This window comes from Sapajus apella, unplaced genomic scaffold (genome assembly GCF_009761245.1).
Source record: "Sapajus apella isolate SASKATOON/1434 unplaced genomic scaffold, GSC_monkey_1.0 scaffold7, whole genome shotgun sequence".
Classification (NCBI taxonomy): Eukaryota; Metazoa; Chordata; class Mammalia; order Primates; family Cebidae; genus Sapajus; species Sapajus apella.
The window spans coordinates 36,537,359-36,681,537 of NW_022436947.1; the positions used below are offsets into that span (position 1 = coordinate 36,537,359).

The 144,179-nt window shown below is 37.0% G+C and overlaps 1 protein-coding gene across 1 annotated transcript; it reads left to right on the top strand.

Annotated features, from left to right (window-relative positions):
• The first annotated feature begins 16,986 nt into the window (after nt 1-16,986).
• ORC5 (origin recognition complex subunit 5) lies at nt 16,987-109,483 on the top strand. The gene is made up of 14 exons (XM_032276353.1): nt 16,987-17,194; nt 20,701-20,793; nt 23,990-24,190; nt 31,075-31,149; nt 34,446-34,557; nt 41,451-41,581; nt 45,601-45,649; nt 45,736-45,826; nt 62,366-62,418; nt 63,998-64,110; nt 65,668-65,715; nt 69,515-69,625; nt 99,410-99,522; nt 108,930-109,483. Exons 1-14 carry the CDS (start codon nt 17,123-17,125, stop codon nt 108,973-108,975), a joined length of 1,308 nt encoding a protein of 435 aa, XP_032132244.1. The 5' UTR covers nt 16,987-17,122; the 3' UTR covers nt 108,976-109,483.
• The last annotated feature ends 34,696 nt before the right edge of the window (nt 109,484-144,179 follow it).

Sequence of the window (144,179 nt, forward strand, 5' to 3'; positions counted from 1 at the left end):
CATCTGATCTTTGACACACCTCACAGAAACAAGCAATGGGGAAAGGACTCCATGTTTAATAAATGTTGGGAAAACTAGCTAGCAATGTCCAGAAAGCAGAAACTGGACCCCTACCTGTCACCTTACACTAAAATTAACTCCAGGTGGATCAAAGATTTAAACATAAAACCTAACACCATAAAAACACTAGAAGAAAATATAGGCAAAACCATCCAGGAGATAGGCATAGGCAAGGACCTCATGACTAAAACACCAAAAGCAATAGCAATAAATGCCAAGATAGACAAAAGGGATCTAATTAAACTCCAGAGCTTCTATACAGCAAAAGAAACCATCATTAGAGCGAATCATTACCAACAGAATGGGAAAAAATTTTTGCAATTTACCCATCTGACAAAGGGCTAATATCCAGAATCTACAAGGAACTAAAACAGATTTACAAGAAAAAAACAAACAAGCCCATTCAAAAGTGGGCAAACGATAGAAACAGACACTTTTCAAAAGAAGACATATATGATGCCAACAAACATATGTAAAAATGCTCATCATCACTGATCATTAGAGAAATGCAACTCAAAACCACACTGAGATATCATCTCACACCAGTTAGAATGGCGATCATTAAAAAATCTGGAGACAACAGATGCTGGAGAGGATATGGAGAAATAGGAACACTCTTACAGAGTTGATGGGAGTGTAAATTAGTTCAACCATTGTGGAAGACAGTGTGGCGATTTCTCAAAGATCTAGAAATAGAAATTCCATTTGACCCAGCAATCCCATTACTGGGTATATACCCAAAGAACTATAAATTGTTCTACTATAAAGACACATGCACACATATGTTCACTGCAGCCCTGTGTACAATAGCAAAGACCTGGAACAAACCGAAATGCCCATCAATGATAGACTGAACAAAGCAAATGTGGTACATATACACCATGGAATACTATGCAGCCATAAAAAAATGATGAGTTCGTGTCCTTTATAGGGACTTGGATGAATCTGGAAACGATCATTCTTAGCAAACTGACACAAGAACAGAAAGCCAAACACCGTATGTTCTCACTCATAGGTGGGTGTCGAACAACGAGAACACATGGACTCAGGGAGGGGAATATCACACACTGGGGGCAGTTGGGGGTAGGTAGGAGAGAGACAGTGGGGGGTGGGGAGGGAGGGGAGGGATAACATGGGGAGAAATGCCAGATATAGTATGCACCTAAACTAAAATAAATAAATTTAAAAAAGAAAAAAAAATTATCCTTAAAAAAAATTATAGTACCTTTAGACAATAAAACATTATACAGCTGCTAAACAGAATGAGGTAGATACAAATATATTAAAATGGAGCAATGTCCATGATTATTCCTAAGTAAAAAAGCAAGTTGAAGAGTAATGTTTTCATTTAAAAAAAATGGTTTGCATGGGTGCATGTATGCACTTAAAATATTTCACCTGGGGAGTATAAAGTATAGAAATAAGGAGAGATTTCTACTTTTTACTTTATACACTTCTAGAGTTTTCAGATTTACATTATCTTTTTCTCTTATGAAGTTTATGTAAGATTTTATTTATATAAAGCAATATATATTTTTAAAAAGTATGCTGATGTCTACAGCTGATACTGTATCTTAACCTATTCCCTTATGGGAAGGTCTCTGAAATGGTTAGACTTCTATCAGCTCCCGGCCATCTTGCATGGCACTTGTGTCCCATGTTTTAGTTCTGTCCCTTTTCAAATCCTTCACATTAGACATTATCTCTATTATCATCATTTTTTGCAATGCTTTAGATTTATCTGTTTACTACTTTCATTACCATTGCTTCTTGCATTTTAGACCTTCCCTCTCACATCATTTTCCTTCTTCTTGAAGTTCAACTTTTACATGTTCCTTATGTGTGAGTTTGTTGGTGACAAACTAAGCTTCTATTTATCAAATTACATAATTTATTTATTTTGTTCTCGTTCTTGGAGGAAGGTTTTCTGCATACAAACTTTGAGACAGATATGTTCTCTCAGCACTTTGTAGCTTGTCTCTCTCTCTTGGTCTTCACTGTTAAGATCAGAAATCTACTGGCTATTTATTTGTGGTTCCTTGTTAGGTATCTGACCTTCCTCTTGCAGCCGTTCCTGCTGCAAGTAGAAGGTAGCTCCTGGCCTAAACTAGTTCATTGTTCAGGCAAAGGAGAGAGTCCTGGAATCTCTTTCAGATACTTTCATTGCGGTACCATCATTCCACCCTCTAACCTCAGCTCTCCTCACATATCTAACAGAGGAAAAGAGAGAGAGAGAGCAGTTATTTGCTTACACTCGAACCCCCAGAGCCCTTTATTTTGGGGTTCGGATATGTCTAATTCACCAGCTGGGGTTTATTTCCCCTGAAGGGCAAGGCACATTCAGGCCCTTTCCTTGTGATATGAGGAGCTCTCGGGAAGCCAGTTGTTATTTTGACTCCAAGGGCGACATCTAGAGGGAGAGCCAAGTAGCTACAGCGCTACTTTCAGTTCTGAATTGTCCTCCCACCGATCAGCAGAGGTCCTCTCTCTGGTAACGAGGACTGTGGTAAGGAAACAGGCGCCGCAGGCCGAGACTGCTCCCTCAATTTCGATCCCTCATTCCCATTTCAGACTGCATTCTGGTCAGACTTGGCCCTCTACTCTGGAAGTCAGCAGCAGGGAGTCGTGATGAGCTATAAGATTTAGCCAAAGACCCAAAACTAAGTCCGGTGAGAATAGTATTCCCTGCTTTGTGCATCAGCAACCTCCTGGAGCCGGAAGGGAGGGCGGAGGAAACAGACAACCAAATCCCACATACGTTCTCCAGTCCAAACAGACACAACCAGGTTAGCAATCCTCTGGTTCTCTGTAGTGCTGGTTTGCAGGGCGGCACCAGGGTTGGGTGCATGGGGCCAGAGAGAGGTCTGGCTGGGTCACTCTTACCTTCTAGGACTGGAAGGCTGTGGACTTGGCAGGCAAGGACAATTGCCCTGATCTCTAAGGAGAATCAAATTTCGCCATCCCCGCCATCCCCAGGACCTTCTTGCCCACTGTCTTCCTCATGGCCTTCTTCCCTCCACACTGATCTTCCAAGAGTTCTCCCAGCCCCCAAAAAACTGCTCTAGTTTTTTTCTTTCCCATTTACCCAGCCCCAGAAACTTTTGTGGATCCAGTCAGGTTTTTTCTATCAGTCCTCTGCCTTTTTCTTTCTCTACCCTACAGCTGCAGCTCCCTGCAAACACCCAAGGAACTGGGCCTAGAGCCAGAACTCATCACTCTCCTTGACTACCCCCTCCACTCAATTGAGGGATATTCCTAATTTGGTTTGCTGTCTCCAGATGGTGCAGCCTCTGGCTCAGAGAAAGCTCAAGTCAATACTGTTCAAGAATGGGGAGGGCATGCCTGCACCCTCCGCTTTGGTCAGTCCAGAAATTTTTCCAGCAATAGTAGGCCCTGCAATTGTTCAATCTTAATCTATGGAGTTCCTGTCCATAGATGCCTCCTTCTAGAGGATGTCCATTTTCTTTTGCCCGGAATCACGTGACACTACTGACCACCTAACCCTTTTCCAGTCTCTCCTGGTTTAATCTAGAAGTTTCAGGATCAGCTTACTGAAAGGCAATTTAGTAAATACATCTAAAGTCTTCAAAGTCTATAGACATTTTATCCTAATAATTCCAATTCTAGGATTTTAACCTAAGAAAATAATTGAACACATCAAGATCTATATACAAATATATTCAGAAAAAGTTTTATAAAAGGAAAAATTGAGAATAATTTTGTTTAGTTGGTGGTTGGATAAATTATGGTGCACCCACGCAAATGAATTCTATGTAACAGCTATGTTGTAGCTATTTTATTATTATTATTTTTGAGACAGAGTCTTGCTCTGTTGCCAGGCTGGAGTGCAGTGGCACGATCTTGGCTCACGGCAACCTCCATTTCCTGGGTTCAAGTGATTCTCCTGCCTCAGCCTCCCGAGTACATGGGACTACAGGTGCACAGCACCACACCCAGCTAATTTTTGGGTTTTATTATTTTTTTTTTCAGTAGAGACGGGGTTTCACCATGTTGGCCAGGATGGTCTCAATCTCTTGACATTGTGATCCATCCACCTTGGCCCCCCAAAGTGCTACAATTACAGGCATGAGCCACCACCCCTGGCCGTTGTAGCTATTTTAAGTCACAATGCAGATCTGTAGTACTGAAATTAAATCATGTTCATGATATCCTATAAGGAGTAAAGCAGTCTACAAAACAGTACCTATAATATGTTCCTGATATAATTTGGATCTGTGTCCCTGAACAAATCTCACTTCAAATTATAATCCCCAATGTTGGAGGTAGGGCCTGGTGGGAGGTGACTAGATCATGGAGGCGCTTTCTCATGAATGGTTTAGCACCATCAGGAGATGGTTTAACATTCTCATAAATGGTTTAGCACCTTCTCCTTAATGCTGTTCTCATGACAGTCAGTGAGTTATAACGTGGCACTTCCCCCCTGCCTTTACTGCTGCTCCAGCCCTACTCCTGCTTTGCCTTCAATGAAAGCCTACTCCCGCTTTGCCTTCTGCCATGAGTAAAAGCTTCCTGAGGTCTCCCCAGAAGCAGATGCTGCTATGCATCTTGTATAGCCTGTGGAACCGCGAGCCAATTAAACCTCTTTTCCTTATAAATTACCCAGTCTCAGGTATTTCTTTATAGCAATGCAAAGATGGACTAATATAATTCCCAGTACATGTCTCATTTGACCTTCTGCATCATTTAACACTGCTTATTATTCCCTTTTTCTTAAATCTTTCTTAGTTCTTATGACACCTCTTTCTTCATTCCTGATTTTTCTGTAACTTCTCTGGCTGCCTAGGCCTTCTCCATCTGATAATCTGATACTCCTCTCATTTTTTTTTTTTGCTTACTTCTGAATGTTAATGTTTTTCAGGCTTCCATACTCTCCTTCTTTTTTCTTCTCATTCTATCCTTTCTCCTTGAGTGATTTCACTTATCACATGAATTTCACAATCATTTAAGTGTTAATGACTCCTAAATCTAAGTGTTTAGCCCAAATGGCTTTCCCGAGTTCCAGAATCACTTAGCTAACTTGGCGTCACCATTTGGATGTTTTCCAGGCCCCTCATATTCTACCTGCCTGAAAAAGAATTTATTTTCCCTCTCCTAGTATTCTTGACCTCAGTGATGGCCACTGCTCCACTCAGTAACCTGGCAGTCATTGTTGTACTCTCCCTCTCTTTAACCACGCAAGTTTTATTATGCCATCTAAATTGCTCTCAAATCTGTGTATTTCTCCTCTTTTTCTCTTCCTGGGGTTGGTTTATCCGACAGCTTTACTGCATGAGTAAGGCTCTACCACAATATGGGGTTCCAGGGAGCCCTCAGAAATTCTTCACTGGCCAAGAATCTAGGCTGTTTGTCATTTAAGAATTATATAATATGTTCATCTGAGAAAAAGATGAACACTAATAAACAGATACCAGAAGACCATAAATTACTGAAAGATCTACAATGTCCTCTGAGAAATAATTAAGACATTACTGTAAGTGGAAGAAATTAAAATATCAAATGTTCTTCAGAATCCTTTCATCTTACTCAGTCTTGGGAATTCCCATATACTTGTTACTTTGTTACGTTTCTGACAACCAGTAGAGGAAGCCCATCTTTAAAGGCCCCAAATAAGAAAGGAGAAGCACCATACTTAGACAGTCTCACTGCTGATCAACTCAAATGTAAAAAAGAGGCATTTACTTTGCAGCCTCCTCCCTATGGAAGCAATGACCAGATCAAGTCTACAGAGTTTAACTGTAAATAGACATTATTAGCTACACAGAGGGCAGGAGAGGAATGAAATAGTTTCAAAAAAGAAAATTTACCAGTAGAAAACTGAGAAACCAGCGTGTAGATAATATCTAACTGTTATTGAATAAAAATGTTAAAGAAGAAGAAAAGGACTTTGCTTAAAAGCCATTTGTCTGGACTGGGCATGGTTGCTCATGCCTACAATCCCAGCACTTTCAGAGGCTGAGACAGAAGGATTGCTTGAGGTCAGGAGTTCAAAATTAGCCTGGGCAACGTTGTCTATTAAAAAAATCTTGTCTATTTAAAAAAAAAAAACATTTTGACTGATTTATGGGGCTTAAAATTCAGAGTCTTTCAAACCAGATAATTAATTTACATCTTTGCAAGGAGGAGAAAGTCATCCTAAATCTTTGTCAAATAATTTCTCCAAAACACCAGGAATCAAGGAAACAAACAAAAATTGGAAATAATGGAATATTTGAAATATCAAAACTATATATTTAATGTAAGAAAATATCAGAACATAATTGAGTTTTCTTGCTTTATTTTTATGACTCAATATAGTTTTTATTTGAAATACACATGGGGTACAGTAGCATACATCATAATCTTTGCAAATTGAGTCCTTAATGTGACCCTACTTCTGCCATTTCTTATTTGAATTCCTTATAAATTCTAAGCCAGTTTACCAACTAAGAGATTTTAAAGGTCTCTGTGTTTCTAATTCTGCCATTTTCAATGTTCTCAATACTGTGATCTTTCCAAGATGCAAATATCCATGCTTAAAATCCTTCAATGGCCACTCATGATCTTTATATCATGTCTAAACTCCATGTCATGGCGCACAAGACTGTTAATGCCCACGACACCCTTATCTCCCCAGGTTTCTTTTTTTTTTTTTTTTATAAATTCTTTTTCAGTCTTTTTCCATCTTCTTTTCTCTACCTTGTACCCAATAGTTGGGCTCTGCTGAAATCCCCACAGGTATCCCAATGTTTTCATGCTCTAAGTATTGAACCTTTGCACATTGTTCTCTCACTCAGTAACTCCTACATATACTTCATTATTCATAATAAATATCATTTCCTCTAGGAAGTCTTCTATGATTTATGCATTTGGTTGCATGTCCCAGTATCGGCATTTTTGTGTCAGTTCTCCAAACCCCAATTCTCAGGGCAACAAAACAAAGATAATGACAGTTTAAATCTTTACAGTGGATTTTGTTGCAAGAGAAGAAACCTTGAGCTTGGGGAACCTGAAACTTTTACAATGGGCAGTAAACATGCCTGCTCTTGGCTTATGTGGGAGACATTATCTTTACCATACTGGACAGAATTGCATGTCTGCTCCCTGTTCTCCAGAGGGAAACACTATCTCTAGCTTTCAAAACTGTTTAGTAGATAAACATCCTGCAAGACATAGTCCTAAAGAAAGGGCAGTCAGTGGCTTAATCACAAGACACGCAGAAATCTGAGAGACCGTGGGAGCAATGTCTCACAACAATACTTTAAAGGTAGAGTCACGACTTACGAGAGATTTGTGAGGTACTGAGCAAAAAGAGAAATAAATATAAGACTTCAAACTTTTTTGGTCTGAATTACTGGAAAAATGTAGTGCCAATTTAACGAGATGAAAAGTCTATAGGAACAGCAGGATAAGAATTAAAGTTTGGTTTTGGTAAGGTTAATAAATCAATAAAATAATAATTATGATAATATTTATTGGGTATTTGCCATGTGTTGGGAACCAGGTTAAACATATCACATACATTCACTCAACACATACTAACTGAGCTCCTTATATGTACTAGTCACTATTTTGCAGGTGGAGATATGGCATTGAGCAAAGTCAACAAAAATCACTGTCTTCACTTGTGGTGCCTGTATTCTAATGAAGGATATTTAGACTGTTGTGGAAATTCAATATGGTCAGAGATCAATCTTCCTGGAAATACAGAGATGTCAGCCTTGTGAGATAGATGTTATTTTTATTCACCTTCCCCTCAACTTTACAAATGAAGAAACCAAGGCCTAAAATCACAGTTAAGAAGCGTCAAAACCAAGATCCTAACCCACATCTATTGAAGTCTAGATCCTATGCTTTATTATTTATCTTTTGAATAAAAATGTTTTCATGAATATTTACTTATAGAGTGAATATGTCTTTTAAGAAATGTTAAATTAGCCTGTCTGATAAATTTTTCTTTAGAAATGCAATGTTGAAAGTTTAAAAAGAAGTAATGTAAAAATAATTGATCTGGCTGTTGCAGTAGAAAAGTTAACTGAATTGCTTTTCAATCTAATATTGATTTAATTTCACTGTGATATTGAATTTTCTATTTCATTATATAAATCACTTTTGAATACAGTTTTATTACATTTTCTTATTACTTTCTTTTTCTATTATGGTATAATTTTTAAAAATCTTTTTCATTGAAATAAGTGAAATAAATTTGAGTTGAGACAAATTTCAAAATATTTGGCCTTGTCAATGTAATATTATATAAGACTTCTAATATATGTTAGTAGCTCTCAGGGAATTTGAAGCTTTGGAGACTGTGGTCTTGCAATATAAAGTCAATGCTTACAGCTGCATTTGTCAAACAAATGAAAAGTTTTATAAAAAAATATTTTGGCAGCTATTTTATGGTAAAATTCTAGAATAATATGATCAGGAACGTAAGAAGCATTATATTTTAGGTGAAAAGTAATACAAAGAAAAGAGATAAGTAATTGTGGAGAAAGGATTATTTATATATTTATTCAACCTCTCATTTATTCTATGTTGATATTTCTGTTTACTGAAGCTTTGTATTTATAGCGCCCAGTAAGCTTCTAATTACATCTTCATTGTCTGTCTTCCCCACTAGATTGTAAGCTTCATGAGAACAATTACCATATCTCTCTTGGTCACACTCTAGCACTCTAGCATGACAGGTCCTCAGTAAATGCTAGATTAGCCAGGCATGGTGGCAAATGCCTATAGTCCCAGTTACTTGGGAGGCTGAGGCAGGAGGGTCATTTGAGCCAAGGAATTAAGAGGCCATAATGCGTTATGATTGCATGAGTGAGTAGCTGCTCCACTTTAGCCTGGGTGACAGAGACCCTCCCTGTCTCTAAAAAAATAAATTAAAATTAAAAACCATCTCAAAAAAGCAAAAGGTAGATTAATGAATGGAGGAATTAATAAATGACTCTGAGTATTTTAATCCTGTAGGTACCCAAAAAACACAAGCAGAAATAGCCATAATACAAGATTGAGATTTTAGGTGCTATAACAATTGCAACATAGTGAATCTTAAGGGCTTTGAAAACTGAGGGAGTTTTATAGCATTGGAGCTGGGACGGGACTATATAGGTAGGAAAAAAAAAAAAAAAGATATAGCCTAAGTCAATGATGAAAGCCTTCAGATGAAAGGTTCAAACTCAGGACAGAGGGTGAATAAAAAGAAAAATGGCACAAGAGTAGATATGTGAGCTTGGATTTTAAAAATATCTAGTTGAGTTCTACTATTCTCTAGAGTGGAATAATCTGGAAAGAACATTGCTTGTACTCCAGTAAGAAAAGCTAAATAAACTAAAAAATCGTAATTCTTTTTTAACCCATCAGAGAGCTAAAATGACAAGGAGGTGGGGACTGGTGGCTCACGCTTGTAATCTCAGCACTTTGGGAGGCCGAGGAGGGAAGATCACTTGAAGTCAGGAGTTCAAGACCAGCCTAGCCAACATGGCAAAACTTGTCTCTACTAAAAATACAAAAATCAGCCAGGCATGGTGGCATATGCCTGTAATCCTAGCTACTCAAGAGGCTGTGACAGGGGAATCGCTTGAACCCAGGAGGCGGAGGTTGCAGTGAGCCAAGACTGCATCATTGCACTCCAGCCTGGGTGACACAGTGAGTCTCCAGCTCAAAAAATAACAATAAAATGACAAGGAAATCAAGTAGCCTAAAATCTAAGGAAAGACAGGCTTCCCTAAGGAGAGATGAGTCACTGATGGCAGAATATTGGAGGAAAAGAGGCAGCTGCCATACAAGCAGGCAAAAACATTCAGCTAAAATTTTTAATGATTTGGCAAAGGCCAACTGTGGCTAGCATGAAGCCACAGACTACAAACGAGCTCACACTCACAGGCTCATCTCCATGAAACTTCACTGGATACTCACAAGAAATATTGAGGGCAGAGCAGGAGAAAGCCTCCCTCAGATGTGCAAGTGTGGAGAAATGGGAGTGGCGACCTCTCCTTTGGGAAATAATGTAGGAAAATGTTGGAAATTGGGAAATGAATAAAACTCTGCCTTGAACTTTGTCCTTTATAAAACAAAAGTTGTAAGCCTTTGGCAGAAAGGCAACAAACCCTGTCATCACCCAGCTTCCACCCTAAGGATAAGGAAACATTACAGAAATCTTGAAGCTGAAAGTAACCATAGCAACAACAAGCCCCAGATGCAGCTCACTCAGGACTACTTTGACTTGATGCAGTCACACATTAATACCTACTTGAAAAGGCATTCTAGCCACTGAGCACTCCAAATTTGAAACTCTGAAGACATGCCCATTAGAGAATTTCTGATTTCAGATTTTTAGATTTTGGATATCAGCCAGTAAGTATAATGCAAATATTCAAAAATCTGAAAAAAAAAATCCACAATCTGAAACACGTCTGGTCCCAATAATTTCAGACAAAAAGCATTCAACTTGCATTTACCCCAATCTCTACTGTCCTGCATATGATGTATAGCATTGACTAAAAACTTATGAGACATGAAATTTTTTTAAATACAAAAAACAAGCCTCTGACAAAGACAAACCAATCAACAGAATGAGATTCAATTGATCCAGATGTTTGACCATTAGACAGATAATTTTAAATAACTTTCATTAATATGTTTAAGAATCTGTGCCAGGTGCCTGTAATCCCAGCATTTTGGGAGGCTAAGGCAGACAGATCACTTGAGGCCAGGAGTTCAATCAAGATCAGCCTAGCCAACATGGTAAAACCCTGTCTCTACTAAAAATACAAAAAATTAGCTGGGCATGGTGGCACATGCCTGTAGTCCCAGCTACTCAGAAGGTCAAGGCAGGAGAATCACCTGAACCCAGGAGGTGGAGGTCGTAGTGAGACAGGATTGTACCACTATACTCCAGAGTGAGACTCTGTCTCAAGAAAAGAAAAGAAAGAAGAGGAGAGGAGAGGAATCTGAGGAAAAGGTAGAAATGAACAGATGGAATTTTAATGGAGATAGAAACTATAGAAAAGAGATAAAAATACTAGAAATAAAAAATATTGTAGCAGAGATGGCAAATGCTTTGGATGGGTTCGTCAGTAGATTTGACAATGTGGAAGAAACAATCAGTTAATCTGAATATAAGTCAATAGAAATTACCCAAACTGAAACACAGAGAATAGAGTATGGAGGGGAAGGATGGGAACATCAGAACAGAACATATAAATACTGTGGGACATCAACAAGTGGTATAACATACTTGTAATTGGAATTTCAGAAGAGAATAGAGAGAAAGGGGCAGAAGAACTATTTGAAGAGATCATGGCTAAAATTTTTTTTAAATAATGAAAGAATCAAATCACAGACCTAAACATCTCAGAGAAAACTCAAGCAGGAAAACAAATAAAAAATAATACACCTATACCCGTCATATTCAAACTATTGAACAACAGACCAAATAAAGAGAAAAGCTTGAAGGTGTCCACAGCAGAAGACAACATAGTTTCAACTTCAGATGCTGCAAAAAATCCATCGTCACCCAGAATTATATACTCAGCTAAAATATCTTTTAGAAATTAAGGTGAAAAAAAAAAGATGAGAGAATTTGTTAACAGCAGACCTACCTTAAGATAAACATTAAAATTATTTAAGCTTAAGGAAAATAATACTAGGCAAAGATTTGGATCTACTAAAATAAATTTAAAAATTCTAGAAATGATTAAATGAATGTTAATATAAAAACCTTATTTATTTATTTACTTTATTTATTTATTTATTTAGAGACAAGGTCTTGCTCTGTCATCCAATCCCAGCTCACTGCAGTGTCAACCTCCCTGGCTCAAGCGATCCTCCCACCTTAGATCTTCCAAGTAGATGGAACTACAGGTGTACACTACCATGCCTGGCTAAGTTTTTTATTTTTATTTTTGTAGAGTTGGGGTCTCCCCATGTTTCCCAATCTGGTCTTATGCTCCTGTTCTCAAGTGATCTTCCCTCCTCAGCCTCCCAAAGGGCTAGGATTACAAGCATGAGTCACTGTGCCCAGTTCCAGTTTTATTTTTTATTTTAGCCATTCTAAATATATTTATCTAAAACTGTACCATTAAATATACTAGCCACTAGCCAAAGGTAACAATATATAAATTAATTAAAAATTAAAAATAAAAGCTAAAAATTCAGTCCATAGTTATAACTTGCTGCATTTCAAGAGTTCAACAACCACGTGTGGCAGTGAATACTGTACTGGACAAAACAGAAAGTTTTATTGCACAGCACTGGCCTAGTAGCAACATATTTTGGGTTTATATAACATAATAAAAAGTAAAAGATGTGACAACAAAAGCACAAAAGATAGGCATGAGAATTGAAAGTACACTGTTGTAAGGTTCTTACAGTAGCCTTGAAATGGTTTAATATATTTAAAGGTAGATGATGGTTAATTAAACATATGTATTATAAACCCTAGGGCAAACATGATAACAACATTAAAAACTGGCATAAGTAATAAGCCCAAAGCAGAGGCAAAATGTAATTTTTAAAAATGCTCAAGTAACCTAAAAGCAAGGAACAAAAAAAGGAAAAAATACAGATGAAACAAATAGGAAACAACCAGTAAGATGATAGAATTCAGTTCAACTATATAAATAAGACAATATAAATCATCTGAACATACCAGTTGAAACACAGATATTGTCAGATGAGATAAATAAGGACAAATAAGAAAGCGTTCACTACAGTTGTCCCTTGGAATCTGTGGGGCATTGGTTCTAAGACCATCACGGATACCAAAATCTGTTGATGTTTAAATTTCTTATATAACATGGCTACAGTATTTGCATAAAACCTATGCACACCATCTTGTGTACTGTATAAATTATCTCTAGATTACTTACAATACCTAAAACAATATAAACGCTATATAAGTAGTTGTTATACTATATTTTTATTTGTATTGTTATACTGTTCCTTATTTTTTTTCTAATTTTTTTGATCTTATTAGTTGACTCCATGCATGTGGAACCACAAATACAAAAGGGCAACTATATACACTGCCTTCACGAAACCCATTTTATTTTATTTATTTACTTACCTTAAAAACCCCACCCCCTGCTATCCCTCCCCTAGCCTCCCATCGCCTGATAGGCCCCGGCGTGTGATGTTCCCCTCCCTGTGTCCATGTGAAGAAACCCATTTTAAAATAGAACACAGGTAGAATAAAAGTAACAAGATAAGGATGTGAAATATCTGGAATTCTCATAATTGCCAGTGGGAATGTGAAATAATACAGTCACTTTGGAAAACAGTTTGGCAATTTCTTGTGAACCTAAACATATATTTATCATATGACCCAGCAATCTCACTCCTATATTTTACTTAAGCGAAATTAAATATCTATGTTTGAAACTGTCTTTGCAAAAATTTTAATAGTTAGGGAAATCTAATCTAACTGATTCTATCTTGTGTCTAACCTCCAAGCTTCCCTTGTTTGTTCCAGAGTGTAGGCCCAGCTAACTATGGGAGGAATTTATGTTAACAGCCCCTTCCCAAAACTAACTCCCTCATTGCTCAGGGACTAAAACTGCCTTTGTAAAACTATCAAATTAGCCACAAGCTTAGAAATATGATTCAGGAGTCAGGTAACTAGAGGTCACAAGCTTTGTAACCTTAATTTCTCCTATAGATAACACTACTATTATAAACCCTAAGATTGATGTTTGAGATATTTTCCAGACCCTGCATTCTAATGGACCAGCTGGCACCAGCTGGACTGGTAACCCATACCAAAGAACTGGCTCATGTGGTCTTTTGACTACCCGCCAGGAACTGACTCAGCAAAAAGGAGATAGCTTCAACCCCCTAGGATTTCGTCCCTGCAGCAATAAAGCAGCATTCCCCATTTTCTAGCCTCAAGTGATCCACCTACCTCAGCCTCCCAAGTAGCTGGGACCACAGGCACAAACCACAATGGCTGATTAATGTTTGTATTTTCGTAGAGACGAGATTTCACCATGTTGTCCAGGCTGGTCTCAAACTCCTAAGCTCAAGCAATTCGCCTGCCTTGGCATCCCAAATTGTTGGGACAACAGGTATGAGCCACTTCGCCTGGCAGAGCCTATTTTTAACTTGTAATTTTCTAACAAAAAAGAAAAGAGAGAGAGAGCACACTAAGATTTTGTGATCCTATTAGTTGAATCCATGCATGTGGAACCCCAGATACAAAAGGGAAACTGTATACACTGCCTACAAGAAACCCATTTAATTTAATTTAATTTATTTATTATTATGCATGGATTCAACACTGGGATTGTGTTGAATCTACACATCAGTTTGGGGTAAAGTGACAAATTTTAACAAAATTGAGTCTGAGTCTTAAACATGGTATCACTCTATTTTAAAATAGTATCTTCTTTAATTTCTCAGTAATATTCTGTAGTTTTCAGTGTGTAAGTCTTACATATGTCAGACTTATTTTTCAGTATTTAATAATTTTTTTGTTATTGAAATTGTGCTGTTATTTTAAATTTCAATTCCCATTGCGTATTGCTAGTAAACAGAAATACCATTTTTTCTATGTTAATCTTACATCTTGAAACCTTGCAAAGTTCACTTATTAGTTCTAGTAACTCTTTTATAGAATCTATCAGATTTTCTACATAACAATCATGTTGTCTGCAAAAAAATTCCGTTTTTTTCTTTCAAATCTGGGTGCATTTAATTTCTTTTTCTTATTGCACTGATTACAACCTCCAGTACAATATTGCACAGAGGGGTGAGAACAGACACCCTTGCCTTGTTCCTAAACATAGGGGCTATGCATTAGTATTTCACAATTAATTATAATATTGGCTGTAGTTTTTTTCATACATGCTCTTTATCCAGTTGAGAAAATCACCTTCTATTCCCTAGTCCTAGTTATTTATTTTTAAGTAATTCAGTGGAATCCATGAAACAAACACCCATGAGTAACCTCATTTAGAGAACTGGCTCAACTGCCTATACAATGATTTCTATGTCTCCTCTGGGCCCTTCTCTCTCAAGTTACAGATCCCATTTTTACTGGACTTCTTTATCTGATTATTTTGCAGACACTTTACATTTAATATAACAAACTCATTTTGGCCATTTCTTATCCCATAAAGATAAAACTAAATTAATAAACCTGCTCCGTTTTTTTCCATCTGGCTTTTCATCTGTATTCCTTATTTTTTATTTCACTACTGGTAAAACCTAAAATCACCTATGTCAGAAACCTAAATGCTAGTCTCTGTGACTATTCCCTCCATCTCTTACAAACAGCTACTGAGTTATATAAAATATACTTCTAAATTTCTCTCACTTAGCCCATTCCCAGTATGGGCAGTAAAAAGATTAAGAGTTTTAGGATTAACCAGATCTAAGTTCAAGTAAGTATGAACTATAAACCTTTGGATAAATTACCTAACCTCATCTTATTTTTCCATATGTGAAACAAGAATGGTATCTCTATTATAATACTGTTAAAATTTAAATGGGAGTAATATATCACAGTATCTGCCACATTGTTTAATGAATGTTAATTACCATTCCCTCTCACCAATTCCCATTGCTTATTGAAGCCATTATTATTTACTGTTTGGGACATTGCAATAGTCTTTTTAACAAATCAAATTGATTCCACTTTCCACACTAGGCACCCAGCCTATCTGACTGTTTATTACGTATCTGCCAGGCATAACAGTATATGCTGGAAACTGAACTGTGAATACAGTATTCCTTGCCCTCATAAAGTATATAGAGAGGGAGACTAACATCTTAGTCAATGTCAGTTTTATTGAATGCTATAGATGTAGTGTTATGATTATAATGTATGTATATATTATATACATACTATTACAGATGTATAAGTCTTGGGAGAGTAGCAAAGGCCAACATCCCCTGGAGACATTGAAATTTGATGGATGGTCCCATTATAACCTTTACAATTCTCTATGAAAAGTACCTGGGCAAATGCTTTTGAATTATTGCATGAAAATATGATTTTGACTAGCTAATGCGTTACAGATCACAATTCCCAAAAGATCCTCTGACAGTCACAAATATGATCTACAATCTATGAGCAGACTGAAGTCCACAATCTAAAATTTATGTGTAGCAGGTAGTATATACAGCATCTTTTACTCCTAGCAATAAGCTAGCCAGTATTATCCCTATTTTATAGACAAGGAAGTTGTGGCTCAACGACTCCAAAGTCCCACTATTCAGTAGCTGACTAAGTGGTCCCAACCCAGGGGTTTCAGGACGCCAAGCTCTCTTCCACCACGCATTTGTCTACTTTTTTACCTTATTTCTAGAATATTCTAACGTTTAGTTGCTATAGGTGTCCCACGAATAAATACACGTTAAAGTCTTATGCTAAAAGTAGCATTATTATACTATTACCCTCACCACACACATACAATTAGGAATGAGAGGCCTTCCACATCTGGTTTCAAGCTTGCACGAAAAACAGTAATTCCAAGCTGTTCATTAAAACCTATTACACCCTGTTTTGCACTCAACGCCACTAATTTCCCACCTCCTCGTCAGGAAGAAAACCCATCTTTTGACCATATTAGTCTCCTAAGTCGGCCTTCCACGTCCCTCTAAGGGTCCGAGCTCCCGGTCCGTCTTCCAAGGCACTCAAGGTTTCTAAACTTGGGGCTTCCAGCCGGGAAAGCTAAAGGCACGGGTTCCCGGGTCATTAGAGGCCACAGGACCCCCTTAACTCCTCCCACATCTTCCCCATTCTCCCATCTCCGCTTCCTCTTCTCGGTCTTTGAGTGGGAAAAGCCCTGGCCCAAAATCCCCGCCAAGCAGAGACCCGCGAAAACTCCCCGCGCACCCAAGACCAGCGAGAAGGCGAAGAGTCTATCCGTGAGACTAGAGCGGCGGCGACGCTCGGCGCAGTTGGTGTCGTCACGCCGCCGCCAGGCAGCGCCGGCTCCTCCCACGACGCGGTGGGTCAGGTTTCCGGCGGGAGCGCGAGCCGCTAGACCTAGCGAGGTTGCTGCTTGTGATAGGGGCCTGTGCGCTGGCTGCACTGTCCTCTGCGGTGGTGTCCGGCAGAATGACCCACTTGGAAAACGTGGTGCTTTGTCGCGAGTCTCAAGTGTCCACCTTGCAGGCCTTGTTTGGAGAGGTATTGTAGTTAAACTGTCTTCCAGATACTCGAGGCAGACGTCTCCGTAGTCTTGCGATCTGTTCCAGTACTTTTTTTCGTGTTTGGATTGAGGGCCAAAAGGCCATTTTTACGTTGAGGTAGGGGTGTTGTGGGGCTGCCCTGCACCTTCACCCACAGTCTCTTCCGATTAAGAGGAGACTGTCCAAGAAGGACCCGCCTGCACTACATGACGTTGCCCAAGATGTGTTTGACGCACGCTGCACTTCTGAGAAGTTTGCCCACAGTAGCTGCTAGAAGTTGCTCATTATCTTACCCCAACCCAATGACATTTATGTAACAGATGTATTTTCGGAGTGTTATTTATTCAAATGTAAGTTCGTACGTTTCTATGAGGTAGTTGGAATAAGTCAAGTGTAAAGAGGTGGTTGTTTTCAAGGCCGCTAAGGGCCAAAGCAGTGCTTCGGGTTTAAAAATTCACTGGCTTTTCTAGAATTGTAAAAGTTCCGAAGAGGTCCAGTGTAAACTTTTCTGCTTAACTGGTAGTTCACAGGATGCCCTAGAGAGGATGTTTGTCTTTTCTGAGTGAACATAGGTAGGGAGTCCTTTCAATAGGCAGAGTGTAGCATTCACCAATTCAAAATTTAACCTATTTTTGACTATTTGCTGATGGTCTTTGGTGTGCTTTTTGATTCAGATTCATTAATCAGAATTGGAATTAATGAAACTTGGATCTTACCTGCGAAGAAAGTGAATGAGAATTTAGGGTCATACTCATACCCACATCTTCTGATTAGCTTTTTTAACTACAGTCATCCGTTGCTGTCACGTAATGAGGGAGATAAGTCCTGAGAAATGCATCGCTAGGCAATTTCATCGCTATGAATACCATAAAGTGTATTTACACAAACCTAGATGGTGTAGCCTGCTATACACCTAGGGTTGTATGGTGTAGCCCATTCCTCCTAGGCTATCAACCTGTACAACGGTGCTACTATACTGAATGCTGTAGGCAGTTGTAACACAGTGATAAGTATGCATCTAAACGCATCTAAACATAGAAAAGGTACAATATGTTACTTTCATCCAACTGGAAATACTGCGTGGTAATTTGAGGTGGCCTGTGAGGCATTAGTGGAAAAGTGCTACCCTCTGTCTAAAGGGGCACTTTATTTAGGGAAGTTAGAGGTCAACAACTGCATCTTCAATTAATTTTCTATTTATAATGCTTTCAATTATAGTTATCTGTATTATTTTCTTGATTATGTTCTCTGAATTTCATCTTTGGAATGCAGATCACTCCAACCAGAAATGCTCCTCCTGAAAAAGAGCATTGGCGAATAGGGATGAGTAGTATTGACTTAGTGGTGGATCACAGAAAGGTTTTTGACCTTTGCTCCTAATGAAAATTATGTTTAACAATATTAGTATCACTTTTCTGCAAGGTGCTGTGCATATGGGAAATCCAAAGAACTGTAGCAAAAAACTATAAAAAATTGGTTCATGTTTCTAAGAATATTCATTTTTTTGTACAATAAATAAATATTGAGCACCTTTTCTGTGTCAGGCACTTGCTTATTGCAGTTTATGTTAGCAAGATTTATAAAGGTGAAAGGTTAAATAACAGTGGAACAGTTCAACATAATTCTAGGTAACAAATAGGAAAGATGTTATAAGGTCTTATTAGGCAACAAAAATGTAATGGATAGCAGAGATGCTCAGCAACATGCATTTAATTCTAGGGACAGAATTTTTCGTTTGTTTTTTGTGACAAGGTCTGGCTCTCTTTCCCATGCTGGAATGTAATGGCATGATCTTGGCTCACTGCAGCCTCTGCCTCCTGGGCTCAAGTGATCCTCCCACTTCAGCCTCCAAGTAGCCAGGACCACAGATGTGTGCCACCAAGCCTGGCTATTTTTGTATTTTTTGTAGAGATGGGGTTTCACTGCATTTCTCAAGTGAACTCCTAAACTCAGGTGATCTACCTGCCTTGGCCTCCCAAAGTGCCAGGATCACAGGCAGGAGCCACTACACCCTACTGAGACAGAATTTTTGAGCCAGTTAATTTATAAGATTGTTACATATAAACTTTAGAAAAGGACTCAGGTATTATAATACCTATCCATTTCCAGTACATTTTTAGTCTATTTTTAGCAGTTGAGCTGTTTTTACCATAGCTGTATGCCATTTAAAAAGTCTTTTTCCTGCATAAATCTGAATTCCTGATTTGTTTTGTAAAAAATATTTAACTTAGTGACTGGAATGTGATAAACGTTTGTGACTATTGCTCTAATCGATGATAGAGACTCAACTTTCTCATGGAAATTGCATAATCTCATTTTCTTGTAATTATTTAAAAAATATATTATTAAAAAATAGGCCAGGCACAGTGGCCCATGCTTGTAATCCCAGCACTTAGGGAGGCCAAGGCAGATGGATCACGAGCTCAGGAGTTTGAGACCAGCCTGACCAACATGGTGAAACCCTGTCTCTACTAAAAATACAAAAATTAGCTGTGCGTGGTGGTGTGTGCCTGTAATCCCAGCTACTCAGAATGCTGAGGCAGGAGAATCGCTTGAACCTGGGAGGCGGAGGTTGCAGTGAGCCGAGATCATGCAGCTGCACTCTAGCCTGGATGATAGAGCGAGACTCTGTCTCAAAAAAAAAAAAAAGTATTATTAAAAAATAGTCTGATTTTCTTGTAATTATTTAAAAACTGTAGACTATAATTTTCTCCAAAGTAGATAATGTCTTTTACTGATATGTGTACTCTTCAGTACCTCATGGTTTTCAGCATTCAGTAGGTATCTAATGAAAGTGTTCACTGAATGAATGAAGTGTAAGTATTCATAGTATTGATTAGACCAGAGGGACCTTTGACAATATTTACTTTTCTCTGGGCTGCAAACTGAATGTACTACAGGAAGATCTTGCAAATATGTATTTTAAAATAAATGCTCTACAGATTGTATTAGTGTTTTATGTGATCTAATATATGCATTTATGCCAGCATCAGTGAGTACGCATTGTTCAGAATTAGTCTATAAGTTTTCCTAAGAATGAGGACCTTGATATTCCTTTTAACCTTTTGATTATCTATACTTAGTTTCATAGCATTAAAATGTATAGTGAAGTTGTAGCCTCACAGAAGATTAGATTCTTTAAGAAGGAGTAATATCAAAATGGATTATGAACAAAATTATTCTTGAAAAACCCCTTAAATCTCCTGTAAAGTTGAAAGTACAAGTTGGTATGTGTAAACCTGTACAATAATAGATATATAAATATATAGTACATTATAAAATATGACAAATATAATGTTACAGAAATTTTAATTTCATAACAAAGTGCTTAGAGTTGAATTCAAATAAGTTCAAAGTGTGTTGATGCATCCACAATATGCTCACTGTTAGGAATTTGGATTTAATATTTTACTTTTCCACATACAACTTTCTCACAAGTTGATGTGTTTATTTTTTATTTTGTACACGCAGCCTCATATTTGTCTTTGTCTTTTCTCCCCTTAGAGACATCATTTCAGTTTTCCATCCATTTTTATTTATGGACATACTGCCAGTGGAAAGACCTATGTAACACAAACTTTGTTGAAAACTTTAGAGGTAAGAATAAAAATATTAAATATTTCTTTGCCGTTCTTTAATGTATTGCTACTGATAATTCTGAATCTCCACAAATACAAAATTAAACATATGGCCTTTACATTGTTCTTCTTCCCGTATTATCTCTCTCTATGAATGATCCACTGTCATTGACACAGTTGTCTGTCCAAACTTGCATTTTCTTAACTTTTTCCTCATCTTCCCTCATTCAGTAAATCACATCAATAAACTTGGTCTGTTGCTTCACATTTTTAAAATCATGTCTCTATCTACCTTTAATCCTAGCCATTGGTGCTAGGATTTTCATTTACCATTGTTTTTTTCCATGTATTTCTGTAAGCCTCTTATTTGCAATCTTCACCCAGCAGCTAGCCCATGCAAATCTTAAGATCTTCAGGACGGTGTTCAAGTAATTTGCCCAGTGTATAAGACCTTTCATGAGCTGAATTTATCTTTCATAACACAGTGGTTAAGAGTTTGGGCTGTGGAGTCTGGCAGACTCATGTTGCTTTTTGGATTCACCAGTTAGTGCTTTCTCCATCTGCAAAGTTCGCTTTCATAGTGACAACATTTGGGATTGTTACAAGAATTAAATATTAGTACATGAAAAGTGCCTTTTGTAGTACATAGTGCGTAGTGCACTCAATGAAAGTTAGCTGCTATTATTGATGAGTATTGCCATACTGCCTTTCAAATCCTAAACCAGAGATGGGGAGTCTTTTTCTTAAGGGACAGATAACTAACATTTTATGCTTGTGTACCATGTAGTTTCTGTCTCACCTACTCTCTGCTGTATTGTAAAAGCAGCCATGGGCATTCTCTATGTGAATGGACAAGACTGTGTTTCAAAGCAACAGTATGTACAGAAACAGGCAGCTAGTCCGCAGGCTTTGGTTTGCTAACCCCATTCTTTTCTAGCTCTGAGAAGGCGTGTTTAGGATGGCATATTGAACTATGTACAGTTCCTGCTCTCTTACTTTCAAGCCATGGCCGATACTGCTCCCCTACTTGGAGTAGCTTTCCTTTACCCACTTGCTCTTCCTGTTGCTTGGCAAATGCTTGTTTATTTTGCCAGGTTTTCTTTCACTTATACTCTGCAGGTCTTTTCTGATCCTCTAGGTTATATTAGATGCACCCCTGTTTTGCAGCCTTAGCACCCTGTGCTTAATTCTTTCATAATATTTAGCTGTCTCAGCTATGATTTTGTGTTTGTTTCCCTGACCTTAGCCTGTAAGTTTCTTGAAATTATCCCCGGTACCAAGCACAGTGCTTAGTACATATTAACTTGTGGATTTCAGCTTAAGTTGTGGATTTCAGCTTCTGATCCCAAAGATAAGCTGTGCATTTTAGAAACACATATGCCTGGGCTATATACTAGACTTCAGAATCTGAGTGTACAAGGTCCCGGTCCAGGCATTTGCATTTTACAACCCCATGAATGAAGTGCCCCCAAAATAAATGTTGAATAAAAGCAAGAAAACCCAATAAGGAAGTTCCGTATTTAAGGGCTATATTCCATTTTTTTTCACGTTGTAATTTCTGCTGCCACTTAATCAGTGTAATATATAATTGTCACTGCTTCTGATACAGGGACCCAGACAGGCACTTAGAATATGCTGCCTTTAAAGGTCATGGACAAATGCCATAAGCAAGACACTATTCATAACAGAGATGTTGTGGACTTTTGTACGTAAAGGAGTGAGAGTGAAATGAGTTAACAAATGCTGGTAAAACTGTCCCCAAGTAAGTTTAATGTGACTTTAGTGACACTGTTACTCAGAGAAAGAAAAGCCTCCTAATTGGATAAAATTTATAAAATCACTAAAAAAGTTACAAATTCCATTATTTGTACCAAATGCCTCAAGTTATCTTCCTCTGAATGATCAGTACTGCTTTTGTGATCTTATTTTGAGGATAGATTGTATTTGTGAGCAAGTCTTGTTTGCTTCTTTATTACTTCTGGAGTTACCTCATTTTGGTATTTTAATAGTTCTTTAAATGAAGAGCTAGTTCTTTTTTTTTTTTTTTTTTTTCCCCCAAAATGGGGTCTTGCTGTATTGCCCAGGTTGGAGTGCAATGGTATGATCATAGCTCATTGCAGCCATAAATTCCTGGGCACAAGTGCAGCCATGAATTCCTGGCTACTTCAACATCCCAAGTAGCTGGGACTATAGATGTGCTCCACCAGGCCTAATTTTTTTTGTATTTTTAGAGACGGAGTCTCACTATGTTTCCCTGGCTGATCTTTAACTCCTGGGGTCAAATGATCCTCCCACCTTGGCCTCCTAAAGCACTGCAATTACAGCCATGAGCCATATGCCTAGCCAAGAGCTAGTTCTTACAGTCCTCATAAAAGGATTACAATGGTTTCAAACTCTTAAAATTCTTTTTTTTTTGACTTAGGTTTATTCAAGGATATTAAAGTTATAAATGTGAAATTTCTAGTAAGAATTTTAACATTCAAATATATTTGGATTTTCTTCTTTCTTTCTTTCCTTCTTTCTTTTTTTTTTTTTTGTAGAGATGAGGTCTCACTATATTGCCCAGGCTGGTCTTGAACTCCTGACCTCAAAGCCTTAGGATTACAGATTTAAGCCACTATGCCTGGCTGATTTCTATATAAGAATTCTTTATAGGAAAATAGAAGTTTGCTTTGAATTTCTGTAAGGAAGAAAGAAATGGCAAACTGAAAGAAATAATTGAAATGAGTTTAATGAAGGGAGTATTTTAAAAAGGTTGAGGAAATTTTATGGGAATCAGTAACAGATGATGGTACACCAGGGCTTTCACCACCTCCAGGCCTGAAGGGATCATAGAAAGGGGCTGTTACTGGAACCCAGCAAGAGGTATGGCCTTAAAAGAGGGGCTGTCCAAGTTGATCTTTGGTAAAAGAGTATCCACTGCCAAGCTAGGGCCACTGAGGGGTCGTGGTGGGAGTCAAGGAAATCAATATCCAAGCTTCTCTCCTACCATTTTCCCTTAGTCTCCTGCTAGTTCTTTTCCATTGGCTTCTCCATCCAGAGCCAGAAAATAAGAGAGTCTAGGTCATATAATCTGTAGCCATCAGGCTCTTGAGGCGTGGGGTGGGTTTGGTGGGATATATATCTAGAAAGACAAGTGGAGAATGTCTAGCAGACCCATTACTGGGTCTGTGTGTTTTCTTCTTTACTTATACTGTTTTGGTTCTCGTTTTCAGCTCCCACATGTCTTTGTGAATTGTGTTGAATGCTTTACCTTAAGGCTGCTTTTGGAACAAATTTTAAACAAATTGAATCATCTTAGTTCTTCAGAGGATGGATATTCTACCGAAATAACCTGTGAAACATTTAATGACTTTGTTCACTTGTTTAAACAAGTAACCAAAGCTGAAAATCTCAAGGATCAGACTGTATATATTGTAAGTAATTTCATTTGATCAGATCATCTCTTATATGAAAACGATTATTTATTACATCAGTTTTCATATATTCGAGTCCCATTATGTACAGTGCTCTGTGCAAGGTGCTTTTGGTATACAGAAATGTGTTAAACATATTCCTGGTCCAAGGGAAGCTTCATTTAATAGAAGACGTATGACACATACATATGACTACATGCAGAATGTGATAAGTGATTGTCACCAGATACAAAGTATTGACTGTGTGTATCCAATATAGCTTCATGAGGTGTTAACATTTGAGGTAGACCTAAATGAATCTTGAGTATTCTAGGAAGAAATTGAAGTAGAGGAATTTCAGATAGAAGCATATAAGTAAGGTCATGAAGGTGAGAATGGAGGCCAGAGAGTGCCAAATAGTCTAGTTATAGTGGGTTATAAAGTATGAAGAGAGAAAAAGAAGACTGGAAGGTAGGTTGAGGCAAATCATGGAAGGTATAGAAAACTATACTGAAGTACTTTATTCAATTTCTTAGGGAGTGAAAGAAGGTAGTGAAGACTTTAGAGCAACAGATGTGCCTGATTACTCTGAAGACATGTTAAAATGATTATCTTTGGAATTAGATAAGAACTGCCCGAGAATGGATGGTTTATAAAGGAAAGAAGTTTAATTGACTTACAGTTGAGCATGACTGGAGAGGCCTCAGGAAACTTACAATCATGGCAGAAGGCAAAGGGGAGGCAAGGCACCTGCTTCACAAAGCAGGAAGAAGGAGAAGCTCCTTATTAAATCATCAGATCTTGTGAGAACTCACTACCACAAGAACAGCATGCGGGAACTGCCCCATGAGTCATTAACCTCCACTTGGTCTCTCCCTTGACAAGAGTAGATTATGGAGATTACAATTTAAGATGAGATTTGAATTGGAACACAAAGCCTAACCACATAATTCCACCCTTTGTCCCTCCCAAATCTCATGCCCATTTCACATTTCAAAACCCATCATGCTTTCTCAATAGTCTGCCAGTCTTGACTCATTCCAGCATTAGCCCAAAAGTCCAACTCCAGAGTCTTATCTGAGATCTCTTCCACCTATGAGCCTATAACATCAAAAGCAAGTTAGTTAATGCCTTGATAATATGGGGATATAGGCAATGGGTAAATTCAGCCTTTTCTAATGGAAGAAATTGACCAAAACAAAAGGGCTGTAGGCCCCATGAAAGTCTGAAATCCAGTAGGGCAGCCATTAAACTTCAGAGTTCCAAAATGATCTCTTTTGACTCTATGCCTCACATCCAGGGCATGGTGATGCAAGAGTGGGCTCCTACGGCCTCGTGCAGCTCCATCCCTGTGGCTTTGCGGGGTACAGTACCCTCCTCACAGGCTCAGGTTGAATATCTGTGGCTTTTCCATGCACGCAGTGCAAGCTGTTGGATCTACCATTCTGGATCTGGAGAATGGTGGTCCTCTTCTCATAGCTCCACTAGGCAATGACCCAGTGTGGAACTCTGTGTAGGGGATCCAACCCCATTTTTCTCTCCTGCCCTGCCCCTACAGCCAACTTTTGCCTGGACATCCAGGCATTTCCATACATCCTCTGAAATCTAGGCAGAGGTTCCCAAACGTTAATTGATTTCTATACTCCTGCAGGACCACCACATGTAAGCCACCAAGGCTTAGGGCTTGTACCCTTTGAAGCAACGGCCTGAGCTACACAATGGCCCCTTTTATCCATGAATGGGGATGTAGGACACAAAGTTATGAGACTGCACAAAGCAGCTAGGCCCTGGCCCTTGAAACCATTTTTTCCTCCTAGGTCTCTGGGCCTGTGATGGGATGGGCTGCCATGTGAAGACCTCTACATACCTTGGAGACATTTTCCCTATTGTCCTGGCTGTTAACATTTGGTGGCTCCTCGTTACTTACGCATATTTCTGCAGCTGGCTTGAATTTCTCCCCAGAAAATGGGTTTTTCTTTTCTAACTCATGGTCAGACCACAAATTTTCTAAAGTTTTCTGCTCCGCTTCACTTTAAAATATGTTACCGTTTCAGATAATCTCTTTGTGAATGCGTATGACTGAATACTCTCAGAATCAGCCAGATCACCTCTTCAATGCTTTGCTGCTTAGAAATTTCTTCCTCTAGATACCCTAAATCATCTTTTTCAAGTTCAAAATTTCACAGAGCTCAAGGGCAGGGGCAAAATGCCACCCTTCTCTTTGCTAAAGCATACCAAGAGTCACTTGATTCCCTGTTCCCAAGAAGTTTCTCATCTCCATCTGAGACCACCTCAGTCGGGACTTCATTGTCCATATCACTGTCAACATTTTGGTCACGGTCATTCAACAAGTCTCTGGGAAGTCCAGACTTCCCCATGTCTTCCTGTCTTCTGAGCCCTCCAAACTCTTCCAACCTCTGCCTGTTACCCAGTTCCAAAGTCACTTTCACATTTTCCACTCTTTATAGCAGCACCCAACTACCTTGGTACCAATTTACTGTATTAGCCCATTTTCATACTGCTATAAAGAACTTTCCAAAACTAGGCAATTTATAAAGGACAGAAGTTTAATTGACTCACAGTTCAGCATGGCTGGGGAGGCCTCAGTGAACTTACGATTATGGTGGAAAGTGAAGGCAAAGCAAGCACGTTCTTCACAAGGTGGTTGTAAGAGAAGTGCCGAGCAAAGGGAGACGAGCTCCTTATAAAACCATCTTGTAAAAACTCACCTACTATCATGAAAACATCATGGGGGAAGCCATCCCCATATTTCAATGACCTCTAGTTGGTCTCTCCCTTGACACAGGATTATAGGGATTATGGAGATTACAATTCAGCATGAGATTTGGGTGGCGCCACAAAGCCTAACCATATCATTTTGCTAGCCTACAAATTAAGAGACTATTAGAATGCCTTAGTGTAAATTAAGAAAAGTATTTAGATCTGAATTAGAATTTCTGCTTCTCTTGATATTAGTCTGATAATTGCTTTTAAAAAGGAGTATTCATTAGAACATCATAAGATCATTACAATGGGTTAACTTATCACGTTGGAATAATTAACTATTTTACTGCTTTAGCTTTGTTTTGCATTAAAATGGGCAGAAAAAAATTGATGAATGTATTTTAATTAATCTGTTCTGGATTAGAGAGTTATTTAAATGGAGATTGATGGGTAATTTTATAAAATGCATAGTGAATGCATATCTTTATAGCAGTAAATAATTTTAGTTTTTTTGTCTAAACTAAGAATAAAATATCTTAAGTATGATTTTTTTCATACATTGTTTTAAGCTATTAATAAAACATACAAAAATTTGGTTAATTTGGGGAATTCTTAAATTCTTAATTTAAGTGATTATAATTTGCAATAAAAGTTACTAATAAAGTATAAGGGAAGATAACAGGTTTAGGGGAAGATAACAGGTTTCTTTAGAGGAAGGGTGATTTTAGTTCTAGGCAGAAAATCTACAAGAGGAGCCTAAAACATCTTGCCATACCAAAAAGCTAGGAAACCATCAATGACTATTAGGGTCATTTAGAAAAGAAATGGAAGCCAATTAAAAGAGGTTCCCATTGGCCAAAGATAGGACAATTTGGCCGTCAAAAAGAATAATGAATTCAATGAATGGAGGCATATATTAGATACCCTAAAGTGTACAAATTCATAACAATACATTAAAAACAAATACTTTAAAGATACAAAATGCCAACTCATTTGTTACCTTGGGAGTATAATTTAGTAGGGCATGTAGTAGGCTGAATAATGGCACCCGAAGATAAGATGCCAAGTCCTAATTCTGGAACTTACAAATGTTACTTTATTTGGAAAAAGGGTCTTTGCATGTGTGATCACATGAAGACTCTTCAGATGGGGAGATTTACCTGGATTATTTGGGTGGACCTGAGATATAGTCATATGTTTACATAGGAAGGAAGAGAGGGAAATTGAACTACAACACACACATAGAGGAGAAGGCCAGGTAACAGAAGCAGCAGGAAGCAGAGTCAGTGGGAAATTTGAGGATGCTGGCCTTGAAGACTGGCATGATGTAGCCACAAGCTAAGAGATGCTGACAATCACCAGAAGCCGAAAGAGGCTAGGAATGTATTCTCTCCTAGAGGTACTGGAAGGAGTGTAGCCCTACTCAACACCTTGATTTTGGCTCAGTGAAACTGACTTCTCAATTCTGGTTTCCAGAACTGTAAGAGAATGAATTTTAAGTCTGTTTTAAGCCAGCAAGTTTGTGGTAATATTACAGCAACCACAGCAAACTAATATAGACACAAGCTTATTATTCTGAAAATTGGCAAATAAAGGGAAAGATATTTATCCTTCTTGTCATATGTGAACTTTCTGGATAGCCAAATCGTGGTGAAGGAAAGTTCTTTCTATAAAAATGTCCACCTATAAATGCAGAAAGAATGGTAGAGGATTACAATTTTGCGATCCCTAATGAAATAGTATTATAAGCAGTGATCATCAAGAGATGCAAAAATCATTGTGTGAAAGGTAGCTGGGGAACTTTATAATGGATGAATCAGGCTAACAATGCCTGAATCTGTGAATCCATCTTAATATCACAAAAAGGAGAGACAACTAAGTATCGTATGCCTGCTGATATACTGCAGTAAAAATTTTACAGCACTACTTGTGAAGTATTATTGCCCAAAACTTGAACCTGAGTCTGATCAAACCTCTAGATCTATTGGCTGTTTTACAGTAAATTTCAGGGATTCAGATATATTTTTTATGTCATTACAGTGACACAATCAGCCAATCTAAAATACAGAAAATTCTGCTTGACAGATGACCTAGTTAGTTTCTATAACAAAGAATCAAGATGGGAGGATCTGTTATAAAATAAACTTGGAAGACAATTAAATCACATGTTATAAGTTGCAGTATTTGGGCCCTTTTGGATCTTGAGTTAAACACACTGAATATAAGAAGAAATGGATGAGACAAGTGGGAAAATTCGAGTACTGGTTATTAGATGATATTAAAGAATATTGTTAATTTTCTAAGGTGTAGATGATACTGTGCTTATGGTTAAAAAGAGTCCTCATCTCTTAGAGCGGCTTACTACATATTTATGGATGGAATGATATAATGTCTGAAATTTGTTTAAAAATAATCCAACAAAATGGTAGCCAGGGAGGTAAGGAGTGGAATAGAAGAAACAAGTTGGCCTTATGTTGATACTAGTATATGTTGGGATTGGGTGATATATATATGTGCAGATTCATAGTACTAGTCTCCCTGCTTCTGTGTATGTTTAAAAATTTCCATAATAAAAACAAACATTAGACTAAATGTTTTAGATAGTGTTTTTAAAACCTTGATTTCTTTGTTTTAATGGACAGGTTTTTTGTTTTTTTTTGTTTTGTTTTTTTTGTTTTGTTTTTTGAGACGAAGTTTCGCTCTTGTTACCCAGGCTGGAGTGCAATGGCACGATCTCGGCTCACCGCAACCTCCGCCTCCTGGGTTCAGGCAATTCTCCTGCCTCAGCCTCCTGAGTAGCTGGGATTACAGGCACGTGCCACCATGTCCAGCTAATTTTTTGTAGTTTTAGTAGAGACGGGGTTTCACCATGTTGTCCAGGATGGTCTCGATCTCTTGACCTCGTGATCCACCCGCCTCGGCCTCCCAAAGTGCTGGGATTACAGGCGTGAGCCACCGCGCCCGACAGGTTTTTTTTGTTTTCATGGACCTCTTGAAACGTTTTTTTAAAAAAAACATTTTTTATTATGGAAATTTGAGACACGTTAAGTAAAGAGAATAGTGTCATGTATCCATCACCCAATTTCAATAATTATTAATATGTGACCAAACTTGTGTCAATTGTACCCCATTCACTATTACCTGTATCAAATCATGTGGTCCATAAATGCTTCACTATATATCTCTAAAACAGAGGACCTTTTAAAAAACTATAATCCCAATTACATTATCATTACACGGAACAAAAATTGAACCTTTTTTTAACAAGATCAGTTATCCAGTTAGTTAGACAGGGTTTATCATACAGTTACAAAGTTGAAGAAAGACATTTCTACATGACAAAATTCATAATTTTCTGTTTCTCTTGGATAAGGAAGACCTGTAATTTTTGGTACATGGTAGCCATCTATCTTTTATCAAATGGAATAAGAAATGCACACAGTTGTAGATACCTAAGAAAGTATCATCAGGATACCTTACACCATCTGTTTTTTTTTTTCTTTCCTTTGGTAGTGTGCATTTAAAACAAACCTTTTAAATGTAGCTATTACTCATTTTCTATTTAGACATTTGAGTTAAAACGTGTTAGAAGTAGTCTGCTTTTTAACTTATTTAATCTATTTTAAATGTCTTTCTACAAATATAAAGAGGATTTTAAAAGTTAATTCAGAAGTTATAAGTTTTCTTTATAACTTAGAAAATTCAAGTTTTGTATTTTGCAGTGTATTATGTAAACTTACTGTCTCAGCCCATTTTGTGTTGCTGTAACAGGGTACCATGAAGTGGATAATTTATTAAAAGAACGACATTTTTTTCTCACAGTTCTGGAGGTTAGGAAGTCAAAGATTTAGGTGCCTGCATCTGGCAAGGGCCTTTTTGCTGCCTTGTCTCATGATGAAAGAAAGAAGTACAATAGAGGACAAGGGTGAGAGCAAGAGGTGGTAGAAGTTCCTTTTATAACAAAGCCATTCTTTCAATAACTAATACACTCCCTTGATAATAATATTAATTCATTCATGAGGGCAGAGCCCTCATGATGTAATCATCTTTTATGCGGCTCCACCTCCCAGTACTGCTGCCCTGGGAATTAAGTTCCAACACATGAACTTTGGGGGACATAGTCAAATCATGTTATTTTGTAAAGGGTTTAAAAATATGTTGTTGTTTTTTTTGTTTTTAAGGTTCTAGATAAAGCAGAGTGTCTAAGAGATATGGAAGCAAATCTTTTGCCTGGATTTCTTAGATTACAGGAATTGGTAAGTAATGTGAGAGAGTGATTTTTCCCCACAACTTAATCCACAGATCGTGTTGTGAATTTTTTTCATTTTGCTATTTGATAGGTGAGAATTAACATTTTAAAATAATTTTAATTCACATTTCTCTGTTATGAGTAAACCTCAGTATTTTTTTCATACTAAAAGCAGTTGATTTGATAGAATTTATTCTTCAATTATTTTAGCTTTTTCTCTCTAATTATGAAGTGATTGCTTTCTATTAAAAGATTTTAGATGTTGCTAGAATAAGTGGTGGAGGGCCAGACTTTAAAATCTCACAAGAATTTTACAATTTTCTTTGCATTTCAAAATAAGAATAATCTAAAGAATGGCATGGCTATTCTGGATCATCTGGATTTCTGTCTTATGACCACTCATTGTCAGAGTTTATCTTTGTATTTCAGTTTACTGTTGTGTTGGTTCCACATAGTACAGTAAGTCCTCATGTAACATCTCAGTAGATTCTTGGGAAATACAACTTTAAGTGAAACAGCTTACAGCAGGTTCTCCTTACCTTCAGCATCAGTTCATTTTAACATTGTAGAGGAAAAAAATTGGTTTTATTATATGTTACACTTAAGGTCACAGTTTCCAAGAACCTGTCAACAACATTAAGTGAGGGCTTACGAATTAGTACTACTGTGATTGTCATGGCCCAGTAAGAAAAGCACAGGAGTGGACTTACTAGGCATTTGTGTCAGATGAAAGCCAAATTGTATCATAGATAAAACAGGGTTTTATAATAGTTTGAATAAAGAAAATTGGTGAGGGAAATAGCTGTGGTTGTTTCCAGGTAGGACCATATTCACCATATTCACAAAGATTTCATTTCAGCAAAATAATACTGTTCAATATATTCAGTTAATATTAATCTAAATTTTACTGGTTTTATAGTTTGTTTTTATAAATTTCTTTTGGTTTTATAATTTTATAAGTGCTTTGAGCCTAAGCAATTTACCTACTTTTATGTTTGTATGTTTTAAAGTATTAAGTAAAATTATAATAAATACTTAGGGAGGGGAGGAGTGTTCAAAGCATTTCTGCCTTTCGAAGTTAAACATATTACTCAAATTTGAGAATCTGCTAGAAGCTTAGAGAGGCCACTGAAATCCTTGTGTGCCTAAGGCTGACTCCTTAAGTTTACTTTTAGTAGTAGTTGAGAGAGGGGAGGTATAGAGGGGACAGGAGAATAAGTATAGCCTATTCTGGAAGTTAACCTCACACAGTCTAGCTTTTCTTGGTATCATTAACTCTTGACATTTTATTAGTGAGACTCAAGACCTGTCTTCTTTGAGTAGAAGTCTCCTATATCCTTTCCTTTTATTTGTTGCATTTGTGTTCGCGGGTTTTTGCATACTCTCATCCACTGTTTCCCGTTGTTTGCTCAAGAACTCACCATCTGGTATCCAGAATGCATTATTGTCTTCTTGCCTTTTCAGTGTAGATCACCCTATTTTTTTCCTCCTTATGCTCAGTAATGGCGATCATGCATCCCTTCACAACAATTAGGACTTTTTACCATTTTTTAGTTTCAATTATAGACGCTGTTTGAAGAAAACTTAAAGATTTAGAGTAATCTCAGCTAAACTGGAAAAGAGAATTGTTTTGACATTTCTGGAAACATACGTGATTTTTAAAAAGGTATTTCATTTAAGAAAAATCTGGCAAAAGCCTTTCTCTTTTTTTGTATATTAAGTATCTAAGTGAAGGGAAATTTAAAATATGATGGATATCATATATGCTGAAAGTACTTATCAGATGAATAGATGAGAACATTATCAATTTAAAATCCTTTCAGTTTGATAAATATCCTCTTTTTTAAAACTTCTGAATATATTTAACTGGTTTTTAAAATGCTTTTAGATAATCATATTTTTATAGCAAAAACAACTCGATAATTTGTTATCAGGATTGTGATTAGGGCATACTGTTTTACCCCTATAAAAATAAATTCAGAAATTCTTAAAAAATCAGACCTAATGGGATGGCTAATGCCTATAATCCCAGCACTTTGAGAGGCTGAGGCAGGAGGATCACTTGAGTCCAGGAGTTCAAGACCAGCCTGGGCAACATACGGAGACCCTGTCTTTACAAAAGTTACAGAATTTAGCCGGGCATGGTAACACATGTTCCAGCTACTCAAGAGGTATGGGAGGATCACTTAGGCCTGGAGAGGCTGAGACCACAGTGAGCCGTTATACTACTGCACTCCAGCTTGGGTGACAGAGCCAGGCCTTGTCTCAAAAAAAATAAAAAACCAATGATTTTATAAGAAAAAAGCACTTGAAAGTAAACATTCTGTCTTCTATCATAAAGATGCTAGATAGTCAATGAAATTAAGAATTTATTGTACTCAGCTATCTTTGTTAATCAAAGTAATGTTTTTCTAAATAATGAAAGTTGGTGTATAAGATTAGGATACACAAGTTAGGAATCAATAAATAGTTAATCACTATAATAGTATGGAATAATTTACATATGAGATAGGGTCCAAAGAATACTTGTAGACCAAAACAGCTATCATACCTGCTTTGTCAACTTTGGAAATGTCAAAAAGAATATGAGAAAAATTTCAATGAATTCTCGCTAGCAATGTATAGAGTATTTGTGTCCACTCTGTAGAAGGATAACAGACACATTGAGCTTATTCCCTTAATGTTCTTCTTTGGTATATGAATTGTAATTTCTAAATATACTTCAGAGGTTATCTGCTTTACACTGGTGTTTTGGATACTAATAACTCATAGTCGTTAGTGTTTTTAATATATCTTCAACATCAGTTTTACTCAATTTGTGTAAAAATAATCTTTAAAAAACCTTAAACTTTCTTTTTATATTATGTTATATATTAGGGCATATCTGTTTTGGCATATGGCAACTCCTTTTTTGTTTCTCTGGGTTATAGTAGCCATTTTAATGATGGGAAATGCTAAGTTTTGTATTTTATTGTTTATTGATTGAAAGCTTATGATTTTTTTGAAAATTTCCATAAGAGAGTTTTAAGTATTCAAGTAAATATATTCTTAATTTCTATAAGTTCTTATCCAACTATCCTAGCACTCATGGGTAACTGAAATGTCAGTTAACCTATAAATGTGTGACAGTTTGCAAATGGATGAGCTCCTTGATTAGGTTTTCTAAATATGGTTTATTAATATGCAAATAATTTGTTATAGGTTAGAACTGTGGGGGATTTATTTTAAGGTAAACCCAAATGGAAGTACTGCTCTGATTAAAATTTTTAAATGCAAAGTTACTTTTATTTATTTCTTTTACAGGCCGACAGAAATGTGACTGTTATCTTTCTCAGTGAAATTGTTTGGGAAAAGTTTCGTCCAAATACTGGATGCTTTGAGCCATTTGTCTTGTATTTCCCTGATTACAGCATAGGTAAACCTTAAAACATTGTTTTGGCAAACGATATGCAGTAGAATAGTGTTTGTTGTTTGAAAGATTAAACTAGCGTATTCAAATGGGAATACTTTGATATCTTAAACTGCTAAGGTTTGCTGCCAGTCTCAAATAAGATGTTTATAGTTCTGCACTTAACAAAATTTTTATTTTGGAACTGTGGGAAGTTATTGTATAATTACTAATTTCTTTTGGATGAGCAGCTCTCATATTTGTGCCAATGTATCTTCATTTTTTTAGTCAGTACATTAAGATGTACATATATTGTGATTATGACATTGGTACAAGTAATCAGACTAGACTGGTAAAGCATATTAAGAGTGTGTTGAAATCTTCATTTACTGTATACTTGGGTTTCCTGTATGTTGGACTTGCGTCTTTTGATTTCGTAAATCTCATTTTTCTTTACTGTAATTCATATGGTACCAATTACCAGCCTTTGTGTGTCTTATTTTCTTGGGGGTTGTATTTAATCTTAAATTTCATAGATCCTGATGATTTTAGCTTTTGGAAGAACACAATAACTTTTTGTGTTGCTGAATAGCTTTATGGATTAACAGTGGGGTGTCATGCAGAGATGATACTTGTGATTCGGAGATTATAACTGTGAAGCATAAGGTGGTTAGCAGGCTATAAAAAAAATAGCATTCCATGACCTTGGCCTCATTAACACTATTCCTCTGAACTAATCAGCTATAAACATACATTGTTAAGATTAGCACATTTTTGCTTGTTTTCACCAAAATAGCAGTCAAATAACACCTCCTGTCTTAGCTAATTAGCTGAGATTTTTTTAAACAGCAACCCAAAATAGATGAAGGGAGTCCTTATTTTCATTAATGTCTCATCCATGAAAATCCCAAAGTAAGAAAAGGAAGAAGAAAAAGTAGTAAAAGATTTTATTTAAACAAAAAAATTCTGTACCTATGTCAGCATTGTTCATAGTTTTTTCATGACCCATTTTACTTTTTAGTACTGAAAAGTTTAGAATTTAAGAAAATTATAAAAAATGTTGATTTTGTACATTTTATTCAAGTTGAATTAACAATGTAACTATAGAATTTGATTAAAAAATTTAAAAAGTAAAGATACAAAGCAGCATAGGTAGTTTGAGGACAAAAGCAAATAAAGTGATCTTGCTAACTTTAGGGAGTATAGGATAATAGATTTTTGAAAAGCATATAATAATGGAGCCAAGTTAAATTCTGATTATTAAATTTTAGGGCCTTTTACATATTCAGGTTTTTTGAAGCAAAAACACTGTAGTCAGACAAAAAGCCATTCAGAAGGGGAAAATAATCGATAAGTTAAAATTATGGCTAAGTGTGGAACCAGGGCAAAGAGATTATCTAAGTGGTTAATGTTATTCAGCTGTAATAACTTGAAACATATATCATTTTCAGGATTATGGTGCCTGATTTTAAGGACAGCACTCATCTTAGCAGTTATGGCTAGGAGCCCAATTTGGAAGTCTTGCTTTCTAGTCTTTACCTCTTGCAGACTACCCATCTTTAGGCAATGGATATTTTTTTCTTCAGAGAGATTATAATGTACTTGATCACGTTTTTGGTTTAGTTATTGTGTCAGTTAGGATAGATTAAGTTATATTCTGATAACAATCTGAAATTCCAGTGACTTATAGTTTCCTACCTAATGACATTTGTGCTGCTGTCTTACATTTTTCTTCTATATTTTTTATAAACCATGTAATATTATATTATAAACCTCAACTATTATTATAAAACTCAAATATTAAATATAATATTTAATATTTTGGCATTAACAAATAAAAAGACAAGAAAGAAAATAACATTGTTTATTCTGCTGGGAATTTGTTAAGTTCTTAAATCTGTGGGTGTATAGTTTCATCAACTTTGGAAAAATTTCAGACATTATTTCTTCAAGTATTTTGTCTATCTCCCTCCCCACCTTTTCTTCTCTATCTTTTTTAGTTGCATTGTAAGTATGTTAGGCTGCTTGATATTGTCCCACTGAAAGACTGTTTATTTAAATTTTATATCTTTTTATGTATGTGTTTTATTTGGGATTGTTTTTTGTTTCTATGTCTTTAAGTTCATTGATATTTTTTTACAAGTCTCTAGTAGGCAGCTAATTTCATCCTGAAAAATTTTTTATTACTGACCTCATTATGCTTTTGTTTTCCTTTATATCCTTGAGCATATGAATATATTTATAATAGTCATTTTAATGTTCATGTTTACTAATTCAGTTACCTCTTTTGTTTGAGTTTGTTCCCACCGACTAATTTGTGTCCATCTTGGGTATCCATTATACTTCTTATGGTTTCTAGTACTTTTTGATTGAATTATAGACATTGTGTTTTTTGTTGTGTTTTGGGCTTTTTTCTCATTAGCATTTATCATTACTTACAGTTATAGTTGACCCTTTTAAGGCTATTTTTAAGCTTTTTTTGGAGAGAAGATCTAGAGTAGCCTTTATTCCAGGGCTAATTTTAGCACTACTTCAAAGACATAGTTTTTCTGGAATCTCTACTGAATGCCCTGTGTGTTTAGCATGGCCTCTGCATTCTGACTGGTGGCAACATGAAAAATTCACAGCCCTATATGAATTCTGGGAATTGACATATAGCTCTCCAGTAATGGTTTTTCCCAACACTAATTCTTGCATGGCTTTATAGGGTTTTACCCTATGCATACATTATTCCTCTGAACTAATCATCTATAAGCATAGATTGGTCTTAAACTAAGACTTGAGGGAACCCCTGTACTGATTTCTGGAGCTCTTTTTTTGGCATAGCTTTCTCCCCTCAGGTACTCTGCCCTGCAAATTCTAGCTATATCAGTTCCCTCTGCTCTGGTCTCTGTTTCCTCAACTCAGTAGAATAAATGAGCTGCTTTTGGAACTCTACCTGCAATACAGTCTTAAAATTGCCTCGTTAGAAAGCTTGACTACTGGTAGGACTCACCTTATTTGTTTACCTTTTCTCAGGTATTACGGTCCTTTATTGCCATTTGTTTGATATTTGAAAATAGTTGTTTTCTATATTGTGTCCAATTTTTAATTGATTATTAGAGGAGGGTATTTCTGGATGCTCTTACTCTCTCACAACTGGAAGCAGAAGTCTCTCTCCAACTTGGGAATGGCTTTTCTTTGCACATGAGACTATACTTGGATAATGAAATTTTAAGACCCAAGGAGACCAAGCAGTGGGTTTCTCCTACCCTTTATTTACTACCTGATGATACACCGTTTTCAGCTTTTCATTATAGCTGGGATTTTTTTCATGAATTTGAATAGTCCTAGACTCTTAGAGCTGGCATGACTTGCTTGTTATAGAATTGTACTCTGAGATTTTTTACTGTAGTCTATAAGCAAGTAGCTGGTTTACTTTTACAGTAACATAGTGAGGGTTCCGATTCTTCTAAGACTTTCATCAGGGCTGAAGTAGGACAATGCTAACATCTAATCAACTATCTTATGGGTTACGGAGGGCTACCTGCAAGAAATATAGAGATGTTCGGGGGCACTTAGAAGTACAGTCTGAGCTGGAGACTCAGCTGTTTTCCAAATTTTCTTATCCATTCATTTATAGAATAATTTTTTTTTTTTTTTTGCTTATGTATGTTCGTCTCTCTGATCATTTATCTCTTCCCTCCATCTCTCTTTTCTTACATCCATCCAGTTATTTGGTAGGTTTTATAGGTAGATATCTTTGTTCTAAGTTTTATAGTACCTTTTAGAAATTTTCACTATATCAGATATTCCCCCCATGGATAGCTAAAAAAACTTAGTGACATTATATTTAAAGTTTGCTATTAGAATGTAAAAGTATGTAGACTCCAAAGGGAAGTTTTGGCTTTTGTTTATTTTTTTTTCAGTAGTTTTGAAATAAAAAAGGAAATTCAGTAACAGTGTCTCATCTAGTATCTCTTCAGGATAATATTCTAAGTATGAAACAAGGCTTTAATTTTTTTTTTGTCAACTGCTGTGTTTAAAATATTCCTTAATAGAGTTGTTTCTAAACTTCTGTTTATAAATTTTCGTTGATAGTTCATACATATTGTTTGATCTTATACCTGTTTCTAATTGATTGTCAGGCACAACAGTGGTTAAAATCAAAAGCCAATGGTAAATGGCCTGGTTAAAAATACTAACTTAATGGTTAGTATTTTTAGGGAAATTGACGTGATCAGAATATCCTGGAAGGGTTTTTATCTGTAATTTTTTGCAAAAAACTTGAGCACTCTGGAACTAGGTTTAAAGTTCTAGTCATATGCAAAGAGCTCCTAACTGAGAAATCTAAGGAGACCATTGCACCAAGAAGTCAGAGGATCTTACAATAAGGAATGAATGACTAACTGATTCCTGTATTAAGACTGGGAAATTTTGAATAATAGATGGTTGTTTCCCTTTAAATTTTACCATTCTTCTAAAATATGATTCTTTCCAGCAGGATAAAATAAAAGGTTAGGACTCTTAACATGACATTTTATAAAGAGTCTGAGATATAATAGCAGAGAAATAAAGATATCAAAGTTGTCGGGAGAAAACTTGTTTTATAAGAGGGGGAATAATAAAGTAAGGACTAGGATCAGGTGATGATTGTTTTAAAAAAATTAATGTATTCTTTTCATTTTACAAAACATGAAGAGCATTTGCTAGTTTGTTGGTAGTTTATGTACTATCCCCTCTTTTTTTTCCTAGTTGATTTACTCAATAGGAAGAAAAATAAACTAGAATCTTCAGTATTTTTTTCCTTGTTCCTGATTTTGCCAGTAATATGGTTCTAGATGTAATTGTTTTCTACTTGTTTTAAGGAATATTTAATAGTTGTTTTTTTTTTTTTTTTTTTTGAGATGGCGTCTCACTGTGTCACCCAGGCTGGAGTGCAGAGGCGCGATCTTGGCTCAATGCAACCTCCGCCTCTCCCTCCCAGACTCAAGTGATTCTCCCACCTCAGCCTCCCTAGTGGCTGGGACTACAGGCACGTGCCACCATGCCTGACTGATTTTTGTATTTTTAGTAGAGACGGGTTTCACCCTGTTGGCCAGGCTGGTCTCGAACTCCTGACCTCATGATCTGCCCACCTTGGCCTCCCAAAGTGCTGTGATTACAGGCATGAGCCACCATGCCTGGCCTATTTAATACTTTTTTTAACCTCAGTTTCAAAATTTCGATTACTTTTTCAGAATTATTTTTACTCAAAACACTTCTGACGCCAAATGTATTGGGTATTTTTGTTCACCCAACAACAGATTCTTCAGTTCTCTAGATGTCAACGGGTATCTAGAATCTAAAATTCAATTCACTTCTGACACTACCTACCAGAAGTTAGTGACACTAACCTCACAAGTTAAGGGCTTAGTCCTACAAGAATATTAGTACTTTAGACACCAGTCTAAGTCCCAGGTTTCTACCTGTACTTCTGAAAACTGGCTATAAATTGGGGTTTCCCATGACCTCCTCTTCAGGTTTGATAATTTGCTAGAATGGCTCACAGAACTCAGGAAAACATTTTTCTTACTCGGTTTATTATAAAGGATACAAATGAACAGCCAGAGGAACAGGTACATAGGGCAAGGACCATTGGGGTCCCAAGCCCAGGAGCTTCTTCTCTGTGGGGCTAGGGTGTGCTACCCTCCTGGTATGTGGATATATTTACTATCCTGGAAACTCTCAGAGCCTCATCATTTATGATTTTTTTTATGGAGGTGTCATTATATAGTCATGATTGATTAAATCATTGGCCATTGTTGATGAATTCAATCTTTAGCCCTTCTCCTTTTCCCAAGGGCAGGAGGTGGGGCCTTGATATGATTTGGTTTGTGTCCCCACCCAGATCTTATCTTGAATTCAATCCCATAATCCCCACATGTCATGGGAGGGACCTGGTGGAAGGTAATTGAATCATGGGAGTATTCCCTCCATGCCGTTCTCATACTAGTGAGTTCTCATGAGCTCTGTTGGTTTTGTAAGTGTCTGGCATTTCCCCTGCTGGCACTCATTTTGTCTCCTACTGCCCTGTTAAGAGTGCCTTCCAGCCTGACTGTAAGTTTTCAAGGTCTCCCCAGCCACATGGAACTGTGAGTCAATTAAACCTCTTTTCTTTATAAATTACCCAGTCTTGGGTATTTCTTCATAGCAGTGTATGTGAGAATATAGGCTTGTAACCACATGGTTGATTCCTCTGACAACCAGTCCCTATCCTGAAGCTACCTAGGGGCCCATTTTATTAGTCCATTCTCAGACTGCTATAAACATACCTGAGACTGGGTAATTTATAAAGAATTTTTTAAAAATAGAGGTTTAATCAGCTCACAGTCTCCAGGTCGTACAGGCTTCTGCTTCTGGGGTGGCCTCAGGAAACTTAAAATCATGGCAGAGGGTGAAGGGGAAGCAGACACATCTTTACATGGCCAGCAGGAGAGAGAAAGTGAAGGGGGAAGTGCTACACACTTTGAAACAACCAAAACTCAACACAAGAACGGCAAGGGAGAAGTCTGCCCCATGATTCAATCAACTCCCACCAGACCCCTCCTCCAACACTGAAAATTTCAAATGAGGTATGAGTGAGGACATAGAGCCAAACCATGTCACCCATCAAGAAAGGGCTTATTATGAGTATCAAAAGATACTTCATTTATCCTTCTCATTCTTTAAATTATGAGGGTTTTTTGAAGCTGTATGCCAGGGACTGGGGTGAAGATCAAATACGTATTTTTTATTATGTCACAAATCACACTTTTCTAATCTTATAATAGTTTTATTATTCCTTAATTATTGCTGGATCTGGGTTGTTTTTTTTTTTAACACCTTTGTTATGAAATGCTCGAAGTTATGATTAGGGTGCTGTGTTAATTGTTATAAGTTGTTTTGTGTCTTGTGAACAGGGAACCTTCAAAAGATCCTGTCCCATGATCATCCTCCAGAGTATTCAGCTGATTTCTATGCTGCCTACATTAACATTCTTCTTGGAGTTTTCTACACTGTTTGTCGAGATTTGAAAGAGCTCAGACATCTGGTAAATAAACATTTTGCTTCAAAATATGTGTGTGTGTGTGTGTGTGTGTGTGTGTATTTTTTTTTTCCATGTAGAAATGGTGTGAGATAAGTTAGAAACTAAAATTTTATTCTGGGAATTTGCATACGGCCTCTTGAGGCTAATATACCATAAGTAGAAAGATGTCTGTGGTTTAGTACAAACTTTGGTCTGATCAGAAAAATGTCATTCTCAAATCTTCTCTCTTCCTTTTTTCTCTTTTCTCTAATTGCAGAAAATACAAAACTCCATTAAACTTAAAATGAGGAATAACAGAAAAGAGATGTAAAAACTTGAACAGTTTTACAAGTCTGTTAATGTTTTGTAACAGATTTTGTTTAAGTTTTATGTATGCAGTGATTGAGTTTCTAGAATCTAGATAGACTTGAGTTTGGTCAGAACTTTTCATTGTAGGCCTTTCATTAGTCACTCGCCCTAAGCTGGTAATCTTCCTATAGAAGGTTCTTAAAAAAATTTTTTTAAACAATTAGGATAGCTGTTTATGTTTCAGACAGTTTGGAAAAATGTTGATGTTTAATTTTCCTTTGACCTTTTTCATTTAATATGGGGATGGGAAAGGAAGGAGACAAGAATCTCTGGTTTCTGTTTTAGAAACCTTCAATTAATAATGAAGATCTTATCTCCATTTAACAGAAAACAGTAATATCTATAAGGCTGGAAAACAGTTACTTTCAAAGTAACAGATTCTATGTCTCTTAGCACAATTTCTTCACTTAGCTCTTTTTCTGTTTTTGACCTGAAAAGTATTATTTAGATTCAGTGTGTGTTTGAGACGTAACATAGAAGGCAATCATTTAAAATTATGCTCACATTTAGTATGTTTTTGAAAGTTTCGGATTTCAGGGCTTCTCTGATTTCCATGTAGATTTCAGACATCTTCTCAGTTGGGGAAAAAACAGAACAGTTTTTCCAGTTCAAGCTTATCACTAACATTTCTCGAGAAGTTGAATGTCAGGATCCCTGGCTTCTGAGAGAAATGATAACAGAAGAGATTTACACAGAGGAAAGGTCCAGGAAAACGCACCTGGGTGAGATGGACTTAGGAGCAAATAATCTTTCTCTCCCTTTCCTAGAAAGTAACTTGCAGTTACCACTCTTTAGCGCTTGAATCCTGTGGGAATCTGTGCTGGCAGCCATTTCAAAGTAAATTATAAAGTACAAGAAGGAAAAATTAAGGAAAAGATTTATGGGAAAATAAAATATAAAGAGAGAAATATATATTTTAATATGGTATTTTTTAAAGTTCTTTAGGTTTCACTGAGGAATGATTCTATTTAGGGTGAAGTTACAGCTTTTTTTAACATCATATTCATAAATGTAAAGTATAGTTTAAGTCTTATATTACTATTGGTAATGATAAATAGAGAAAAGGATCCTTGAACATTAAAGAAAAAAATAGCACAGTGTTCTAGTTTCCTCTAAATATAGAACATAGAAGAATAAACATATTCATTTTCCTATTTTCTTCAGATAGATAGTGTTGTTTGTTTCAAAGTTTGTAAGTAGCATTTTGCTTGAAAGTTTATTAAATCACCTGAAAAGTATTTTTTCAGGGATCTTTTCTGTGTGTGTGTGTGCTTTTAGGAATTGGATTTCTGAATTTTTTAGAGGCTAGCTCTATAGGTAGCTTAGGGCAGGAGAAAATAAAGTACTACTTTGAATATTCATTTAGATTTGTTTTCTCTGACAAACCTTATGATATTGCCTTTTTAACTGTTTTTCATAAATTATTAAACATATTTTAGTGTTTCAGCCAAAAAGAAACGCAATACAGTTGTCCCTTGGTATACTTGGGGGATTGGTTTCCATATATATCAAAACCTGAGCACACTTAAATCCTGTCATCAATTCTGCAGAACCTCAGTGTATAAAAACTTAGTCCCCATATTTTCATGAGTTTTATATTCCCTGAATACTATGTTTTTGCTCTGAGTCTGGTTGAAAAAAATATCTGTGTATAAGCGGACCCTCACAGTTCAAACCGTATTGTTCAAGGGTCAGTTGTTTATTTTTATTAGCCAAATTGTTACCAGTTGCTGTTAACATTATGACACTTCAGTGTTATTAAACTATACTTAGATCTGAAAATCTAAAATTAAGGTAAGAAAGTTTGGCTGAAGTTAATAATTTCTTCTTGATTCTTCGCTATACTTAATATTAGCAGAATTTGGAAGATTTTTCTACTTTAAATAATTGTTTTTTGTAAAGTTGAGTAGGAAGAAATTATTTTAATAATTTGGTTCTTAGTTCTCTGTTATGTGTTATATAGTTACACATTTATATATATCTTTTTTCTATGCCTTATTGAATTATTTTGATATGAAATACTGGGAACAAACTAATACTGATATATGGAAGCAGTATGTTTTTACCAGTTTGCTCAAATTACTTTTCAGGAGAATTCCAGTGTTAATTAATGGAAAACTAGTAAGTCGTTATTACTAGTCAATTAGTACTCCTCAAACTTTAGAATACATAGAATTTCTAGAGAGATCAGTAAACATAGATTTCCTGGGTCTTATACTTAGAGATACTGATTTAGTATGCCTGAGATGGTATCAAGAACTTCCATTTGTAACATTCTCAGCTAGTGCTGCCAATCCAAATACTTTGAGTCATACAGAACTCTATGATGTTTAATTTATGAGAATTTTCAGATCTTTACAAAGCAACAGTTAATTTTTTGGGCTTGAGGTTTTTCATTAAATGTTTTATGGTTCTATGTGACATAAATATAACCTAAAAGTACAAATTATGCTTTGTTACTGTAGGGAAATTCACATTTTTACCCTGCAGGTTTGATAATTTGAATCTATAAAACAAACTAAGAGATTAATAGGAAAAAAAAGCATACAAATTTATTTTTTTATTAATTTTTAAATTTAATTTAATTTTATATTAAGTTCCAGGATGCATGTGCAGGATGTGCAAGTTTATTACATAGGTAAAACGTGTACCGTGGTGGTTTGCTGCACCTATCGCCCCTTCACCTAGGTGTTAAGCCCTACATGCATTAGCTATTGCATACAAGTTTATTAATATGCATATAGGCACAGGAGCCTTACACAAAGTATGAGCCTCAAAAGGTAGGGGACAGATAAGGAGGGCCAGAGGTTCAAATTTGTATACCATCCAGAGGTTACAGAAGGAAAATGGGCTTGGGCATGGCATAACAGATTACTGGGGGGAGAGAAGAGAAAACACATGGTTAGGGAAGGCAGTCTTGTTGTGCAAATGAAACCTCATAGGTAGCAACTTTCAGATAGAATAGATAGTAGCCTGTGCTAAGTTTCTCTATCAGACGTTCAAAGGTGTCAGACCCTGAAGTCTCTTTCCTGAGAGCTAATCTTTCCTAAATCCAAGGTGAGGGATGATCAGAGAAAGCCTGTTTTCTGCTTATTTCCTCTACAGATGCAGATCTCCCTCACACGCACACACACAAAACGGCCTTTCAGTGCAATTCTTGTGCTTGCAGCCCCTCTGATTAGCCATATCAAAATATGCCAAAGAAGTATATTTTTGGTGAGACACTCCATTCTCTTTTATCATATAATTTTATATACAGAGGCTAATATATTAGGCAGGATTTATCCAATTAAAAAATATTTTATGTTGTGCTATCATTATTGGTATTTTTGCTGTTTTGTTATTATACTACTAAGCTACAATTACCTTTTTTTTTTTTTTTTAGAAAGAAGCGGGGTCTTGCCATGTTGCCCAGGCTGGAGTGCGGTGACTATTCACTGGTACAGTCACCGCACACTATAGCCTTGATCTCCTGGGCCCAAGCAATCCCTCTGCCTGAGCATCCTTAGTAGCTGGGATTATAGGTGCATGCCACTGCATATAATTATGTTTGACTGGAGCAATTGCTTTACGTAAAATTTCCTGAATTGTAGAACACATTTTACTTGAAAAATAAATTTCTAATTGTGATTGAACAGTGCGTTATTCTTCTCTTTATTTTTCTTTACTTACAGGCAGTACTTAATTTCCCTAAATATTGTGAACCTGTGGTTAAAGGAGAAGGTAACTGTAATTTTACTCATTAATATTTATTTTGAGAAAGCTTTTTATAAGATATAAATTACTGAAATTTTCTTCCCTTTGGGTAGCAAGTGAACGTGATACTCGCAAACTGTGGAGAAATATTGAACCTCATTTGAAGAAAGCCATGCAGACTGTTTATCTCAGGGAAATATCAAGGTAATTTTCTGTTTTTATGTATACTGTTTTTTATATCTTTATTTGGGATATATACTCTCTTAACCTAAATAACAGAGAAAGGGACTCTAAAAGAAAACGATACCCATTTGAGAATTGGCATTGCAGTTGGAAGGCACATGCTGTAGTAATAAACTCTGCATCATCAGAGAGGTAAAGAAAAACAATGTTTTTAAAGGAAGAATGAAGAGCATTACATAATTGTTTTGAGATAATTACTCTTGGCAACAAGGATCAATAACAACGATGACACCAGTTCAGAGCTGGACAAGCAGTTGCTGGGCAGATGTCCTCACTGAGGTATTTTTTTGTGTAGGGATTGCGTTAGCTTTTATAAAAGGTTATGGTTTTTTCAGTCTTTTGTAATAGTTCTTTTTATCAGTACATGATAACCCTTCCTTAATACATGAGAACTCTTCCTTCATGGCCTTTCTTGGCTCTGTTTTTTCAGGATTTTAAATCATGTAACTCCATTTTAATTCTGACAACTTTTACATTTTCCCCCTTTAATCAAGATATTTCTCCAAAAGCATTGCTGATCAGTCATCCTGTAGTTAGGTTTTTATTGTACCTTGGTGTCAGAACAGACTTGTCCTGGGTTTTGTGTGTTCACCTGTTGAAAGGAGTGAATGATGGCTAGGAGTCAGTGTCAGAACCCTTTTAGGGAGGTTTAAGGGAGTAGCTAAGTCTACCTAGAATCCATTGTGAAGTTTAATTTTGTCTGTTCCATAGGTGTTGGCTATCATTGCAAAGTGCTGGGTCCGCATTGTTCTGTTAGAAGTTGTACTTTTACAGAATTTTTTTTTTTTTTTTTTTTTTTTAGCTGGAGTTTCCCTCTTATTGTCCAGGCTGGAGTGCCATGATGCGATCTCAGCTCACTGCAACCTCTGCCTCCCAGGTTCAAGCAATTCTCCTGCCTCAGCCCCTCAAATAGCTAGGATTATAGGCGTGCACTACCATGCCCGGCTGATTTTTGTATTTTTAGTAGAGACAGGGTTTCCCCATGTTGGTCAGGCTGATCCCGAACTCCTGACATCATGTAATCCACCTGCCTCAGCCTCCCAAAGTGCTGGGATTACAGGTGTGAGGTACTGCACCCAGCATCTGCAGAAATTTGACAGCCAACAAGTGCAAAGTTTAAAAAGGAAAATACAAAGTAAAATGTATAGTAATATGACAATCCCAGTTTGTATAGTGCTTACTCACTCACTGTAAGGCTGGGAAAATCTTTGAAATCAGGCAATTCTGTGCACATTTTCTAATATGATATGATAGTCAAAGTCTTGGTAATATAACCAGTGTTTCCAGTTATATTCTGTTATAAAGAGAGAGCAAATTCTTATTGAACTTAGTAAAATACCCATGAAGAGTTTTTGAATTTTAGAGGAATGAAATAAGGAGAAAAAGCAGATGCTTGACCTTGGTTCACAAATTTACTTTACTCAATTGCTAGTTAGCAATTTTGTAAAACTGTAACTCTAGGTAGCTTTAGAGAGAAAATTTTCTTAAACCTAGAAAACAAAAACAAGCAAAAAACATAATATTTCAAACAAAAATCATGTTAACATTATCTTCATCAGTTATTCAGTCTCATGTAATTAAATTTTGTTCTGTTTGATCTTGATTAGCAGTTTCATGAGCCTATCATTTCTTCATTAGAGTTCTGATAGATTTTTATTTAATCCATTGATCTTTAAGTTTCTAGAAACATGTATTTAAGAGTACTATTAGAATCTTTTTTTATAAATCTGATTGCAAATACTTTTAGATAAAAATAAGAGCAATAACTGTAGGATGACAGAGACTTAGAATAGCTATGGTTAAAAATTCGATGAAAGTTTACCATAATCAGAAATTGACAAGGAAATTTGATTATTTTTGTGGTATATGATATATAACCACAATTATGACTTGATGACATATTAGATCTCTAACTTTTAGACAATTTTAGAACATTGATATTAATCACATACCTCTAACTGAAAGAAGATCCAGTATTACCATTTGGCAATGCTTCTTATACCATTTACAAAATAAATTTAATCATTTTATATCTTTACAATGTGAGAAATATGCAACTTGAGGCCTTCCAAGGGCTTAACTAGAAAATCCAAAAGTTAGTTCTGGGTCAAAAATATTTAATTTAGAATTTTGATATTGGGGAATTCAAGGTTTAAACATCTGGTCAAAACAAGATTACAGGTCACTAAAATAATACTCATTCATTTAACCAGAATGATAACCAAAGGACTTTGAAAGCAATATAGAAAGTTACCTGGATTTAAAAAACCTTAACCCTTTCAAAGCTATTTTCCTAAGTAATAAAAAAATAAAAATAAAAACTAGTAAGGACAACACAAAGTTATCTTGATAAAATGCAAAATATTTGGTTTTGGGCCAATTACCAAAAAAGTAGAGAAGAACCTCTTGCCGTCTGATTGCTTCTCCTTATAGCAAGCCCATTTAAATAACCTGGAAGTTGAACCCGATGAAAACAGTAATTGAATTTAATCAGACACAGGAAGAATGTGTGGTCATGGTTATGAGTACACAACATGGAGTGTAAACAAGAAAACTAGTACCTTGAGCAGGGAAATACATGGCTTTTAGTAACAGCATGGGAAGTTTCCTGATTACATGGAATGATTCAGACACATTAAGAAAGGCCAAGTGTACAGAATCAAGCTATACTGAAGGAAAACATTGCTTTTGTAGGCCATCAAAATAAACATTTTAGAGTTAGATTATAATCAGTGGAACAAAGTTATATCAAAGTCAAAGGAGAGAGTTATCACCTCAGTCAAGGTTAAAGGTGTACTTTCTCAAGGGGAGAAAGAGTTGAAAGCGTTCATGTATGGCATGGAGTAAGATACAGCAAACATTAAACTTCTGAGCTATAAATCTGAGAAGCTTTAAGAGGGAAATTCTACCTCAAGAAATGAAATTACCATTCTAAGGGAAGAAGACAGATTTACTAACCTGAAATTAAATGAAGACTGCAAAACAGAAGAAAAACAAACAACAACAAAAACCCCCTGCAGTTTAGAAGATAGCTATTAAAAAAGCAGATTTCAGAATTCAAAGTAAAAACCTATTCTAATTTTTACTACAAGCAGATCAATTCTTAGGAAAAATTTTTTTAAAAACCACACAGCTTTTTTCTAATGTAGTGGACCAAATTTCTAGTTTTATATTGAGAAATGTATTTATCTCAGAGTTCAATCTTTGGGAAGACTTAAAAATAATTTCCTTCTAATTATAGCCAACTTGATCACACACAAATTTGTTTAATAAATCTACCCTTCACAAACCTTATTATGACTTATATAAACCATCTATGACATGCTTAGATCTTTAGTTTTGTCTTATGCTTTCTCTGTTTAAATAGCTACGTTTAGAACAACATATTTACCACACAAAATTATTTCTCAAATTTATCCTTGTTTTGACTGGATGTAGTGCTTCACACATGTAATTCTAGACACTCTGGGAGGCCAAGACGCCAGAATTGCTTGAGCCCAGGAGTTCAAGACCAGCCTGGTCAACATAATGAAACCCTGTCTCTTAAAAAAAAAAAAATTCACTTTTCTTTTTAACCTTCTTTTACCAAAAATACATATTTATACCCTTAACTTTACACATCTGTATCTCCTACTTACTGGTTCCTTTCTATCATGTTTCTGTTTTCATCTTGAATTTACTTTTGGAAATAACCTTAAGTAACCTTCAGAATTTAGACAAAATTATTCTTTTTTTCTCAATGAAAAACACCTTTTTTTGGCTTTTTAAGAATTGTCATTAAAAACAGATTTTATTTTTGGGGGTACACTTTGTGTGCAGAATAATATATGTTAATTTGAATTGTTAAGCACCATAATAAATGGAGCTAGGAAAACTGGTTAACCATATGCAGAAAACAGAAACTGGACCCTTTCATGCAAGTTAAACAAACTTAACTCAAAATGGAATAAATACTTAAATGTAAGTCCCAAAACCATAAAAACCCTAGAAGAAAAATTAGGCAGTACCATTCAGGACATAGACATGGGCAAAGGCTTCATGACTAAAACACTAAAAGCAATTGTATCAAAAGCCTAAATAGACAAATGGGATCGAATTAAAGAGCTTCTGCACAGCCAAAGAAACTATCATCAGAGTGAACAAGCAGCCTACAGAATAGGAGAAAATTTTTGCAATGTATTCATCTGACAAAGGTCTAATATCCAAAATCTGCAAGGAATTTAAACAAATTTACAAGAAAAAAACAACCCCATCAAAGAGTGGGTGAAGGATATGAACAGACACTTCTCCAAAGAAGACATTTTGCAGCCAACAAACATGAAAAAAAGCTCATCATCCCTGGTCATTAGAGAAATGAAAATCAAAACCACAATGAGTTAACATCTCACACCAGTTAGAAATGGCAGTCATTAAAAAGTCAGGAAACAACAGATGCTGGTGAGGCTGTGGAGACATAGGAATGATTTTACACTGTTGGTGAGAGTGTAAATTAGTTCAATGATTGTTGAAGACAGTGTGGCGATTTTTCAAGGATCTAAAACCAGAAATACCATTTGACCCAGTGATCCCATTACTGGATTTATATACCCAAAGGATTATAAATCATTCTATAGAGACACATGCACACATATGTTTATTGCAGCACTATTTACAATAACAAAGATTTGGAACCAACCCAAATGCCCATCAGTGATAGACTGGATAAAGAAAATGTGGCTCATATATACCATGGAATACTATGCAGCCATAAAAAAGGAATGAGTTCATGTCCTTTGTGGGGACATGGATGAAGCTGGAAGCCATTATTCTGAGCAAAGTAACATGTTTTCACTCGTAAGTGAAAATACTACATGTTCTCACTCATAAGGAAACTTGAACACATGGACACAGGAAGGGGAAAAGCACACACTGGGGACTTTTGTGGGTGGAGGGCAAGGGGAAGGGAGAGCATTAGGACAACGACTTAATGCATGTAGGGTTTAAAACCTAGATGAGGGGGTGACAGGTGAAGCAAACCTCCATGGCACATGTATATCTATGTAACAAACCTGCACATTCTGCACATGTATCCCAGAACTTAAAGTAAAATTTTAAAAAAAGAATTCTCATTAAAAACACTTCTAAGTTTTTGGGGTAAACTTTGTGTACAAACTTATATATGTTAATTAGAATTGTTAAGGTTACTTTTAGTAACCTTAATTGCTAGTAAAAACCAAGGAAGCAAGAAAGTTTGAAATGCACATAACAGTTTTTTACAGATAAGAGCCATTTTATAATTTTACAAATGTTTCTCTATAATGTATTCATCTGAATACATTATACATGTATATATCTGAACTGCACATAACAGTTTTTTATAGACGAGAGCCATTTTATAATTTTACAAATGTTTCTCTATAATGTATTGATTACAAATGTTTCTCTAACTTTTATGTGTATTAGTAGTAGTCTTTTTATAGGCTTTAAGAAGCCAAGAACAAACTTATGTTTAGTAATTTATGTTTCAGTACTTCATCTTATTTGGAGGTGATTCAGACATTCAATGAGTATTATTTAATTCAACTATAAATGTTTATGCTACTTAGGTTTACCTAATTTATTTATGTTTAGCAGTTGTAAGTAGATTACTTATGAAAACTGAGGTATTAGGCAAGGCTAGTCATTAGTTCAAGCTATTTCCATGTTTGCCATTTTTTAAAATTATTATTATACTTTAAGATCTGGGGTACCTGTGCAGATCGTGCAGGATTGTTACATAGGTATATACATTGCCATTAGTGATTTGCTATATCCATCCCCCGCCACCTATATTAGGTATTTCTCCTAATGTTATCCCTCCCCAATCCCCCGACACCCTGCTATCCCCCGCCAGCCCCTCACCCCCACAACAGGCCCCAGTGAGTGATGTTCCCCTCCCTGTGTCCATGTGTTCTCATTGTTCAACAGTTGCTTATGGGTAAGAACATGTGGTGTTTGGTTCTTGTGTCAGTTTGCTAAGAGTGATGGTTTCCAGCTTCATCCATGTCCCCACAAAGGACATGAACTCACCCTTTTTTATGGCCGCATAATAGTCCATGGTACATGTGCCACATTTTCTTTTTCCAGTCTATCATTGATGGGCATTTAGGCTGGTTCCAAGACTTTGCTATTGTAAACAGTGCCACAGTGACCATACGTGTGCATATGTCTTTATGATAGAACGATTTTTAATCCTTTGGGCATATACCCAGTAATGGGATTGCTGAGTCAAATGGTACGTCTATTTCTAGATCCTTGAGGAATCGCCACACTGTCTTCCACAATGATTGAACCAACTTACACTCCCACCAACAGTGTGAAAGTGTTCCTATTTCTCCACATCCTCTCCAGCATCTGTTGTCTTCAGATTTTTTGATGATTGGCATTCTGACTGGTGTGAGATGGTATCTCCATGTGGTTTTGATTTGCATTTCTCTAATGACCAGTGATGATGAGTACTTTTTCATGTTTGTTGGCTGCATACATGTCTTCTTTTGAGATATGTCTGTTGATATCCTTTGCCCACTGTTTGATTTTTTTTTTTTTCTTGTACATTTGTTTAAGTTCTTTGTATATTCTGGATGTTAGCCCTTTGTCATATGGGTAGCTTGCAAAAATTTTTTCCCATTCTGTTGGTTGCCAGTTTACTCTAATTATTGTTTCTTTTGCTGTGCAAAAGCTCTGGAGTTTAATTAGGTCCCATTTGTCTATTTTGGCTTCTGTTGCCGTTGCTTTTGGTGTTTTAGTCATGAAGTCCTTGCCTATGCCTGTGTCCTGAATAATATTGCCTAGGTTTTCTTCTAGGGTTTTTATGGTGTTAGGGCTCTGTTTAAATCTTTAATCCACCTGGAGTTAATTTTTGTATAAGGTGTAAGGAAGGGGCCCAATTTCAGCTTTCTGCACATGTTTAGCCAGTTTTCCCCACACCATTTATTAAACAGGGAATCCTTTCCCTATTGCTTATTTTTGTCAGGTTTGTCAAAGATCAGATGGTTGTAGATGTGTGGCGTTACTTCCAAAGCCTCTGTTCCATTCCATTGGTCTATGTATCTGGTTTGGTACCAGTACCATGCTGTTTGATTACTGTTGCCTTGTAGTATAGTTTGAAGTCAGGTGTTGTGATGCCTCCAGCTTTGTTTTATTTTACTTAGGATTGTCTTGGCTATGTGGGCATTTTTTTGGTTCCATATGAAGTTTAAGGTGTTTTTTTCCAGTTCTGTGAAGGAGGTCAATGGTAGCTTGATGGGGATAGCATTGAATTTATAAATACTTGGGTCATTATGGCTGTTTTCACGATATTGATTCTTCCTAACCATGAGCATGGAATGTTTTTCCATCTGTTTGTGTCCTCTCTTATTTTCTGGAGCAGTGCTTTGTAGTTCTCCTTGAAGAGGTCCTTCACATCCTTTGTTAGTTGTATTCCTAGGTATTTTATTCTCTTTGCAGCAATTGTGAATGGGAGTTTGCTCATGATTTGGCTCTCTGTTTTTCTGCTGTTGGTGTATAGGAATGCTTGTGATTTCTGCACGTTGATTTTGTATCCTGAGACTTTGCTGAAGTTGCTTATCATCTTAAAGAGATTTTGGGCTGAGGCAATGGGGTCTTCTAAATATATAATCATTTCATCTGCAAATATAGACAATCTGACTTACTCTTTTCCTAATTGAATGCGCTTTGTTTCTTTTTCTTGACTGATTGCCCTGGCCAGAACTTCCAATACTATGTTGAATAGGAGTGGTGAGAGAGGGCATCCTTGTCTAGTGCCAGATTTCAAAGGGAATGCTTCCAGTTTTTGCCCATTCAGTATGATATTGACTATGGGTGTGTCATAAATAGCTTTTATTATTTTGAAATATGTTCCATCGACACCTAGTTCATTGAGAGTTTTTAGCATAATGGGCTGTTGAATTTTGTCAAAGGCCTTTTCTGTATCTTATTGAGATAATCATGTGGTTTTTGTCTTTGGTTCTTTTTATGTGATGGATTATGTTTATAGATTTGCGTATGTTGAACCAGCCTTACATCCCCAGGATGAAGCTGACTCAATCATGATGGATAAGCTTTTTGAGGTACTGTTGGATTTGGTTTGCCAGTATGTTATTGAAGATTTTTGCATCACGGATATTGGCCTGAAATTTTCTTTTTTAGTTGTGTCTCTGCCAGGTTTTGGTATTAGGATAATGTTGGTATCATAAAATGAGTTAGAGAGGACTCCTTCTTTTTGTATTGTTTGGAATAGTTTCAGAAGGAATGTTACCAGCTCTTCTTTGTATATCTGGTAGAATTTGGCTGTGAATTCATCTGGCCCAGGACTCTTTTTTGCTGTTAGTCATTTTTATAGCTTGTGAATATCAGGTGTTCACCTAAGTAAGAACCTTAAAATTAAAGTGGTGGGTATTTTTCTGATTACTTTGGAGGTATAGCTGTTTTTATTAAACAAACAATATTAAATTAGTCTTAATTATCAAAGAGATACAGAAACAAAGATTATTCTGTTTTTAGGCTGAGTTTATAGTTTTATACTTTTGTGTGAAACCCTGATACCTTAGCTTAAAACCTCTTGTCTATTAGAGACAAATATAAAACTACCTGGCCCATAAATCCCAGCAAAAATCTATGCTGACAATTCTGAAGACATTTCTATGTTTATTTTATCAACAAGTTTAAAAGCAGCTTGCTTATTTATTTTTATATTTAAAAAATTAATTTATTGAACTACTGTACAAAAAAATCCTAAGTTCCCTAACCAACTAAATGGACTCCCTCTGGGCAAAGGGGACCCAGAAGAAACCAGAAAAACTATTCCTGGCCATGAGGGGAAGGGAGGCCAGACATAGCCCCTCCTTTTTGGAGCTTAGGCACCAGTGACCAGCATTAACATTAAAGCAGATAGATCATAAGATGACAAAACAGACTCTTTGTGTCAGTAAGAAACCAAATTCCAATTTGACTCTGATATAGAATCACATATCAAAAAGCAGACACCAAAGGAAGTAAAAGTGTTTTACCTCAAAATATTTTTTGATGTATTTTGAAAATGGCCTGTAAAGTCTTCTTTGATGGGGGAAATTTGCATCTGTAGAGAATCCCCATTAATGCAGCCAGGGTTTCCCTTTCTGTGCCTTTCCCAGATAACTAGCTTATTTATTAAAGGTTCATTTAAGTCACTTGTCATTTGGTTTAATTACTGTATACTTTAACAGTTTTTATTATTGCTTATTTAAGCCAATCTGAATAGAATTCCCTAAGGGATTTCTGGACAACTGTGCCAGATTTTACCATGTAGACACAACATATAACACAACACATGGATATATGTATAAACACAAACACATATACACACTGGTTTATAAAAACATAGTTGGAGCCAAACACTATTTCTGATAAAATTGGGACCTGTTCTCTTGGATAAGGCAGTTTCCATAGCAGTTTGATTTTTAAAACATTTCTTTTGATTCTTTTTTCAGTTTCCAGTAAGTTTAGGGTTACACATTCTAGTGTTTATATTTTAGATAGGACTAGCTGAATTGTATAAGAAAAACATCTCCAAGTATCCTAGAATTAGTAACACATTTTTCTTTTGTTTATTGGTCTGGTTTGCTTGACTGGTCAGTGTGGATGGGGAAGCATTTTAGCAGGGTGTTTTTTGTTTGTTTGTTTGTTTGTTTTAGCTTTTTCTAGTTCTTGCATGGCAGACAAAACATTTTTTATGCCAGACAGAGACATTTTATATTATTGCTCTGAGCTCAAGATTTTAACCTCTTTGATCTGAGAGCCTCTTATAAACATTTACCACTTCTTTTCTTTTAGAACATCAATTCTTTAATTAACTGTTCCATCACTCAAAGCAATTGTTAGTAAGGCAAACCTAAATTTACATTTCCAGGAAATGTCTAGGTTGTCAGTTGCCATGGAGCTGATATAATTTGTATAACAATAATTTGAAAGCACTCTAAGACTTTTTCCCCCTTTCTTTCTTTGCTGGAATGCCATAGTGGCAAGTTTATCTCAATACCAGCAGAAAAAGTGACTAGATTCAAAGTAGGCAAGAAAAAAATAGAGAGGTAGAGAAATTAGAATGCTCTACATATTTTAATTCTTTACTTGGTTGCAATTTTTTAATAAGTTTAAAGATTTCAAATAATGGCCATTGTGCTCCAAATTTTCCTTGATGTCCTTTTGTTACCAGTGGCAAATTCATTTGGGCCTGCAGCAACCTCAGTTCTTTTCTTCCCAGAAGAAAGAATTCTACCAAGGAAGCACAAGGTACAAGGAGAGACAGGCAAGTTTTAGAACAGGAGTGAAAGTTTATTAAAAAGGTTTAGAACAAGAACAAAAGGAAGGAAGGTATACTTGGAAGAAGGCCAGGCAGGCAACTTGAAAGATAAGTGCCCCATTGACCTTTGACTTAGAGTTGTATATAGTGGCATACTTCTGGATTCTTGTGACCCTTCTCTGATTCTTCCCTTGTGGTGGGCAGTGGCCTGCTAGCCCTTGAGAGGTGAGCATGTGCAGTGCGTTTACTGGCCTTGTACATATGCTCACTTGAGGTGTTCTTCCCTTACCAGTGGAATGTCCCTGGAAAGTCATATACTAGTTATATGCCTCTATTTTGCCTCTTGCTGCACATGCCTGAGCTTACCCACCCAACTCCTGAGATCTTATTGGAAAGCTGCTGATCACCAGTTTCAGGTGTTTCTGTCTATTGGGAGACTGCCTTTGCATGGTGCCAGCGGTGACCAATTATTAGAGAGACAGTGTGACAATAGGCTGCCCATCACCCTAGGGTTGCCTGACATTCCTGGTGGGGTAGGGGGAACCTTCGCCTGTCCTGCTCATGTCTGACTAGCTACGTTCTGTAACCATTTGCCCATCAATTAAAAAATATGCCCAAGAATGGTCCATAATATAGCTGGCAGGAATCGCCAAAGGAAGATTGTTTTAGCATGCCTTTAGCATTTGAGGATCCCATTTTGTTTTTTTTTTTTTTAATCACTCAAGAGCAAAGAAAATCCTATAAATCTTATCAGGGAATATTAGGTGTTTGGACCAGTATTTTAGATGTTGGTGACATCGTAGTGGCTTTTAATTAGCTATCCTGTGCCCACCATCTAGAATGATTATTTTTGCTTTTTGTAGATTCTTAGAAATAAGCAAGAGAAAAGAGCTAAATTATTTATGGATATGTGTTACCAAACCAAAATGAAACCAAGGTAAAATTTACAAAAATTTTAAACCCAGGTATGCAGATTAAACAAAATACTAAATTTGGCATGTAGAACCAGAAGTGAATTCACTGGAAAAGACATATTTCACAGATAGAACACAAATTTTATAGTAACCAGAGTATTCAAACCAGAAGGACGCTTGTCCTTATGCCAGAAAGAGACTGCCAGAAAAGCCAGAAAGTTATTATTATCCCAAGAGGATTGTAAGACCCTTTCTTAAAGTGGCCTTAATCAGATCCTGAATGAATTCAAGAGCTTCCATCAAAAAGTGGGAGGCTCATGAGGGTAGAAAAGGTGAGCCGTGGAAGCAGAAAGTTCAAAGAGCTCAAGTAAGTACTACATGCCAGTTCTAAGAACTGTTGATTCCTTCTGAAGGTGATCTTTCTGCAGGTCTCACTTCAATATGTCAACATAAATAGCAGAGAGGGACTCTAAAAGAAAATGGTATCTCTTTGAGGATGGGCATTATAGTGGAGATGTACATGCTGCATATTCAGGGAAGTAAAGGGAGACAAAGGTTTTTAAAGGAAGAATGAGGAGAATTACATAATTGTTTTAAGGTAATTATTCATGGCGACAAGGTTCAATAACAAAGGTGGTACCAGTTCAGAGATGGACAGGCAGTTGCTGGGCAGACATCCTCACAGGATTTTTGTATAAGGTTATGGTTGCCTTTGTGCAAAGTTATGGTCTTTTCGGGTTTTTGTGATAGTTCTTTTATCAAGCATTATTCATGAGAATTTTCTTCATATCCTTCCCGGGCTCTGTTTGTCAAGGTTTTTAGCTCAACTGACTCCATTGTTACACAATTTGAAACAAAGCTTTTTTTTTTTTAACCTAGAAAGTTATAGGAAAGTCAGTACTAGCTTTCTCATATTTATACTAGATATTTGAATGATATAAAGAAAATTTGATTATAAAAGAGATGAACCATCATAAATTGACATTTGTCTATTATTAAAATTTCTTAGTAGTGAAGCGTCTCAGGAGAGACATGGTGGCACCTAGTGCATGAGAAGAACATGATTTTGATTTCTAGCTTAGCCATTGTCTGCCATGTGTGATCTTAGCAAGTTCTAAAACCTCTAGGCCTTGGCTTCCTCTTCTAACAATCCTTAGAAGATTTAAATAATATATCTGAAAATGATTGTGAATAATAAAATATCTTATAGATAATAGATTAAGTCCAGATTCCAAATCAGTATAGGAAACTTAAACACATAAACACTACTTGCTTTTCTTTATAGTCATTTTTTACTGTTTTTCTCTCATGAATGCCTTACTGTATCACTAACTACTTTTCCTTAATAATTTTGTTTGATGTCGATATAATTAGCTGATATAGCCTGTAATTCAGGTAAAAATTTAGTAGCTTCTTAATTAGCAGAAATACTACAAAGATACTATTATTCCTTTTCCCTTTTTAATAACAAAAACTCATTTGATAAGAGTTTTCTGAAGTCATAGAATGGAAAAGCTTGTGATGTTTTCTTCTAAAGGTAGGAAAATTTTTTTTGCATGTTAAAATGATTCTTACATAATAATGAAGGGACTTCTAGTCCCATAGGATAATTATGGCCACCTAAATCCAATTCTCTCCGTAATATCAGTAAGGACAGCCAACAGAACCACCTGTAACCCTTGCCTACTGTATTAATATGAGTTAGAGATTGCTACAAACTTCAATTTTTATGTATCAGTAGTGAAGTAAAAACTGAAACCAGCAGGGCCAGTTGTGGAGCTTATGCTGAGGTGAAAAGTCAAAGACTGAAAGGAAAAGAAAAGATTGTTGGGACAAGGGGTAGGTTGACTAGTAGTGGTGAAATATGAATAAAATCAGTTGCCAGAAAGAGTTCAACCCTGAGTGAGAAAGTAGTGAATGGTTCTGAGCCTGGAAAGATTAGAGCAGTGGCTACTGGAGAATCAAAGTGGCTTTTTTTTTTTTTTTTTGAGATAGGGTTCCACTCTTGTCGCCCAGGCTGGAGGAGTACAGTAGCAAGATCATGGCTCATTGCAGCTTCAGCCTCCCTGGGCCCAGGTGATCTGGCCACCTCACCCTCTAGAGTAGCTGGGACTATAGCCTTGTGCCACCACACTTGTCTAACTTTTTGTATTTTTTTGTTTTAAGAGTGTACGGGGCCAGAGTTAGCATGATAGTCTTCGGAAAGTACTGTTTTGAGGAGAGATAGTTGATTAAGATAGGTGTGATATTCTTTTGAGAGTTGGTAATGAAGGAAAAGAATGGAAAGAAAGGATAGAAATTAAAGATTCCTTTTGTCCCCCCAACAGAAATGACAAAATCGGAAGTTAAGCCAATCCCTCTTTTTCAGAATGGCACCATTTATTAAAGAAACTTGACTTCATTATTTTTACAGAAGGAAGTGCTTTAGAATTAAGTAGTAATCTGTGCCACCTGAAAACCTTAACTCCTGCATTCATAGAATCACCTGTTACTACTGCTTCAGGCAAATATTAGGCATTTCAAAATGAAGAAAAGACAACATGGAAAAGCCATGTAAAGGTATTATAAGAAGAAACAGAAAATGTGAGTAAAAACAGTTCAGTTAATGAAAATTTCCCGCTTAACACTGAAAACAGAGCAGAGGAAGACTGCCGTACAACAGCTTGACTTGGTTTAGATTTTTTTTAAAAGCATTTTCAGGTATGTAAAGAATACTTTAAGTTTGAAATTTAGTAACTCAGAATAAATGGACAAAGAACAGGGAATGTGAAATAAAAGTTGATCGAACTCGAGAGCAGAGTTCAGGCAATAGTAGTTAGTAATGAAAATGGAAAAGGGAGAGCAGATTCAACTGAGAACATAATAACGGACATCGAGGAGAGGACCAAAAATAACCAAGAGAACAAAACTAAAAAAAGAGGTAAATATGACAGACTTACCTCTTTGTCCAGTAAATGTGACAAATCTGATAGAGAAAGAAGATTTAACATATATTTAATTGGAGTTCCTGAAAACAGAAAACAACAATAGATTAGAAATAAGATCTAAAATTATAATCTAAGAAAACATTTCAGAAATAGAAGACCTAACTTTACACATCAAAATAGTTCATTTTCCCAATTAATCGAGAATCATCAATTCTGAAACTGTGCTTGTATATTGTACTGTAAAAAATTATCAGGAATTTAGTGACTTAACACAACACATAATTACCATGTTATAATTTTGTATGTCAGAAGCCTAAAACAGGTCCACAGGACTTTCCTTCTAGAGGCTCTTGAGAGGAATCTGTTTATTTGCCTTTTCTAGCTTCTAGAGGCTGCCTGCATTCCTTGGCTTATGGTTCCATTCTCCATCTTCTAAAATCTAGAAGTATAGTGTTTTCTCTTCTCTCTGACTTGTCTTCGTCTTAAAAGGATCCTGTGACTATTTTGGGCCTATCTGGATAATGCAGTATAATGTCTATCTGAAGATCCTTGACTGTCACATCTGCTAAGTCCCTTTTACCCTGTAAGAATGTATTCACAGGTTCTAGGGATTTGGACTTTGATATCTTTGGAGGCGGAGGCAGGGCCATTATTCAGCATAAGCTGAATACAGACTTCTTGGAAAGCATTTAGACTTTAAAAATAACAGAAAAAAAATCTCTGAACTTTCAGGCAAAAAATATAAGTCACTTAAAAAGGAAAATGAATTAGTAAAAAAGCAAGACCACAAATGGATCAACAATTTCAAGAAACTCAAGGAGAAAAAAGGTGTAAGCCAAATAATTTTATATTCAGTCAACCTGTCATTCAACTATCAAGGCTAGAGAGAAGCAATATTAAACATGGAAGAACTCAGAAGACACTACTTATAAGGCATTTCTTAGGACAACCTTGATGTAAAAAAGAGATGATTGGAGAAACTAACAAAAGGGTTGATGTTGAACATTGAATGTGATTAAGTTTACCTCAAAACTAAAATTAAGGTGGAAATAAAAGCAGAAGAATAGTATGTAAATATTATGTATTCTGACAAGGTAGGAATATTACAACTTAAAAAATGGGAAAAGAAGGAAAAGAGAATAGAATAAACTTGTTGATTGATATGCAGGTGAGAGATGGGTATCAAAGAATACTTCAAAAGCTAAAACTATTTTTTAAGAAGTATACTCAAAGAAGGCCAACAGTCATCCTTATCTCTTCCACTGTGTTCTTCATAAAGATTTTGAATATTTAATTGTTCTAATCCAGGATTATTTTTAAATTAGCCCTGTATATTAACTCATTATTTTTAAGGGTTTTAGAGTTGGAGAGGGCCTTTGCATCGAACTTCCTTTTTTTTTTTTTTTTTTTTTTTTTTTATGAGAAAGCTATTCATTTTTTCGAACTCATGCAGCTAGAACTGTCCTAGGTCATTCATTTTTCATTATACTATAATGTGTTGCTTTATAAATTCAATTTGTCATATGATAATCACTTCATATTCTTAATAGCGTTTTGGTTGTTTAATAGTTTTAATTGCAAGTAAGGCCAGGATGGGGCCATTAAAATACCATGAACTTTGCAAGCATCCTACAAGGATTTGACTCATAGCTCCACTATTGACTGGCTAAGTGTCCTTGGGTAACTTAACCTCTGGGCCTCAGTTTTCTGGTGTGAGACCTACTCTGAGAAATTGCTATAGAATTTAGAAATAGTATATGACAATTTTACCTAATATGCTAACTAGAACATTGGGAGTTTTACTGAATGTTGGTGGATTGACTGATTGATTGATTGATTGGATAGAGGCTCACTCTGTCACCCAGGCTGGAGTGCAGTGGCACAGCCTCAGCTCACTGCAGCATTCACTTCCCAGATTCAAGTGATTCTCGTGCCTCAGCCACCCAAGTAGCTGGGAATACAGGCATGTGCCACCATGCCCAGCTAATTTTTGTATTTTTAGTAGAGATGGGGTTTTACCATTTGCCTAGGCTGGACTCAAACTCCTGGCCTCATGTGATTCTCCCTCATTGGCCTCCCAAAGTGCTGAGATTACAGGCATGAGCCACCATACCCGGCCTGGTTGATGTTTTTTGGTAGCTACCACGGTAATCATAGTAAGAGAGATTGTTAAATAGTTAACATCTGGCTTTTGCTTTATATACATTGAATTATTTTGTACAGGTACAAACATGTATATTGCATGTACATATTTTTCTTTTCTATTTTGTTAATTTAAAAATTTCGTTTTTCTAGGGCTCTGTTTTAAGTACAGCATATTGATTTTATATTTTTAATCCATTTTTGCTATTCTATTTGCTTTCAGTTCCCAGTGGGAAAAGCTACAGAAAGATGACACAGATCTGGGGCAACTGAAAGGTATCAAAGGAAGTATTGAGTCAGTTACCAGAGATGCTTCTTTGACTAATTATCAAGATACTAAAGTTAATACTAAGGAGCTTTCAGTCAGGAAATAGTATTATAAAAGAGAATTTACTTTTTAAGCTATAATGATATTTTGATTAATGATTTTTCTTTAACTGAAGCTCTAATGGGAGGAAATAAGGTTGAGATACCAGTTTTTTATTTTCTAAATATTGGATTAAGTCATGAAAATCAAGCAATTTCTATTTCTTTAAATGCTTTTGTTAAAGCAATCTAATTATATGACAGTTTTATCTCATTATGTTTATATTTCATGAGTTTTATGGAATAAAGTGTAATTTTATGTTAATCAGTTTAGGGTATGCACTTTGGTGATTATGTTTTGAAAGCTTTGTGCTTTTTTTTCCTCTAAGAAAACTGCTTCTTTGGATTTATGCCAAATATTAAACAGAACTAATTTTACTTTAAAAATAAGCAAATATCGAAAATGTTGTTATTTTTTTAAAAAAGGTCAGTGGCTGATGGTTAAAGAAAATGTATGCAATAGTGGTGTTAAAATGCTGTTTTGTATTTTTTTATTTTTAAATGCTCCAGATGCTTTACAAGTGACTTCTAGTTGTGTGTTTTTAGGAAAAGAGATAGATGCCAGAATAGAAAAAAAAATCTGTAATAATTGGTTTGTACTACTTTCTGTTTGACCTTGAACCCAACTCAATTTTTCATTTGTAATATGGGAAGAATATTTAGTATTGTTACTGCAGAGATTCAAAGTGATGCTTAAGCAAAGCACCTAACAGTATCTGACACATAGTAGATTTTCAGTAAATATCAAATTCCTTCCCTTTCCTTAAGAATTAGTGCTACTTGCCTGATTTATCCATTCAGCAGTTATTTCCTATGTGCAAGGCAGTGTAGAGATACAGAAGAATGTTAGACATAGCTCCTTCAACTTAGTATTGTTTACTAAGGGGTGTGATTTATGTACAGGGCTAAGCATTTTGAATCCAAAACTTCCAAATAGAAAATGCTCCAAAACTTTCTGAGTGCTGACATGAGCTCAGAGGAAATGCTTGTTTTCTTTGATTTTTCAGAATTTAGGGCTATTCAACTGGTATATATAAGTATTCTAAAATCTGAAAAAATCCAAAACACTTCTGATCTCAAGCATTTCAGACAAAGTATACTCAGTTTGTACAGTAAACTGTTAATATAAGGCATGACGTTATGTGGGAATACTCAGAGTAGGAATTCATAGTAGAAATAAGTTTTTTTATTTTGGTGTGTTAGGGAGGGGAACATCAGGGAAAGTTTAATGGAGAGCATGGCCTTGAGGGGAAGAACGCTAGGATTTAGACTTCAAAATGAGAGGAGCCAAACAAAAGTAATAGATTGAGTAAAGCCTGTCATTAATGTTCATCATCACAGTGGCCATCATTATGGTACTTTTTAAGGTAAGGAAGTAAGTCATTTTGACGAGAGAATACCATATGGAAATCAAAAGTTAAGTGAGAAGAGATACTTAAAACCCAATGGTACCCTAATAAATACTTCATCAAAGTGTTTTGTTATATAGGTCTCTCAGCACATACTCATGTGGAACTTCCATATTACTCTAAGTTTATTCTAATTGCTGCGTACCTTGCTTCATACAATCCAGCAAGAACTGACAAGAGGTTCTTTCTTAAGGTAATAGTAACATACTTCTTTTTGCTTTTTTTTTTTGAGATCCCAGGAATATTTTGAAATTTCTTAACGCTTGTAAATTTCTAAGGGGAAGAGATTAGAATAAGATTGCCAAATATGTATTTAGGACTCATTCTTTTAAGGCTTTAAAGTAATTTCTGAAATTTGAGAGAAGGTAGGCAGTTTCATAGAAAAGAAGAAATTGGGTATATCTTAGGCAATAATTCTAGATTTTAAAAATATGTAAAGTTTTGTTAAAAGTATGGAGGATGGAAATAATTTTAAGGCTGGTAACTCTTTTGTTCTAAAATTCTTGCGATAGTGAATTATTATCCAGAACACTGAAGAAGCCTTTCCTGTATATACATTAGTTGGAGAAATCCCAGTTTAGAGTTGTTTTTCTCTTCTTCTTCACCCACTGTGTTCCCGTCACATTAGCCATTTTCCTTCCTCAAAACATTCTCATCTCTTTCCTCCCTTAAGGTCTTTGTCTGTATGTTCTGTCTTTCTGGAAAGCTCCTTCTCTACTCCTCATTCTTCAGCCTTCAGTTTAAACGTTGCCTTCTCAACACAGTTCTCCCTGTACAACTTATCTTAAATAGGACCTCTTTATTGTTTCCTTCCTATTTCACATGATGTTTGCTTTCTTCTTTGGACTTGCAACAATTTGTATGTATGCACGTATGTATGTATTCTCATGTCTTATGCTTCTCTTTAGGACTTTATTTTTTTGAGACAGAGTCTTACTGTGTCACCCAGGCAGGAGTGCGGTGGTGTGATCTTGGCTCATTATAACCTCTGCCTCCTGGCTCAAGTGATTCTCATGCCTCAGCTTCCCAAGTAGCTAGGATTAAAGGTGTGTGCCACCACGCCCAGCTAATTTTTGTATTTTTAGTAGAGGCAGGATTTTGCCATGTTGGCCAGGCTGGTCCTGAATTCCTGGCCTCAAGTGATCCTCCTGCCCCAGCCTCCCAAAGTGCTAGGATTACAGGTGTGCACCACTGCACCCGGCCCTCTTTAGTTTCTAAAGGGCAGGGACCACATTTATTGTTTTCCCCCATTATTGAATCCTGGGTGCCTAACTAAAATGCTCTCCGTCAGCGTTTATTATTGGAATTGTGCCTAACTAAAATACTCTCTGTCAGCATTTATTGTGTGAATTGTGCCTAGCTAAAATTCTCTCCGTCAGCATTTATTATGTAAATTACCAGACTTGTTTATGGGATGAATAAAAATCCATATCTGTTTGGAAGTTTCATTTTATAGCAATAAATACGCTGTACTAAATCAATATAATAAGTTCTTTTAGGAAATGTCACTATTTTATTTTAGAAATTTTTATTTTACATGCAAAAGCAATCTTACATCCAATCCAAGTCTAGATAAAATTGACCTAAAATATCAAGTTAAATATGTATATAAGGTGATAAGGAGAATAACAATTTAAAAATTTAAGATATATAGATTAGTATTATGTGTGCCATATTTTAAATAAATCATGTTTTCTGGTTTTGTGGAATACTGTCTTTTCAACTTAAAATTTATTTTTCTTAATTGTAGCATCATGGAAAAATCAAGAAAACCAACTTTCTAAAAAAACACGAAAAGGTATTTACATTTTAATTTCTCTAACAGCAGAAACTTAAGAAATGAAGATAATATAGGGAATAGATAAATCTATAATTATATTTGTCATTTAAATATAGGAACTTACTTATGTTAATAAGGTACTGTTATAATGTAATAGAGTTTTGTTATGTTGACTATAGTGATTGAAGGTACATTTAAGTGAGCTGGTGCTGGAGATTAAAACTGATTAGGCACAGTTTTTTTAGTGACTTAGTAGATGAAGAAGTTTACCCTGGATTATTTAGTTAAATACAGCCAGTTGAATACAGGCATTTTTCTCTTTTCTTTCCCCTTTGAAGCACCCACGACAGTAACGTTGAAGAAATAAAAAAAGTAAACTCATAACTACTAATCAGATGAGAGACCCCCAAAATTTGGAATTGCATGGTAGGGAGATATTGAGGTGACCAAGCAGATTAAAGAAAAGGCTGAAACCTAAGCCCCAAACTTAGCTGATTTGGCCTTAGGAACCTGGAAAAAGCTTAGGGATTAAAAACACTAAGTGTTTTGAAGGTGGGGTCAGGTAAGGTTGAAATTGGTGAAAGGAGCATTTAAACTGTTCACATCACTTCTTCTACCTTGTATGTCCAAACCACTGTGGCTTCTCTTGTCAGAAAATGGAGAATTTTGAACTATAGAGTGCACTATAGAAACTGAGTTTTGTTTTTCTCATTCTTAGAGGCAGTTTTCCTCAATTCCAGGACTGCCTGACTCCAGAGCCTGCAGTGACATTTACCACTCTTCTTGAACTCCCACAACAGACAGTTAATGCCTAGAATTTTTATTATCTACTTTTGAGGCAGGATCTCACTCTTTCGCCCATGCTGCAGTGCAGTGGCCTGATCACGGCTCACTGCAGCCTCCACCTCCTGGGCTTAAGCAATCCTCGTACTTCAGCCTCCTGAGTAGCTGGGACTACAGGCACATGCCACCATGGCTGGCTAATTTTTGTATTTTTTGTAGAGACAGTGTTTCACCGAGGACTCATCTAAGCCCAGGAGTTCAAGGCTGGCCTCAAATCATCCACCCCTCTCAGCCTTCCAAAGTGCTGGGGTTACAGGCATGAGCTACCATGCCCAGCCTAATGTCTAGAATTTTTAAAGACTCATTACAAACCAGTAAGAAAAAGACAAAAATTTGATAGCACAATGGATAAATGATACAATAAGAAACCTGAATGTCTAATAATCATGACATGATTATCAGCTTTATTCGCTAATGAGAGAAATGCAAGTTAAAACAACAGCAAGATATTTCATACTCTTGGATTGGCAAAACAAAGTCTATGATTTCAAGTGCTGGTGATAATGTAGAAGAGTGAGAGTCTGCCTATTCTGCAAGTTGACAATATCTACTGAAGTTAATATGTGAAGTTAATGTTAGTATTAGTCAGGAGATACTTGTTATGCTTGTAGTAAGAAGCTAACCCCCAAACCCGTGTTGGCCTTACACACACAAAAAAATTTATGTTGCTTACAACATACTGAACATGAATTGAATGGCCTTCTTTCATCTTATAGTGATATGAAGTGAAACATGGTGGACTCTGAAGTTGCCACTAAAAGGAAAGAAGGTGAAAGACCAGGCTTGGAAGTAGCTTACATCACTTCTATTCATATTCCATTGGACAGCCAACCCCCAGTTACATGACCTTTATCCAACTGCAGGAGAGACTGAGAAATGTAGTCTTCTTGTGTGTCAGGGAAGAATCAGTGTTGGCAAACACATAGCACTGACTCTGCCTCTGTACTTTAATCCAGCAGTCCTACTTAGAGAAACTGACACATGTGCACAAGGAGAAATGTACAAGATTGTCAGTCACAGGATTATTTGTAATAGTAATGAATTTTTTAAAGTAGTTATAGAATGGAATTCTGTAAGGTAATTTAAAACTAGACTAGAGCTATCTATATGGATAACTCTATATCTACATGGATAGCTCTATATAGCTATCTATATGCTCTATGTCTATGTATCTATATGGATAAATCTCAAAAAGCAATTGGTAGAAAGGTATGTTCAAAATGATATAATTTATATAAAATTTTAAACCATGCAAACATTGCTGTATATTGTTCGTGGATACATATGTGGTAGTATAAAACCTTCACGAGAGTACATCAAATTCTAGATAGTGGAATTTTTCTAGAGAAGGAAAGGGAGAATAGGATGGGAGAGGGTTCAAGGAAGCTTAAGCTTATTTGTAATGTGACCTAATGTTTTGTGTCTCTGCATGTATTGCACAGTATATTACATAAAATTGGTGAGTGCATTGGTATTCATTATATTCACTTCTGTACTCTTATATATTTGAAGTATTTAATGACAAAAGCATACAAAATTTAAGACCTGGAAAATGATTTCTAACTTTACAGTCATTCTTCTTTTAAATAAATAAATGGTTTCTCCTATGCACGTAAATATAGTTTCCAGTTTCATTTGCCATTGCTAATATAAAGTACTTATTTGTGGCTGCGTACAGTGGCTTATGCCTGTAATCCTAGCACTTTGGGAGGCCAAGGCAGGCAGATCACTTCAGGTTAGGAGTTTAAGACCAGCCTGTCCTACATGGCAAAATCTCATCTCTACTAAAAATATAAAAATTAACGAGGCATGGTAGTGCATGCCTGCAATCCCAGCTCTTAGGTGGTGGAGGCATGAGAATTACTTGAATCTGTGAGGTGGAGTTTGCACTGAGCCGAGATCACACTACTATATTCCAGACTGGGTGACAGAGTGAGGCTCTGTCTCTAAATAAATAAATAAATAAATAAATAAATAAATAAATAAATAAATATTTGCTGTTAAAATTATCTGCTAACAAACTGGAACTTGCGCACTGTATCTCATTTCTGATGACATGAATTATACCATATGAGTTTGTATAAAGTATGAACTTTTTACAGTCTTGAAAACTTTTTTAAAATTTTACATTGCTTTAGGCTGATAGCTTATTTACTTTATAAAATATTTTATTAGTTTTCTAAGTTAAGCTACAACTTACTGTAATTGATCTTTTTAGAGCTACTAAAGTTGAACAAATAAATTTTCCTTGCAGAGGTACAAAGAGGAATTGTGAGAAATAAGTAGTAAGCTCTAGTCTAGGATTTAGGAACCTGGTTTGGTTATTATCTTGGATTTGGCAAAATCACTTAACACCTGGTTTATAACAGCAAAATAGGAGGTATATTTAGGACTGGACTAGGTGACTGTGAGTTCTTTAATTAATATTTATTGATACTAAGTCAGAAATCTTGAGGAATGTGTTAAAAGATAAATCATGGCTGGGTATGGTGGCTCATGCCTGTAATTCTAGCACTCTGGGAGGCCAAGGTGGGGAGGATTGCTTGAGTCCAGGTGTTTAAGACTAGTCTGGACAAAATAATGGGACCCTGTGTCTACAAAATAATTTGTAAAAATAGCCAAGCATTGTAGTGTGTGTCTGGAGTCCTGGCTACTCAAGAGGGGAGTGTGAGGTGGGAGAATGGTTTCAGCCCAGGAATTCAAGGCTATAGTGAGCCGTGATTGCACTGCCACTGCATTCCAGCCTGGGTGACAGAGCGGACCCTGTCTCTAAACAAAACAATTATAAAGAAAAGATAAACCATGATCATATCAGGTGAACTTATAACTTAGAGACTGCTGGTTACATTTATTAGCATTTTTGGGGGAACTGTACAATACATAAATACATTGTTATTGGCAGTTTTGTAGTACAGAAAAGTCAGTGCTCTGGTATAAGAAGAAAATTCTTATTTTTGTTTTTTGTTTACTACAGACGAGCAATCATCTCCTTGGGCCAAAACCATTTCCACTAGACAGATTATTAGCAATATTATATAGTATCGTGGACAGCAGAGTTGCTCCAACAGCAAATATTTTTTCCCAGGTAAGCTTAATCATAGGTTATTATCTGTCATCTTTATGGGATTCTTCAGATAGCAGAGTTGATAGAATTCCATGTGTTCACGTTTTTGTTCAGCATATGTTGCTGCTTTAACTATATAATAAACCATTTTTCTGGTAATTGAAAATTACGTATATAGAATCTTTGGCAGTATAACTAAGTTTGCTTATATTTACAAGTATAACCTCATGGCAAAATAATTTAATTTGGCTCTTTTTTTGGTAAAGGAATTTTTAAAATTAAATGAGTATAATTATCTTGCCAGTTAAACAAGTGGCTTGATAACTAAGTTGATGAATTATAATTTAATGAAAACAAAATTTTTAAAAATTGTTTGTAAGAGAGTTATCTACAAATGTCCTTATTCCTCATCTGTGTACTTTGCAAATAGTTGTGCTTTTATTAAAAAATGCTATTTTCCCGAATATTAAGTTCTCACAATTTCGCTAGGTGGCAGCAAAAGCATAAAAGTAGAAAATATGACTTTAAATAGTTAAGGTTTGTTTTTTAGTTGACATTTTAAGAAAAAACAATTTATTAAAACTAAAGTCACAGTAGATTTCTTAAATGGTCCAAAAAAACAGTGTTTAGCACATGGTACAAGTGGTTAGAAGAAAAAGCAAAATGATGTAATTAATATTTATTTAAAAGCAAAGTCATGTCAGATATTGCAGTGAGCATTTTGTTTTCTCTATGCATTTTTAGGTTGAGAAATATGTAAATAATATTTGCATTTTAATCAATTCATGGAATAAATCTGGCCCCAGAATAGCTGTCATACTTTGGAATCAAATGTATGCTGTCAACTTTTAATTTTGCATTTAGAGATGAGTTTGAGTAACAAATATAGTCTCAATTTTCTCAACATTGAATGTAGATAATTTTTATAAGTGTCAGCATGTATAGAAAATTGTCTCTACGTTCATTTTATGTTCTTGAAGAAACACAATTCACTCAGTTACTAGGCTACTTAAATAGCTAGGTAGATAGCTAGATAGATAGGTTGGTAGGTTCCTAATGCTGATAACTTTAAAAAAGTAATTCCGTTTTAATTTGTGTTACAGGGATTTTTTTCTATATATGTTTAAAAAATGCTTTGTCTGAAATTGGTTTTTAATCAAACTTTACCTTTTATTAATACCTTTCTACATACAACATACGAATTTTTTGTTTTGTGTTTACTGTTGCAATAACTAAATTAGCAAATATTTTAAAATATCAGGTCTTTATCAAAAGCAGTTGAGCTTTACAATACATCAGAGAGATTAAACAACTTTTATAGTATGCAACTGGTAAACCTTTGAGATTTAAAGCCTAAGGAAGTGAGATAGACAATGCTTTTAACAGAGCAGAAACATGTTTGCATCACATGTGATTGTCCTTCTCAGGTGCCCAAAAATTACCTGTGTTGGGGGGCGCAGTGAAGGATAATACATGTTTTTTCTTTCAATGAGCTTATAATTTGTTTTAGGGGATTAAAGCATATACTTAAAAATACTTTCTTAAGGCTATAAGTCCTCCTGAGAAGTTTAGAGCAGAAAGAGATCACTTCTAGATTGGGCAGGATGAAAGAATTCAGAGAAGATGAAAAATGAGGCTTGCCTTTAGAGAATGTGTAGGAGTTTTTGTTCTTTAAATATTTCTAATTTACGTAAGTGATACATGTTTATTATGTAGAAATGTGTAAATGGGTAAATAGAGAAATAATAGATTAAAATCACCTGATGTCTTATTTCCAAAGGATAGAGTTTAGAGATTCAGAAAGAAGGGTTAATATGATCCGAAGAAATGTATGAAAAGCAGGGCATACTTGTGAACTGTCACACTGGTTTGGTTGGAATTTAATGGGGTTATATTGTAGTAATAGTAGTCATTGTAGTTGTGATTGTAGTAGTAGTAGTAGTAGTCATAGTAGCACTACTGCCACCACATGTCACACCTTATTATTGGTACTTTACATATTGTACCTTACATGCATAGAGCATTTTCTCTTTTTAGAAATAAACTCTTCAGCAGTTTTATCCTCTGGGAAGAAATATGGCAATTAAAAACAGTGGGAGGTTTCTAATTAGAGATTTACTAGCTGCTCTGAGCCTTTGACTGTGATGAGCAGTGTCAGAAGTCTTCGTAGGTAGAGCAGTGCCAGTAATATTACATAGTTAAGAGAACAACTTGGTCCGAAATGCATCTTTGTTGGTTAATTAAGGTAATTTTTTTTTCAAGCTTGACAATTGTAGTTGCTGATCTTTTTATTCTTTATCCCTTCTAATTAACATTTTGTAATCAAAATGGTAAATTTTGTGTATTTAAAGTATTGCTATAAATGAATTTGTTTATGTTAATTTAATAAGTCATTTAGGGATTTGGTCTTAGTTCTCATTTGGGATACAAAGGGAAGGGAGTATATAGGGATAGATGCAACTAGTTCTAAGGAGTTGATCTTTACTTTTGCTTGGTCAGTAAAGTATCCAAGAAAATCAAGTAATGTGTTTAAGAACAAAATGTGGCAGGAATCACATCCAAAGAGTATTTCTCCCACATGCCTTATATTTTCTTCTTCCCATTCACTCCCAGTGACCTTTTCTATTTTTCTTCTTTCTCCTTTTATTCATCTATCAAAATTATACTCTTAACGATGCAAATGGCAGTTTGTATTTAACCAACATGCACTTAATTTGTTAGTGAAAAACAGAAATACTGTTTATTTTGTAAGTGCTTATTTGGTACGAACACTAGATGGCAATGTTTTTGCATTCAAGCTTTAAGATGAGCCAGGAAAACGTACCTTTTACCCATTAATACTGCCTCTGACGTATATAGAAGTTTGTTAACACATTGGTTCGTTTGAATGGAAATAAAATTGCTGAAAAATGTAATTATAAACATGTATGTATGTATTTACATTTTTATAAAAATGTAAATTGGCAATGAATTATATTTTGTACCTGGAAGTAAATTGCTTTTCATTGGTTGTAATGTGTCTATATGAGATGATCATGTATTATTTTTGTATTCACCTGTTTTAAGAATTTATGTGATAGTGATGTGCTATTTTTCTAGCTGGATTTACTGCTTAAATAGTTATTTAAATTTTTTTTGTATAAATTTGTCATGTATGATATAAACATTCAGAATTCTCCTGAAGCAAAAGTTTATTTCCATTGTATTTTATTTAAATCTATTCTGTTCTATAATGAAGTTATAAAAATATTAACTCAAGGACTCTTTAAAGTTTATTAAAATTCCAGTTGAGAATAATAAATTTATGATAGTAGTAGCAGCAATATTGTATTGTAGTTGACATTATTCTGAATTTGTTTATTCTCTATTGAATTTTAAATAAAAGTCTGCTCCTTAACTCTTTAGTCTCATAAGTAAAGAGAATAGTAGCACATACACTTTATGTTAATGCTCAGATTTATTAAGCTTAAATATGGCTTTGAATTTTTTTTTAGATACTTTAGTCTTACCTGATTTTTACTTTTAGTACAATTTTGCAGTCATTATCTTGGATCATTTAAAAAATTTTTATTCCAGTAAGATAAATGTAGCCCTTCTATATATGCCTGAACTTTCTGGGTGACAAAGCATTAATTCTGGTATTTCATTCTTTTCTCCTTTCCTTTCTTCTATCATCATTAGAATGGAATACATGCAGTAAATGGGTAAAGTTTATAGGCATTATTTCTAAATGTTTAATTTGATCAGATATGGTTTTGAAGACCATTTATCATCTTTTAAAGAAGTACTGTTGTCTTTTTTCCAGAAGTATATTAAAGCCAGGTTATGCTTTTTAATTGTATCTTTTTTTATTTCTTAAAGAAAAGTGACAATTTGGGAATTTTTGAATTACTGTTTCATTGTTTTATACTTCTATATCTTCTCTTACTCATTCTTACCTCCCTCACCCAAATAGTCTTATAGTTAAGTGAGGGCAATGGGAATATAGTTCTTTAAGATTGTGAGATATATCACTTATTTTAACATCTTAAGCCATCTTGCTTTATTTTTTTCCAGAGGATAAAATTGCTGGAGAGTTTATTCCTAAAATCATTGGTATAGGTTTCTAAAGTGACTTGTAAAAGGAGTATGTTTTAATTATCATTGATCTTCTTTGATCAATTTGCATTTTAGAAAATAATTTTTGAAAGTAGTTTAATTCTGCCATTTAAAAGGTTTTATTACTCTATTATAAAAATAATATATTCTGAATGAATACCAAGAAATAGCTGAAAGATAAGAAAAGGAGCATAGTTTTTTAAAAATAATAGCTCTGTGTACCATATTGACAAATTGGATTTTTCCATGATTAATACCTAATTTCTGAGTGGTTTTATACTTAGTTGTACATAATAAAAAATTTAGAGTGTTTTTGCAAATTTATTTTCATTTATAAGAACATATATAAACATTTTGGAGCATAGTTTATTACACCAATATATATTTTTTAATATGCATTTCCATTTGTACCTTCTCTGCTTATGAACTCATGTCACGATACTGTATGTTGGAATATACTTGGAGTTATTTGTTGCATGAGTTCAGCTTTTTGGTCATGAATCAACAATTGTTTCTTATACAGGTTTCATTTATTCTAATAATATTTAGACAAGCTTACTACTCATTTAGGTGTTGGTTTATCCGATATATAGGATATATCCAAACTATTTGTTTTTCCAAAATGAATTTATCATCAATCAGAAAGCAGAATGATAATTTAGTTGTTTTATCTGTGAAAAATTTTTTTAGCAGATACTTGATCTGTAATTCACCAAAGCTGTAGGAAGATGTTTTTGCTACATTGTACTTTTTAAGGTAGCTAACATTTCATTACACCAAAAACAAATTTTGACATATTTAGTCAAATACAGGTAGATATGTAGTAAATGTGTATAGCTTTGAGTTTTTTAAAGTAAAGAGGGGACTTTGTTAATTTTTATTTAATTCTAAAATGTTTAAAAATAAAAATATTTTAATCTAATTCACACTTCAAATTCAAAGTCAGTATTTATCTTTTTTTTCCATGGTTGGAATTAAATTTTTCTTTCTCTGTTTAAAATTTCATGTAACAAATGTTTACTAAGTGTCCGCTATGTTTCAGGCATTGTTTTGGATAAAGAGAATACAGAAATGAAGATGTGTCTGTGGCTTCCACAGCCCTTCATTTGTACTGGTGCAGCTACCAGATTCTAGCTTATACTTTTAGAGTTAATAGTGTATATGTGTATTTACTGTGAGGACATACATATGCTGAAGAAACTAATACTTAAATACTTAAAGTGAATGCTAATAATTAAAGTGAATAAATAAGAGTTTTTACTTACATAATTCTTAATATTTGATAAACTTAGATATTTAAGTGTCTTCTACTGAGTCATAACAAACCTGCTTGTTGAATATTTCCTTCTAATATGCCTTGAACTTAAATGTTTGAAGCAATGATTGTTTCATATTTATAACTAAGTTTTTTTTAATACCCAATTAAATTTAGTTATGACATTGGTGACAGACAATCTCAAGACTTTGAACTTAAGTTATGGACAAGTAATCAGTATATTGTATATGGCCTAGTATATGCAGCCAGAGTGACTTTTCTTAAAAAGCTATGTGGCTATATTTGAAATACTTCATAATGGAAAAGTATACTCATTATGTCCTTTTATAATATACAGGATTTCAAACTGCTTTTATAAATTTTTTTAACCAAAAGCACTTTAAATAAACTAATTTTATGAAGACTTTATGATTATAAAACCTCTTTACCTTAAAAATTAATTTGCATATTACATAGTATTATGGTGGTTCTATTTATATTTCTACAAAAAGTAGCTATATTTGTTAAATGCTAGTGACATAACACTAGAAATCTAGTAGATAAGGGTTTGAATCTTGTAAACATAAAGAGTAACATCCTAAAATCTAGCTGTAAGATATTCATATAAATTGATTTAAGTGTGAGCATTATCTTTATAGACATTAAACTTGGTAACTAAAAGGGACAGTTTTCCTTGAAATTCCATGGATACTAAAGTATTAGAAATGTGAAGAGCTCTTCCTTTGCAATTTCTTGCATTTCGTTTGTCCTGAACCAGCATTCCAATGTTTCTTTAATATTCAACTGTAATTCTTGATGCTATTAAGGGAAATTATGTAAATCACAGAAAATAACTTGAATGCTAACATTTCCTAATAATCTTACTATGTTTTTTCCTTAACAACAACTGAGATTGTAAGGCATTTCATCCCAAGGTTGGTAAAGGAGCCTTACTTAATGCCTACTTCGCTGATGAATAGGTCAGCAGGGATGCTGTTTGATAGAGGCCAGCTCTTTTCTAGCTGCTAAGAGCATCACCGCCATGATGCTCAGTCTCCACTGGTGCAGTAAATGAGATTCTCAAATCTTCTACTACCCCTGGTGTGGACATATTACTGTTCCGCCGTCAGACCACTCTGTAGTAGATGCCTTCTTCAGGAGATTTTTTTTTTTTTTTAACTGTTTTGGGATGTTTCATGTTTGCAAAGAGTAAAGTTAACCTATGATTTTTTACTAGCTGTACTATTGTTGTAAGTAATAACAATATTAATTATACCAAGGATACTAAAAAGCACAGCATATTTTGCTTTACTGCCCAGGGATAAAAGATTGTTTTTCTTGTTCTCATTTGTAAAAGAACAGTGTTTTCCTCTACTATTTTCTTGCCTTCTCTAAATCTGCTGTTAAATTTTTCAGTGTAGCCACTTTGCCTTTGTGAGTATATCAGTCCAGCAGTAGACATTTTCACCAAACTCTAGAAAAATAAAATTAGTGCCTAAGGGTGACACATAAAAAACTGCCTAAAGGATTTTAAAAATTGCATAAATTATGCTTTCTACTTTTGTATAAAATAACACATTGATACTTTATTTTTGTGGGCAATATTTTATAACTATCTTTCTCAAAGCTTAGTGTTGCTTCCAATAAGTTTACTAAATATATATCCTTTATTCACATTTTTGGTGGAAATATATTGAACTCAGTGAATTTTATTTAACTTGACACATTTTTACCTGACAGCACACAAAAAAGTTTGTGTGGACATATGCTTCCAAATGCATTTTTAAGAGATTCCATACTGCTAATATATAGTGATTATATAGGCAAATTTGTGCATTAGATAGAACTTAATGACTAGGTTGGTTTAAATGAGAGGAGTTTTAATAAGAATGGGTTAGGAGATAAATGATTTAGAAAAATCTTCATTATGGAAATGTGTGTTATATTTAAAAAACTTCTGGCTGGGCATGATGGCTCGTGCCTGTAAGCCCAGCGCTTTCAGAGACTGGGGTAGGAGGATCGTTTGCACCCAGGAGTTCAAGTTAGACCCTGTCTCTACGATAAATAAGTTAGCCAGGTGTGGTGGTACATGATTGTAATCTTAGCCATTCTGAAGGCTGAGGTGGGAAGATCACTTGAGTCGGGAGGTCAGGACTGCAGAGGGCTGTGATTGCACCACTGCACTCCAGCCTGGGTGTCAGAGCAAGACCCCACCCCAAAAAAAACAAAATATATAAAAGATTATTAAAAGACATGTTGGTGCTTAAAGGGGGTTTCCAGTAAGAAATTGTCTTGATTCCTTGTCAGCACACAATGAATTGGAGTTTTTTTGAAGGAGACTGGCCATACCTGGCCATCTATAGACATACTGCAGTAGCTGGTGCTGCAGAGAAGTCTTTGTCCTTTCCTCTAGGTAAAAAAAACCAGGGTTCTTAGGCCCAGGTAACTTTTAGTACCTGAATGCTCCCTCACATTTGGTCACTCTGAATGATGGTGGATAATTGAATTCTTAGAATCAAAAGTAATCATGCTTCCATGGTTAACAAGAAAGGGAACTAGGTTTACCCGGAGCTATCTTATCTACTCCCTTGGCTTTAAATGCTGTGTGTATGTTGGTGGCTTTTGAAATACATATTTCTAGCACTTATTCTCTAGTTCTCCATCCATATTGCCAGCTGAACCTGAACTGTACCTGGATGATCCATATACATCACACACTGGTATGTCTCAAACCAAATTATTCCCTAAATCTTTTCCTGGGTTTTCAGCCTTATCTAGATTTTAAAACTAATGATTAATTAATTCATCCATTACTAAGCACCTACCATGTGGTATATATATTGTTAGGTGGTAGAGAAACAAAGATAATACAGAGAAACAAAGATAATACACAGTTTCTAGTTTTTAGTTTAGCTAAATGGAGAAATTATCTCTGAACCATATCATTTTTTTTTTTTTTCTTGAGACGGAGTTTCGCTCTTGTTACCCAGGCTGGAGTGCAATGGCGCGATCTCGACTCACCGCAACCTTTGCCTCCTGGTGAACCATATCATTTTATCCCCTTCATTTACTTGGTTAAGTCCAGTCTGTCTTTCCTCCAAAATACAAATTTCTCTTAAACATGCTCCTTTTTTTTCCACCCTCACTGACATTACCTTAAATCGGTAGCTTCCTTATTAGACGATTTCACCAGCTTTCTAACTGGTCTCCTTGTAACTAGACACTTGCTGGTTCATTATCCATACAGTCATCAGCATAAATCTTAAAAGATAAATTTGGTCTTTTTCTGGTTACACTTTTTTTGATGAGTTACATTATCTACAGAACCAAGTCTACAGTAAAGTAACATTTATTGCCAGGTCCTTCATAATCTGGCCCCAATTTCTACCGCTTTCATTCATCATATATACATTACATAATAGGCTGTTTCCTCCCTGAAAACACACTAATTTTAAATGTTTTTATATTGTTGCATGTACTGTCCCCTTACAACTATTGAGCTCTCTTTTTATGCTTCATGGTCCATCTCCCAAATGTCATTTCTCAATGAATCTGCACTTTGCCCCCCTCCCTTTTAGTTCTTTTTCTTCTCTATAATCAGATAATTGTGTTTATGCATATTATAATACTAACATAGCACTCATTTTATGTCATTACCATTTTATGTGTTTGTCTCCAACTACCCTCATGTTTGAGGACGTAGACGTTGTTTGTTCATTTTTGTATCTCTTGCACAATGCTGTCCGTGAACATGGGGGTCATTCATTGAATGACCTCCCATTCTCCTAACATGCAGTTATGGTCTTTGTGGTTGCTAAAGATTTGCAGTCAATTTGCATGCTAAAAAGTTTCAGAGATTAGAGGCTCTATCTTCAGTTTCTCTATGTATAAACATACATGCTACTTTTTGTTTATCTGAACATATTTGAAGACTAGCAAACCATGCTCCTTTTTTGGGGGAATGAAAATTCATGTTGGTGATTTCAAGTTGAACTGCTTCGATGATATTTGCCTATCTCTGCCATGTGCTGCCTTTACCAGCTCTGCTTTGTGTGTGTAAAAATGTCAGTTGAACTCTCTTGATATATGCCATGAACCGTCACGTCTCCTGAATTCAAATCAAATGTGGTGCTTGTTGGGTTGTGTGGCACTCATACACTGACATTTCACGTGTTAAGTTTGTTTATTTAAATAATTTAATATGTTTCAGATTGCAAAGCTCCTCCAGGACAAACAGGATAGGATATTTCATAAGTCATTGGACATATGCCAACCTGTGAATGTATAAAAATAGTGAGCATGTTAAAAATTAATTACAGTTGTAAATTGATTTTCTTTCGTTGGCAGAAAGAACAGTTTATTAGCCCAGGAAGAGGTTCACACTGTTTTTACATAAAGCATTTCCCGCTGAAGCTTGTTAGTGGCTGCCTCTCAGATTAAGGGAAAAAAATCCTCACTGTGGTACATGAACTCCTATTGTTATGACATAAATAATCAGCTCATCCCCTACACGGATGAGAACAAAAGACATAATAGTACACAGAGCAAAGATTAAACAAATATCGTATAACCCCATTTAAGATGTAAGTCTATAAATATTGTACACATAAAGAGGTTTTCATTTTTTATTTTTCTTTGTGAATGTCTCAGTCATAACATAGGACCTAATCAAAGGAAAAGGAATATATACTTTGGCTTTTGAGTCGAAAAGATTGATTATTTTAAGCTAAGGTAAAATAAAATCTGTTAAGCACTATCAAAATGCTACTAGTGTAGGAAAGCTAGGGAAGTACTATTCTCTTTGATAACAGGATGCTTCAGATTTTGAGGGGATTTATTTAAACTGAGGAGGACAAAAACAGAATTTTTATTTTGAGGAGAAACATCAGTGGAAAACATATGACTTAAAACTTAGTAGTAAAACCACTGACTTTTAATACAGGTTTTGAAAAAGAAAAACAAAACTTTTCTGTGTTTTCTAACTTGAAATCTAAATTCTGACTTTGAAAAAGAGAACCCACTCCTTAGGGTACTTTTTTATTCATTTGAGTTTTATTCATTTGAGCTTGACAAAACAGACAAGAAAAGCAGCTGTGGAAACCATTATATAATCCCTTACAATCTGAACATTACTGACGATAGAGTATATTTATCCTCACCTTTAGTATTTTCAGCCACTGTATATTTTATGAGCTGTAGTTATGAATGTTTCTCTAAATGATCTTTAATCCACAAAGGTATAAGAAACTTTGCATTGGGATACCATTTTTAATATTGTCTAATAATTTCAGAATTTAAGAAATCATTGTTTCCCTAAACCTTAAAATAATTTACTTTGTTGTTGTTGTTTTGAGATGGAGTCTCACTCTGTCACCCAGGCTGGAGTGCAGTGGCATGATCTTGGCTTACTGTAACTTCACCTCCCAGGTTCAAGCAATTCTTCTGCCTCAGCCTCCTAAGTAGCCAAATCTGGCTAATTTTTATATTTTTGATAGACCTGGGGTTTCACCATAATGGCCAGGCTGGTCTTGAACTCCTGACCTCAAGTGATCCACCCTCCTCTGCCTCCCAAAGTGCTAGAGTTACAGGTATGAGCCACTGTGCCCAGCGAATATTTACCTTTTAAGTATTAAACCTTAAAGACAGCAGTTTAATGTCTAATGTAATATATAATCTGACTTATGAAAAACTAACCTGTCATTAGGCTAAATAAAATCCTTATTAATATTTTACTCTCAAGACATCAAACTCACACATCTTACAATTTTGTTTACCAGGATGGTTAATTGTTACTTCTCAAGGCTATTCTGTATCCCTGGGGCAGGACATTTGCCTATACTGTATTGAGATATTTCTTTGTCCTTATTGCTACAATTTTATTTAAGGCTTTCCTCTGTTTTACTGTATTGCCTGTTCTCCTGGGTATCTTACCTCTCCAGCATACTAACAGTTATCGCCTTCAGTGTAGAATGCAAGCTGGAGTTGTCATTTAACCCCCTTTCCTTCTTCCATAAAGCTCTCCTAATCTCTCCCAACAAAAAATTATCTTTTTGTATTCTATTGTTCCTTATTTGGGGTAGTATAAGGAATATGGGCTTTGGATTCATATAGTATTCAAATCCACTGCTGTTTTTAACCACTGTTAACTCCGTGACCTTGAGCAATTTACTAACCTCTCTGAGGTGGTGTCCTTATCTGGAAAAAAGAGATTTATTTATATTAATCATAGGAGAGTTTTTGTGAGGATTGAGGATGCACAGTGTCTGTCATAGTCTCGACACAATAATAAATTCCAGTCCATATGCTGCTAATTACCATGGTCATTAATATTGTTAATTAGTTCCTATAGCTATCTTTTCCTGACCCCTGCCTCTCAAGTTTTGTCCATATCCTCTGCTAGAACCTGAGGGAACGAGTGAATGACAAAATACATATGTGTCATTCTCAGGAATTTTGAAAAACAGCAGAAGAAAAGATAAAATCACATAGACTCATACTGGGATTCTTTAGTCACAGTAGCAGTAGTCTTGGCGAACCATTTTCTAATCAGCAATACCCAATTTGAAGTATTTTTTTGGCTAAGTGTTTTTAATATGCTAAGTATTCTTAAAATTAAGTGCTTAATTTAAAATTTGTTGTTACAACTCTAAAATGTTTTCTAGTAAACCTTTAGCATGACATATGTGTTATATTCTTTTTCATTGGGACTTTTGGATTAAATAATTTGGAAACAATAGTTTGTGTGGGTAACTGACTAGGGACTGATAATGCCAATTATCCTTCTATGATGTTTCTTTCCTCATCTATTAAGTGAAGTATTGATCTCCTAAGTTTCAAGTTCAGATGAGCAAGCTCACAATTTTGTTGTGCAATTATTTTTATGTTGGAAAATTTTACTTTTTAATAAATTTGCAGTGCAGTTGTCTTTCATAGCCCCCAAACAAGCAAATAAAAACAGAACTTTTATCATTAAAAAATATATAAAGTAAGAATTTGGAGAAAGAACACTCAGGTTGGGATTTATATAGTAATACTTCTGCTATAATCTTCCTTTTGCTATAGAGGAAATAATACATTTTACTAGCCACAGGTTTTAGGCAACTTGGTAAGAACCTTTATAGACTTACAGCGTGAAACCAGTAGCTACAAATCTTCTTTGGGGCTAAGCCCCAAGTCATAACTAATCATCTGCCTTTAGATTTAAAAATCTTTACAAATAAGTGTTAAAAAGTGTTTTTATTTTTACAAGTAGTTTTTTTTTAGCTTCATAGTTTACTTAAACATTTTGAGATAAAATTTATTCTGAGGGTTTACAAGATACTTCTCACAGCTGCCTGTATTTTGAATACTTTTTCAGTGTTTTTGTAAATTAAGCTTTTTTGAGATAATTGTAGATTCATACACAGTTGTAAAAAATAATATGTACTCTCTTTTCCTGTGTGTACTTTGCTGGTTCTCCACAATGTTAACATTTGGCAAAGCTATAGTAAAATATCACAACCAGGGAATTGACATTAATGCAATCTACTGATCTCATTCATATTTCCCTACTTCTATATGTATTCTTTTGTGTATGTCTATATATATGTTTGGTTATATGATATTTTATCCTGTGCATAGTTTTGTTAACTCATCACTACAGTCAAGTACAGTTCCATTATCACAAGGATTCTTCCTGTTACTCATCGATAACCATACCTTCCTCTCTCCCTCCCCTTCCCCAATTCCTGTTAACCGCTAATTGCTACCTCTAGAATTTTGTCATTTCAAGAATTTTTTTAAGCACAATTATATAGTATATAACACTTGGGAATTAACTTTTTTGACTAAGAATAAGTCTTCAGATTCATCCAAATTTTTGCATGTATTAATAGTTCATTCCTTTTAATTACTGAGGAGTATTCTGTGGTGTACATGTACCACAGTTTGTTTAACCATTCACCTGTGGAAGGACATCTGGGTTGTTTTTTTGTTTGTTTTTTGGTTATTACAATTAAAGCTGTTAGGAGCATTCGTGTTCTGGTTTTTATGTGAACATGCAGTTCTCTGGGATAAATGCTTAAGTACAATTGCAGGGTAATACTGTAATTGTGTGCTTGGTTTTATAAGGCATATCAGTGTTTTGCCACTTCAAGTGAATTTTGGAAGCCATACTACCATTCCTTTTACTTCCACACTTTTCAGATACTGTCTTGAGTATCAGGAGGTGTTAAAATGTGTAATCAAATGTGATTTCGAAAACTCATGAGGAGATATTCTCTTGTATTTATCTACAGATCTGCTTTCCACTGTTCGTTCTTTCACCTTTATCATTTCCTTTGGTTTGAAGAACTTCCTTTTGCTCTTCTCTGAAGGTCATCTGCTAGTGACAGATTGTTTAGTTTTGCCTTGTTTGAGCATGTCTTTATTTCCACTTTATTCATGAAGGATAGCTTTGCTAAATATAGAATTGCCAGTTCTTTTGTCAACATTCCTCTTTAATCCAGGGGAGGAATGTGCATACCTAGGTAGTTGTCTGTTGCTCAGTTGTGGATTGGGAAGTGCTGGGCTTGGTTTACCTTTTGCTCTTGGGTGAGGAATTATAAGACTCCCTCCCTCTGTCTTGTTTCTGTAGCCCTAGAATCCCTAAGCAGTCCACTTCCCTCTTTCTACCTTTCAGAGTCTTCTTTTGGTCACCTCTTAACATTATTTCTGGGATTTATAATTGTACGAAGCAGGGAAGAATAACAAATATGAATCTATGCATCCTGTCTGGGTTGGAAGTTCTGTATTTATCTTTTTTCTAACCTTCTGTCTAGGCTGTTTGCTGGTGTTTGTTCCTGAAATGTGTTCCTTGGTAATTCAAAGCTCAAATGAATGAGAAGCCTTCTGTAAATTAGTGCTAAAAAAAGATTACAGAATGTTTTACCATTATTATTTGGAGAGCTTTTTTTTTTCCAAAAGAGATTAAATCCTTCCAAGTCATTAATTTATTTACTGCAAAATGTTTCAATTTTCTATTCTATGCTGGAACTAGAGACTTTGTGTAAATCACTCCCCACATTTGGGGACCTAACAATAGGAATGACTTTTATATTTCTTTTCTCTAAGTCACAGATTTGTCACTGAATAAAAAGGGTTGAAGTTAATATACTTAGCCATCGAAGACTATGTTATCTCTTTTCTGCATATCTTCCCATTCATTAAAATTTCAGGCCTACTCTTAGAATAGATTTCTACAAGTTTCCAAACTGAGAAGACTATTTGTCTTATCTTGGCTTTCAGCAATATTTACTCTCTCCCAAAGACTCCTGTGTCCCTTGGTTGCCCATCCTGTTCTGTGTCTTTTTCCTTTGTAGGAAAGGTCTCAGGCTGGTAGATGGGAAAGGCTCTGCCCCACCTCTACCTTATTTAGGCATATACATGCATACATGTGAAAGGGAGATACCACAATGAATCTGAGTACCTTCACTGTCTAGAGACTTTTGCCATGTCCACACTGACCATATCATACTATGTAGGTATTAATGCTAGCCTGGAGATCTGAGTTCATCATGTTGTCATGAGCATTTAAAGTGGAGCAAGGAAGTAAATAAATATTTTTTGTGATCCTGTTCTTTTTTTTTTTTTTTTTTTTTTTTTGAGATGGAGTCTCGCTCTGTTGGCCAGGCTGGAGTACAGTGGTGCAGTCTTGGCTCACTGCAACCTCTGCCTTCCAGGTTCAAGCCATTTTCCTGCCTCAGCCTCCTGAATAGCTGGAATTACAGGAACATGCCACCATGCTCTGCTAATTTTTTGTATTTTTAGTAGTGACAGGGTTTCACCCTGTTGGCCAGGCTGGTCTCAAACTCCTGACCTTAGGTGATCTCCCTGCCTCGGCCTCCCTGTGTGCTGGGATTATAGGTGTGAGCCACTGTGCGTAGCCTCATTTTTAAATACATAGTACCTAGAGTAAGTCCTGAAGAGTTTCATGGATATGTAGTTGGAAATAAAAATCAACTAATTTAAGGATTGGATAATGGAGAGGAAGGTGGATATTCTGCTATTTATGCATGTATAGAAATAGTTTTTAAACTTTTACATGTATTTTTCCAGAAGTTTCCATTTAGTACAGTTAATGAACTAATACATTTGAGATTTAAAATGTTAACCCCACTAATTAATCTTTGTGCTTTATTTTGTTTTCAATTTAACTCTTGCAGAATTTTAATAAAATGGGAAAGGACCTTTAAATATTTGGTATATTGTTCATTCCTTTTTTAATTATTTTTAATGTTATCTTTGAGACAGAGTCTCACTCTGTCACCCAGGCTGGAGTGCAGTGGTACTAACTCAGCTAACTGCAACCTTCACCTTCTGGGTTCAAGCAGTTCTCATGCCTCAACCTCCCAAGTAGCTGGGATTACATGCGCGTGCCACCGTGCCTGGCTAATTTTTGTATTTTTAGTAGAGATGGGGTTTCACCACATTGGTCAGGCTGATCTGAAACTCCTGGCCTCGAGTGATCCGCTCATCTTGGCCTCCCAGAGTACTGGGATTACAGGTGTGGACCACACCATGCCTGGCCTGTTGACTGCTTTTATGTAATAGATATTCATCCGAATATCTATTATTTGTATATTTGTATACAATGTATATATATGAATATTTTTATGTTGAGCTTTTCAGTGATTTTCATATGATAAAGTCAACAAATAAAAGACAATTTTTTTTTTAATGTGAAAAATCACATTCTAATTTAATTGCTTTCTTTAGGTTTAGTTCTTTTAATGTATTAGCTTTTCCAAAATCAGCCCTACTCCTAAAAGAATTGATCAGGAGGGATCCAAGACGGCCAAATAGGAACAGCTCTGGAGTGCAGTTCCCAGTGAGAGCAATGCAGAGGGTGAGTGCTCACTGCATTTCCAAACAAGGTACCAGGTGCATCTCAATGGGACTGTTTGTACAGTGAGTGTAGCCCAAGAAGGGTGAGCCCAGACAGGCCAGGGCATTGCCTCACCCAGGAAGTGCAATCCCTGGAGGACCCTGCTCCCTACCCAGTGAAGGCCATCATGGGCTTTTCCATCCAGTCGAGCACTCTGATTCAGGTACTGCACTTCTCCCACAGTTTTTACTGACTATAGACCAGGAGATCCCCAGGCCGAAAAGCCACGAGTTTCTAGCACTGCTGTTTTCGCCGGCACTGCAGATTTCCACACAAAAACTCAAATAAATCTGGGCAGCTGTTTCAACTGGCGCCTGGAATGCATGGGAGACAGAGCTGCCCATTCAAATGAAAAAGAGGGGCCTGAAAGCAGGGAGCCAGGTGATCTGGCTCGGCAGGTCCCACCCCCACAAAGACCAGCAATCAAATACTCTGGATTGAGAGTTTTGCAGCAAGTGCAGCTGGACCCAGGGCAGCCCAGCTCTCTGTGGGGAATGGCATTGGCCATTACTAAGGCAGTCCACCACTACCGAGAGGCAGTCTGCCATTACCAAGGCAGTTCTAACTGTACCTCTGTAAGCAAAACTGCAAGGAAGTTTACACAGCAGCTAGGCAGAGCGCACAGCAGCTCAGCAGTGCCTCTGCTGTCAGACTGTGACTAGGCTACCTCCTTGCTGGGCAGGCATCTCTGAAAAAAGGGAGCAGCACGTCAGGAACTTATAAATAAAGCCCGACCTTCCCAGGACACAGCACCTGGGAAAAGAGGTGGTTATGAGTTCCGCTGCAGCAGACTTAAATATACCTGCCCAGCAGCTCTAAATGGAACAGTGGAGCTCCCAGCATAGCACTTGAGCTCTGATAATGGACAGACTATCTCCTCAAGATGCTCCCCCACCCCTGTATATCCAAAGAGGCATGTCATGAAGGAGAGCTCTAGCTGACATCTGGCGGGTACCCTTCTGAGATGAAGATAACAGAAGAAGAAACTGGCACAACCGTTACTGTTCTGCAGCCCTTTTGGGTGATCCCCAGGCAAGCAGGGTGTGGAGTGGACCACCAGCAGTTGTGCAGCAGAATGGCCTGACTGTAAGAAGGAAAACTAAAAAAGCAAGAAGAAATAGCTTCAACATCAACAAAAAGGATGTCTATTCAGAGACCCCATCTGAAAGTCACCAAATACAAAGACCACTGGTAGATAAACCCATGCAGATGGGAAGAAACCAATGCAAAAAGGATAGAAACACCAAAAACCAGAATGCCTCTCCTCCTCCAAGGGATCACAACTCCTCACCAGCAAAGAAACAAGGCTGGATGGAGAATGAGTCTGATGAATTGACAGAAACAGCCTTCAGAAGGTGGGTAATAACAAATTTCTCTGAGCTAAAAGAACATGTTCTAACCCAATGCAAAGAAACTGAGAACATTGAAAAAAGGTTAGATGAAATGCTAACTAGAACAACTAGCTTAGAGAAGAACATAAATGACTTGATGAAGCTGAAAAACACAGCACGAGAACTTTGCAAAGCATACACAAGTTTCAATAGCCAAATCGACCAAGCAGAAGAAAGGATATCAGAGATTGAAGATCAACTCAATGAAATAAAACAAGAAGGCAAGATTGGAGAAAAAAGAGTAAAAAGAAATGAAAAAAGCCTCCAAGAAATATGGGATTATGTGAAAAGACCTAATCTGTGTTCGATACATGTACCTCAATTTGATGGGGGGAATGAATCCAAGCTGGAAAATACTCTTCAGGATATTATCCAGGAGAACTTCCCCAACCTAGCAAGGCAGGCCAACATTCAAGTACAGGAAATACAGAGAACACCACAAAGATACTCCTCAAGAAGAGCTACCCCAAGGCACATAATTGTCAGATTCTCCAGGGTTGAAATGAAAGAAAAAATGCTAAGAGCAGCCAGAGAGAAAGGTCGGGTTACCCACAAAGGGAAGCCCATCAGACTCACAGTGGATCTCTCAGCAGAAACCCTACAAGCCAGAAGAGAGTGGGGGCCAATATTCAATATCCTTAAAGAAAAGAACTTTCAACTTAGAATTTCATATCCAGCCAAACTAAGCTTCATAAGTGAAGGAGAAATAAAATCCTTTATGGACAAGCAATTGCTGAGAGATGTTGTCAACACCAGGTCTGCCTTACAAGAGCCCCTGAAAGAAACACTAAACATGGAAAGGAACAACCAGTACCAGCCACTCCAAAAATGTGCCAAATGGGAAAGCCCATCGAAATAGTGAAGAAACTGCATCAACTAACAGGCAAAACAGCTGGCTAGCATCAAAATGTCAGGATCAAATTCACACATAACAATACTAATCTTGAATGTAAATGGCCTAAATGCCCCAATCAAAAGACACAGACTGGCAAATTGTAAAAAAGTCAAGACCCATCGGTGTGCTGTATTCAGGAAACCCATCTCATGTGCACTGACACACATAGGCTAAAAATAAAGGGATGGAGGAAGATTTGCCAAGCAAATGGCAAAAAAAAAAGCAGGAGTTGCAATCCTAGTCTCTGATAAAATGGTCTTTAAACCAACAAAGATCAAAAGGGACAAAGAAGGGCATTACATAATGGTAAAAGGATCAATGCAACAAGAAGACTAATGATCCTAAATATATACGCACCCAATACAGGAACACCCAGATACGTAAACAAGTTCTTAATGACCTACGAAGAGACTTAGACTCCCACACAATAATAGTGGGAAACTTTAACACTCTACTGTCAGTATTAGATCAACAAGACAGAAAATTAACAAGAATATCCAGGACTTGAACTCAGATCTGGACCAAGCGTACCTAATAGACATCTACAGAACTCTCCACCCCAAATCTACAGAATATGCATTCTTCTCAGCACCACATCACATCAACTCTAAAACTGACTACATAATTGGAAGTAAATCACTCCTCAACAAATGCAAAAGAACAGAAATCATAACAGTCTCTCAGACCACAGTGTAATCAAATTAGAACTCATGATTAAGAAACTAACTCAGTACTGCACAACTTCATGGAAACTGAACAACTGGTCCTGAATGTTGACTGGATAAATACTGAAATGAAGGCAGAAATAAAGATGTTCTTCAAAACCAGTGAGAACAAAGACACAACATACCAGAATCTCTGGGACACATTTAAAGCTGTGTCTAGAGGGAAATTTATAGCAATAAATGCCCACATGAGAAGCAAGGAAAGACCTAAAATCAACATGCTTTTGTCAAATTGAAAGAGCTAGAGGAGCAAGATAAAAAAAACTCAAAAGCTAGCAGAAGACAAGAAGTGACTTAAGATCAGAGCAGAACTCAAGGAGATAGACACACACACACACACAAAACCTTCAAAAAAATCAATAAATCCAGGAGCTAGTTTTTTGTAAAGATCAACAAAATAGACTGCTAGCCAGATTAATAAAAAAGAAAAGAAGAATCAAATAGATGTAATGAAAAAACGATAAAGGGGATATCAACACCAATTCTACAGAAATAGAAACTACCAACAGAGATTACTACAAATAACTTTATGCACATAAACCGGTAAATCTGGAAGAAATGGATAAATTCCTGGACACTTGCACCCTCCTAAGCCTAAACCAGGAAGAAGTTGAAACCCTGAATAGACAAATAACAAGGGCTGAATGTGAGGCAGCAATTAATAGCCTGCCAACCAAAAAAAAGCACAGGTCCAGATGGGTTCACAGCCAAATTCTACTGGACATACAAAGAGGAACTGGTACCACTCCTTCTGAAACTATTCCAAACAATACAAATAGAGGGAATCCTTCCCAAATCATTTTATGAGAGCAACATCATCCTCATACCAAAACCTGGCAGAGGCTCAACAAAAAGAAAAAACTTCAGGCTAACATCCATGATGAACATAGATGCAAAAATCTTCAATAAAATACTGGCAAACCACATCCAACAGCACATCAAAAAGCTTATCCATCACAATCAAGTCTGCTTCATTCCAGGGATGCAAGGCTGGTTCAACATACACAAGCCTATAAACGTAATCCACCACATAAACAGAGCCAAAGACAAAAACCACATGATTATCCCAAAAGATGCAGGGAAGGCCTTCAACAAAATTCAACAGCCTTTTATGCTAAAAACTTTCAGTAAACTAGGTATCAATGGAACGTATCTCAAAACAATGAAAGCTATTTATGACAAATGCACAGCCAATATCATGCTGAATGGGCAAAAACTAGAAGCATTCCCTTTGAAATCTGGCTCTAGACAAGGATGCCCTATCTCACCACTCCTATTCAATTAGTTTTGGAAGTTCTAGCCAGAGCAATCAGGCAAGAAAAAGAAATAAAGGGTATTCATTCGGGAAAGGAGGAAGTCAAATTGTCTCTATTTGTAGATGACATGATTGTATATTTAGAAGACCCCATTGTCTTAGCCTAAAAATCTTCATAAACTGATAAGCAACTTTAACAAAGTCTCAGGATACAAAATCAATGTGCAGAAATCTCAAGCATTCCTCTACACCAATAACAGACTAACAGAGAGCCAAATCATGAGTGAACTGCCATTGATAATTGCTACAAAGAGAATAAAATACCAAATAATACAACTAACAAAGGATGTAAAGGACCTCTTCAAGGAGAACTACAAACCACTGCTCAACGAAATAAGAGACGACCCAAACAGATGGAGAAACATTCCACGCTCATGGTTAGGAAGAATCAGTATTGTGAAAATGGCCATACTGCCCAAAGTAATTTATAGACTCAATGCTATCCCCATCAAGCTACCTATGACCTTCTTCACAGAACTGGTAAAAACCACCTTAAACTTCATGTAGAACCAAAAGACAGCCCAAATAGCCAAGACAATTCTAAGCAAAAAGAACAAAGCTGGAGGTATCACGCTACCTAACTTCAAACTATACTACAAGGCTACAGTAATCAAAACAGCATGATACTGTTACCAAAACAGAAATTTAGACCAATGGAACAAAACAGAGGCCTCAGAGGCATCACCACAGATGTACAACCATCTGATCTTTGACAAACATGACAAAAACAAGCAATGGGGAAAGGATTCCCTGTTTAATAAATGGTGTTGGGATAACTGGCTAGCCATGTGCTGAAAGCAGAAACTGGACCCCTTCCTGACACCTTACACTAAAATTAACTCCAGATGGATTAAAGACTTAAACATAACATCTAACACCATAAAAACCCTAGAGGAAAACCTAGGGAAAATCATTCAGGACATAGGCATAGGCAAGAACTTCATGACTAAAACACCAAAAGCATTGGCAACAAAAGCCAAAATAGACAAATGGGATCTAAGTAAACTCCAGAGCCTCCGTACAGCAAAGGAAACAATCATTAGAGTGAACCAGCAACCAACAGGATGGGAAAAAATTTTTGCAATCTACCCATCTGACGAAGGGCTAATATCCAGAATCTACAAAGAACTAAAGCAGATTTACAAGAAAAAAACAAATCCATTCAAAAGTGGGCGAAGGATATGAACAGACACTTTTCAAAAGAAGACATATATGAGGCCAACAGACTTGTAAAAATGCTCATCATCACTGGTCATTAGAGAAATGCAAATCAAAACTACATTGAGATACCACCTCATGCCAGTTAGAATGGGGATCATTAAAAAATCTGGAGACAACAGATGCTGGAGAGGATGTGGAAAAATAGGAACACTTTTACACTGTTGGTGGGAGTGTAAATTAGTTCAGCCATTGTGGGAGACAGTGTGGCTATTCCTCAAGAACCTAGAAATAGAAATTCCATTTGAGCCGCAGTCCTATTACTGGGTATATACCCAAAGGATTATAAATCGTTCTATTTTAAAGACACATGCACATGTATATTCATTGCAGCACTGTTTACAATAGCAAAGACCTGGAACCAGCCCAAATGCCCATCAGTGATAAACTGGACAAGGAAAATGTGGCACATATACACCATGGAATACTATGCAGCCTGAAAAATGATGAGTTCGTGTCCTTTGTAGGGACATGGATGAATCTGGAAACCATCATTCTCAGCAAACTGATACAAGAACAGAAAATCAAACATTGCATTTTCTCACTGATAGGTGGGTGTTGAACAATGAGAACACATGGACACAGGGAGGGAAGCATCGCATATTGGGGTCCGTTATGGGGGAGTTAGGGGAGGGACAGCAGGGGGTGGGGAGGTTGGGGAGGGATAACATGGGGGAAAATGCCAGATATAGGTGATGGGGGGATGATGGCAGCAAACTACCTTGCCATGTATGTATCTATGCAGTAATCTTGCATGATCTGCACATGGACCCCAGAAATGCCAGATATAGGTGATGGGGGGGATGATGGCAGCAAACTACCTTGACATGTATGTATCTATGCAATAATCGTGCATGATCTGCACATGCCCTCCAGAACCTAAAGTACAGTAAAAAAAAAAAAAAAAAAAAAAACTGAAATAAATAAAGTAACAATAAGTAGAAAATTGATCACTCTTGTTATTAATATTTTGGAAATGCCTTTTAGCTGCTGCATGTTCAGCTGAAGTGACACTGTATCCTTTGTACAATTTACATGGTTAATTTAGCCATGGAATCCTGGTAGAACTGAAGTGACTTCAGGGGCCTATTTGTTCTAACTTTCTGCCTTTAGACATTTGTTATCACTAATGTGGTAAAAGTAAAAAAAACTGTAAGGTATCTGAAAATATCCTTGAGACCCTATCTTAACTATTAAAGACAGATTTTGTGTTTTTCTATGAAAACAATGTGGAAAAAGTAATTTAGTATACAATTTTCATTAAAGAATCTAAATATTTGAGAGTGTTTGAATTTACAGGAAAGTATCAGTTATGAGACATAAGTCTCATAACTTTGTCAGTGGCAAAGTAAAAGATAATTAATGTTTTCTTCTATATTAAAAAAAAAAAAGTACTAAGGAGAACTGCCCTCAGTAATAGATTTCAATGCATGATTTTTCAAATAGCTATTACTCACCTATTTTAGCAAATGAATCTCTTACAGAAAACTAGAAAGGGTTGAAGCTAATATACTTAGCAATAGAAGACTATGTTAACTCTTTTCTATATGTCTTCCCATTCATTAAAATTTCAGACCTACTGTCATTATAGATTTCTACCTATTTCCAATCTGGGAAGGCTATTGAATTTGTCTTGTCTTGACTTTTAGCAATATTTACTCTCCCCCAAAGACTCCTGGATCCTTTGGCTGTCCATCCTGTTTTGTGTCTCTTCTCTTCATAATAAACATCTCAAGCAGTTAATCTTGTAAGATACATGAGCTCAGGGTCTGCATTTTATCATTTTTAAGTGAACCTTTCCTTAAATCTCATTTCAAGTCTGTTTTGTCTGATGTTTAACATACTTTCATTATTGTTCTTTTTGTTAGAATTTGTGTGATATACCTCAGTTTCGTCCTTGACCTTTTACTTTCATATATGCTTCCGTTTTATATGTATCTCTTTTAAACAATATGCAGTTTGATTTTTTTTTTTTTTCGGTCTTTTTATTTTATTTGAAGCATTTAGTTTACTTTTAAAACAATTGCTAATATAATTTTGTTTCTATCTATTATCTTGTTTTGATTTACCTGATTATTTTCTCCCATTCTGTAGATTGCCTTGTCATTTTATTGGTTGTTTCCTTTGCTGTGAAGAAGCTATTGAGTTTGATATAGTCTCATTTGTTTATTTTGGCTTTTGTTTCCTGTACTTTTGGTATCATATCCAAAAAATCATTGACAAGACTAACGTCAGAGAGTTTTTTTCCGTGTGTTTACTTTTCGGAATTTTATTGTTTCATGTTTTACATATAAGTCTTTAATACATTTGCATTAATTTTTGTGTATGATATAAGAGTTCAGTTTTACTTTTTGTGCAACCGGATATCCAGTATTCTCAATACCATTTATTGAAGAAACTATCTTTTTCCCATTGTGTATTTTTGGTACCTTTGTCAAAGATTAGTTGACCTTATATGTGTGATTTTATTTCTGGACTTGCTGTTCTGTTCTGTGGGTCTGTGTGTGTGTTTTTATGCCATTACGGTACTGTTTTGATTACTATGGTTTTGTATTAGTAATGTACTTTGAAATTAGGAAGTGTGACGCCTCCAGCTTTATTCTTCTTTCTCAAGATTACTTTTGCTATTTGAGGTCCTTAGTGGTTCCATATGAAATTTAGGATTGTTTTTTCTATTTTCTGTGAAAAATGACATTGGAATTTTGATGGGGATTGCACTGAATCTGTAGATCGCATTGGGTAGTATGAACATTTTAATGATAACAATTCTTCCAATACATGAACACAGGTGTCTTTTAACTTATTTGTGTCTTCTTGAATTTCTTTCATCGAGGTTTTATAGTTTTTAGTGTATAAATAATTCACCTCCTTGATTAAATTTATTCTTAAATATTTTATTATTTTTGATGCTGTCATAAATGAGATTTTTAAAAATTTCTTTGATAGTTCATTTTGATAGTTCATGTCTAAATGTATAGATGTTTTTTGATTTTTGTGTTCTATAACTTCACTGAAAGCATTTATTCTAACAGTTTTTTGTTGCTCATTTTTAGTTACAAATATTTAGAACATCCCTTTGTGGGTGAAAGATTATTTTGATGATTTTTTGTTTTGAAAATTGAGGTCTACATTGTTTAACTGACCAGTCTGAAGCCTACTGCTAGTAAGTGGCAAAAGGTAGATCTTACTAACTTTGAATGTTTTTTTCCTCTTAAACTATGTTCCCTCTCTTTCTAAATCAGATTAAGTATGGAATCCAAATGGGCCCAGTGGTGGGAGTAGGAATGAGATAATTGGATGATCTTAATACCTTGAGTGACAGCCAGACAGCTCCACCTCTGTGGTGGGCACAAACTTGTAGCATATGCCAGATTTTTAAGTTGATGGGCAAAGAGTCCTGTATCTTAGTGCTAGAGGCATACTGCTGGGTTTATTCTATTGAATGCTCCCTTTATGACTGTTTTGCAGATCATCCTAATTCTTTTAGCACACACTATTTTCAGGCAAAAGTATAATACATCTGTTAGATGTATGCTTTCTTAGCTGTGATCACAGCTTATGCATGTTTTTAAAAAGTTTTAGAGTTGGAGTTAGGAGATTTAAGTCCTAGTCAAGTCAGTTTCTGGTAACATCCAGTCATTATCACTTTGAGAAAGTTACTAAGTACCTTAGTTTTAATGTTGGTTAAATTAACAATTTGAATCTAGCAATCTTCTAAGGCAGAGGTCTGCAAACCTTTTCAGTAAAGGGATACATAGTAAATATTTTAGACTTTGCAGGCTAAGAGGCAAAATTGAGGATATTATGTAAATACCTTAATAAGTACGAGAAAAACTCTTGTTATGCCCTACCTCATTTGCCTGGGGTAAGTCATCCTGCAAGGTGGACATGCATTGTCCTCTGTTGTTATCAGCTGGAGAAATTCTTGGGACAGAGCAAGAAGGGGCGTAGTGGACAGAACAGGCACAGTAGCCACCATGTTCAATTTCACTCTGTCACAGTGCCACCCAGGTTCCTGTGTACCCTTCTTTCCTCCCAGAGAACCCAGCTACCTCAACAAATTTCAAAGGATTGCCAGTATGCAGATCACATCTGTGATCCACCCAAACAAAACAAAAAACTAGAAAAACTTTGTAAGTTGGAAATAAAGGACTTCCAAAATAGCATGAGAGCCAAAGAAGAAATCAAAATGGACATTCAAATTAAAGGGACTATGTAACTACTTACAAGGCAGTAAAAGTAAAAAGAGATAAGAAAAGATAATTTAATACATTAAAAGGTAAGAAAGGAATGAGAAAAAGGAAAGGAGGGACAAATAACTCAATATAACGGTAGAAAGAAAATTTTTAAAAAATCATTAGATATATTAAGAACAAATGGAGTCAATGGTCCTAATGAAAGGTAAAAGTTGTCAGACTGACTATAAAAACAAAATTCCACTATATGTTATTTACATGAGAACTGTGTAAAGTTGAGAAAACATGAACCTTGAAAGTAGAATCATGAAAAGTAACATAAGAAAAAGGCAGAGCACATAAAGGAATGCTGATATAACTATATTAAGATTAGAAAAAAATATACTGTAAGCTAAAGACATTACTGGAGAATAGAAGGTTTATTATCATAATGAAAAGGTTTGTCAACAAAACATAGTAACTTTAAATCTGTATGTACTTAGTAATGTAGCTTCAAAAATATAAAGCAAAAACAATTGCAAGAAGAAAAAGATTCTATGATAACGAAAGAATTGTAATGCCTCAGTTTTGATCAGGCAGATTTTTTAAATGATATATATAAGGTTTAACAACACAAATAATGTCTTTATTACATATGTGTCTTATATAATAGACATATGTAACAAAGTAATAGACACGTAACAAAACACATAACAGTTGTAAAATGCATATGCTTTTCAACACACACAGGATACTTATAAAAGATGTTTCAAGGTGTAACCTAATTATTGATATTGAATTAGAAATTAAAGTCTTAGCCTTTCAACAGCAGAGCTTCATATTTTGATGTATTAATATAAATTGCTTTTCCAATTGAAATAATATTTCATATTTACTAAATGTAGGATTTTCTCTATGTAAGATACTCTATATAAGTTATCTCTTGTCAATTCACTCTTTAATTCAGTAATAAACTAATAGCAGACTGAGCACTGCATGACAATTTTCCCTTCAAAATTATAATGGGAAATGTGTAGTAAGATGATCATGGATTCTTGAATTCTTGCTAAGCCAGTGGATCTGGGATATGGGGAAAGTTACTTAAGATCTCTAAGGCTCATCTATAAAAAATTTAAAAAGTATATTAATATCTACCTTGTGGACATGGAGGTCATGAGGAATAACGTGAGATAATGTGTATAGAGTACTCAGTACCAAGCAAATTTCTACTGCTTAAGTGTGTTTACTATTCATAGGATATTTACTTAGCCTCTGTAAAGTATTAGTTCCAAATTAAGCAAGACTTTTAATTCCTAAGACATATGATTAGTTATTACAGATATTATAACTTAAAACTCTTATTCATATTGCCACTGAGCAGTTATAGGTAACTAAGTCTCCAAATTTTATTTTATTGCCATTGCTGGCTCTTTTTCCTACTGACCTATGGGAGATAAAAATAAGAAATTAGGAGAAGACAGTGGGCACTCAAAAGAATTTCAGCTCTTGGATCAGCTTCCTTTCTTAGACTTCAGAAAACTTAATACTTTAGTTGGCCGTATGAATGTTATTTTGTACTTTGATCTTGACCTAACAAAATGCACTTTTGCTTTTACTAATAATTCCTCTGGTATTTTCTTGAGTACATGATCAGCAATAAGTTTTAAAGCAATGGTTGGTTGTTGTGGCTTATGCTTGTAATCCCAACACTTTGGGAGACTAGGCAGGTGCATCACTTGAGCCCAAGAGCTCAAGGGCAGCCTGGACAACATGACAAAACCCCACGTGTACAAAAAGTTAGCTGGGTATGGTGGCATGTGCCTATAGTACGAGCTTCTCAGGAGGCTGCTGTGGGAGGATCACCTGAGCCTGGACAGGTTGAGGCTGCAGTGAGCCATGATTGCACCATTGCAATCCAGCATGGGTGTTGGAGTGAGACCCTGTCTCAGGAGAAAAAAAAAAGAAAGTTTTAATGCAAGACTAAGCCCAGGTCTGAAGGATGTGTTTCTTATCATCTAACCAGCTACCCAACTCTTAAAAAGGTCTAGATCCGGCCAGGCGCAGTGGCTCATGCCTGTAATCCCAGCATTTTGGGAGGCCGAGGCGGGGGGATCATGAGGTCAGGAGTTCAAGACCAGACTGGCCAACATGGTGAAACCCCCGTCTTTGCTAAAAAATACAAAAATTAGCTGGGCATGGTGGCTGGTGCCTGTAATCCCAGCTACTTGGGAGGCTGAGGTAGGAGAATTGCTTGAACCAGGACCAGGGAGGCAGAGGTTTCAGTGAGCCGAGATCGTACCACTGCACTCCAGCCTAGGCTACAGAGTGAGACTCCATCTCAAAAAAAAAAAAAAGCCTAAATCCATATTAGAATTGTTTTATTCCCAAAGGAGTATAGATTTTGTATTCTGAGTTATTTAGATAGAAATTCTGTGAAATGTTTATGTGGAGAAGGAATGTGCTGTATTTGCAGCTTTTAAAGGTTTAGCAGTCATGTATCTGAGTCATTAATGAAACAAAGCTATCTCTAGTGGAACTCTTAAGGACCGACTGTTGAATCAGTTGTTAAACTAGGACTCTTGGTTGGGCTGAGCAGTGTGGCTCACCAATAATCCCAGTGAAACAGGAAAAGTTCCCTTGTCCCCCTCTTGGGGAGAGTGGCTCACTTCTTCAGTGTCCTGCTGCTCAGACCTCTAATGGGAGCATGCAGATGGGGCTCTAATCCCATGGTAGCATCTAGGGGTGAATGCTTACAGCTCCTGAAGCCCCAGTGGACGTGTATCACTGTGTGCTCTTTTAGTTTTGCCATCTGTAGGCAGCTTGTGTTAGCTCAGTTAGGCCCTCTGCCTTACCACGAGGATAGAGGCCTTTCTCTATCCCAAGTTCTTGCATTGGTGTACTGAAAAATTAGATCAAATGTAGGCTGGGAGAATGAGTGCAAGGTTTTATTGAATAGTAGAAGTAGCTCTCAGCAGATGTATGGGGAGCCACAAGGGGTATGGAGTGCAAAGATGGTTCTCCCCTGGAGTCTGGCTGCTCTTGGCCAAACTCCCTGTCATCCCACCGTAATGGCCTGCTGGTGTCTGCCAAGGTGTTCCTCTTGATGTCCAGTCACTTATGTGTTCTTCTGCTGGTGTGTTCCTCTCAACATCTAGCTGCTTGTATCTACCTGCTAGGGTCTCAGGGTTTTTATAGGCACAGGATGAGGGCATGGCTGCTAGGGTGGTCTTGGAAAATGCACCATTTAGGCATGAAAACTGAAATGCCTATTCTTACCTAGGTCTGTGGGTACAGACTTGTGGGTGGAACTCTAGCCACGGACCATGCCCTTCTCTGCCCAGCCCTTTCCTGCCCCCCTCCTATATCACTGACCTTTTGGGGAGCCAGGACAAGAGGATGACAAACCAGGAGTGCAAGTCCAGCCTGAGCAACACAGTCAGACCCTATATCTACAAAACAATAAAAAAAATTAGGTGTGGTAGGCATGTGCCTGTAGTCCTAGCCACTTGGGAAGGCTGAGTTGAGATGACCACTTGAGCCCAGGAATTTGAAACTCCAGTGAACTGTGATCAAGCTACTGCTCTCCAGCCTGGGTAACAGAGTGAGACCATATCTCTAAGCAAAAAAAAACAAACCAGGACTCTGACAACTAGTCCTAGTTGCCAGACTAGTAAACATATGTACAAATTTGTGTTTCCAGATTGCAAAGTTGTCATTTTCTTTGCAGACATTTTTTGTGATTCAGTTATGTATGGTTATCAAAGAGATTATGTTTCAGAAACAAAATCTTATTAAAACAGTTTCTTATAATAATGTTCTCTCACTTTTAGATTACTTCTCTAGTGACCCTTCAGCTGTTAACTCTGGTTGGCCATGACGATCAGCTTGATGGACCAAAATATAAATGCACAGTGTCTCTGGACTTCATCAGAGCTATTTCAAGGTAAAATGTCTTGAAATATGTAAATGATATACTAACTATAAAAATTAGTGTTCTTACTAATCTAATGTCATTAGTCACTTAAACAAGAAAAAATCATTTATTTAAGTGCCAAGAATGAATAAGCTATAATACAGAATGAACCTTCTCAAATTTACAAATGACGTAAAATTGGGAGAAATAGCTAATGTGTTAGACGACAAAAATCAAGATTCTGGAAGACCTTAATAGACTGGAATAAATGGTCCAATAGTAGCAAGGTAAGATTTAACGGACAGTTGGCTACGGAAAACTCTCTTCTATTTAAATAAGATGGACAGCTGGCTTAAGTCCTAAATTTTTTAGCTGACTACAAGGCTTTAAAAATCCTGACTTAGGTAACACTGATAGAAATACAGTGTCTAGGTCAGGGGACATAATCATTCTACTGTGTGTTGTCACAGGCCAATCAAATCTGGTATGCTGTGCTGTGTTTAGAGTTTTCAGAGACAGATGGATAAATGCCGAAGGGGCACAAGGAGAGTGGTAGAATGAGGAATTATGTCACATCCCTGACTGAAGGACAGAGTGTGAGAGAAAAGCCTTAGGAAGGACATGTGACCTGTCTTAAGTATTTCAGGGGCTGTCGTGCACAAAATGGATGAAACTAATTCTGAGTAATTCTAAAGTGTTAGAAGTTCTGGGGAAGAAAGTATGTTTGTCAAAATGAAAGCTGTCTAAAAGTATGAGTTTCCTTACCAAGAGGTGTACTTAGTGTTGTGGAAAATGTTCAAACTGTTTATATGAATAAATGACTTCATCATACGGTTACATCTGGATGATGATCTGTCAGGACTGTAATGGAAAAGGAGATGCGTGTGCAGACTGGCAGGTTGAACCGGGCAATTCATAGACAGTGTGTTCCTAACCTTTTTGAATATGAAGATACCATTTTAGCATCTTTTAAAAATTAGTTGTGGAAGTATTTACATATATTTCAAAATTAACAATATATAGGCATGAGACGTTACTTTGTTCAGCCTAAAAACAGTGCTTGATATCAGTATAGATTTTCAGATCTCCTCTGATGATTAATTTTACAGCTTCTTGAGGTTTTGAAGTCCATAGGTTGTCAGGCTTCTCCCTGAAGTCTCTTCTGAATTAAAAGTGTTCTGAAAAATAAATAAATGATAAATGAATGAATGAATGGCCAGGTACAGTGGCTCACATGTGTATTCCCAGTAGTTTAGGAGGCTGAGGTAGGAAGATCGCTTGAAGCCAGAAGTTCAAGACCAGCCTGGGTAATGTAGTGAGACCCCCATCTCTACAATGTAGTGATAATACGATGCAGGTATTTTGCTACATTTTTGTGGCATATAGGCTCTAAAACATGAATTCAAGGGTTTTAGTGTTTCATTTTAATAAAACCAGGCAAACTTTTACACAGAGAAAATTAAATGAAAACTTATTTTTTAGTGTGTTAAGTATGATCATAAAGCAATTACTTCCTTTAAATTCTATATCTAAGAGCCTCTATCCAAGGCATAACTTTGGAGTGAAGCCTATTTATTTCAGAGATTTTATTATTACTCTGAATGTCTTAGGTTGTGCAAAACAGAAGTTTGTGGGTTCCTAATATAGTGAATATACATTGACTCACAATTTGGTGTTACTTAGTACAGAGCATCACAATGGTGGATGTCAAACACATCCAGAGACATGCACTTTCATTTACCACTCAGCAGAAAGCAAGAGCTTTAGACCTGGAATATTGCCATAGAACTTGGGCACTCTGTAACTTTCTTTTGTTTCCTTTACTGTTCCCTACTTCCTGTGGGCAGTGTCCAAAGAATAAGCACCCACTTCTCCCCACACCTGCCTTCTTCTGCTCTCTCATCCCTGTGTTCTGTACTTCTTTTCTGCTGACTACCTTTCATTCTCTCCCTCCCTCCCATGTTCCTAACTCTTCTCCTAATTGTCTTCCTCATTGCCTTAGCTAAAACCTTATTCTTCTTTGGGACACTATTTCCCCTGGAGTTATCTCTAATTGTAACTATGTATTTGCTCCAACCTCAGGGTTGGAGGTCATTTCAGTGTCATCCTTTCTTCCTGTTGCCACTTCCAGACTGTTACTGTCCCCCAACTTCTTATAAAAATGTGAACTTCTTTGAGACTCACGCAACCTGGCTCTATATTTCCCTATTCTCCTTAAGACTGATTTTTGTCTACCCAGCCATTCTACCTCATGTATTGAAATAATAGGAGACTTGCTATCCAGACTTCTTTGCAACCTAAATTATTATTATTTTTATTTTTTGAGATGGAGTCTTGCTCTGTCGCCCAGGCTGGAGTACAGTGGTGCGATCTCAGCTCACTGCAGCTCCACCTCCTGGGTTCAAGTGATTCTCCTGCCTCAGCCTCCCAAGCAGCTGGGATCACAGGTACATACCACCACGCCCAGCTAATTTTTATTAGAGAAAGGGTTTCACTATTTTGGCCAGGTTGGCCTTGAACTCCTAACCTCAGGTTGATCCACCTGCCTCAGTCTCCTGAACTGGTGGGATTACAGGCATGAGCCACTGTGCCCAGCCTCCACCTAAATTCTTGACTCTATTTAAGCTACAGATTCTGACGTCTGCGTTTATTCTGTTCAGTCTTCACTCTGTTTCACAGAACAAGGTTGAAACCATCAGTTGAAAATTCAGCTACCTGTGTTGGTGTCCATCTTCTCTTTCTTTCCTTTTTCAGTAGAATGGGGTTTCTCTTCCTAAGGTGGATTCTTCTACCTATGCTCTGAATTCCATCTCCTCCACTTTCCGAGAACCTTTGTTAGTCTCAGGCTATTTGTCCTCTCAGTGGCACCTGACACTGTTGGCTACTCTGTCTTTCTTAAAACTCTCTTCTCTTAGATACGATTCTCGTTTTCCTCTTTATTCTTTGGTTGTTTTTACTAACCAAGTTTGGTTTGTTAGTAAAAACAACCAAAGAATAATCTCCACCATCTGACCTTTAAATATAGCTGTTTCTTGAGGCTTGGCCCTAGGCTCTTTTGTCATATTAGATTTTTTTCCCTAGGCAACTTTAGCTACACATGTGACTTCAACAACCATCTGTGTGTTAATAATGCCCCTATTTTTAAAGACCAGACCTATTTATAATTTCTTGACCTTTATTGCTGTTTCCAGCTACAGTAATATATTTCCAAAACAGAACTTAGGAATTCTAACCTCTGCTTCCACCCACCATGAAAGAGTGAAATATCTGGCTTTCCTCCAGTGTTTTTTATTTAAGTGATAAGCACTGCAGTCTGCTGTGTTGCCTAGGCCTGAAATTTGAGAGTTCTTCTTGACATCTCTCTCTTCCCCACTCCCAGTATTCAACCATTAATACTATTGAGCTTACAAAGCCCCTTTTATTTTTCTCAATTTCATTCACTTGTTATCATGATAGTTTACCACTCTAGATCAAGCCACAATCATGTCTTCTCTAGCAGTCTCCTCTTTCCTCAGTTATCTGTACTTTAACCACTGTGGCTTTTTTCGGTTTTTTATATTCACCATTCTGCTTCCCATCTTTACATACACAGCATTTTCCAGCTTCTCTTCTCCTTCACCTAGCTAACTACTATGGAACCTTTAGATTTCAATTTAAATGTCTGCTCCTTAAAAATGCCTTCTTACAATACCACAACCACCATCATCACCCACCCCACACCACACACACACACACACAAACACACACACACACACACAATTTGGAAGTTCCCCTTTGTTCATTATACTTACCAAGTTTTACTTAATTAATTAATTGAATAATTAGAGTTCATCTTTCTTTCTAGAATATAAGTTCATGAAGCTCAAAGCACACTATGTTTGTGTCTATCACTGTCTTATCCTCAAACCTAGCACAGTGCTTTAAACTTAGTATGTGCTAAATAAATAAATATTGCATGTTTTCCTACAGTGATTAGCAGTAAAACTTCACATGAAAGGGAACTATATGAATTTGTTTTGGGGGACAGCCAGAAGGGAGCTCAGGAGAGTCTCATTCCAAATCAAGTCTTGATGGGAGAGGAAGTCCCAAGGATAGTTACCAAAGAAAAGGTTGGCCCCATTCCAGACACCTGGCAGAGAACAAATGATAAGATAATAAGGATCACAGGATACAACCTAAGTGTCTAAAACAGCAATCAATCAATATTATATATTATACAATTATTGAAAATCACACTTTTGAAGGATAATATGGGAAAATAACTCATGATGTGAACTTAAGTGGATATAACAGTTCATATAAAGTTGGATATAAAAGAAAACTAAGAAACCCTAAGGGAAGGGAGTAATGGTCAGCAATCAATTTCCACCAAGAAATCAGGCAGAGTTCCCTGATTTAATGATAAAGCAGTCATTTGTAGTTTTATCCAGAACAATTTCAGTGATATAATGCAGTAGAAATCAGATTATAGTGAGGTTAAATAGTGTTTATGAGAAAGTAGATGTAGCAAAGAGACATAATGTTTTTTATTCATTTATTTGACATTTATTGTGTTGCCCATTATAAACAAAATACTGTGGTGGGCTTTGGGGAAATATAGCAACAAGTATAACATAGCTATACTCTATTCTTATAAGCCTGTATTCTAGGGGTATGTGTGTGTGTGTGTGTGTGTGTGTGTGTGCACGCGCGTGAGCTATAAAGGAAAGAGAGGTGTTTTCTTTGGAGAGACAGTCTCACTCTGTCGCCAAGGCTGGAGTGCACAATCTCGCCTCACTGAAACCTCCGCCTCCTAGGTTCAAGCAATTCTCCTGCCTCAGCCTCCTAAGAAGCTGGGATTGCAGGCATGTACCACTATGCCTGGTTAATTCTTGTAATTTTAGTAGAGATGGGGTTTTGCCATGTTGGCCAGACTTGTCTCGAATCCCTGACCTCAGGTATTCCACCTGCTTCAGCCTCCCACAGTACTAGGATTACAGGCGTCAGCCACTGTGTCTGGCTAAGAGAGAGAGGATTATAACTGCTAAAGGGGTTGTAGGGTTGAGAGAGGGTTATTATTTATTTTTTAAAGATTGGAGCATATTTAAATGCTGATAGGAAAGAACAGATAAGAGTTCATTAAAGGGAGAAAGGTTAATTTAAAACATACAATTACTGAAATGTTATATAAGAATGGGATTTAGAATTTGAGTTGGAAGAGCCCTGAATGAGAGAGCAGAATCCTCTTGCATTATAACAAGAGAAAAAGATGGATTCAGATGGAGCTGAATTTGGAGGTTTGGTAGTAATAAGTTGGGGAAGTTCTGAACTGATAACTTATATTTTCTCTGTGAAGGAGACAAAATTGAGACCAAGGGCAGAAGTAGTAGCAGTTTAGAGAAATCGAACATATGAAATAGCTGCCATGGGAATGGAAGAAACTGTTGAAAGGAAAGCAGTTTGTTGGGAGTGTTGAGGTTCTTGACCTTGAATTTACAGTGGCACCAATCTGTGAGACTTGTGGTCTTCTCCAACACCAATCTCTGTACTAGAGACTGGGACAGCAAAGAATTATAATTGAAATCACATCGTACTGGGATTTTGCCAGGTGAGCTCAGTGGATGCTAGCAAGTAACTACTTGACCTGATGAATCATGGAGTCTAAGCTAGGAAGGGCAGGAAGGAAGTAAAGCAAGTTGGGGGCTCATAGTTCAGTGCCTAGTACATAAATATTCAGTAAACGTTTGTAGATCAGGAAACAATGAAGGTATTTGTGAACTGACTATCCCAATATGTCATATAGCAAAAAAGGAAGAAATTGGGGATCATAAAGTAGAATGTCTGAATTTATGTAGAAGTAAAGCATTTCTGAGCGTGATTATGAGAGTGGAAAAGGCTATTGGACATAAGAAAGAGAAATATATAGTGAAGTCACTAGGCTGACACAGGTCTTGGAATGGAAAGAAGACTAAACTGTATGCTAAATTATTCAGTGACTAAGGGATGGTTGCATAGAGGATAGGGGATGTTGAGCAGAATGGTCTTAATCTCAGAGTAGCAGAGCTTTTTGCACAGGACGCCATCCCCACCTGACTGAACTATCTGGGGTAAACATTCACTGGAAGGAGCTGAAGAAAAGACTGTGGGGAACCCAGTTTCAGTTAAGCCCAGAAGGGGAATACAACCATTCCTTGAAAAGATAGAGGATATAGAGACGACAGCAGAAAGGTTTGGGCAGAGAAGCTATAGGAAGCTGATTCTAGAATGGGAACATAGAATATGGAGGTAGAGTATGGGAAAAGGCAGATAACAGATGACTGAGAAGCTTATTAAATATTGTTCTTGGATTGTTCTTAATGTGAATGGTAGTTACACATTTTCAGTTGTTTTCTTCCACAGTCATTGGGAAGACTATAAGATAAATCGAGGTTACAACTTAAAGTTGTAAGGTTGCAAGTGGTCAGAAAAAAAACAAACAAAAAAACGCAAACTCAAACTGCCCACAAAAGTAAAAGGAAACAAAATAGCATCCTAAAAGAAAAAAATATTTTAATGTAGGGAAAAAGAATCAACAAAATGAAATAAAAGGATAAAGGCAAAATTAAATCCTTAAATATATACCATATAATTAGCTTGCATTAAAGTATTCTAAATTCTGATTTAAGAATTACCCCTAAGAAAATTGCCACCAACACTATTTGTGTTTACTGCATTTCTTTCCAGCTGGTTACTTTAGAAAATAATTCATTTATCTTCTGTGGGAGAATCTCCCATAGTATATTGAAAGTTACCCCAAAGTTTAAAATTATACTTGCATGACTGTAACATGCATCTGTGGCCATGGGAAACCAGAGAACGTACATGCAAATTACACAATTCTCTTTGTAAGTAATACCTTTTTTTAAAGAGGATTGTTTGTCTTCAAGTACTTTAAAGCACAAAGTTATCTTTGGGATGTGTGGCATAATTTTTTATGTTGCCCCTGTGGTTATTCTGACAAATTCTGTCATGTCTTAAAAGAATATATGTGAGATCAATTGGCAAGTTGCCTATTTACATTGGGGTGGAGGAATGGTAGAAATAGTAATGCATCTTGGGAAGTAAATGTTTCTTAAAGGAATGATCTTATATTCAATTCCTGATTAACTTTTTAAATCTAAAACTTTTAATGTATGATTCAGTTTGCGTGAATACTTACCACTGACAAAGCACAGAAATGGAATATAGTGAAAGTTTTATGAACATTTAAGTTGCTTAGTGTATTTAAATCACTCCATTCATTCTATTAAGTGTATTCTGTTACAGTTTGTTTATTGTACGAACTATGCTATAGTAACACAAATAGATTTCTCAAAAAATGGAGAAGTCCTACAAACGTCGCAGTATTTTCATTTGTTTGTGCCCTCTTCTAGTACTAGTCCATTAGACAAGCATTTCTCTGCAGCTGTCACACCTTATTTGTAATTCTTTCTTCTCCCTTTCTCCCTTAATATTGCTAGTATATCTTTATATTGATCATTTTGTATGGATGTATAATATTTCATCAAATATATTGTAATTTATGGATTTTCCTAGTATTGGAATTTAAGTTGTTTTAATCTTACCTGCTTCAAAAATCTTTTTTTCACCAAGGCCAGAAAAAAAAAAAATAGTAACACAACATTAAGTCCATTTTACCATATCAGTTTAGGTTTATAACTTAATACCCAAAGTCATTGTGGAGAAATGTGCCTGGAGAGATGTACAAACGGCACTTGCCTTTTGTGTCAATTGTTAAAAGTAAACTACTATATCTGTTTCCTTTGTATGGTCCTCTAAATAAGATCTTTTCAATCAGTATCACGATTTTTTTTAAATCATGTGTTAGCCAGGTGCAGTGGCTCACACCTGTAATCCCAGGACTTTGGGAGGCCGAGGTGGGCAGATCGCCTTAGGTTAGGAGTTTGAGACCAGCCTGGCCAACATGGTGAAGTACGTCTCTTATTAAAAATACAAAAATTAGCCAGGAAGGTGGCACACACCTGTAGTTCCAGCTACTTGGGAGGCAGAGGCAGGAGAATCACTTGAACCCGGGAGGCAGAGTTTGCAGTGACCTGAGATTGAACCATTGCACTGCAGCCTGGGTGACAGAGTGAGACTCTGTCTAAAAAAAAAAAGTGTCAGAAGTATTTTGATGCTCATAAATTTGGGTGTTTCTAGAGTTGAATGAAAGAAAAACATATAAAATAGCTTTATGATTTAATAACCATACTTTTTATGCCTTTATGCATAAAGTTTTTTTTTTTTAACTATTTTCAGTTGTTTTTATCAGGATTGTTTTGGCAGTATTTTTATACCATTTGGAAAGGCTTAGTATTCTTCAGAGAGGCACTATTATAATGAAACAAGGTATTCTTCAGTCCACATTAGGTAGCACAATAGCCATAGCATCTCTTTTCAGCTATTTCTAAATGTGTTTTCATAAGCAGTATCTACAGTTCCCTATTCCACATTTTTAAAAATATTTGATATGTCAGTCATTTGCTTAGAAACTTTTTTAGAAAGTATATTGCAAAATGATAGACAAAAACATTGATGATGGTTTAATAAATAAGAGCATGCAATTAGTGAATCTTTAAAAGGCTGTTCTCACTTGGATGATTATTTTTGCAGAATTGAATACTTAAGGCTTTAATTTTATACTTATTGCTAGATCATTATATCCAATTATTTTGACCATTTATTCAAATAATAAACTTCCAAGTCTGAATATTTATAGTGAAGAATGAGTTTAGTGAAAGGAAGTTTATTATTCAAATAATAAACTTCCAAGTCTGAATATTTATAGTGAAGAATGAGTTTAGTGAAAGGAAAATAATTATATGTCTCTGTCTCTGCTATTTTATTCTGCCTGCCATCAGAGTACAAAAATATACATTCACATCGTCTGTTTGTTGTATCGTATTCTTGGATCATACAGATTTAGTTACAATACACACACAGGTCAGCCAGCGTTAAAAGACTGAAAAGAATGAAAACTACAAATGAGGACAGATGAGCTATGCATTATGTAATGATAAAACAGGTGTTTCGGAAGATAAACAATGTTCAGAAGCAAAGAAGATTTAAATACTTTTGAATCTCTAATTACTTTATTCTAGTTGTTAGACAAAAAGCAAAGAGCTTTCAAATGAAGTCTAAACTTTCTATAGTCAATTGAAGTACAGAATGTTGAATAGCTGTAGCTTCATTTACTTTTTTATTAGAAAAGCAAACTTTGTGCATGGTAAAAAAGAATTTTAATTCTGTTCCTAATAACATTTAAAAAAATTAATGTCAGTCCTATCGGGATGCATTTGATAGCACCATAGGATTTTTAGCATTAGTCATGAATTATTTTGCATGTGCTTTCCAGAATCATAAAAAGCTGAGCAATCTAGGGGTGAGAATGCTAACATATTATCTGTTTTTGTTTATAGGACGGTGAACTTTGACATAATAAAATACTTGTACGATTTCTTGTGAAAACAGACTTCAAAGCCATATGGACACTATGACAATGACTAAGCCAAGCTGTGTTCATCCAGTGACTTAGCTGGCCAAGGAGAGGAGTTCTTTGGCTCTATTGGATTTGTCCAAACAGGTGCGGACCCAGCATGGAATCTGGTGACAATATTCTGATTGGTCTGGGTGGATGTGAGCAGAAGACTATTTACCAGGGACCCTGGAGTATTTGGAAGCAACGTGTTAATTATAAACAGCAGGGTTTGAGCACAATCTGTTCTACTCTTAATGATGTTATCTTAACACTGAAATTGCCTGAAACCCATTTACTTAGGACTACATTTTGCTCTGTGAACTATCCCCTGCGCTTTGAACGTGCCAGCAGCCCTTGTTTATATGCCCATTCTTTTCACTTCCTCTCCACAGGAGCCTCTACAGTCGCTTGCCAAAGCAGATTTTCCTAAGGCCACTGTTTTAAAAGATCGTAGTTGCAAAATACAATAAATATAAGTTCTTTTGAAAGTCCAAACTTGTATGTGTTTATCTTTTCACTTACTTTTCTCAAAAGGCAAAGGTAGTTTGATCAGAAACATATCAACTTTCCATCTTTCAGCCTTCTTGATAACTATGGTATGCTTGTATAAGGTTTATCTCGTCGCTTTCTTAAAATTAGCTACCCAAACCGGTTCTTTTAGTAGTAGTAGTAGTAGTATCATGGTTTTCTTTTCTTTCTCATTTTTAAAATCATTGGCCTTTAAGAGTTTCACAATAAATTTTTTTCCTGTTATATCACTTGTGAACTTTGGTTCTGATTTTCTTGTCCATATTTTTTTGTCCGTATTTGTGAAGAAGTTTTCTTTCAGCATTTGAAAACTTGAAAAATATTTTGAGCAGAATTAAAGTGCTTATAGAATCTAGTTTAAATTTCAGTGGCATTTTATTTCTTCGTTCCTTTTTTTTTGAAGAAAAACTCTCACAAAAGGTACTTTTAATGTAACTATCTGATTCAAAGAAAGCAAGTGGTTATCTACTATTTAGAGGTAATGAGTTAGGGAGAAAAGGGTTGGAATTCCTTTTGCCTCCCTATGTAAATAAGACAGACTTTTTTGCCCGAAGGTGGACATCTACAGCAAGAGATAGAGCATCCTCACTCTAAGTCTCTTTTTCCACAGAAAATGAAGTTTGTGTTTCACAAGATGTTCAACGATGCCAGGACCAGGGAAAAGCCATGTGTAGTCTGGATTCTGGCTTAGTTTCCTGCATGTAGAAATCTGTATGTCATCAAGGTGTAGAAAACAATTTGGGTAGCTGATTGGAGGAAGAGCAAAGCCACCTAGAATAGCTTTCAGCCCCTCACATTTTGTTTTGTGGATGCATGTCTGCTGTGCAGCCTGTCACAGATAGGCAGAACCAGTCTGTATTTTGAGGAAAGGACTCTGGGATATCAGAGGACAGGAGAAATTATCAAATAGGAAACTGAGGAGAAGGATGGAAAGGAGGTGAAGTTTCCTATAGGTGACTGTCCATGCATCCTCACTGCTGGTCACCTGTTTCCTGCCCAGTGCATTTCCTCTCCTGTACTGCCCCACCTTATTACCAGCCCCAAATGTGGCTTCCCTGCATAACACCTGTAACCAGATTTTCACTGCCCCTGACTGGGTCATCAGAGCTTCCTTGTTTTGTAATTTACTTTATAATGGTTTGCTAAATGACCGACTAGCTAATTTGATTAATTTATTTAAATGAAGACTAACAAAGCTTAATATGGATGTTAGCATCTTAACAAGGGTCATCTGCAAGTGGAATTCTCTAATTGGAAGATCTGAATCTCCAATTACAGGAGGGAATTCAATAATGGAAATTATGCTGGCCGGCAGGCCAGAAATTTCTGTTGGGAGGAGGCATTTAAATTATGCTCAGCATCTACTCTACCTAGGTCTGAAAGTGATTTAGGTGGTAGCAGACGAAAGTTACTCAGCTGTAGGTTTTTAGACTTATTTATACATAGATGGTCCTCCATTTTACAAATGTCTTCTTTCAATTATCATGAGCTAGATATACATAGGTGGAGACCTTACTCCCTCTTCTCTCTTTCAAGTCATTTTGAAGCCTATTCCAAGCTTTCATTGATGCAGCAATTCCTTTCAACAACTCTGGAAGAGATTCTGATCTACCAAGCCTCATCTCATTAGTCACAAAGGGGTCAAAGTCTTGATAACCAATTTAGCAGTTGAGACTCCAGGCTCTGGAATTCTTGGATCAAATACCAGCTGTATTGCTACTGGCTGTCTGACCTTAGGGAAGTTATTTAACCTGTCTATGCAACTGTTCTCACCTGTACAATGGAGAAGAGGATTTACCCCAGAGCTGTTTACAGGATTAAATACATTAATATATCTAAGGCGGCAGTTCTCAACTAGGGACAATTTTGCCCACCAGCAAACATTTATTAATTTCTGGAGACATTTTTGGTTGTCACAACTGGGGAAGGGGAAGGGCCAGGGATGCTGCTAAATACAATAGTTCCTCCTATTCATGGTTTTGCTTTCCTTGGGTTCACTTAACCCTCTGTCATCCTCAGACTATGGTCTGAAAATACTAAATGGAAAATTCCAGAAATAAACTTACAAGATTTAAACCATGTATTTCTGAGTAGTGAGACAAACTGTCATGCTGTCCCACCTAGGATGTGAATCATCTCTTTACCCAGCCTGTCCATGCTGTCTATACCACCCGCCGGTTAGTTGCTTAGTAGTTGTCTAGTTATCAGATTGACTCTTGCAGTATCTCAGTGCTTGCCTTCAAGTAACTCTTATTTCACTTAATAATGGCCCCAAAGTGCAAGAGTAGTAATGCTGGCAATTCAGATATGCCAAAGAGAAGCTGTAAAGTGCTTCCTTTAAGTGAAAAGGTGTACATTCTCAATAAGGAAAGAAAAACGTCACATGGAGAAGTTGCTAAGATCTGTGGTAAGAATGAATCTTTTGTGAAATTGTAAAGAAGAAAAAAAATTCATGCTAGTTTTGCTGTTTTACCTCAAACTGCAAGAGTTGTGGCCACAGTGCATGATAAGTGCCTAGTTAAGATGGAAAAGGCAGAAGATGTGAACCAAACTGTGTTTAAATTATGGTAATCAGGTTCAGTACTGTTAGAGGTTTTAGGCATCTGCTGGCAGTCTTGGAACTTACTTCCCCTATGAATGAAGGGGGACTACTGTATACTAAAATACATGTCCCATACAGAATTATCTGACCCTCAAATGTCAGTTGTGCAGAAATAAAGAAACCCTGATCTACGTAAGGTACCTGGCACAGAGTAGTTGTTCGATAAAGCTAGTACTATTATTATCCTGAAATGTATATTTGTGGCCTAGAAAGGAGGTAAATAAGGAAATGTGACATTGTTACTAGAAAGGTGCATCCCTTTTTTACTGTACTCTTACCTCATACCTAGAAAAATTATTTCTTGTTTAAATTCTCAAATGTACACAATACGTTGGATTTTAATTTTTAGAATTGAAGTGTTTTCTACTAGGTTCTAATCTGTATGCAGATTTCATTACTTATTTTTCAGTATCCTGTGGGATAGGTCAAAGGTATAGCTGAGAATTATCAGAGAGCTGGTGACTAAGGACTTTTTTGCCCTCAAGGTGTACTGGCTGAACAATTAGTGGTGTATCTCCAACGGATTTAGTTAACCAACAGCTGATTAATGTAATTAAGATGGCCTGGAGCATGAAAAACTCAGAAGTGTAAAAACCGTATTCAGTGTCTCCAAAGTATGCATCACTCTGCTTATATATTCCAAAGAAAAATCAGGCCACGTCCAGGAATAATGCATCTCCTATCACATTAAGTATTCAAAAAGTATCAAAAATAGCAGATGAAATTCAGAAACTGTCTCCTGTGTAATCAGAGCTGTAATAGTGTCCTTCATTGCTTCCTTAAGTCTCACACTATTGTGTACCATAATTGTTTGCATTTTATGCCTTTAGCCATAGGCAGTGGCTTGGATTGAAGTTAATTTGACCAAAGGTTGATATTATTCAGCTTCATCTCCTACATTTAGAAAGCTTCATCTACTATAAAGTGTGACTGCCTATCATGTGAGTAGTTTAGATAATTTTGCATGTAATTTCAGTCTGCTGACACAATTTGCTTTCAAAAATGCTTAGTAGAGCTCAACAAAATCTTTCCTATAAAGATAGCAACATTTCACTCAAGTTTGTCATTAAATGCCCTGAATACACAGTTAATGTTCATTTTCCAGCAGTGACACACATTCATGAGACACAGTATGAGAAGTAGAAATTTGGTAGAGCAGAGAAAATTCTAATTAATTCATTCATAACTACATGTTGATGCACAGTAATGATGGGAATTTTAGAAGGCATTCAACTGTTTGAGTAAATAGTGGTAGCTTTGGCATAATGGAAGGAGCCTGGGTTTTAGAAGCATTGGAGATTTGCTTGGATTTTAGATAAACCACAATCCATTTCATTTTACTTTCCAGGAGTTGAGGGTTCCGTTTAATGGCAGTTTCCTTAAAAGTGTTTAATGCAACAAATTCTAAGTACTAGCTATGTTCCAGGCATTGTGTTAGATGAATGGGATACAGGAGCGGTACAAAATGAAAGACATTTCTGGCCTGGGTAATAGGTACTATCAGCATTGGTTGAGTCATTCTCTGAAATAGGAAATCTTGGGGGAGGATTAGGTCTGTAGGGGTGGAGAAGATTATGAGTTCAGTGCTTGTGAAAAATCCAAGTGGAAATGTGAAACAGGTAATTGGATCTAGATTGGAGATCAGAGTTGCTGCAAGTATAAATGTAGGCATCATTGGGATAGAGGTGGTTATTTGGTGATTTAGAGGTCTTACTCCTTAAAGTAGTATCCATTACATGGTGAGGGAGAAGCCATGTTGAAGTGACTTCCAGAAAATATATAGAAGGTGATCATCACCACTGTTCTTCAAGAACTACAAGTTTGTTTTTTTTTTTCAAGTAACAATTCCCCCCATTCATATAATCCTGATTCTCTTCAGCATATGAAGTGGCAGTAAGAGGCATGGCTAAATCTTATTTAGTATCTAGCTCAGGAAGGAAAAATCAAACCCTCTTAGAATCTTAGTTCTATGGAGAATGTTAGATCACATGGGCTCTCTATGTGCTCTCTCCACTTCCTCATGGCATGGTAACTAGGTTCTGAGGCCAGCATCCCAAGAGAAACAGCAGATGCTGCATGATCTTTTCTAACCTAGTCTCAGAAATCAATAGCATCACTTTTGCAGCATTTGGTTTGTGAGGCAGTGATAAAGGCCTGACTATACTTAAAAGGAAGGGAATTAGACCCACCTGATGTTAAATAATTTGCAGACATGCTTTAAATAACCACACAGAACATCGTAGACTGAAAATAGTACTATGCAAATGCAGATGGAATATATTTTATGTCATCTCAAAATGTGAATTGGTAGAGCATGGCTGTCCATGCCCAACCTTCGCCCAAGTATCTTTGCCTATCTGCTTCCAAAACACAGGCGCTGACTCGAAGAAGACCAATGTGATCAGAACACAGGAAACAAGGGTAATTGTGGCAGTAGATGGGATCAGAGGGTGATGGGGGCCAGGTTGTGTGTGGCCTTGCAAGGCATTGAAAGACTTTGGTTCTTATTCTGTGTGAGCTGAGAAGCACTGGAGATATTTAAGCAGAGGGGGTCACATGATCTGGCTTAGATTTTGAAAAGGAATACTGAATACTGAATAGGCTGTAGGAAGAAAACAGGAAGATCAGCTAGACGTCTATAAAAATAATGCAGCTGAGAAATAATGGTTCAGATAAGGATGTTAGCAGTGCAGGTGGTAAGAAGCTATCAGATTCTGGATATAATTTGAAAGAAACTTCTATAGGACCTGCTAATTAATTGAATATCAGTTGTGAAAGAAGAAAGACAAGGATGACTTTGGGGTTTTTAACCTGATTATCTGGAAGGGTGGGGCTGACCCTAGCTGAGATGAAGACTGGAGGAACAATTTGAGGGGTAACAGGTATAGAATCAGGGCTTTGGGTGTGAGCATAGCAAGTTAGAGATTTCTATTAGGTATATGTTATGGTTTGAATGTTTGTGACCTTCAGAAATTCATATGTTGAAACTTATCACCAATATAATAGTATTACATGGAGATGGGGCCTTTAGGGGGTGATTAGGTCATGAAGGCTCTGCCCTCATGAGCCGATTAGTGACCTTGTAAAAGAATGGTGAGGGAGCTCTTCTCTCCTTTTTTGCTTCCATCTCCTGTGCCGTGTAAGGAGACAACATTCATCCCTTTTGCTGTTTTGCCCTTCTGACCTTCCACCATGTGAAGAAATAGTGTTCCTCCCCTGCAGAGGATACAGCAAGGTGCCATTTTGGAAGCAGAGTGCAGCCTTCACCAGGCACTAGATCTGCTGGTGCCCTGATCTTGGACTTCTAGAACTATGAGAAATAAATTTATATTATTTATAAATTACCCAGTCTCCAGTATTTTGTTGTAGCAGCATGACTATGCTTACATAGTACCTAAATGAAGATATTCAAAGAGGCAGATGAGTTCAAGGTAGAAGACCAGGCTGGAGATATAAACTTGAGGATTGTCGGTACCTAAATAGAAATACATAAGGGAATGTATATGAAAGTGGCTGGTTCCTCTGAGTTAGAAAACTCCACCTATGCACTGGAAAGAGCTGAGCTCCTGCAGAGGTGCACTCAGCTCCTCTAGAAAGTGAACACCCTCCCTGGGGAGTCGCTTTAAACTGTAAGGACTTTTCGTTAGTCTTTTTATGCTAAAAAGAAGAAAGAAGTAGGATTTATGATACAATTGAAGTTTCTTTTTTTTAAATACTAAAATTTCTAATACCAAGTTACTAACTTGTATAACTAAAATTTCAAATGAGAGCTGGGTGCAGTGGCTCACGCTTATAATCCCAGCACTTTGGGAGCCTGAAGAGGGCAAATAACGTGAGATCAGGAGTTCGAGACCAGCCTGGCGAAACCCTGTCTCTATTAAAAATACAAAAAAAAAAAAAAAAAAAAAAATTAGCTGGCTGAGGTGGCATGCTCCTGTAATCCCAGCTACTCAGGAACCTGAGGGAAGAGAATTACTTGAACCTGAAAGGAGGAGGTTGCGGTGAGCGAAGATTGCACCACTGCACTCCAGCTTGTATGACAAAGTGAGACTCCACCTCAAAAATAAAATTTCAAATGGCCCTTGCATTATTAAGGTAAAGGAAAACGACAGGAGACAAAATGACTTCACAATACTTCATTTACAGATTAAATGTGCTAATTAAATTCCAAAAACATATTGTTTTAAAGTGGTTCTTATTACTAAGCATTGACTTTATCATTTCTGAAGTATAAAAATTATACTGAGTTTATCCATTAAATGTAAAACTTCCCTCTAAGTAGATCTAAGTATGAAATATTTGGTTATTAGTTCTTAACTTTTTTCCTGAAAATATTTATGTTTTGTGAGATTTTGCCATAATCATGATGAATTCATCATAGATCATACTCAGCACAGTATGTGCTTCAAGTTATGGCTCTAGATTTTGAATTGATTTGCACTAAGTCTCTTCCTTCATGCCCATTGTGATCAATGGCACTCAGGCAGCTGAACAAAGTGAGACTGACAGGCCTGTCTAATGATTAATACAATAAAAAGCCAAATAGGTAGAAACTGAAGACAAGATGGATGACTGGAAATCAAAGAAAGATAAGACATGAGCATTTACTTACCTGGGGCAGCACTGGATGTCATCTGGTAAGAATTTGGCTAAAAAATATTTGGTAGATTTGGATAACTACCAAATATTTGGAAGTTAGACAATATGCTTCTAAATAACCCATTGGCCAAAGAGATTGCCTCAAGAAAAATTTAACAGTACTTTGAACTAAATGAAAATGAAAATGCAACATATTAAAATTTGTGAGAAGCTGCTAAACCAATGCTTAGTGAGAAATTTATAATATTAAATGCAAATATTAAGAAAAAAGTCTAAACTCAAGTTTCTCCCTTAAGAAGCTAGAGGAAGAAGAGCAAATTAAATCCAAAACAAGTAGGAGGAAGAAAATAATATTGGAGTAGAAATTAATGAAAATAAAACAAAAACAAAAGAGACAATCAATAAAACCTAAAGCTGATTATTCAAAAACATCAATAAAGTTGATAAATCTCTAGTCAGACTAAGGAAAAAGACACAAATTATCAATATCAGGAATGATAAGTCATAACCACTGACCCCACAGACATTAAAAGGATAAAAGGGAAGATTATAGACAATTCCATGCTCATAAATTTGATAATTTAAGTGAAAAAAAAAAAAAACAATTCCTTATCAGGTACAAAAAGCACAAACCATATAAAAAACGGATAAGTTGTTCTTCGTCAAAATTAGATTTTTTTTCTTCTTCAAATGAAACTGTTAAAAAGACAAGCCACAGACTGGAAGAACATATTGACAAAATACATAGGTCTGGTTATCCAGAATATGTAAAGAACTCACACAATTCAAGAATAATAAACAACCCATTAAAATTTTGAGAAAAGATTTCTACAGATAACTTATCAAAGAAGATATAAATATGCCAGATAAACACATGAAAAATACTCAACATCATTAATCAATATGAAAATGCAAATTAAACCTCAGTGAGTTACCATTGCACACCTATTAGAATGGCTAAAGAAAGCAAACACACAACAAACTGACAATATCAAGTTCTGACAAGCATGTTAAGCAACGAGAACTCTCTGAATATTGATGTCGGCAGGGATGGCAAATAGTGCAGCCATTTTGGAAAAGAGTTGGCCAATTTCTTAAGAAGTTGTATATACAACTTACCATACAACTCAATAATTCTATTTCAATGTTTATTTAAGAGAGATCAAAACAAAACAAAACAAAAACTGCACTTGAATATTTACAGTGGTTTTAACCATAATAGTAAAAACCTGGAAATGCTCCATCACCCAGTAAACAGAAAGAAACTGTGGTACATTGATACAATGGAATATTACAAAGCAAAAAACAAAAAACCTACCAATACATAGATAAAACTAAAATGCATTATACTAAGTGTAAAAAGGCCAGATTCATGCTGTATTATTCCATTTTGTGACACTTTGGAAAAGGCAAAGCTATAGGGATAGAACACAGATGAGTTGTTGCCAAATTCTAGGGATGGAAGATTGGATTGCAGAATTACTAGGGAAATTTTTTGTGGGTATTGAGATGTTCTGTATCTTGATTGTGGTAGAAATTAAATTCAAAGAATTGTGCATCTAAAACAGATGCATTTTATTGTATGTAAATTATGTCTCATACAACTAGATTTTTAAAGAACAGATAATATGTTGATTTCAGGAAACACCATTTAAATATAAAGCCACAGATAAATAGAAAGTGAAATGTTGAAAAGAGATATGTCATGGAAACACTAACCAAATAAAAAGATAGCCTGGCTTTACTAACATCAAAGTAGACTTGCTTTAAGCCAATAAATAAAAAAGGGACATTTCATAATGAATAAGGATGGTAATTCTAAATCTACAATAATGGTTTGAGTCTGTAGTATCCTTCTCTCAGCTAATAAAACAAGCACTCTGTCTCTCTCTCTCTGTCTCTCTCTGTCTCTCTCTCTCTCTCTCTCTCTCACACACACACACACACACATAGAGACACAAATCAGTAAATGTACAGAAGATTTAAACAACACATTTAACCGATCTGACATAACTGAAGTTTATAGGGCATTATATTCAACAGTTGCAGAATGCATACCCCTTTCAAGTACAAAGGGAATATTGACCAAAATAGAACACAGTAAGTCTCACAAATTTCAAAGTATTATAATCATATGATGTCTATTCTCAGTCTGCTATAGGATTAAACTAGGAAGCAATAATAGATAACTAGCAACCCCCAGTTGTTTAATCAAAACCTTCTAAGTAACCTATAGGTTAAAAAAAAAAAAAAAAGAAATTACATTGGAAATTAGAAAATACTTTAATTAAAATACAACATAAAATTCAAGAGATTTGGCTAACGTGGTGCTTAGAGAAAGATTTAGATCTTTAACTATATACAATTAAAAAGAAGATTTAAATCAGTGATCTCAACTTTCATCTCAAGAAACTAGCAAAAAACAGTAATTTAAGCCAAATAAGTAAAACAACAAAATAAAAAGTAGAAATAAGTAAAATAGAAAACAAATGGAAAAAAGGGAAAAATCAACACAAGCCAAAGGGAGTCTTTGAAAAGATTAAGAAAATTGATAAATCTCTAGCAAAGTAATGAAGAGAAAAGAGAAGAAACACAAATCAGTAATATCAGAAATGAAAATGAGGACAGTACCACAGACTCTGCATACCTTGAAAAGATAAGACCATATCATTAAAAATGCCAATAAATTTGGCAACTTAGATGAACTGAACAAACTCTTTAAAAATCACTTTCCAAAACTGGCACAAGAATAAATAAGAAAAAAAAACACACTATTACTCCAGTCAATTTCATAAATAGTTCCTCCAACAAAGTACATTCCAAGATTAGATGGCTTCACTAGCATATTCTACTAAACACTTAAGGAAAAAGTAATACTAACATTGCACAATAAGGCAAGAAAAAGAAATGAAAGGCAGATTAGAAGTGTGGAGTAAAGTTATCCTTGTGAGTGTAGAAAATAAAAAAAAATACAAACAAAATGTAAGAACCAGTACTGTGTTTCCATATAGTAGCAATGGTTGGAAAATAAAAGTATTTATTGGATCATAAAATAAATAGAGGTATCTAAAGATATGCAATACCTTTACACTGAAAAAAATTGCAAAATATTTCCAATAGATATTTTTAAAGACTGAAATGAATGTTCATGGATTGGAGGACTCAGTATTGTTACTTTAATTATTACCAAACTGATTCATCTAGTCAATGCCATCCCACTCCAAATCTCAATAAGCTTTTTGTGGAGATTGACAAGATGATTTGGAAATTTGTGTGGAAAGTAAAGGAACTAAAACTGACAAAACAATTTTGAAAAGGAAAACAAAATGGGAAGACTGACACTACCTAATTTCAGAGCTTATTATAAAGCTTATTATATAGTAATCCAGATAGCATAGTACTAATGTAAGCGTAGACATATAGACTAATTAAATCAAATAGAGTCCAGTAATAAGTCTACACATATACAGTCACTGTATTGATTACATAGGCACTGATGCAATTTAATGGGGAAAGAATGATCTTTCGATAAAGAGCAAATCTTGACACTGCTTTCATACCATATACCAAAAGTAATTCTAGATATATTTTAGAGCTAAGGAGGTAAAACAAAGATTTTAGGGGAAGAAATGAGAGAAAGTATCTTTATGATTTTGATGTAGATAAAATTTTCTTTCCACAAGTACTAACTATAAGGGAAAGAAGTGATAAATTGGACAAAATTAAACTTAGGAAGTACTATTTATCCAAGATATTAAGAGAGTGAAAAAGCAAGCCATAGACTGGGAGATAATCTTTGCATTACGTACATCTGATGAAGACCTAGTATGTAGAATACTTAATGCCTATTATTAATAATAAAAAGTCAGCCCCATTTTTAAAATGGCCAAGAACTTTAAGACACACATCATACAAAAGAATTTCTGAATGGATAATTAACATATGAAAAGATGCCCAACATTATTATTCATCAAGAAAAGGCAAATCAAAACCACAATGAGATAATACTACACACTCTCCAGAACAGCAGTAATTAAAATGCCAAATCAAGTGCAGCAATTGCAACTCCCATACACTGCTGATGGGAATGTAGTAAGCTATTTTAGGAAACAGGCAGTTTCCTTGAAAGAGAAACTTATGCCTACCTTCTGATCCAGCAATTTCAGTCCTGGGTTATGCTTAAAAGTTATGAGTGTTTTTGCCTAACAACAGAGGTGTACGAGAATGTTCACAGTGGCTTTATTCATAATAGTGCAAACTGAAAACAAACAAATATTGATCAACAGAATAAATTTTAAAATTGGGTGTTCTTATAATGAAAACCAATACAACAACATGGATAAATCTCACAGACATTATGTTGAGTGAAGTAGGCCAGAAACAGGAAAAAGCTAATCAATTCATGGTCATCCTAATAGTGGTTACTTCAAAGTGTGGTGGTAGTGGTGGCATTGCTAACTGAAAGGGGATATGATAGAGCACTTTGGAGTGATAAAAATATTCTATATCTTGATCTGAGTGGTGGTTATACTGGTGTATATGACAATTCAGTTGAGCTATATATTTCAGATTTATGCAATTTATGCATTTCATTACATGTTTTTTATACCTCAAAAACAAACACCTCAAACCTAGCAATGATTCTGCGCTCTAGATCCTATGTAACCTCCTCCATGAGTCAGTGAGTATCACTGGCTTAGCAGTAAAGGAAAAATTGTTTTTAATGTAAAACAAAGAAAAGGCAAAAAGGGGGGAAAAGGACACCTTAAATTTAAATTTTTCACTTTAAAAAAATTCTGCTACATTTTCATCTGCCCTGCAAGGGATATATATACTACTCTTCCTTTAAATGAATGAGAAAGCTGACGTCTGCTAGGGTCTAAGGCCCAGCTAAGTAAGATGTGGAGCCAGGATTCGAAACCAAAGCCTACTTTGCCCCATTAGTACATTACCTACTTTACTGAACACAATTTTGGTAATGCCTGGTTAATCAGTGTATTGTCAATACTGTGTTCCTTAGAAACAACAGACATCCTAGGCTGGATCCTTTTTGCTCTTGTTGCCCAATCTGGAGTGCAATGGCGTGATCTCAGCTCACCGCATCCTCTGCATCCTGGGTTCAAGTGATTCTCCTGCCTCAGCCTCCCTAGTAGCTGGGATCACAGGCATGTGCCAGCATGTCCGGCTAATTTTTATAATTTTAGTAGCGACAGGGTTTCACCATGTTGGTCAGACTGATCTCGAACTCCTGACCTCAGGTGATCCACCTGACTTGGCCTCCCAAAGTGCTGGGATTGCAGGCATGAGCCACCGCACCCAGCTTTTTTTTTTTTTTTTTTTCTTTTTGTAGTGACACAGACTCATTTTGTTGAGCAGGCTGGTCTCAGACTCCTAGCCTCAATGATCCTCTCACCTCGGGCTTCCAAAGTGCTGGGATTATAGATATGAGCTAGTATGCCCAGTCCTAGGTTGAGTCCTTGAGAAAAACTTCAGAATGCTAGTTAGTAGCAATGTAAACACCATGGACATAAATTCATTGTCTATCTTGGCCAAATGCATAGTCAGCATATTTGCATTATACATTAATCTAAGGGGACCCAACATGTTTGTCATAAGGAGCTGGTCTGTATCTCATTTGAAACCTTGCCTTTCATTAGTTCAGAAAGGGAGCGCCATTAAGGAATTTCATGTATAGGGAAGAGGCAAGTAGTACTGACAGGTTTAACCCAGGCCTATGTCTTCTTCCCTACTGGAAATGTTCTTAGATTATGGTGAGGGGCTGTAGCCGAAGCTTGAAACCCTGCAACCAATCTCAGCTGGGTTTTTAGTCTTCCAGTAAGTCATGAGCAGCCAGTGGGGACCCCGTGGGGTTCGGCTGTCATGAGAGTTCAAATGCTGACAGTAAGAGGAAGAAAGTGCATTGAGCATAACGTACTACTTTGAAATCTGACTTGTGATGCTGAGACAATGTAAGGGACTTATTTAGAACACAGCAAGGGTCTGAAAATTATTTCTGAAATATATCCTTATATCTGTAGATTCACAAACCTAATGAACAAGAAGTATCAATAGATGTTTATATTAAAAATTATCTGAAAAAGCCTCTCCCAAACTAGTTCTTATAAATTAATACATCTAAAAATATATTAATTAACATATTAATCTCATAACAGGGCAGTTCAATAGCAACACGCTAACTGGTGAGGGAGAGCTCAGAGGAGGCTGAGGTTTAGGTTAGGACTCTTACGTGACCTAGGTTTGTAAATATGCTTCAAGGATAAACAGTGCATTAATGACATTTAATCATTATCCTGGTTGCAAATCAAATGTCATCACTAGTAAAATTATAAAGGGATAGGCAGAAGAATGAATATATACATATATATAAAATAAGACAAATGACAAGATGAGAATTAAAAAACTAAAAAACAAAAGCAAACTAAGAAACAAACAGACAATGCTACCATCACAGAGTGTTTCTCTGTCTGAGAGAGTCACTTACTTAAAGATCACCCTGACAACTTCTTGATAAATTCAGGGATGTTATGTATAGACCGTATCTTTATAACCAAGTTCTGTTCAATATGTGTTTGTTGAATGTAAGAAGCCCCCCCAAGACTGTAATGCCAAAATATGTGCTGGGTGATAGGGAACAGGTAATTGGCCTTACCATCCTACAGTGACATGGTAGCTGTCTAAGAGGGTTATGCTTGGGGAAGGAGTGTAGGATTTTGCGTGGAGGACATGTAATTGTTCCAGTTTATTCTATTCCTGAGGAATTTTCCTCCATCTATTCTCACATCAGGCAAAGGGATGACTACATTTCTGGCTATTTGTTTGAAGAAGGATTTTTGAAATGAGAATGCTTCTAGTTGTCATTTATACCCACAGAAGCCAAAACAAGACACAGAAATTAAGCAATCAACTTCACTGGAAAGTTAATGACTATTTTGAAAAACCAGTGTTATCTCCATGCTTGTCAGGTGACAAGGCCAGAAAACCATTTGACTTTATCAAATGAGTTCAGGCCTCATGTTTTATTATTTTGTATTGTTCAATATTATGCTACCAAAGTTAGGCCTGTGCCTGTAACTGTCAGTCATCTTTAAGATGATGAGTATCTCTGGAGCAATTCTGAACTAGAGATAAATTTGAGTCATTAGTTTATGGGTGGCAACTGAAGCCCTGATCATAGATGAGACTCTACAAAAAGCAATAGTGAAAAGAGAAGAAAACCAAGGTAGACACCAGGGATGTTTGGGTCGTCACTGCCAAATAAGAGAGTTTCAACTTCAGCAAAGTCTCAGGATACAAAATCAATGTGCAGAAATCACTAGCATTCCTGTACACCAACAAAAATCAAGACTGATAGCCAAATCAGGAATGCAATTATATTCACAACTGCCACAAAAAGAATAAAATACCTAGGAATACAGCTAACCAGGGAGGTAAAAGATCTCTACAAGGAAAACTACAAAACGCTGCTCAAAGAAATTAGAAATGACACAAACAAATGGAAAAATATTCCATGCTCGTGGATAGGAAGAATTAATATCGTTAAAATGGCCACTGCCCAAAGCAATTTATAGATTCGATGCTATTCTTATTAAACTATCAATGACATTCTTCACAGAACTATTTTTTTTTTTTTTTGAGACGGAGTTTTGCTCTTGTTACCCAGGCTGGAGTGCAATGGCGCGATCTCGACTCACCGCAACCTCCACCTCCTGGGTTCAGGCAATTCTCCTGCCTCAGCCTCCTGAGTAGCTGGGATTACAGGCACACGCCACCAGGCCCAGCTGATTTTTTGTATTTTTAGTAGAGATGGGGTTTCACATGTTGACCAGGATGGTCTCGATCTCTTGACTTCGTGATCCACCCGCCTCGGCCTCCCAAAGTGCTGGGATTACAGGCGTGAGACACCGCGCCCGGCCTTCACAGAACTATTAATAGAAAAAACTACTTTAAAATTCATTCAGAACCAAAAAAGAGCCTGAACAGCCAAGGCAATCCTAAGCAAAAAGAACAAAGTGCAGAGGTATCATGCTACCTGACTCCAACCATACTATAGAGCTATAGTAACCAAAACATGTTGGTAGTGGTACAAAAACAGACACATAGATCAATGCAACAGAACAGAGAGCCAAGAAATATGGCCACACACCTATAGCTACCTGATATTTGACAAAGCTGACAAAAGCAAGCCATGGGGAAAGGACCAGCTATTCAATAAACGGTGCTGGGATAACTGGCTAGCCATGTGCAGAAGATGAACAGAAACTGGACACCTTCCTTACACCATATATAAAAATCAACTCAAGATGGAATAAACTCTTAAATGTAAAACCCAAAACCTTAAAAACCCTGGAAGTTAACCCAGACAATACCATTCTAGACATAGGACTTGGCAAAGATTTCATGACAAAGATGACAAAAGCAATTGCAACGAAAGCAAAAATTGATCTAATTAAACTAAAGAGCTCCTGCACAGCAAGAGAAACTATCAACAGAGTAAACAGACAACTCACAGAACGGGAGAAAAATTTTGCAAACAATATATCTGACAAAGGTCTAATATCCAGCATTTAAAACAAATTTACAAGAAAAAAAAACAACCTCATTTACATGGGCCAAGGACATGAACAGATACTGTTCAAAAGAAGATGTACATATGGCCAGCAAGCATATGAAAAAAAGCTCAATATCATTGATTATTAGAGATATGGAAATCAAAACCACAACAAGATACTATTTCACACCAGTCAGAATGGCTATTAATAAAAAGTCAAAAAATAATAGGCTGGGCACAGTGGCTCATGCCTATAATCCCAGCACTTTAGGGGACTGAGGCAGGCAGATTGCTTGAGCTCAGGAGTTTGAGACCAGCCTGGGTAACGTGGTGAAACCCCATCTCTACCAAAAATACAAAAAGAAAAAAAAAAGTAAATTAGCCAGGCTTGGGGATGTGTGCCTGTAGTCCCAGCTACTAAGAAGGCTGAGGTGGGAGGATTGCTTGAGCCCGGGAGGCACAGGTTGCAGTGAGCTGAGATGGGGCCACTGCACTCCTGTCTGGGCAACAGAATGAGACCCTGTCTCAAACAAACAGTAAAAAGTCAACAGATGCTGGCAAAGTTGCAGAGAAAAAGGAATGCTTGCGCACTGTTGATGGGAGTGTGAATTAGTTCAGCCATTGTGGAAAACAATGTGGCGATTCCTCAAAGACCTGAAAACAGAAATACCATTTGACTCAGCAATCCCATTACTGAGTATCTACCCAAAGGAATATAAGTCATTCTGTCATAAAGACATACAAACACATTTGTTCACTGCAGCACTATTCACAATAGGAAAGATATGGAATCGACCTAAATGCCCATCAACGGTAGCCTGGATAAAGAAAATATGGTTCATATACACCATGAAAAACTATGCAGTCATAGAAAAGAACCAGATCATGTCCTTTGCAGAAACATGAATGGAGCTGGAGGACATTATCCTTAGCAAACTAACACAGGGACAGGAAACCAAATACTGCATGTTCTCACTTATAAGTGGGAGCTAAATGATGAGAACACATGGACACATGGAGGAAAACAACACACACTGGAGCCTATCAGAAGGTGGGAGGAGACAATATCAGGAAAAATAACTGGTGGGCACTAGGCTTAATACCTGGGTGACAATCTGTACAATGAACCCCCATGGCACAAGTTTACCTATACAACAAACCTGCATATGTACCACTGAACTTGAAATAAAAGTTCAACAACAACAACAACAAAGAAGAGAGTTTCACTGGAAAGAGTATAAACTCTTTTAAATCACAAAGATTAATAAAGTAGATAAGGATACAAACGTTACCTATTGAACTTGACAATTAGCATCAGTAACTTGATTAAAAGCATTCCCATTGGAGTTTAAGTTGTGTAAAAGGCAGATTGCAATGACTTGAACGGTGAATCCAGGTAAGGGAATAGGCAGTCAATGTTGGTTTCACATTCCAGAATCTTGACCCAGAGAAGATTATTGTTATGGGTTGTGTCTCCCAAAAAGTCGTATGTTGAAGTCCTGACCCCTAGCGCCTCAGAATGTGATCTTATTTTGAAATAGGGTCATTGCAGATATAATTAGTTAAAATGAGGTCATTAGGGTAGGCCCTAATCCAACATGACTTATGTTTTTATAAAAAGAGAAATTTAGATATCGATGTTCATTCAGGGAGAACACCACATGAGTGTGAAGATGGCCAAATACAAGCCTACAGGAGAGGGCTGGAATAGGCTCTCCCTGAGAACCCTCAGAAACCACTCACCCTGCTGACACCTGGATTTTAGACTTCTAGCCTCCACAACTGTATGATAATACTTCTCTGTTGTTTAGGCCACCCAGTTTGTGGTACCATTGTTATGGCATCCTTGGGAAACCAATACAGTAGTGTAGGTGCTATATAGAAAAAATGCAGGGTTGAGGAAAGCTATTCTCTTCAAAGTGGAAGAAAACTGAGAGAAATTATGCTTAAGAGAAAAGAAAATAGAGGACGATAAAGGACAATAGATGGGGCAAGACAGGAAGGAGATGGGATTTAGCAAGACATTTTCAAACTTTTAGCAACCTATGGTAAGAAATGCATTTTACAGCATGATTCGGTACACATGTGCATGCACACAATTTAAATAAAATTTCCCTCACCCTCACTACTTATAAGTAAGAAAGGGAAAATGCGAACTCAATACCAAATATTATTTATTACTCAAATACTACTTAGAAAAATAACCTAATATAGACCATACAAAATCAAAACGAAAGATAAAAATGTTGGTTGTAATAAACTAGAGTTGTCAACAATGTTTTAATGAACAGTACTAGAGGACAAGGCAGAGGTGAGCCTTGGGCAGAAGCAAGGGCCTTGTCTTTCACTGAAGAAGGTACTGGGGAAGCATGCCTGTGGATGAAGCTAGGTTTATATGATATAAAAAGCTGAGTGTTATCAGCTGCTGGGCACGTTCTCTGGATGAGAAGAGAAGGCCATCTGCTGGAAAGTGAGTGGAAAAGACAAGAGCAGACAAAAAAGACGAAGAGGAGAATATGACAACAATGTGTAATAGCTGTGACTGGGAATGACAAAAGGAGCAAAAAAAGACAGGGTACATGTCAACAGATATGCGTTCTGGCTTCTCAGGTACTGTTGGCCAGACAACTGTCAACCTTTTAGGAGGAATCAGACCAGCCTCATGACTGCTGCCCTTGTCCACTCTCTTTCCTCTTTCTGTATTCCTCAGTCACCAATCCTTGGTTCAAAGCACTCTTGGCTTGACCCTACTTGTTCTAGGTTGTACCAAGCATAAATATGGGATTACGTCTCACTTTCCTTTTATGCCCCATATAATTAGAAAGTTGCAAGACTTCAAAAACATACATGTTGCCTGATTGATTTGCCTTCCTCTAGGAAGGCTCAGGGATCCCCCAGCTGAAGCCAGTGCTGTGTGGACATACACATCACCAGCCTCAGGTCCTACCACAGCCCTGATGGTTTACTTCCACCCATCAATATCATTTGCCAAGTGGACATATGGACATAACTGAGACAATTAAAAGCTGGTGGAAGTGCAGATAGCACATGGCACCCACAATCCCTACAATTCTCCTGTGTGACCAGTTAGAAAACCTGATGGAACTCGGTGGATGATGGTGGACTATTAGGAACTGAATAAAGTAATAACCTATTAGAATGCTATAAACACCTCTATGTAAATAAACCAGAAAATTGAGAAGAAATGGATAAATTCCTGGACACTTGCACCCTCCCAAACCATGAAGAAGTTGAATCCCTGAATAGACCAATAAAAGGTCTGAAATTGATGCTGCAATTAATAGCCTACCAACCCAAAAAAAGCCCAGGACCAGATGGATTCACAGCCAAATTCTGCCAGAGGTACAAAGAAGAGCTGGTACCATTCCTTCTGAAACTATTCCAAACAGTAGAAAAAGAGGGAATCCTCCCTAACTCATTTTATGAGGCCAACATCATCCTGATATCAAAACCTGGCAGAGACACAACTAAAAAAGAATAACTCAGGCCAATATCCCTGATGAACATCGATGTGAAAATCCTCAATAAAATACTGGCAAACTGAATCCAAAAGCACATCAAAAAGCTCCTCCATCATGATCAAGTTAGCTTCATCCCTGGGATGAAAGGCTGGTTCAAAATATGCAAATCAATAATGTAATCCACCGCATAAACAGAACCAATGACAAAAACCTCAATAGATGCAGAGAAGGGCTTTGACAAAATTCAACAGCACTTTATGCTAAAAACTCTCAATAAACTCGGTATTGATGGAACATATCTTAAAATAATAAGAGCTTTTTGTGACAAACTCACAGTCAATATCATACTGAATGGGCAAAAACGAAGCATTCCCTTTGAAAACTGGCACAAGACAAGGTTACCCTCTCTCACCACTCCTATTCAACATAGTATTGGAAGTTCTGGCCAGTGAAATCAGGCAAGAAAAAGAAATAAATATATTCAATTAGGAAAAGAGGAAGTCAAATTGTCTTTATTTGCAGACAACATGATTGTATATCTAGAAGACCCCATTGTCTCAGCCCAAAATCTCCTTCAGGTGATAAGCAACTTCAGCAAAGTCTAAGGATACAAAATCAATGTACAAAAATCACAAGCATTCCTATACACCAATAACAGAGAGAGCCAAATCAAGAATGAACTGCCATTCACAATTGCTACAAAGAGAATAAAATACCTAGGAATACAACTAACAAGGGTTGTGAAGGATCCCTTCAAGGAGAACTACAAACCACTGCTCAAGGAAATGAGAGGGCACAAACAGATGGAAAAACATTCCATGCTCATGGATAGTAACAATCAATATTGTAAAAATGGCCATACTGCCCAAATTTATAGATTCAATGCTATCCCCATCAAGCTACAATTGATTTTCATCACAGAATTGGAAAAAAACACCTTAAATTTCATATGGAACCAAAAAAGAGCCTGCACAGCCAAGGCAATCCTAAGCAAAAACAAAAAACAAAGCTGGAGACATTATGCTACCTGACTTCAAACTATACTACAAGACTACAGTAATCAAAACAGCATGGTACTGGTACCAAAACAGATATATAGACAAATGGAACAGAACTGAGGCCTCAGAAATAATGCCACACATCTACAAACGTCTGATCTTTGACAAACCTGACAAAAACAAGCAATGGGGAAAGGATTCCCTATTTAATAAGTGATGTTGGGAGAACTGGCTAGCCATGTGCAGAAAGCTGAAACTGGATCCCTTCCTTACACCTTATACAAAAATTAACTCAGATTAAATATTTAAATGTAAGACCTAAACCCATAAAAACCCTAGAAGAAAACCTAGGCAATACCATTCAGGACATAGGCATGGGCAAAGACTTCATGACTAAAACACCAAAGTCAATGGCAACAAAAGCCAAAATAGACAAATAGGATCTAATTAAATTTAAGAGCTTCTGCACAGCAAAAGAAACTATCATTAGAGTGAACAGGTGAACAGGCAACCTACAGAACGAGAGAAGATTTTTGCAACTTAACCATCTAACAAAGGGCTAATATCCAGAATATACAAAGAACTTAAACAAATTTACAAGAAAAAAACAACCCCATCAAAAAGTGGGCAAAGGATATGAACAGACACTTCTCAAAAGGAGACATTTATGCAGCCAACAAACATATGAAAAAAAGCTCATCATCACTGGTCATTAGAGAAATGCCAATCAAAACCACATCGAAATACCATCTCATGCCAGTTAGAATGGTGATCATTAAAAAAATCAGGAGACAACAGATGGTGGAGAGGATGTGCAGAAATAGGAACACTTTTACACTGCTGGTGGGAGTGTAAATTAGTTCAACCACTGTGGAAGACAGTGTGGCAATTCCGTAAGGATCTAGAACTAGAAGTACCATTTGATCCAGCCATCCCATTACTGGGTATATACCCAAAGGATTGTAAATCATTCTATTATCAAGACACATGCACATGTATATTTATTGTGGCCCTGTTCACAATAGCAAAGACTTGGAACCAACCCAAATTCCCATCAATGATAGATTGGATAAAGAAAGTTGTGGCACATGTACACCATGGAATACTATGCAGCCATAAAAAAGGTTGAGTTAATGTCCTTTGCAGGGACATGGATGAAGCTGGAAACCATCATTCTCAGCAAACTAATATAAGAACAGAAAACCAAACACCACATGTTCTCACTCATAAGTGGGAGTTGAACAATGAGAACACATGGACACAGGGAGAGAATATCACATATTGGGGCCTGCCAGGGGTTGAGGGGATAGAGAAGGGTCAGCATTAGGATAAATACCTAATATAGATGATGGGTTGATGGATACAGCAAACCACCATGGCACGTGTATAACTATGTAAGAAACCTGCACATTCTGCACATGTATCCCAGAACTTAAAGTATAATTTAAAAAAATCTAGAAGGACAGATTTTTTTTTTAAAGTAACACTCCTTTGCATGCAGCTCTGCTGTCAATTATGGGTTTGATGGACCATTTGACAACAGAACCGGGACAGTACCACTATGTGGTGAACTTGGCCAATGCATTTTTCTCCATAGACATCACTCCAGAGAGCCAGCAGCAGTTCACCTTCACAATGGATACGAGACAATGGACTTTTATAGTGTTGCGGCAGGGACATGTGCATAGCCCCACCATATATCATGGTCTCACTGCCGCGGATTTAGCCACCTAGCAATGTCCGGAGGGTATCTGTCTATTCCATTATATTGATTATATTATGTTAACCTCTGATTCTCTTGCAGATTTAGAAGGCATCCCTCTTGTGGCAATATTTGGCAGCATGCGGCTGGGCCATGAAGAAATCCAAGGTCCAAGGCCTGGATTATCTGCCAAATTCTTGAGCATTATCTGGTTGGGTAAGACCAAGGCCATCCCAGAGGGTATCATTGATAAAATCTAGGCATATCCCTGGCCCACCATAGTAAAGCAGCTGCAAATTTTTGTGGGTCCCCTGGGATATTGGTGGTTCTGTGTACCCCATTTAGCTCAAATGATAAAACCATTGCATCAGTTAACAAAGAAGGAATATCCCCAGGATTGGGATGATGCGGCCAAGACTGCCTTCTTGGAAGCCAAGCAGGCTATTCAGCAGGCATAAGCCCTATGGGTAATTGACCAGGGGTGCCCATTTGAGCTGGATGTGCGTGTATCACAGATGGTTTCAGCTGGGCCCATGGCAGTACACAGAGTTCTTGAGAATGCCGGTAGGCTTTTGGTCCCAACTATGGAAGGGAGCTGAGCTCTGCTATTTCCTGATAGAGAAATAGCTAGCAATTGTATATGCCACCCTTCAGGCTTGTGAGAGCGTGACAAGGTGGGGTGCAGTTATCATGCAGACAACTTACCCAAATGTGTTCATGGGTAACAACTCCCTGGACTGGGACAGCACAGACATCCACTTTGGCAAAGTGGGACACCTACTTGGAGCAGCAAAGTATGCTAAGTACAAGCCCCTAAACAGCAGAGTTACAAGAAGTATTGGGACCTATAGTCTTAATTCAAGATAAGGTCATGGGGCCTGAGGCAGCACTAGACCCTGAGTCTTCACCGTTTAAGGAAGGGCATACCCCCATTCTCAATGGAGCATGGTACACAAATGGGTCTAGCTGAGGTGCTACTGCTGCCTCTGTTGCAGTCCAACCTAATACTGACACAATATGGTTTGAAACCAAGTGTGGACAAAGTAGCCAATGGGCTGAACTTAGAGCGGTATGGATGGTGATCACCAAGAAGGAGACACCTATGGTAATCTGTACCAATATCTGGGTAGTCTATCGAGGCTTAACCTTGTGGTTAACTACCTGGAAAATACAAAAGTGGCCAGTCGGCCCCTGACTCATTTGTGGCCACACCATGTGGCAAGATCTCTAGGAAATAGGTCATTGGAAAGCTGTAGCTATTTATCATGTGTCAGGCCATATGCCTTTGGTCATCCCCAGCAATGATGAGGGAGATGCTTTGGTTAAGGTCCATCCCCAGCAATGATGAGAGAGATGCTTTGGTTAAGGTCCATCCCCAGCAATGATGAGGGAGATGCTTTGGTTAAGGTCCGATGGTTAGAGTCGGCACCTACACGAGATGTGGCTTTGTGGCTACCCCAGAAACTGGGACATTCAGGGGGATGAATTGATGCAACAGGCTGATAAGCTTTGGGGTCTGTTCCTGTCCATGCAAGATATTTGGGAGGCTTGTCAGAAATGCCAGGCATGTGCTCAGATATACCCTAAACGGAAGCAGCTGCCCTGTGTCACACAACAAGCAATGACAGGGCAAGTGCCCTTGACCAGGTGGCAAGTAGACTAGATCAAGCCGCTGCTGAAGCCGCAAGTGTATATGCATGTGCTAATGGCTGGGACACAGCCACAGACATGCTGTTTGAATACCCTTGCAGAGAGGTGACTCTCCAACACTTATGTGTCCTACGTGTCACCCTCTGGCCATTGAGAGTGATAGAACACATTTCAACCAACAACAGGTATGACAATGGGCATGACAAATGGACGTAAAGTGGGGATCCCATGTGCCATACAACCCGCAAGCTGCAGGTATGATTGAGTGATATAACGGGTTTCTGAAGAATGGGTTACACTTGCATGTCACACTCCTGTCTTTGCGGGGCTGGAGTTCCAGGCTGGACCAAGTGCTCCAAACCTTGAATGAACGGCCACAGAAAGGTGGCCAGGCCCAGTGGAGGCTTTGTTACACTGGGCCACTGCCCCCATTCAGTTACAGATACACACCAAGGACGGCCTCCTCCAACCAGGTATGGGAACAAACAGTTATCTGTTGTTGCCTGTCCCAACAGCCGTGAAGGCAGGGGAACAGAAAACCTGGCTGTGGTCATGGACCCTCCAGGCCCCCCCTCTGCCAGTGGTTGGCTATCATCGCTCCCTGGTGGGAGGGCCTACAGTATGACCTGCATGTCACTCCTTGGGTGCTCAATACATGACCCCATGGTTGACTGTTTGCAAGGGAACAGCCAGGGAAGAAATTCTCCTCGGGGGGACATATGTACTGTCTGTGTGACCTATTGTGAACTCCCTGGTGACTTTGGCACAGATACAGGACCCAGAGGAACCATGGGGAGCTGAGAGGTTATGGTACCATTGCCCAGGGCAGAAGGCGTTGGTGGCTGCATCGTTATCCAGGCATGAAAGTTTAGCCTACTTTTGCCTGAAGGACATGATTTACCTGTTAGTACCTGTGCCTCCTCTGTCATTTTGACTGTAGGTTAACATGTTCCAACTGTGTTGTGGACTGGGCCCACACCTACACTGCTGTGACCAGTGTTTCCAACTGCTGGATCTGTACCGCCCTTCCAGCAGCAGCTGCGGACAGCTTGCCTTGGCACATACATTTAGCATCCAAAGAGAACTAGACATGGCTGGAGACTTGGGGTCCCATAGCTGACACCAGGAACACAACATGGCAAGCTTTGGACAAAGAACACTGCAAGACCCACAGCATGCCCAACCCCTGGCTGGCCTATAGCATTTATGATGGGTGGGGCTGGCATTGGACCCTGATGGATTTTGTGTCCCCTGGGAATTTATGGGTCTGTGTGGACACAGGGTGGCCTTACCTACCAGTAAAGTGTATTGAACATTGTACCTGGGGGTGGCCTATGTACCTGCCACTGTTCTCCCCACATTGCCCAGACACCAGCATAACTGGCAGGCTCTACGCTCTCTGTTTTGTGAGTATGAAGAGCCCCCGATGGTTCTACCCCTCGGCAGTGACTATCCCTGGAACGCGTGTCCTAACTGTAGAAGCACAAGTTATTGCTCTTGCAGATCACACTGCTTGGGCTCTGAATTACACCTGAGTGATCTTTTTCCTGTTAACAGATGAGGCTGATCAGGTCAGAAAGGTGGTATTGCAAAGCTGAATGGCCTTAGACATTACGGCTGCCCAAGGAGGCACCTGTGCCCTTTTAGGATCACAATGTTGTGCCTTTATTCCTGACAATCAGCAGAACATAACGGCAGCCTTGCAAGGGGTCTCAGGGAAGACGAAAGCTGTTGAGAGCCTTACTGACAACTCCCTGCAGAGATGGTGGGCATCCCTGGGCTCCGGCCTACGCTCAACCCTAATTGTCGTAAGTAGCATAGCTGGGATCCTAGTAGTGAGCTGCTGCTCTCTGTACTGTTGTTGTGGATTATGGATTCAGGGCTCTACCCTATGGGCATGTGTCCTGCTCCAAGGACACCCTCAGACCGGGAGGTGGAGTGTAAGGGAAATGGCTGCGCTTTAGTCAGGAGTAGGTCGAGGCAGCCTTGCTGTGTTGTCTGACTCAGTGGGTTTAGAGCTCAGATGCACAACCCCACACATTATGTAACCACGCCACGTGAGGCACGTTAGATGATCACCACGTGAGCTCATGCTTGGCTGGGAGCCACTATTGTCTGTAAAAGGTATAATTACCCCGCCAACACTATACATATGGCTCTCTTGTGCCCAGAGAGGGAGTAAAGCCATGTCGAAACTGTCTACGATTCCCCAGGTGTTTTGCAGCCATTCGTTACGGACGCCCCTCAGACCTCAGTTAGAACCTAACAGGAGGAAGATCATGCAGATTTGACTGAGGGTCAATTCTGAAATGATTTTCCTCTCCCTAACCTTCAGCCAGAGTGAATCTTTCTAGTAAGGAAAATATTGTTGCTCTCATTTAAATGAAGACACTGCCCCTCACAGCCAGGTGCAATGGAGCTGGGTTTGTAACCCCAGCCATCTAAAGCTCATTAAAGGTCTTTAGTTTTGAGTAGTATTTATTTAGTTTTGAATAATATTTTCCCTAGACTGGTGACCAAGGCAGTGGCACAGACACCAGGGACTAAAGCTGTGAGCAGTGAACGTGGTTCGAGTGAATCTGTGCAGAGCTGCAGCAACCTCAATTCTTGCCTCCTCAGAAGAAAGAACTGGATTGAGGGACATAAGAGAGGAGAAGAGATCGAGGCAAGTTTCAGAACAGGAAGTGGAAGTTTATTAAAAAGCTTTGGAACAGTAAGGTAAGGAAGGGAAGGAAAACAAAGTACAACTGGGAAGAGGGCCACGTGGGGGCAACTTGAAAAACCAAGTGCTCAGCCTGACCTCTTGACTTGGGGTTTTACACGTTGCATGCTTCCACGATGTTATTTGGAAGCTGTTAATCAGTTTCAGGTGTTTTCTATTAGGAGGCTGCCTTTCCCTTGCGCCAGCTGTGACCAATGATTAATTTTGAGAAACAGTTAACAACCGCCTATCACCTGATGGTCACCCAATACTCCTGTCCTGCCCCGTTCAGTCCTGACTAGCCACCTACTGTAACAAGGTCAGTCAGAGAACAATTTTCTTAGCTGCAGGGCAGGCCAATGGGTAGCCATTGCTTTAAAGTAGAGTCCTGAAATCCCTTCTGCCTTTCCCAGTAGAGTCAGGTATTTAAGGCCATGGGTCTTGTAGTCAGATTGTCCACATTCAAATCTCAACTCTGCAAAGTTACTTTTCTTATCAATTTCCCCAACTATTAAAAAGGAACAGGCGTGGTGGCTCACACCTGTAATCTCAGCACTTTGGGAGGCCAAGGCAGGAGGATCACTTGAGCCCAGGAGTTTAAGACCAGTCTGGGCAACATGGTGAAATTTCATCTCTACAATATATATATATATATATATATATATATATATATATATATTATGCAGACATGATAGTGCACACTTGTAGTCCCAGCTACTTAGGAGGCTGAGGTGAGGAGATCGCTTGAGCCAGAAAGACTGAGGCTGCAGTGAGCTGTGATCGTGCCATTGCACACCAGCCTGGGTGACAGAGTGAGACCCTGTCTGAAAGAAACAAAAAAGAGTAATAGCAGCCACCCCATGGAACTGTTTGAGGATTAAGTTTTCACTCATAAAGTGCTTAGAACAGTGCCTGGCAATAGTAAAGAAACAACAAATGGTAGCTATTTTTATTATTATCTAAGAAGGAGATGCTCAGATGAGTCTGAGGTTCTAGGAGATAAAAACAAAATGACAATAAAAACTTTCCTCAGTCCAAGGGAAGTTGATGCAGAGCAATGGTTTTCAACTTTGGCTAAATATTAGAATCACTTGGGGAACTTAAAAATCCAAGCCCAAACTATACTCTGGTCCAATTAAATGAGAATGTCTGAGACAGCAGTATTTTAAAGCTTTCTGGGCAATTCCAACATACTGCCAAGTCTGAGAACCCCTATGCAAAGGCTGACAGCTAGGCACCTGAGTGAGGGACCCAACTGGTGCACCTACCTTCCTGAGGTGCCCACGGTCTTTAGTTTTGAATAGTTCTTTCTTTCTAGGCAGTGTACCTGGTAGTGGCTTCATTTGTTCCATGTATGTGTCTAGAGCCCACTGTGAGCAAGGCACTGTGCTGAGCCTGGAGATGCAGCAGCAAATCAGTCTCAGACCGTGTGCTGCAAGGCACACACTCCAGCAGGAAAGAGGGCTACTGAGGCAGTAACAATCAACAGTGATGGGGCTCAGGGAATGCCACAAGCATGCTGAGTCTGTGAGAGCTTCCTTGACAGACAGGTGGCTTTTGAGGGGGCACCCAACTCCTCTGCAGAAGCTCCCTGGCACCTCCACAGCCTGCCCTAGTGAGATTCTACCTCTGCCCAGACTCAGGGCACACAGTGTAAAAACATTTCTGGGTTTATCAGTGTATTAAATTTAAAAAATTCATTTTCAAATATAGGCTTTCCTTAAGTGGCACTTTCCTCCCTTAAGGAAAACCCTGGTCCCTGTGGTGGTAGGGTGGGAAGTGGCCTCTGCTTCTGTGGAGACATTTATTTATTATTTATTTATTTTGAGACAGAGTCTCTCTCTGTTGCCCAGGCTGGAGTACAGTGGCATGATCTCGGCTCACTGCAACCTCTGCCTCCTGGGTTCAAGCGATTCTCTTACTTCAGCCTCCCTCTTGAGTAGCTGGGATTACAGGCACCCACCACCATGCCAGGCTAATTTTTTTTTTGTATTTTTAGTAGAGATGGGGTTTCATCATGTTGGTCAGGTTGGTCTTGAACTCCTGACCTCAAAGCCATCCACCCATCTCGACCTCCCAAAGTGCTGGGATTATAGGAGTGAGCCACCATGCCCAGCATGTGGAGACATTTAGAAAGACCTGGAACATCTTTGTTGTTTAAAGGGCGATCAGGGACTTCAAAGTAGTGGTTCTTGAGGCTGCCCTAGGGCTAACGTGGCCCCAAGAGGGAGGCCTCTGGCAGCTGAAGGGCAGTCAGGGAATACTACTTGCCTATTGCTGCTATAACAAATCACAAAGTTCGTGGCTTTAGGCAATACACATTTGTGGTATTACAGCTCTGGAGTTAAGAAGTCTGGAATGAGTTTCACTGGGCTGAAGATCAATGTTGGCAGACCTGAGTTCCTTCTGGAGGCCCTAGGGGAGGCAGTTTCCTTGCCATTTCCAGCTTCTCGGAGCTGTCTGCATTCCCTGCTTTAGTCCCTTCCTTCCTCTACAAAGCCAGGAGCATAGCATCTTCAAATACCTGACTCTGGACCCTCTTCTGCCTTTATAGCTCCTTCTCTGTCTCTCCTGCCTCTTTCTTTCACATGTAAGAACACTTGTAATTAAGTTGGGCCCACAAGATAATCCCCTATTTAAAAATACTTAATCTATGCAGCCATAAAAAAGGATGAGTTCATGTCCTTTGCAGAACTCATGAACATTGGCGAAGGGACATCAACTCAGGGACATTGATGAAGCTGGAAACCATCATTCTCAGCAAACTGACACAAGAACAGAAAACCAAACACTGCGTGTTCTCACTCATAAGTGGGTGTTGAACAATGAAAACACATGGACACAGGGAGGGGAACATCACACACTGGGGCCTGTTGGAGGGTAGGGGGTCTAGTGGAGAGATAGCAGGGGGTGGGGGTATTGGGGCAGAATAACATTAGGAGAAATACCTAAGGGGGGATGGATGCATCAAACGATCATGACACGTGTATACCTATGTAACAATGCTGCATGATATGCACATGTACCTCAGAATTTAAAGTATAATTGAAAAAAGAATCACATCTGCAAAGTCCCTCTTGCCTTGCATGGCAATGTATTTACAGGTTTGGAAGAATAGGAGGTAGATGTTTTTTGGGGGGCCATTATTATGCCTAACTTATGCAGACTCTCTTCTTTGTTAAGGAGAAAAGCAAATAGAAAAGCAACAATACACCCAAGTTCATCAGGCACCAACCTTGGCCAGCCTCTGTGCAGGGGATACATAAGTGCATGAGACCCCATCCTTGGCTGTCGGTGCTTCCTCTAGTGAAGGAGATGAACCAGGATGCACACAGCCATGTTGTGTCATGACAAGGAAGTGGTGAGGGGGTTCAGGAAAGAGGCAGGCCATGCCCACTACAGGCTTCATGGCAGCTGGTTGGGATGAGTGCTGTGATAGAGGCACACGGAATGGAGGAGTGGGAAGGCCTAGAAAAAAGATGGTGACTTGTGACCTAGGGGCACTGAAGAACGGGTAGGATTTGAAGGGAAAATGGTGAGCAAAGACTGGAAGGGGTAAGAAATGCTTTCTTCTTTTTAGGAAGAGTGAGGGTGGGGTCTGGTTGGCAGAGGAGCCTCACCTAACTGGGATTCCACCACTTGTATAGCAAGATGACTTTGTCCCCTGGTTTTTGTCCTGCTGTACTGTTTGTTAAAGGCTTCTCTCACTTGGCTCCAGGTTAAACTGTTCTCGTGGATCATTCCTGCATCCTCTCTTGGCTCCTTCTACCCTTGTATTCATCTGTTCTCATGCTGCTAATAAAGACATACCCGAGACTGAGTAATGTATAAGGAAAAAGAGGTTTAATGAACTCACGGTTTCACATGGCTGGGAAGGCCTCAAATGATGTCAGATGGCAAAGGAGGAACAAAGGCATGTCTTACATGGTGGCAAGCAAGAGAGCATGGGCAGGGGAACTACCCTTTATAAAACCATCAGCTCTCATGAGACGTATTCACTATTACTAAAACAGCATGGGAAAAATCCACCCCCATGATTCAATTACCTCCCACCAGGTCCCTCCCATGACACATGGGGATTATGGGGGCTAAAATTCAAGATGAGATTTGGGTGGGGACACAGCCAAACCATATCAACTTTCTTTTAGTTTTCCTTGCTATTTCTTCTCTCATCTCAGTCCTCTCTGTGCTTCAACTTGGTCTTGTAAAGTTCAAGTCGCTGGGATGCTTCAGTCCCTGTCTATATGTGAGAGGCACTTCTGCATTCAGGCATTCTGTTTTCTGGGTAACTGCCCCAGTCACTGTTAAGCCAGTATTTGGTAAGAGGCACTGGGTATTATCGAGTGAAAGGGGCTTTTTCCCAACTGTAACCAGACATAAAGAATTCAGGGAAGCCACCATTATGTATTACTTCATTAGCCGCCAAGTAAGGTATTGGTGCAGTGCTCTGAGTCCAATATTTCCAGGGAGTTAGTTTTTCAAATCAGCAAAATCAAAAAGAAATGGCCATGAATGTAAAAAGGGGTGAGAAAGGAGCGAGAGAAAAAAACTAGCTGTTAGGGATCTATATTTATAGTTTGTAGCTGTATTGTCCAACATGGCAGCCACTAGCCACATGGATATTTAAACTTAAATAAATTGAAATTAAATTAAATTAGAAATTTAGTTCCTCAGTCTCACTAGCCACAATTCAAGTGCTTGTGCAACCTGTGGCTAGCAGCTACCTGTTGGATGGGTGTTTATAGTACATTTTCATCCTTGCAAAAAGTTCTGTGGAACAGCACTATCTATAGCAGTGCTCTAAACTCACCAACACCTTCTCATAAAACCCAAAGACTCCATCATTTTCACAGCCAATCACAATGATTTTCAAAAGATGATGATGCTGTCTGCTGAGCGGTTATGGGAGACCTGTGGAGGTGCTCCTGGCATTTAACAGGTGGGGCCAGAAATGCCAGCTGTTGAACAATGTTTAGGACAGTCTCACACAATGCAAAATTGTCCTGGGTCCAGCAAGACTTTTGAAAGTCCTCCTATTAATTATGACCTGAGCTTAGATCCTAATTCCATTTTACATGTAAACACAAATTTTTACAAGGTTTTACCACACACTGAATTATCTAAGAATATAACATTTGAGTTGTTTCTATCATTTGATTATTATAAATGGAATTTCTATAAGCATCTCTCAAATAAATAAATAAATAGGCCATTGGGAAATATTAGTTATCTAAAAGGGGCCTTGGTTTCATAGAGTGGGGAACTCTCATGAGGCCCTGCAAAGATGGGCTCTTGGCTCCTCCCTCACTTCTCTTCCTGTCTCCTTCCACCTGCTCTCTCTGTGCTCCATCACACTGATCTCTTGCTCTTTCTTAAGCTCAGCAAACAGGCGTGGGTTTCAGTCCTTTGCCTTAGCTCCTCCCTGGCCTGGAATACTTTTCCTGGTGGCCCATTCCCACCTTTCACTTAGGTCTCAGCCCTAACGTCAGAGAGGCCTTCCCTGATTCCCCTGACTGCAATGACACCCTCACTTCGCTTTCTAGTCCTAAGTGTTTTATTTTTCCCCAGTCCTTCTCATTATTCATTTATTCTGTATCTGATGATTTGCTTATTATCCGTCCCCCAGCTCACTCTGTGGCAGCTGGGACTTTGTCTTGTTCACCACCGCACCCAGTACAGCCTTGGGGCTCAATAAATCACCCTAGAAGGAAGGAAATGATCTTGAATTTCTCAAAGCACTCAGGGCATTGTGAACATACAGAGACGGGTAGGTTTAGGATTTTTTTTCTAAATTTGGGAAACCATTTTCTACATATTCAGAATGCATTCTAAAAATATGATTCCTACTACTGTCAACTTTTCTTTTGTTAGATTAAACAACCCAATTTTTTAAGTTACTTGTTCTCCTTGGAATTTATCTCCAGTGATGCTGCTAAAAAAGCTTTCGGTTTTGATATGTTGGGTCCCAATAACAGTTTGACAGTCTCCTTACTGCTTATAACCTGCAGTTCCCTACAGAGGCCTCCTCTTCACTGCAGTCTCTGCCAAGTGGTTGTCATAGCATTAATTAAACTGGAAGAATAAAGGCATTGCATGTCATTTTCTGTATCGGATGCCTTCATGTTATGGACATATCTCCATGGAGAATCCTGTACATAAACTGAAAACAAATGCTCGGTAACATCACACATCCTCAATCATGACATTTTCAGAGGAGAAATTACGGCACACTAAAATGTGAACTCTTTTTGCATGTATTATATTTTTTAAAAGTCTAGAGAAATATGAATTTACTACTTTCTGACTTCCAAATTATATTTCAACTTCTTCCCTTAAAACATTAAATGGTCACATCTTTTTTATAGATACAATTCTTATTATTACTGAATCCAGGCAATAGACTCAATTGCTGTGAAATAAGAGAAATATTGTTCATTCATACATACGGATAAAATATTAGATTTATTTTTAGATGTCCCCAGGTATTATACATACAAAGTGTATTAAGCTTGTTGCATTTTAAGAAAAATGTTTTTTAATAAGAGTGAATATAATAAAATATAAAATAAAGAAAAGAAAAAGCAACTTTGGAAAGCTAAGGCTTTATCCCCACATTTCAAAGGTCAACTCACTGGGCTTCTGAAAAACTAGAATTTGTAAGAATTCAAAAAAAGGCTTCTGGAAGCCTTCTCCAGAAAGACACTGTGGACAGCACAATTAGCAAGTGCATGGGACAACATGCACTTTGAGAGCATGAGAGGGAGGTATTGAGCGTCTGGTAAGAGCAGAAGAGAAGAGTGAGCTCCGAAGTCAAGTCTAGACTGCTGCTCCTCAACGTGTTTCTCCAGCTGTCATTACTCGCCCTCCACGCCAAAAGATAAGAAATTCAGTGTTCCAAATTTTTATAGCAGTTTGACAGAGTAGTTACATTTCTACTGAACCTAATACACATACTTTATATATTATCATTAATTATTTTTGTATGTGTATTTTTAAATTTTGGTTTTCTAGAAATTCATCATTATTGTAACATATAAAAGCCTTGCTTCGTGGCAGATGGGTTTTTTAAAATTTCTTCATCACAGATAATTTGAGGAGTACTGATCAAAACTGAGTTGAACTTTGTAAATAAATCCATTGCCAAGGAGTCCATTCTTAGCATACCTGAATTTAGAGCACAGGAGTACAGATTGTCCTTGGTTTGTATATTACATGCATCCTGAAATATCTGAGGTACCAACTTGGAGATCAAATTATTTCTAAAGTATCTTTCTATCCAGGTTATGTGATTAATTTATTCATTTAATAAATATGTGTTGTTAAATGTTCCACGTGATTAGAATAGACTAGTGAATAAAATAACAAATACAGAGTTTACATTCTAGTGGAAGGAAACAAAGAACAAACAATAACCATAGCTAAAAAGTAAATCACATAAATGTGGAGCAATAAGTCAATGATGGAAATATAAAAGTTAGGAGTACCAGAGTAGGAGCGGAGTGTGTCTGGGAGGGTGATGGTTTAAAATACTGTAGTAAAGGTTAGCCTCATTGTGACAATTGAATAAAAGTTTAAAGATCAAGAGACATTTATGGAGGAAGGATGGTCCAGGCTAAGAGGAGAACTGGTACAAATGTCCTAGGGTAGTATAGCTGGGAAGATAGGGGTCAGAGAGCAGCAAGGAGGTCAGTGGAGTAGAACAGAGACAGAGTGGTCAAGGAGAGGTGAGAGATGAGGTCAGAGTGGGAATATAAGCTCAGATCTCATATTGTAAGGACTTAGGTTTTTACTCTGAGTGAGCAGAGGGCCTTAAATACAGGAGTAGTGCCCTTTAAAAGAATCACGGTACTGCTGTGTCTAGAATAGAGTGTAGTGGGGGACCTAGTTAGGAGGCTATTCCTAGTGAGAGATGATGATGGCATGGTCTCAAGTGGTAGCAGGAGAGCTGGTGAGAAGTGGATAGAGTCTAGTCATATTTTCATGGTAGAGCTACAAAGATTTCCTTATGCAGCGTAAGAAAAAAAAAGAAATCAATTGTTTTGGCTTCACGTCTTATTTTCTACCATTATAATTTCAAAGATGTTCTTCCTTGGAGAAACTTTTCCATCATGTGTGAAAACTGCACTGAGGAGCCTGGATTTCAAATACTAGATTGTGGCCTCCTTTGGGACAGGGACTATGTCTTCTCCCACCTCTAACTCCAACACAAGGCATTTCTTCAGGCAGAAAATAGGCTCTGAATAGATATTTTATGGCATGAAAAGGATATTGTACTTTCATTCACACACAAGATGCCCACATGTAATCTCTCATACAACCTTTATGACACTAATCAGCAAATAACCTCAGCACCAATCATC

Bases quoted from the DNA above. Each gene is read 5' to 3' on its own strand.
- ORC5 (XM_032276353.1), top strand. From the start codon at position 17,123: ATGACCCACTTGGAAAACGTGGTGCTTTGTCGCGAGTCTCAAGTGTCC. The intron at 24,191-31,074 runs GTAAGTAATTTC...TTTGTTTTTAAG, and splicing joins AGGATCAGACTGTATATATT to GTTCTAGATAAAGCAGAGTG. The intron at 99,523-108,929 runs GTAAAATGTCTT...TTTTGTTTATAG, and splicing joins TTCATCAGAGCTATTTCAAG to GACGGTGAACTTTGACATAA.